The 118840-nt window shown below is 41.0% G+C and overlaps 2 protein-coding genes across 3 annotated transcripts; both read right to left on the reverse strand.

Annotated features, from left to right (window-relative positions):
- Window positions 1–2293: 2293 nt before the first annotated feature.
- On the reverse strand, window positions 2294–104518 carry elmo1 (engulfment and cell motility 1 (ced-12 homolog, C. elegans)). 2 transcript variants are annotated; one of them, XM_030740647.1, is made up of 23 exons: window positions 104315–104518; window positions 68172–68326; window positions 59797–59837; window positions 59500–59572; window positions 59349–59398; window positions 59066–59235; window positions 54659–54694; window positions 52875–52974; window positions 52232–52383; window positions 51997–52075; window positions 50946–50987; window positions 50603–50653; window positions 50069–50191; window positions 49534–49662; window positions 46958–47062; window positions 45348–45456; window positions 29891–30027; window positions 13524–13687; window positions 11028–11140; window positions 7555–7662; window positions 7100–7182; window positions 4796–4873; window positions 2294–2647 (listed from the first exon to the last, which is right to left on the reverse strand). In XM_030740647.1, the coding sequence occupies exons 6-23, from the start codon at window positions 59188–59190 to the stop codon at window positions 2447–2449; spliced, it is 1935 nt and encodes a 644-aa protein (XP_030596507.1). In that variant the 5' UTR covers window positions 59191–59235; window positions 59349–59398; window positions 59500–59572; window positions 59797–59837; window positions 68172–68326; window positions 104315–104518; the 3' UTR covers window positions 2294–2446. The 2 variants fall into 2 exon arrangements, with proteins under 2 accessions (XP_030596507.1, XP_030596508.1); XM_030740648.1 differs by lacking the exons at window positions 29891–30027; window positions 45348–45456; window positions 46958–47062; ... (12 more) ...; window positions 68172–68326; window positions 104315–104518 and adding an exon at window positions 25152–25605.
- A 6407-nt stretch (window positions 104519–110925) lies between these two features.
- On the reverse strand, window positions 110926–117846 carry rp9 (RP9 pre-mRNA splicing factor). Its single transcript, XM_030741306.1, has 6 exons — window positions 117556–117846; window positions 117302–117332; window positions 117066–117195; window positions 114247–114338; window positions 113764–113825; window positions 110926–111646 (listed from the first exon to the last, which is right to left on the reverse strand). Exons 1-6 carry the CDS (start codon window positions 117699–117701, stop codon window positions 111439–111441), a joined length of 669 nt encoding a protein of 222 aa, XP_030597166.1. The 5' UTR covers window positions 117702–117846; the 3' UTR covers window positions 110926–111438.
- Between the last annotated feature and the right edge of the window lie 994 nt (window positions 117847–118840).

Here is a 118840-nt window from a genome sequence, read left to right on the forward strand (position 1 = left end):
GGCTTCTTGACAGCCACTCTTCCACTGAGACCATTTCTGAGGCTTCAGTGAACAGTAGATGGATCAACTGAAGGTCCAGATGCATCCCTCAGGTCCTGTGTCTGGTCTCTGTTGGGATTTCTTTTTGAATATTTCTTAAGAAAATGTTTTTTTTTTTTGTTTTTTTTTTCTTTTAGATAAGAGCTCTTTGGGAATCACAATTTTATGCCTGTCAAACTGTTTTATCTCTTATCATTTTTCATAAATTCAACTGAAGTAATGGGAACAAATTATGCTGCTAGTAACAAAATGTCTAAATATACAATTTAAAATTGGTTCTTTGCTAAGTTGCCTGTTATGTGTAGACACAACACTGGGTCATCCCTTGAGTTAGGTGCCTTTTTTATGCTTGAATGATTAATAGGCCAGAGTTAAATGGCTTAGCAAACAAAGGAACATTCTTTTGAAAATGGTCAGTTACAAGGACTGGACTGAAAATGAGTGAAAAAGCAGCCAATGTCCAAAGAAAAACCGTGAAAGTCCTTCAGGAAGCCTGGAGAACAATTGCTCAAGATCACTCTAAAAATAACAAGAAAGCCTGGCTCTTTGGAAGAAAAATAGAAAGACTCAAAACTTTTGCACAGCACTGTGTTTTGTCTCACAACCTACATGTGGTAACATCTTTTAAAACGGTTTCGTGTCAGTGTAGCTTTGTTTGACATTGATGATAAAGCGTGAATCCAGATGCAGACTGGCACAAAACGTCTTCACATGCCTGTGACGTGAATACTGTGCCAACATGTGATTAGATCAGATAATACTGAAGGACTTTAATTAGTGTTTTAGTTAATTGTGGCTCATCTGTTAAAAAGAGTTTGCTTCCAGGACAATTACAGTCCTAATTATCACTGTATGTCTTTAATTGTTAAAAGTAAGTCTTTGCACAGAAATCTGAGTGACAAATCAGCACAAATGACTCAATGCAGAGTGGAACCCAACAGTGGAACCAAACAAAATGTTTGATTATTACCATTTTTCATCAAGAATAATGTCTTAGACACTTGTGTTTGTGCTTTGTGAATGAATAGAGGCACAGAGTAAACTGGTTACACTTCTTAAATCTTTAATGTAAACAGCAGTTTTGAGGGGCTTTGAAAAAAATTCTAAAGAAAAAAAAAAATCTGAAGGCATTAAATAGGAAGGGGGAAAATATATAACTCATACTAGAAATAACAACCATGATCTGCTTTTAAATAATAAAAAAACAAAAACAAAAAAAAAAAACCAAACTCTCAATTTTGTGGCCATATAATCCTGAACTTAAAAATTGTCAACTTCCCTTTACCAAATACTAACTTACATTTTGCAATACTAACTACCTGGCACTCACTTTTTTTTTTCCTTTTTTTTTTTTTTTAGGGGGGAAAAGAAAAAAAAAAATCACTAAATTATAATCATTTTAGAAATGATAAACAAAATAAAGCTCAAATATTGCTTAGGAATGTTGTGTACAGCAGTCTTTACAACAAGAGACTCAAATGAATGACAGAGACAAGTGTGTGTTTGAGCGTGTGTTGTACAATGGTGGCGCTTTTACAGTTGTTCTATGGTAAAGCCACTGTGTAGGTGTGCACAATAAGCAATAAGCAGTGGTGGGATAATTACATTAATAGTTCAAAAGAGGCTTTTTACTGCAGTACAGTGCCTGGATTTCAAGGATTGACTTATTCTAACAGTCTCTATTACATGTGAAGCAGAGCAGAGTAGACAGAAGACACTATTTTCAAAAAAGTATTCATCTTAAAATGTAATTCAGTCCCTTGGGAAATACTTAGCTGCCACAAATGGCCTACTGTAAATGGGAATGTGACAGGAAATACTACTGGGAAGTTGACAACCCCGTCATCTTTCCCCGCTCCTAAACCACCGGTCTTGATCCCTACAGCCATCACCCCTCCTGACAAAAGCCCTGAGGAAAAATAAAAACATAAAGAGGGACAACAAGGAAGGTGAATTTCTAAGCTTTTGCCTACAACAATCTTGAAGCAAAATGACAGTGAGCGCCTCAGCCAAGAAGAAGGAAAGGTGAATGCTTTCAAACACCAGACACTGGAGGAGAGTGAAGAAGGAGGAGGAGAAGACGTGGCCAAACAAATACTTCCTGTCTCTCTTTTCCATGGCAACATGATGACTCTGCATCGGCCCCCAAGTCCCTCAAGTGCAACAGTTACTAATAATACGCACCATTTTTCTCCCTTACAAACATCTAGCAAGAAGCAAGAGGAAAATAGTTCAAGAAATCCTTTTTTTTTTCTTTCAATCACAGTTCATTTTTTTTATATTATGTGTTTTTTTTTTTATTATTATTATTATTTATTCTTGTTCCAGTTTATAAGAAAAGGGGATTGGTCCAGTGAATACAGTAGGTTCAGGGTTTGTTTGGGTTCGGGCTTGTGGACTTGTACAGCTAGTTACAGTCGTAAACAAAGTCATAGTTGCTAGGTTCTTTGGGAATCGGGGGCGGGACCTCCGGAATCTGGATGTTCTCTAGATCCAAGAGGCGAAGCTTCATCTCCATGGACAGCAGGGTGTCCATGTCAGATTTGGTGTAATCACTGGTCATCTCCTTACCCAGAAGGGCATTCAGGCCATCTGTCCACACACAGTACTGCAGAGAGATGGGCAGAAGCACATTAATAATAATAATAATAATAACAATGGGTAAGGCACAAAGAAGCTACAGTTGCAGACACAAAACCTCTAAAATCTACTCTCCAAGCCAGGAGGAATAGAAAGGGGACACCTTCAAAAAAAACAACAAAAAAAAACAGTCCATACGCCATGAGTAATATTTGACCCAGATCTATAAAAAACAAAAACTCTTGACTTCTATTTGCCACACTCCCCAAACAGTATCAGTTATTTATAAGCAGAGGTGTTTTAATGTCTTTTGGGGCAAACTAAAGTTAAGTCAAGCAAACTGGGGCAAGTTATTGTCAAGTCTAATAAAGTTTTTTCCAAGCTAATGGCAAATAGGCTGGTGCAATGTGAACACTGTCATTGTTTCATCTACACCATTCACACAGTGTTAGTTATGCTTTACATGTCAGAATACATGGTTCGGTGAACAGCGCTCTCTCTCTCTCACTCACTCACACACACACACACACACACACACACACACACACACACACACACACACACACACACACACACACACACACACACACACACAGTATATGGATGAGTTCTATAAACCATAAACAACAACATACAAGCACAGCAGATGAGGATTACTGACAGTACTTCCAACACTCATGGTAAAATTAAGGTAGACCCTCTGTCAATTCTAAGGTTTTACATATCAGGACATGATTTAAAAAAATTAAAAAAAAAACAATCTTGTCTTTATTAGTTTCTAAAATTATCTAAATACAATCTCAGATGAACAAGAACACATAAGTCACACCGTGTCATTATTAATTTAATAAAAACTAAGCCAAAATGAAGAAGCAGTGTATGAAAAACTAAGCACGATCCCACGATTCAACAAACCACCTTTAGCAGTAATAACTTGAAGTAATAGTTCTGTATAACTTTTTTTAGTATCTCACGTTGTTGAGCTTGAGGAATTTTGGTGAATTCTTCTTTACTGCATTGCTTCAGTTCATTTAGGTTTTGGAGGCATTCATTTATGCACAGCTCTCTCAAGCTCCAATCACAGCATTTCAGTCAGGTTGAGGTCTGGACTTTGCGACATCTTGAATCTTTTCACTTTCAGCCATTCTGTTGTAGATTTGCGGCCTCACATTTGACTCTAGAATACTTTGGTATACAGAGGAGTTTATGGTCAACACAATGACTGCAAGGTGCCCACATTCTGTACCTGGAAAACAAGCCCAAATCATCACCCCCTCCGCCAGCTTCACAGCTGGTATGAGATGTTTGTGCTGATATGCTGTGTTTGGTTTTCTCGAAACATGGTCATCTGCATTATGGACAAACATCCCTACTTTAACATGCTAACTGAGGTCTGTAGTGTCTGAGATGTAGCTCTTGGGTATTTTTTTGCAGTTTCTCTGAGCACTGCACAATCTGACCTTGGGGGGGGGACTTTGCTGGGACGTCCACTCCTGGGAAGAATGGCCACTGTCTTGAAAGTTTTCAGCTTGTGAAAAATCCTTCTCACTGTAGAATAATGGACTTCAAATTGTTTAGAAATGGCCTTATAACCCAGATTGCTCCTCTAAGATCATTGCTGATGACTTTCCTCGTTGGCATCGTGTTAACACACACCTGAATGCTCCAGACCAGCAAACTGCCACAACTTCTGCTTTTATAGAAGTGCTCACACTTAGTGATGATCAGTTAATGAAGTGCATTTGATTAGCAGCACATGGCTGCTCTTGACCCTCTTAATTCCTATGGAAGCAGTAAAAGTTTTTCCACACTGCTTCTGCATCTTCTGTACCTCATAAATACACAACACAATACAAAACACTCTTTTGTTGATAAAACTTCAAAGGCAATAAAATCAATCATGTCAAAAGGTCCTTATTTTGGGGATATAAGCCTGAAGTCGTGAAGACAGCTTTGTCTTATTACTTAATTTTCAATGTAGTTACTACCTCACCTTCACTAATTGAATAATATCAGCCCATAAAGCTTAATGAATTGAACTGCTGGGAAGCATTCATTTCCTCCACTATCTATGTGTCAGTTCTACACTTGCATAAACTATGCATAGGGTCTCTCTTTGTGCAATCACACATGTTCATTCTGTCTGACACCGTCAACAACTGCAGGGTCGGCTTACCTCGTGCTTGTCAGGAGCGATAAAATTTAAGTATTCGTCCGACTCATAGAGGACAGAGAAGGCCAGCTCTAACACCTCCTGCAGAGAGGACAGAGTGAAAAGCGGAGGGAGAAAGCAAGGTAGAGAAAATGGTGCAAAGACCGAGCAACCGTGGAGGAGGTGGGAGGGACAAAGGTAGAAGGAAAAAAAAAGAAGAAAAAGAAATAACAGGTGAGATTTACACCACAATGCTGTCATACTAGTCCAATCCTCTTCTCATCACCATCTCATCACCATCTGTTATATCAGCTGCACATTAACTCATCCGGCACCAGTGAGATATATGAGGGAGCTTTCTTCTTCTTATGTATTGTAAAATAGTTAAAATAAGAAACTCTGGTCTGTTGCAGGAAATAAACTGAATGGAGAGTGAGGAAAGCTTAGGGACAGAGCCAGATTTGCATATATATACAAGTAATTCATTAAATGTGTGCTTGCAATGTGTGTGAAATTAGCAGCTGGTTTACTAAGGCAGTAGGGATTAGTCAGTCAGAGACTGAGCCCGGAGCTGGGAGAACTTAAAAGAATCTGTGGTCAGATTTGACTCAGAGGGGGAAAAAAAACATGAAGTAGTGCTGAGAACAATTCTCTCTACTCTGTGCAGCTGCTTCAAGCTATACGCTCACACAGCGACAGTGATCTAAAAGGGCTGCCATTAAGCAGGAATACATATTGTTACAATATTTACCATCTTAAATGTGTTAGCAACTTATAGGTAAAGAACCTATTATAATTACTGCAGACGACAAGCAGCTGATGGGAATGTGACGGGTTTTTTTTGGGTAATGTATATCAAGTTATTCCTGAGGGTGGCAGGAATGTCTGTGCACATTGTCTTGACACTTCATGAAACAGTTGTTGAGTATTTCAGTGGTTAAAAAGGCTGAAATCCCAAAAATGTGGTGTATGCAGGTGATAACGCCTGAATGTTTGTACGTGAAATTAATTGTTTAAACCACAGTAAATGAACAGCACTGCTAGTCTTTCAAGTTTATGACCTCAAAGCTAATGCTTCTCTTTTTTTCTGGTGCAATTAAAAGAGAGATTGTGTTCATTTGTTACTGCTCTCTTTTTCTTTTTATGAACTTATTAAGTGCATGCACCTTTTAGTGGTGCTACAGCTGTCTTTTTGGTAATGGGTTAATTTAATTTCTTCTTTCCCACAACAGCTTTTTTTTTTTTTTATTATTAAATATATACTGCACAAATGTGCACTTGCCTTTTAGATACAGAGGACCCCCCCTTACACACACACACACACAAATTGGACCCATCATAAATTGCTTGAACATTATGGAAATATAGCAAAGCGTGCAATCATCCACACTTTTCATATATCCTCTAATAGTTTGTGTGACGCTGCATGTAAAGCTGAAAGGCGTGCTTCAAAAATGAGATGGATAATGGCAGCACAGATGACAGGTGTCCCTTTGATTGAAATAACACACATCTTGAGGTAAAGGAGGTGTTTGAAACAAGGGAAATATGGCCCTCAATACATCCATGTTAGAGACATATGGAAGTACTTATTATATATCTGGAAGATATGAGAGATAATATGGAAAAACTTCACATGTCTTTATTCTCCCACTGTCCTACAAACGGTGCACATGCCAGCTCTGCTCTCAGGTCTGCAGGGGTGACTTTGGCTGGTCTTCTAACAGTGAGTAATGAAATGTGCTTATGTTCTCATTCAAAAGGCCTGGACAGGCCTGCTAGACAGCCCGCAGACCCCCCTCAGGTCATTCTCCAAGACCTGCGCTTATCGACAAGGTAATAAAGGAGACAAAGCAGGGAGGAGGCGTGCTCCTTTGTCTTCAAGGCTATTTATCCAAGATCCAATATATCAGAGTCCTGTGGGTGGGGGCCGAAGGTTTGCAGAGGAAAAGTACGAACGAGGAAGGGCTGATGTGTACACAGATGCAGACAAGATGGCTCTTTCATCCTGGATAAGGTGCCGCAGAGGGCATGCCCAAATGTTACTATCATACCTTAACAGTGAAGAAAAGATGCCAGCAGGGTTTTATCGTATGCAACTAACGAAGTACTCAATGATGTATTCTTACACAAGGCTGCTAATGGATGCGTCTCTCTGTGCAGAGCACTGAGACGCACGTTATTGTGTTATTTCCCAAAGCAAAATTATGTAACTGACATCCTCGTTATGCAACTCTCATGTACACAGAAACTCTCTCGCCTGGTTACACGCCCACCTGCCCACACATATGCACATGCATGTATATGAACACGCACGCACGCACGCACCTTATTTTGCTTCAGGGCTCCCTTTTCCTTCATGTGAGGACAGTCTTTGCCAGTGATAACAGCTTTGATATCAGCCACAGGCACTGCAGAGAAGACAGAAGTGAGTTTACAACAACAACAACGACAACAACAACATCCTCATCCCCTTGACAACTGTGTCATCCCATATGGGTGCTTGGTTTTTTTTTTGGTTCTAAGTGATTAAAACTTAAAATTCTCCCCAAATCTGTCACTGTGCAAGCCCCACGAGTAAAACTGATGTTAACACCGTCTGTAAAAAGCCAACTGTTCGTGTCGGTGACTGCTGCTCGTCTCTGAATTCAGAAAGACATACATATTTGCAAGAAATACACACCCATAAATATTGGCCTCTAGAAGTCATTTGAAGAGCAGCTAAATAGAAATTGTCCTAAAATACTAGGTATAAACAATCAAAAGTTTCACTTGACACTCACGTTTGTCCTGTAAAGAGTCGTGGGGCACCTCGCCTTGAGGGCTCTCTTCCAGATCTCCGTAGTGCAGGACTTTATGATTCGGGGACAGACGGCAGTACCAAAACTTATCTAGAACAAATGATGAGAAAAAGAGGAAGACAGAAGGGAGTAAGAAGCAGATTTAGAGGTGTTATGAAATAAGCAGTGGTTGGCAAAGGCATCACACGGGTATGGATTTGCATGACTCATCAACAGGAGAGAAAATTAGCATGGCAAAAAATATGTGTCAAAAAATAAAACAGCCTTGAGGAAAATCCACAGATGGGCAATGATGATCTCCACGAGGGGGGGGAGGGATCTGGATGGGTAACAACAAAACCATTGGCCTTCATCACTGAGCAATGACTCAACAGCAGAAAACACGCTCAATTCAAGATCACAAAAGGACATCCAGGTTTTTTTTCTCGCTCAAAAGGCTCAAAAGAGCATGAAACCTTAACTGTGACCTGATTAAACAAATCCAAGTGTGTATCAGGTCCTTAGCAGAGGAAGAGGATCCAAGCTACTTTTCTGAATACTAGTTATGTGAAGATTGAGGAAATTTCATGAAAAGTTTGACAGTGTTTTAATATCAAAGTATCTAAGTCCTTATTTTGAAAGTTTTTCATATCCAACGGGGCTGTCAAAGATAAGAAATCAACTATATGCTACAGCAAAATTATTATCTGATTAATTAAAAAAAAAAATAAAAAAAATAAAAAAAAAAGAATGTGGCCTAAAATTAAATGAAGCGCAAAGAAGCTGATCTTGATTTAGTGTACACATGCTGCAGAAAATGAAGTTAAAGGTGACATAATTTAAACAAGGCCCCATTAAGACGACTCTTCGCGTTTGTTTTTCTCGTGGCTGCCGTCCTGAGTAATCCCCCCAGCAGTGTCAGCCCCAGTTGTGCCTGTTAAGTGCTGGTGGTTGTCTCCATCGCCAGCCTCTGCCTCCAGCCTGGTGTTTGTTGGCTATTTCCTGGCAAGGTGGGCACCAAGCTGAGCTGGCATTGAGCGAGCACAGACTGGGGAGTTCTGCCTGGTGTGTGCACAGTCCAAATCCTAATTGCTGAAAATAGACAGTCAGTGGTGCCAGGCTGGTGGTTTGAGTGGCACCGGTCCACGGGGAGCCGATAGAGATCTGTGCGGTGGCGGTGAGGGGATGGGAGGCTCAAAACTGCTCATCTTAACTGATAGGGTGGGTCTATATAACAGCGTATGTTCTTCTTTTGGCTTGGAGATGCTGTCTTTGATCTGAGACTTATCTCCTGTATCACTTGTAACAATCACAGATTCAGCAACCAGAACATTGGTGAACGATAAGATTTAACAGAATTAGGTCAAATTTTAAAATTTACTTTTGCTTTAAAGCAATATTTACCCAAAGTACATTTTTTCCTTCAACTCAAGTGCTGCTGCATGCAGTATCCTGGACCTAAGACAGCACAAATAGCACTCTTTCAAACTTTAAAGAGCCATCAAGCTGACCTTTTAAAAATAAGCATTTTCTTGTTATGGGCAGCATGGGGAGTAGAGAGAGGAAAATCTGTCTAAGAAATATACCAAAAATAATGGAAAAATCTGATATTAGCCATTACTGCTTACACACGTTAACTTTGCTGTGCATTAGTGGGAAGAGAGATAGGGGCAAGATGGATTAATGAAAGCAGAAGCAAATATAGAATGTATAAATTCACACGTGCACAAGACGGATATAAAGCAAGCCAGAGAAAGACATTGAGGAATGGGGTTGCAGGAGCGTTGAGGATAAACAGCATCTCCTCAGAGTCCTCAGAAGCGATATCAGCTACAGCTAGCTTGTAGCAGGCAGATGACTTGGCTACAGTTAGTGTGCTGTTGCAGCAGATTAAAGCCAGTGTAACCCCACAGGCTTGCATGCTCAAATCAGATCCAGCAGGGCTCATAAATAGCTTTATACACTTAGTGTGGTTCAAGCATTGCAAAAGGGCCAATGTGCTTTCTTTATGTATAGGATTCACATGGCTGCGTGCGTGTGGAAGGGTTCTCAATTCCTTTGAGAAGCTTTCTAGGATCTCTGTGAGGTAACGACCATGATATGGTAATATGATCTCATTCGCAGCACGCCGCTGCGCAAAACCCAGATGAGCGTAAATCAGTCGGCTACAAGCAGCGAAGAAGATCAGATACTTAATCTGGCTGATGGTTTCCACCTGAACATCTGTCCTGAATAATCTTTTTAACTCAACTGTCTTTTTTATCCACTCTGTTTCTGTCGTCCGGCTATGACAACATCTGGATGACAGCTGCCAAGATGAATTCATCAGTGATCAGGCTTTAGAATGCCAGAATAAATTGGTGCATGGAGGGGGTGGGGGGTGGCACCAGGTCTAACCTCAGTTTAATTTGACTTATTGAAAAGTACAGTTCCTACAGGGCAGCTTCTGACAGTAATGCAATAACAGCAAACCAAGCCACATCCTAAGCTTGTCACTGTGTTTTTTGTTTTTTTTTTGATTTAATGTATTTGTAGAAGCAAAAGTGGCAGAGAGGGGTTATAGAAAGCACAAGGGGGAGGACAGAAGAGTGAAGGGATGAGGTCTCAAGCAGATTAAATCCTCTGTCAGTGAAGAGCGGTATTTTACCTGCTACTCCTCTCTTTCCCCTCTCTCTTACTTTCTCTCTCGTGGCAGAGAGTGTGAAATACGATATTAGGTGAAATGATTTGAATACACTCGCACGCAAGCAGGCTGCTGGATTTTCAATTTTTTATTCCTTTTGCTCTTCTCTCCATTGTGCCGCTTTAAATGGGAGCATCCTAATATCTCCTGAACAACACACACAAAATTTCTGGCTCATGTTATTCTCTAAAGGTAATACGCTGCCTTGCCATTTTCACCACATTCTCTGTAGTGTAGAGCTGGGGATTATCAGAGTCATCTCTCATTCTTTCAATTCTCTCCTCAAAGCTTCCCCTAAAATTCGTTTGAATGAGTGCAAACAGAAGTGTGTTCACAGCGCTTTCGGCTTTAAGCGTCTTTGCATTTGTTTGCATGCTCCTTCTCTGTATGTGCAGGGGCAAGCGCATATGGAAGACTGTGTGCGTGCACCTCAAGACAGGCACACGTGTACTTCTTTTCTGTATGCAGCGAGAGAGGCAGAGTTTCACTATATGTCAGCCTCAAAGGCTCAGAGAGCCAGAAAACTTCTGAGTGATCATGACAGCAGATGCACAGCAGTCCAGAGCTTCAAAGATTCCCCTCAGATAAAATATCTCCTGTGGTGTCTTCATACGGAAAAGAGAATAAGGCGATGATGACAAAGAACAGAAGGAGACAAAGGAGAAAACAGAAGTAGATCTTTTGTGGACAGAGCAGACATGGTTATGAATTCTGATGCCTATGACCTGACGTCAGGTTTGTATGCTTGCAAATACATGCTTTTGTGTGTGTGTGTGTGAACACTGTGCCTCACCTTGCCTCCTGCGACTACTGATTTTCCTGAAGCAAGTGCCCTCACACAACCTGTTGAGCCTCTGTTGTTTGATCAGTTCCATGATCTCTGGCTGGATCTTTTCCCTCAGCTCCCTGCAGAACAACAGGCAAGCACCAGAGAACTGTTTAACCTCCGTTAACCACACCCATCCAGTGTGGCAAGCCAGTGACAGCGAGCCACAAGACCTTATAAGATCGGATATAACAGAAGTGAATTCTCGTGCATTTGCTCAGGTTATCTGGCAATATGTGCAGCATTCATCTGACTGAGAAAATCCTGGGCGATAGGAATGTCGGAAAGGGAACAGACGGGGGCAAACACGCTGATATACTTTCACACAGTCAGAAATATGTTGCAGCATTTCGTAAGGTTGATCAGTGGAAATCTGTGTTGCTGCAGCTTGTGCTTGATTTCCTGTCATTTATTCATGCAGCTTCATGTATGTGTGTCTTTGTTGCATATGAATGCGGAGCACACAGCACAAGTCAACATGAAATATGTATGTGATCTGCTTGAGCAGTGCTGCTCACCATTATTATTACAGCTGAACCCTTTCTCATCAGATTTACTATACTTTTGTTTTATATTCTAGAAATATTATCGACTGTAGGAATTTTATGTTTCGGTCGTGGATTTTTCCACCACGCTGGCGTTCTTGATCGCATCATCGTCTCCTTCAGGCTCATCCACTCTTTTCCTCCCTTCATCTGTCTCCCTGCTTGCCCTCCCTGGGTATGTATTTGCCTCATTGGTGATTCCAGTCATTACATTGATCTGTGTTAGGACATTCACTCTGACATCTTTAAAGAAACAGCTAGTGGGAAAGGCGTGGCTCGGAAAGGATGGATGATGACAGCTCGTCTTTACCACTTCATGCACCGCTTTTATGACTGAGCTCGACACGGGTAAGACTGCTTTTGCCTGAGCGTTTTAGATTACTTTGTTGCTTTGTCTTCTTAGGAAGCAGCTCCTCAGTTTTAATTTAAAATTGATTCTTTCTGGCAAATGCAGAAAATTAGAAGTCTTGTACGGGCAGCCCTCTGCAAAGAAGTCTTGTGGTTGTTAACAAGTATTTAAATGATGAAAGAAGTGAGGCACAAGCCTTCTGGTAATGTACACTATCTAAAGAGTGAAGTATTGCCACTTTTGTCACTCTTCATCCTCATCATCATTAGGGACTGCACTGACTTAAGGTGGAGATTTTGTATATCTTAAAATAATCCACAAGCTCAGACTTTCTACAAAGACAGGCAGCTTTGATCTGAGGCCATGAAAGCATCGCTTCACCTTCTTTTGATGTCTTAACTCATTCTCTCCAATAATTTGTAGCGGAGAAGTGCGCGCAATTGTAGTGAGTAATGCGGGGCTTGTTTAAATACATGGTCTGACATGCTCAGCTCATTGTGTTTACAAATCTTAATTGTGCTGCAAAGATTAGAGGGAAAAGACCAACGGCAGTCTTTAAAAGAGAGTCTGCAATACTCAGCACTTCTCAACAGCTGTGATACAGTTTTAAAGCAAGTCGTTTCATTTTCACTTTGCTTTAAATTGCTTATGAGCTTCTTCACATTTTATTTTACTTTTCCTTATTAATACAGGACACGGCAATGAATTGTGCTATGTTAGCCAGTGAACCTATCTGAAAACCAACTAAAATGTTCATATGAAAAGTTTATAAAAACTTTGCCCTTTTGTGCAGCCTCCTTTATTTTATTCTACTTTCTTCACTGGGATTAATTGTTCACTAAAGTTTGGTCTCTACCCATCCAATATTGATTCAATAAGCCCTTGGCTAGGCATCGATTACTCTTCAAAGGGACAAGCTCTCTTGATGTAACGATTTTTCAATAGTGCTACCTACTCCATTAAATACAAGCAGGACAAAACAATGTTCTTCATTACAGGACCTGCATCAATGATCACTGAATGAATGATCTATTACAGACTAGCTCTCCTTGTGTAATGAGCTGGAGGGTCATTAATGGAGTATTCACTTGCAATGACATTTGTGAACAATTTGAATTTAATTCCTTTTTTTTTTAATTACAAGAGCAAAACACAGGTGCAACCTGCTTTTAGGCCAGTTGCTGGCATTTGGTTGACAAATGCACAAGCATATTGAGCACTGCAGCTCTTTGTAGATGCATATTATACTCTCATTTGGGTCCCGGTCAGGTCGCTCAAAAGAACGACAGTTGCAGGCACCAGCAGGAATATCACTTAGCTGTTCCTCCAAATCTACAGAAAACAGAGTAGCTTTCACTGCTTTCAGAGTGTCTTTGCCTGCAAACAAAGCCCTACAATATGCATTAATAAAATATTAGTAGCTGCTATTCATATTAAATTAAGCATTTGGTTGCTGTTCTGACATGCCAGTAAGCTTTGGTGTAACACTTCAAACAAACAATAAATGCATGCTTTTGCATGTTTGGATTTTATGCTAAAACAAAACAAAAATATGACTGCATGACTCACAGGATGGGGCGGGACTGGAAGTCTTCCTGATTCATCCTTTCAGACTGACGTATCTTCAGGATCTCTGTGTAGCTCAGGTTCTGCAGGCGACTCTTGAACTGGTCCAGGGAATTAGGCTTGAGAGTGAGTGCTCGCATGATCTGCTCCCTCACCACCTGCATTACCTGGGTAACAGAGCCGAGAAGCACAGGAGAGCAAGATGAGATTACAGCGGGTGCAGGAGACATAATGGGTGAAGACAGAGAGCGTGTACTACATCTGAAAGGACACAGGAAGTCAAAATTACCCCTCACACCCCTCCAATTTTTAAGCTCAGGGGAGCATTTATTTAACTCTGGTTCCCAACAGGATTTAGGCCTTTTTTTTCCCCCCCAGAACGGGAGCTTCTAATCCAGTCTGGTTCATTGGGCATCAAGTGGGAAAAGAGTAAAGCAGATCAGTTTAACAGTGGGTAGTCGAATGCAACTGTCAATATCTTACATCAGGGAAATGCATGATAGAACTTGCTCATAGTATTAAAAATGAGCTAAAATCGGTCATTGGAGCACAAGCATGACACGAGCGCTCTTCAAAGTCATCAACAGCCTATCTAGATTATTTAGTTAAGTGCATCTGCGTACTGTCTGGAGTGAGCAAAAAAAAAACCCAGAAGAGATAACAAACAGACCAACAAAAGACATCTTTTAATGCCTGTGCAAAGAAAAAAGGAAATGCAGGAATTGGCACGTGTTGGTGTGCAACACTCTGAAAAATATTTACTCGATAGCAAAGACACAGGAATTAATTTGCCAGAAGGTGTAGAAAGTGCACCCCCCCCCCCCCCCCCCCCCCCTTGAAGCATGGGTACCGGTGCCCCAAATACTGGCTGAGACTAGTGACCACACAAAAGCCAGGACCAAAATGGAGTTGTACTTAAATTCATAAGTAGCAACAATAATAAACCCGCACTTTGAACAGGTTTTTATGACAGGAATACGCTGACTACATGTACAAAAGCTCTCCATCCTTCTGCAAACACACTGAAGCATTTCAGAAAATTAGTCCTGTGCTGAAATACTCAATGACAGCTGCTTCCATTTAGCTTGGTGCTCTGACAAGTGATTTAGAGTTTGCATAATTAGAATTTTAACACTACTGTAATCCAAAGATACAATCCAAATCTTGATCTGCAAATTCATTTGGCCAACACAAAAAGGAATCTGACTGAGAACGTCGTGAAAAGTTTCAAACAGAACCTTAAAAAACAGAGCAGCTTACAGAGCAACGGGTTTAAGTGGGGCTGCAAATTCTTCTGAGACACTGTGTGTAATACAGTATGTGGCTATAAAAATACATTTTTTAAAATATATTTCTCTTGCTAAGCAGTGCTGCTCCACTAACTGCAGATGATGCGATGCTAGACATGATTACGGATCAACCTCGTTAGAAGCAGCATCTGGGCCTGCAGATGCTGCTTCACCGGATCAAATCATACTGTTCCCTTTGATATGGATTGATCAAGCGCTTAACACCACACTTGTTTCCCACCTCATCAGACACTTCCTTGCAATATGTAAACTTTATTAAATTAGGAGATGATGAAGGTTTGAGTTCATCTTTTGTGCTAACATGCAGAAAAGTAGATACTTCTGTGGACCTTCTTTATGATTGGTGTCTTCTCGTGTCTATTTAGTCTTGGCTTCTCACCCTTAACAGCTATGCCAATACCCAGCCAAGATCCCAAACACAATCTTATGTAATATTGTTCTTGTTTGTTTTTACTGCAAGGCGATTACTCATCAACTTGCTAACCTGTGGCCTCTCACTAGTCAGACCAAGCAATGGGGTGAGAGCCTTAAAAATAGAAGGCTTGACTTACTGAAAATGTAACAGGCACAGAATAAACTGCAGTCCAGCACCAAAAAACAAAACACACTCCAGATGACGCAGGCGATTGAAGATAATCTTCTTAGATCAGCATCAGCAGTACTCTCTGTGTTAATACGCATTAAGAGGAGGTCTGGACCCAAAGTCCCCTGTGGGGAAGTTGGGGCTGCTCAGCAATAATGCCAGGAAAAGGACTTAACACTTGTCTAATTCTAGATCTGATGGGGTCTTGTGGTAATATGCTGGTATTAAGCCTTCACCATAAAAAAGTATTTTTGTAACTGATTACAAACTTTAATCTGGGGATTAACTTTTTGAATAAAATATGTTTGGAGGTGGTAATGACTGACTTCCAAACTAATGGACAACAAATTAATCCTGGAAACAAAACGTGCAAAAATGTGACAAGCACAGAAACGAGGAGTGTCAGGAGGTCAAAGAGAGAGTTACACAGAGCCGCAAGCACACTGGCAACGTTACAGCTGGGCTCTGAAATTAGTATATTTTCGCAACCAGATATGACAGGCCATTAGATTCCTCCAAAGAATCACTTGCAGAGTTGAAATTTTGACCATATGCGGTCTGATTCATTTACAAAGCCCAGACACGGACCCACATTAGTGGCTTTCTCTAATGTAATCTGAATCCAAGTGGCACTATAACTAATGCAAAACATCAGTGACTGTGCAAAAGTGCATCCTCCAAATCCCCTTTGACAGAACACATAAAAGCCGAGATCAGGATCTCGGTTGCTCACAAAGAAGCTCAATTCCAGATGAAGATAAAACCCATTTATGCTACATATTGACCTCATTATGCCATTTTCAAAACAATCCTGATAGCTGTGGATAATGGGTCTTTAAAAACAACATGCTCACTAAGTAAAAAATGTATAATTTACTCCATGTGCAAAGAACTGTGTTTAGTATCAAATGCTCCTGCATGCTAAAAGGTGCAACAGGTATAAATTCCTTTGCTAATTGAACAGTAGCCATACTGGAAATAGCAGCAAAATTAATAAATAAATAAAGTCGATCCACTAGAGGGCGAGCATTGACGCTTTCCCTCTGCACCAGTCAGGACTTACTCTCAGTGAGCGTGCAGCAATGTAGGCTTCTGGTATCCTTTCACCCATCCATGAATCCATCCATCCATTACTATTGGATGTCTTCTCCATGGAAGGCAGTTTTCTGTGTTTTGTCCTTACCTGTGAATCACTATAAATTGCCATATTTTCATGGGGAGGCACAGGTGTCCAGCTCATGGCAGATTTATGGCCCCCAAGACCAACTTTTTAGCTTCAGCCCCTCACCTCAGTCTACCCGCTCCTCCTCCTCCTTTTTGAGCTGAAAATTGCAAATGGATGAAGTCACAGCTTGCAATCATGCAGCCAGAGATTCATCACTCCTTTCCCCTGCTTTTAATCACAACTTCAGACTTACAGTCATACATTTTTGCATACACGTGCCTAAAGAAAGTGATAATTAAGCCTAAAATTAATTTATTTCCCCATTAAGATTACAAATGGGCTGTCAGATTGCCTTCAAGGAGCATTATGCCCTGAAGAAGCTTTTTAAAAATAAAGGCAATGATAAAACTAAGGCTTAACGTGATGAAACCGGTTTAAGTTGGAATCTGGCGCATGCTGACGCCTCAAATCACATTTTGAAATCTCGCTGTCACCTGTAGCTTACTTTTTCACCTAATCCCAATCTCCAAGGATCAACAGCCATCCTGCTCTGGTGTTTCAGCCCAGCTGTCCCTGGGGATTGTTCATTAATATGCCTTGTTTGCAGTCATGTCTTCCGCAGGAAAACAATTCTGTTGGCCCATGTGGCTGCTCTGATGGTAATTAACACTCCGAATATTCATCATATTTAATACGAACACATGGTCCTTTCACAACAGGGCATTATGAATATTTTATCTTCATCCTTCTCTATTACACACCGATTGCTCAGAGAGCACCTTGGCAGAGGTGAGATGACATCAGTGCCGAAACAAACTTTGCCGCCTGAGCTGAGAGATCCTCGGCATCGAATTTTAGGCTCTGCTTTTGGACTGGCGTCATTTTAACTGCTCTCTAGATGATTTAAGTGTACAACTGTTCATCTTGGTTGTCATCTTCATTTTTATTTCTGCCTCTCTCTATTTTCTCTCATGCTCTAATCTATTCTAGACAACAGGCCGTGATTCTTACTTGTAGCTCTTTGGAAGAGAGAAGCTGGACAGCTGAGCAAGAGTCGGCAAAAGTAATTAAATGCTGTCCCACGAGCCATCAAGTCCATGTAATGAAGACCTAGCCACTGACTCGTCTACCACACTCCCTCGTTCTCCTCCTCCTCCTTTCTTCTGTTCGGTCTCTCCATCATCGACAACGCCTCAGCCATTACAAATTACCTTCCCTTTCTCGGCGACCAATCGACTGTCGCCGCCGTTCCATTTACCTAAGAGTTGCTACTGATATAATTTACCAGCTGCCAGTCAACTGCTCACCTGCCACTCAAGCCTGTATGGTAAAAACGGGAGATTGTCCTGGTAAGACTTTGGTTGGCAAAATAACAAGGCAGTAATTACGGAATAACGAGTTTGCTGATAACTCCATGAAAGCAATCAAAAAGTCAATCTCATATGTGAGAATGGGGCCGTAAATGAAGAAGACTAAACATGCATGCTTGTGCACATACAAAAGCAATGTATGCAATAATTATGTGCACACACACACACACACACACACACACACACACACACACACACACACACACACACACACACACACACACACACACACACACACACACACACATTTGTTCAACTCAGATTTTCCTATTTTTTTGGAGTAGCAGAAAAAAAAAAGAATAAAGGGAATCCATTTCACTATTATTGAAATGGTAATTACATTTCTCCTCCCCACAACAATGTCCCACATTCAGTTACTAATTATCTTCTTCAGAGTTGACCATGATGTCATTAAAAATAAAACAATGCGGCAGAGATAAACATGAAAGGATGCCTGTTTCTTATCACGCTGCATGGAGAAGGTTTGTGTTCAATTTAGAAGCTGATAAAAATGCACCGTTTTAAAATGAAGGGAAAAAAAAAAAAAAACAACCAAAAAACAAAGTTGTAGTTGAAGATTTATAGCTGGAATATAACTTACACAAAAGCTTCTGTTAATATTCAAACATCCTAAGAAAAAACTGTACCAAAGAATATGATGCAAGAGTGTAATCTACAGCTTATTAAATCAATATTAAGATATGCCTCACTCGTGCATGCGGACATTGTTTCATTCTGGTTTCTGTTTCTGAAATCAAAGTGACAGTAATCTTTGCCAACAATGCCAAATGTGCCATTTCTTGCTCTAACTCAGCCCTGCAGTCTGTGTGAGAAGTCGTTTTGGGGAGGCACGACAAAACACAGATCTCCGTCTGACAGGATTTAGACAGCACAAACACAAAGGCATAGTGTTGTGCTTTAAACTGCTTCGCGCTGGCCTGGAGTACTAAAGGCTGAAACAACAACTCTGCATGCCATGTCTTGAGCCCCTCATTTCTTTATATTTTGCTTCCAGGGAGCACTTCATTTTTAAAGTGGTCAAAGTTCTTCTTTGATCATTGGCTGCTTTTTCACTCATTTCCAGTCCAGTCCATGTACCTGACCATTTTCAGAGGGATGCTTTTTTTTTTTGTTTTCTCCTTAAGTCGCCTAACACTAACCTTTTAATCTTTCAAGGTCATCTAACTCAAGGGATGAACCAATGTTGTGTGTGATTTACATCAAATTACACAAGAACCGGACTGAAAATCACCAACAACAGGTCGCATGGAGTGATGAACCCAAATTCTGTACATACTGTTGTCAGTATGTATGGAGAGTGTCTACAGCCATCTGTAAAATGCGGGGGAGGTGGTGGTGTGTTTTGGGCTGCATTTCAACTAGTAGTGTTGGGGATCTTGGCAAAACTTATGGAAATATGACTGCAGAAAAGTACCGCTAGATTTTGATCTACCATGAGGTACCATCTAGAAAGCATCTGAATGGCAACAACTTCATTTTTCACCATAACAATGATCCCAAACACACTGCAGTAACAGCTGGGTAGAGAAACACAGAATGGAACACTAGCAGTCATGGACCGGCCTCCCCAGAGCCCGAACATCAACATTACTGAAGCAGAGTGGGATCATCTTGACAGCAGCCAACGTTCATGAAGAGCTTTGAGTGTCCTTCAAGAAACCTGAAGACTAGTTAAAGAAATTACAAGAGCGCTTTCCTTAAAGAATTCAGGCTGTTGAAGAATAAAGGTGGTCATAGCAAATATTGACCTTCAAGTTCATCAGAATGGTACAAACTCTGTTTTCGCCTAAACAGAGTTTGTACCATTCTGTTTGTACAGAAAATATTGCTAAATCAGTGGAGTTCTACCTTAAACAAGTTGTTTGGCCAGACCATATTCATAGAACGACATGACAAAGGAGAAACATTCTGAGCGCCACTTCAGCCTTTTCTTCTTAGACTCTACTGACAAACTTTGTCATGGCTCCATGTTAACTCTGCTGAGAGCAATTAAGTGGAAAGGAGCAACTCTCATCCATTAAAATTTCAATCATGTATCAACCCACCACAGGTGACATGTAAGGAGTCATGGTACCTGGTATTCCGATAAAATAAAGTGGTAAGAGGTAAATGCAACTTTGAAGTGCAGCGAAAAGCAGCTCCATTCTTTATTCAGTAAAGGCCTCGGGGACCTATTTGACAGCATTACTGCACCACAGAGAAGCACACATACTGTACTGTAGGCAAAACAGTTCCACACACTCCCAATGTGCACATACACCGCTTTATTCCTTCTCTCCCAAGCATTATACAGTAAGAACAAGCACCATCAGCACACACAATACAACAATTAGTTAATTCATATAAATTCCTAATTTTTCTATGTACCCGCACCCACAAACCACATCTGAAGACCTTCCTTGAATCTGCTCTATTCTTCCTTCCACATGAGTGATGCTGGGTCGACACCGGCTGTTGCTGTTGGCTGCTGTTGTTGCCATATTTAGAGGGCTAGCAATGCATGCTGAGACAAACTGTCAGAGGAGCTCTTTTTCAACAACCAGCTCTGTGTGAGGCGCAGCGCAGCCCATATGGATGACCGGAGAAGAGAGTCACTTGGGAAATCGCCACTTACTGCAAGTCTATCAAGAAATGCTGATGAAAGCCGAGTGCTGACCTTGGCTTGTGTACAACATTGCATTAATGAGTGTTTTATTATGACAAAGTTGTTGCAGAAAATATGAACAGTCTGCATTAATTGTCCCAGAGGGGTGAGTAAATTGGCGGTGATTAACAATCTATTCACGAGTATAAAAACAGGTATTATTTAATTATATGAGGTAATGCATAAGATGGGAAAAAAGTGCCTAAGTGCACTGCTTTGTGCATCAGTGCTGGGTAGACTGAAGTTGTCTGGAAAACTAAATCACACAGCTTCCCCATAAATAATGCAAACAGCTCCTGCTTAGGCCAGTTACAGGGCTTTTACGCCAAAAGTGCAAGTTTGGCACTGTACAGAGGACAGCATATGGAAGAAGCTGCAGAAGCAATGAAATGGCAGTGATTTTCTATATGCAGTGGGATCCTGGCATTGTCAGGACGTAAAGTTTAATGCGCTTCGCTTAATTTAGAACAACAGTGGAAACATTGATTTGTGCAAAACAGACTTTATGCAATTATGAATGCAACCACTGTCTCCTAACGCGACTTGAATGGAAATCCTCACCTGCTGCAGAAAATATTAAGTAGAACGAGACGATGAGATTAAAAAAAGAAAAAAAAAAAAAAGAACAATTTGTATCCTTGTGCAAATGATTTGCTCTTACATACTTAGTTCAAAGTGGTAATCGCAATCATTCATCTTGTCTTTATGTTGTCGGCAAAGGAAGGTGAACCATCAAAAAAACACCAGACAGAGAGAGAGATTCTGGATTCTCTCCTTACATACAAGTATCAATCCACAGACAGAGGAAGTGCTTTAAACGAATCACCGATTCAAGCTGTGATAGATCAAAACTGGATTATTATACAATATTAATTACAGGGCCTTCAGCATGTATACACAATAAGTCTCACCCACACGCACACAAAAAAAGCCTTTGTAGAGACTTTTCTTGCAAGAAGACTCTATATACTGCTGACTGCTGTGCACGTACAGGCAAACACACACATAAATAAATGAAGAGATAGATAAATAACCACATCAAAAGACAAGAAAACTTGGAGTTTACTCATCTCTTCCCCTGCTGATTTTCCATGTGTTGTTGTTGTAAAGATGAGACAACACTATCTCTATCTTGACACACAACAACAACAAAAAAAAAAAAATGTTAGCTCCGCATCTCTGCCTGTGCAGCTCAGATGGTTTGATGCTAATGACTGATGATCTTTTTGGTCTGATTAGTGAGCTTAGCTTTGGTGTTCTCAGTGTGAGTGGGCCAATGCTGCCTGACATCAGAGATACCCCCTTAGGAACACACACAGTCATGAAAAACTAATGCACTGCTTTAAAAAAAACAAAACAAAACAAAACAAAACAAAACAAAAAAACCCAAAACAAACAAACAACAATAAAAAAGAAAAATCCCAGCACAGGAACACAGCTAAGCAACGACAAAAGCATACACACACAGGCTAACACACCCTCACGCACTCTCTACGAGGACTCAGAACTCATACACAAATACGCCAATTTGGTGTGGCACGTTTACAAGCACACATTTGCATGCTTGCTGAGTGTGCTTACTTGCACGTGCACAAAAAACAATAAAGAAAAACCTTGTTAAGGGAGTGGGAGGTGAAGCAGCCAGGCAGAAAGATATAAATAGCCTGTCTGAATTCAACAATAGAGGTGGTGGTAGGGGTGGTGGTGGTGTGGGGGGGGGTCAAGAGACACGACTGAGGAGGAGGAGGAGAGAGCGAAAGACAAAAAGAAACCGAGGGAAGGAGAGAGAAACAAACATCTGCACAGTTGGTGAGGTACGTAAAGCCAGTGGGCTATAACAAAGTGAGGGGATCTCACTGTGGAAGAGGAGAGGAGTGGGGGAGGTGCCCGTTCGCCATCAGACGTATCGTTTCAATACACAGCAGGACAGCAGCGGTCGCGGTTGTTGGCATACGGATGGTGGCGTGTGTGCAGCACTTATCACCAACTGTCCCGAGCTGCTTTCTGGAATCCAAAACATGGCACTCACCCAAAACCTTCGTCACCTGCACTCACATTATTACTGTCACATCACTTCTGACTGGACGCACCAGCACCCATTTCATTAATCATGTATGCATGCATCTATGGGAACCTTCTGGCAAAGTGAAGGAAGTGTCCTCTTGCTAAAGAGCACAGTCAGAAATCATTTGCATTGATTTGCATTAAGCACCCTTAACTGATCTGCACCATTAAATAAAGCTGAAATAGTAGCTAAAAACCACAGTTCTATATTCTTAAACAGGGAGAGATTTATCAGAGGTGGGTTGAATGAGAGGCTCTCTGAACTGCTGTTATAGTACCAAGGGCTTTTGGGGGATTGCTATGTGAATAATCCCACTTGGGATAGTCACTCTTCAACATGGCTGAACAAAGCAGGTTATCTACTCTCCTCTATATCACCCCAGGCAGGAACAGAAATGTCAAACACCAATTAAAAAAAAAAAAAAAAAAAAAAAGACTTTTATTTCTGTGCTTGATTCATTTTGCTGAAGTGCTACATTCACCAGGCGCGAGATCTCTTGCTCAAGGCCCCATTTTACTGATAGAACTTGGCTTGTTGCTTAGATAACAGAAGCATTAACAGAGCTGAAACTGAAAAAAAACCATTTTCAGTATTGATTAAAAGCAAGACATACGATGCTTTCTTTCTGCGAGTTAGATGACCAGATTGATGACTTCAGTATGAAGCTTGATCCAGGACACAGCTGGCATAAAGCCTGGCCCTGGCAAGATATACTCCAGCACCCTGGTAAAGCTAGAGTGGGCCAGTATTACATGTTTATTTTAATTACTAAAAACACAAGCTTAGCAAACATGTGCCTCAGAATTCAGGTTGATATCTCAAAGTGTTTTTTATTTAAAAAAAAAAAAACAGCTTGAAGATTTAAAACTGACAGTTATAGTGTCGTGGTTAACACATTTGCTTAACATGCAAAAGATCCCCGGTTCAAGCCTGGGAAAAAATACAATTCCTTCAAAGGGTCATGCCAGGAAGGGCATCCAGTGTAAAAATCTGTGCCAAATCAAACCAAATCCATCTGTCAATAAGTAAGCAGATGAAAGAAGTCACTACTACTACTATTACTACTACTACTACTACTACTACTACTACTACTACTACTACTAGTTCATCTATACCTTTGGCAGAAGGCCAAAGGTATAAATGATGCAAAGAAAATTAGGGTGGAAAAAAAAAAAGAGGAGAAATTAGACTTTAAGCCAAGCTGTTTCTGATAAACGCAAAAAAGGGTAATCTGACTATTACAGTGTTATCTGTAGATGCAAGTCGTTCGAAGTAGTGACCAGAATTTGGGATTTGTTGTCATAAAGTTTCATGGTTCCAGGTCTTATAATTGTTGCTGCACTAACATTTTTACCATGGAAGATGATGAAGAGGGAGACCTCTCATTGGTCCATTCCCCAAAATATGAAATAACCATTTAAATCTATCTTTATTTTTTAATAATATTGATAGAATACAGTGAAAACTGGTCCTAATACTTTTCCTGAGTCCTGCATCCTGATACAATGTTTAACACAGAAAAAAAGCAACAAATCCTCATATTTAAGATACTGTAAAAATGATGGCCTTTTCCTTCACGGATGACTTTAATACATTAAGTAAACTGTTCTCGTCAACGCATTGATCTCACTGATTAATCATTTCAGCTTTAACCTCAGCAGTGTATAGTTCACCTGATGGCTAAGATGCTAACCATTATTTTAAAAACCAGGGTGACGAGTACAATGTGTGATGGCAATCCTCTCTCTGTTTTGTCCCAAACAAATAAAACCAGGTGCTGGCAGTATTGCACAGACTCCTGCTCTACAGTCTGGGGCTGACCTCGCTCTAATCCTGTGTCAACCCCCTCTGGCTAAAACACTGGTTGAAGCTCATCCAAGGCTGAGAGAGAGACAGTGTGGAGTAGAGGAGAGCAGTAGTAGTGGCATTGAATTCCTCTGGTGACAAACAGTGGGTGTTGGTAATGTGGAGTAATCCCATTCACAACAACAAAACCCAACCCCCACCACACACACACACACACACACAGGAATACAGATGATGCCTGGAGTGTAATGGGGGGTAGGTGAACTGGGAAATGTGCGCATGCAATCTAAGTAGCTGTGGGTGTGTATTTCTAAGACAGGGTGAAATTGTAATCTAGCAGATTATATTTGTGTGACTGAGTATTTGTCTTTTGAAAAGGCTGTGATCCGGGTCCCGGTCTAACCTGCTTACGCCTCGCCGAGTCTACATGACCCCATCTGGCCCTCCCCTTTCTCTGCCACTCTGCCCTGTCCCATCTTCTTCATCTATCCCTGCCCTTTCTGCTCCTTTCCTCAATCTCTCCATCCTCCGCCTCCTCCTCCGCATCCAGGCAACAACACAAACAGTCCCTCTGCCTCCCTTACTACCACCTCCCCTCGCTCCGTCCACCATGGTAATTGCAAACCAGCCGCTCTTTCTCATTCTCATCTCCATTCTTAGTACTTACATGTCACCTCCATGGTTCCAAGTGTGGTGTGATACTCTCCACAGTGACTGACGAATCCTCGTGCTTTTGCCAGGAAAAGAGTTTCTAGTGCTCAACGAGAGATGGGGATGGATGGAAGGACGGATGGAGGGAGCAGATGGCTCCTCGGAAGAGCAGTCAAGCTGACTGTGGACAGTTAGCTTTAGCGTTAGCCACAATAAGGGGAGACTTGTCTGTCAACACAGCTCGTGTACCACCTCCGTTTTACCTTTGCTTTCCTTTTCTTTTTTTTTCCCCCCTCTGTTTTGGCTATTCCTTCAGCTTTCCTGCTTCACTCTGTTTCAGCATGATCTCTTTAATTAATAAAATTTGCCTTCTTCTTTTCTATAAAACTTCACCCATCTCCCATTTACTATATTTTTTGCATGCCTCTGTATTTGCCTTCCTCCCTCCCTCTGTGACTCTAAGAGCATCAGCCAGGCTGCTCTGCTTCGCTTATGTTGATCTCGGGGCTTATGCCCTGATTGGACACACGCCACGATCAGAGACACCAATGGTGGTGCAGTGAGTGGATCACATGATAAGAGTGTGTGTGTGTGTGTCTGCGGGAGTGAGAGAGCAGTTTAGACGAAGAGGGAGGGAGGAAGGGATAAGAGATGAGGAGAAGAAGGAGGAGGGGTTCTGTGAGTGGCTGCAAGCCGCTACATCACTGAGGGATTTTTTTTTCTCCAAGAGCCTGAGCAGAGAGATGAAGGTGTTCTTTTTTCCCACTCCTGTGGAGAAGAGGAGGAAGAGGAGAGGCGCACAGCAGACATTTGGATGAAGGCACGACAGGCTGCTGTACAAGACAGAGTCTGTGATAGATGTTGTTGCACACACAAACACAAGCATGTACGCACGCAGCACAGTGGCTCCATCTTACCGACACGGAGCTAGAGTAGTGCAGCACAGCAGAGGTAATTGAACATGGGGTTGCTATGGAAACAGGGGAAACGGTTGCTGACGGTCGGCGCTGTGCCCTGGGAGCATCAGACTTGCCTCCATTAAACATATATACATCATGTACGCACAGCACACATGCCTTTTTGTTCTCATGGTTTTTTGTTTTGGTTTTTTGAACATACAAAAAAACCAACAAGCCAGAACGTACAGCTGCTTTGTGGTGGTGGTGTGTGCACCGGCTTAACCGCCACAGTGTTTTAAGCTTCTTTTAAGCCTTGTGCCTTTGTTTTAAATGAGCTTAAATTCACATTAGACTCTCTCTCTTTCTCTGTGTGTGTGTGTGTGTGTGTGTGTTGGGCATATGCCCTGTCAACCGTGAAGATGCAGCCACTGAAAGAGCCATCAGCATTTACTCACACACTTCACATCCAAACAGACACAACCTGAGCAAGGTTTTTTTTTTTATTTTTTTTTTTGGAGTGTTCTACTCTTCAAAAAGCTGCTTGCCTGGCAAACGTAGGACCTAGAGAAATATCTGGCCATATGGGGACCTTATTTCAAAGTGGATGCCCTCAGAATTACACTCGACACATGCAATTATCCACCCACACAAGCATGCATCCTCTCCAAAGAGGATATACCCTCCTATACCCTGTGTGCACAAGATATTTGGAGCAGTAGCGTGCATCGACACACTCTAGGTACGGACTGGTCCTTTTATAGCACAGTCAATAACTGCTCGTTCAAGAGAGCAGAGATTGGCTCGACTGTCTGTTATTTACTTATTTATTTATGAAAATCATTCTTTCATAGCTCATAAAGAGCGATGAAATCAAAGACTGATGATCTGCAGCCATGAACTCGGCAGAGCTGCATGTGAGAAAGCAAATGTCTGACTCATTCACACAGGGCATGAAATGATCTTTATGCTGCTTGCTGCCTAGTACAGGTAGCCAGTGGCCATTATATGTCCTGCCTCCTGCACCCTTTGCAATAACACAGCTGAATTAATGCAGACCATATCTATAAATTAGTCTCTGACATTCTCCGAACAACACATTTCATTTTTCATTTAAATAAATTCTCCTTCTCTTAGTCGCTAAAAACACAGAGAAATAAAAAAGAATACATTTTCCAAATGCTAATACTATGCCTCTTTGTTATTGGCTGAATTACTGCAGTGCAGGCAGATCTGTGATATTACTGATCAGCTCGGTCGTGTACTGAGATGTTTGTCAGCAAGTTTAAGACATTCAAGTCATTTTTATGACTTTAAAGGCTGATTTCTGTGATTTGTGTTTTTCCTTCATTGCCTTATTGCAATATGTGAAGTAACTTTATTGGCCATGTAAATTGCGTCAACTTCAGAACAACTTAGTTTCTGTTCTCATTCGTATTATTTTATCATTTCAATCTGAGCACACTGGCACTTTGCATTTCGAAGGATTCGAGCTTTCCCAGTGTGAATTTGTCATTTTGTTTCAGTTACAGATAAACAGCCTAGATTATTTACCAGATTAGATAGAAATGACAACTTTTCAATGTCATCAGGTGGGGTTGATGTCTCAAGATGTGTCTTTAAGGTCATAGTGGATATAAACAGAGGATGGCAGCAGCGACCTCCACATGCCCCATTTAGCTGATATAAAGCCCTCAAGACCAAATGGTCTCACTATCGACAGCTACTGCTGAATTTCAAACTCACGTGCAATGAAAGATGAGGGTGGGGAGGAAAGTGTCTTCTATCCCGACTCGGTTGAAACTGATTCCGGCTTTAAGTGCACGGTGTGAAGGGAAGGGACTGGGTAACAAGATTAAGAGCTAGGTGAGATGCTGCAATAATTCTGTGTGAATTAAGAGATGGCTGGTTCACTCCGGGTGTGTCTATCATTAAATAAAGCCCAAGCTTCAGTTCATTGGACAATCAGACAAACAATGACAACAAATCTCCTCTAACACTGAAAATGGCTCATTTTCCAATCAGAACTGAATGGTAAATGAGCCATTTTCAACAGAACAATCACAAACATAATAACAGAACAATCACGCTGTCAAATTAACTAGAAATCTTACTGAGTTATAAACATAGATGGTGGTGAGGACATCAATAGAGTGTAGATGGATTTAACATTTGTTTAAATTTTAAAAGGAAGACAACATTTGTCTAGGTAACAAGGATTTTTTTTTTTTTCTCGACTACAGCATGTGGTATTCTTAAAGCCTCTCACAGCTGATCAAAACAAGTCTCGAAACAAGACCAAGACATTTTTCATAGCACTTCTCCTTTCTTCTGTGAAAGTTGGGAGTGAGATTTTACTCACAATCTTCCATCTGAACACGAAGTTACATTTGCACTGACACTCAGACTGGCTTATGAAACTCATATGGTTGTCTTCCGTCATTTGACTCTATGAAACACCTGAAGATGATGCAATTATTCGCACCACACCAACTCCATTCAAATTCAACCAAAAACAAACTCCTGAAGATTTATTTTTGGGGCCGCCAACAATTACAGTGTCACCATTAAGTGGCACAATACGTGTCTCCTTACGGTAGAGCGAACCACACAGCACGCACCTGCAGAGCAGAAACAAGGGCTGGCTCACAATGCGTGAGATATTTTCAGTGATGGGATGAACTACAAGAATGCAAGCAAGTGCACGCGGGGGTGACGTGTAGCTCGTGCTGGTTTGGAGTTTGCCATCGTAACATAATCATAACTTGTTTGATGAATTGGGGATAAGACACAGATCACCTGCTGACTGCTACAACTGATGCCCAATTGACTTCACAACATACAATATCTGTCATAAACACCTCATTACCAACACCGTCTGGCTGTGCACCGACATAAATTTCCTGCGTGAGCTGATTCAACATTAGCCAGTTAACAGGAAGTATGTCATCTTCATCCAAACTTCACTGAGCACCAGATGAAGATGTAGGGGCTCTATACACACACACAGGAGCACAACCACCTCCAGGGGACTACGCCCACAGGGGTTTAAATACCTGGGTCTCTCCACCATTTGGTTGAGAACTGAAGAAGCCTTTCGGATGAGAGGTGAAACGTCTTCAAGAAACAAAAAGAAGTCCAGTCGCCTTTTTCAAGCTCCAGAGACTAGGGGCTCTATATGGGTCTCTGCCAATGGCTACTGTTTTATGCAAGAGAGGGGGCATAACAATGCAGGAAAAAAATGTGCAAATATTCCAACATGTGTATGAGATCCCGCTCTTGATCTGTGGCTGGAAACGTCTAAAACTTTTTTTTTTTTAAATTCAGCTGATGTTCTAATAAATAAGCTGATATATATTTTGTGCAATCAGCCTTCTGGTCGTTTGCCATCACAGTTAGTAACCCTAACCGTAACCTTACAACTGCAGAATCAAGGCTTTTCATTTGTAAGTGATAAGCTAAATTTTGTAAGATGTTGTTTAAACCAGCTTTTAACGGATTTGTATGAAGAAAACATTTAGAAATCCACCTACTAATCTCTAACAGAGAAAATAAAACTAGAGAAGTCTGAGTGCTTAATGAATAAACAGAGCTGTGCATTATCAGCGCAGCAATGAGAAAATACACAACCTCGCTTATTTGTTCTTTTCAGTTGTGAGGAGTCTATCACAACACCCATGTGCAAATTTCACTACAAACCTGAACCCTACACCCAGTAACATTCATGGAAAAGGAACACAGTGATGTTTTGTATTCATCATAACAAAACCCCCCAACAAAACACACACACACACACACACACACAGGAGCACATGCATGCGCACGCGCGCACACACACGCACACGCACACACAGCGTACCTTGTTGAAATCTTCACTTGTGGCTCTCATCTCTTTCCAGGTCTTGTTGAGCAGCTGGATGCAGATACAGAAGAATTCTTCAAAGGCGCGATCGTGGGTGAAGAACATGGGGTGGAAGTCATGGCAGTTTTCACTGGCTGTGGACACAAAAGTACAGATTTACAGCTACGGCAGCAGGAGATGGCACAGACAGAGTTCTAATCTGGCTAAACCCAAATAATGCTGCATTTAACTGATACAAAAAACAATGAAATGGCATAATGTTAGCTGGTATTCAAACTTTTAATCATTAGGACAAAACCAATACTAGAACCACAAGAAAAACAGCAAAGCTAAAAGCAAATCTGAGAGCAGCAGTTGGTTTCACTTGAGTAGTAACCATGTTTGCGGTGTTGGTGTAATCAGGACAAACACATTCTATGTGAATAATTGCATAAACAGACTGTCCACAAAGCCTGCGTTTCAGATTTTGGTCAGTGAAATTTTAGCACTTTATTTGGTAGATATATCTGTGTGATGCACCTATACAGTCTATGAATGTGCCTTGCAAACTTCTGCCTGCAGAGGAACCCAGATGGCAGTGGCTGATGGCAGCCAAATTGCCAAAGTTTTAAAACAGGTCCATCTTTTATATACAGTCTGTGACTCTCACTCTGTATGTGTGCTAAAATATTTTTTTTGTGCTGCTTTTCTGTGGAGCCAATGTGACATCTTGCTTATACTTCTGTGAATTCAGTTGAATTTTTACTATTGCAAATGGTTGCAACAGGTCTGGTTGCTTGTATTGTAATATCTGATGTGCTTTTGGTTTACAGTCAATGACCCTGTTGTTGAGTGCAGTTCACAGTTTCTCAATTGCATTCAGAAATTAAACACTGCTAATGCCAAGGTAAAAAGAGAGGTAAAAGACAGACCTCCTCAGCTGCAGTGACAGCTCCCAACCACATCACAATATGGTTTGTTAATTAAGTGTGAGAAGGTTTGTGTGAGTGGTTGTGTTTTTACTGGGCACAGCTAGCTGTTGCCCCTGCTTCCAGTCTTTATGCTAAGCTAGCCTAATTGTCAGGTTGCTCAGGCAACAACTTTTAATATCTTGACATGAACGTGGCATCTGTGTTTTCATTGTGCCTTCCAAACAACTCTTTTATGCAAATACCACAAGAGCAAATCACCTGACATCAGTCAGTTATATTGCCAATGAACTTAGTTTAATACATGTCACCAAGCACAACAAAATGCCAAAGGAATAGCCAGTTGGTGAGCAAAGGTCCATTTACTTTAAATAAATTAAAAAAAAAACTGATTTCAAATGCTGCTTTCAGTTAGTAAAGGAACATGGCCCCAAGCTTGGATCCGAATACCTGACAAATGCACACAGGAACAGGCATCCCACACAAACAGCCACTGCAAGAAAGCATCACTTAGCTAGAAACATCACAAATAAAATCATAAATTAAGAGCTGCTGAAATGTTCTGTTTTAAACTGACAAATGTGTTTGATGAACACAGAGCCACTTTAGTTTGAAAGTGAAATCATCAGGCTTGTGTACACTAAAGAGCCACCTTGAAAATAATGTAATTTTCCACTAGCGACAGAATATTATGAAATATGACACACTGTTCATTAGAGAAAATCTAAAAAGCCCGAGAGCGATTGCCTGCTTCAGCATTACAGATGTGGAAAGAAGTTGACGTGTCTATAAGATGATTTCATAAAAACAACTACAGAGAAATAGATGCAGTTCCCCAATGAAGCAAGACTATGTGTTATTGAAAATTAACTTCAAACACAAAATGCCCCTCAGAGACAAACTGTGACCTGCAAACAGTTCCAACTGGACTACGTTGAGACTTTCCATTTTCCAAAGCCGGAGGTGGTTTGTTTTTTTATTAGCGGTGTACTGAAGCATTTCAATCCTCACCATTTGTGTGAGAGCATGTTCGAAATAAGAATGAGAGGGAAGAGAGAAAGCCAAGGCTCTCGAGTGCCCAAACCGTATTAACCAAGAGCTACAATAACAAGGCTTGACATTCATTTGAACTAAATTCGTCTCCCTCTCGTCTTGCTGAGATGAGTGGCGGCCCTGAGCCAAAGGTTGGTTCATTTAAAGAGTTTCAGAATGGAGCAGCGGGGGCACTCGCCCACCACGAGCAGCCATGAAATTGGATGGAAGGGGGTCAGCCTGCAATTGAAACTTCACAGTATAATGAGTGATGCCCTCAGCCCACGGGCACGGCGACCTGAGCCTTGATTTGAAGCGATAGATGCGAGATTAAGGGGGAGGGGGAGAATCAGGAGAGATGTGTTACCCGTGCCAGTAGTCAATCAGGAAGCGAACAGAGGTGAGCCAAAACAGATGCTGGCTACCTGCTTAGTCTACAGTCTTTCCCTCGGGGACAGAAAAAAAAAGAAAAAAATAGGAAAGAGATGAAAAAGGACAAATAACTAAAAAACCTCCCTCAATCAAATACCCTTTTTTTATCTGGCAGGTAGAAAGTGTTGGGAATGCTGAAGTTTGAAGTGACCTCGGAGCTAAATGGGCTGTTTATTGATAGGACCAACTGAGCCCCAAGGTGCCAAGGTGAGGGGAATTACATGTCAAGGTTTATTTGGGAGATACAGACAGTGAGCTCTCTGGTGTGATGCTGCAGAAATTTCTCCATCTTTGGGGTTTTTTTTTTGTAAAGCACGCTGAGTCGAGGACGGCTTTATTAGAGTCAGAAGCATCGAGGCTGAGAGGAAAAAAAAAAAAACCATTACAGTGTGCTGATGCTCCAAATGGTTGACAAACAGTGCTGTGCATTGTTATCCAAACAGTTACAGCATGTGGATCACTGAATACAAACATACTTAGTTTTGAGTAAGTGGGAAAAATCTAAATATCAAAATGTGCACTTTGGGAAAGCGTCTTAAATTGTTCTCACTCAGACTTAGATTTTACTGGTACCCTCGCACAGAAAGGGCTGCAAATTCATCACTTTTAAATATACCTGCTGTTTTCAGCCATTGGACTGTAGTTCATATGGAAGGAAAGGATGAACAATTTAGTACTACCCTTTCTTCAACAAGCTGAAATGCCACTGAATCATTCTCAGCACTGCACAAAGGCACTTAAAATTATCCACCTGAATGGAGATGGAACTGTGTGAGTGCAAAGTCATGTTACCATGATTAGGTAACTAGAGCTTTAAGCCTTAGTAGCCTTAATGTACCTTTTTTTTTGGTGGGAGGGCTAACCAGAGCTGTGCTTTAGCATTTTTCTGAGTGACACTGAGGCATCGCTATAACACAATAATGAAATGAAAATATCTACGTAATAAAACTGTAACACCTGTTATTCTGACGTATGGGGCTACGCTTCTAAAATCGATGTAGGTGAATCAAAGGTCTGTACTGAAGGAAAAAAAGAAGCATGCAGCTCCGTGTTACTGTTCATCTCAAATCATCAGCATGACCTCGATTTTGAGGCTGACAGACATCATCCTGTGTGCATGCCAAGAGGGACCCATTAGAAAACTTCTTTCAGTGCACAGACTGTCATTACTGACCTGACATTAAGGACTACTTGTGAATGGAGCTACCTCTTAATAATGCCCTTCTAAAAGAGAAGCCCTGCAGTGTCATGCAATAAACTTTTAAATGAGATTTAGAATGGCTACTGAAATACTTTAAGGTATTTTACTGTAAGACTTACTGTTTTTAGCTGTGATATGATGAGTTGTGTATATATATATATATATATATATATATATATATAAACCTAGAGCAAAGACTGAAATTAGGCTTGTATATGATAAAAAAATGTATTTTTTTAAATCGCATACAGTATTGTTTTGCCCTGAGCAAATGAATTAGCACAATATAAAATAAAACTACTCTCAACAGAAATCGGAGACTGCAATGTGAAAAATTAATATTTCAGCATCTGACTTTTGACTGGAGACACAGATGGCTGCAAACCTCCAGGTTTGGAAAGTGAAGACAAAGTGGAAACGCCTTAGTCCTGCATTCTTCTGGTTGCAGTCCAATTGTATTGAAGTCTATAAGAAAATGAATTCTACTTCTCACTTGAATTATGACCTCAGTAAACACTTTCCTAATGAGTTTTTACCTCAATTGCTGGTTTCAAGTTAAATCGACCATAAAGGGTACTTTTTTTTAGGCTGGTCATACCTTGTGACTGACAAGTCTCTAACTTAATAAGTTAGCACTGCCCTTTGTTTCTGGCAGTAGTCTGAACCACCTGTTGCTCGTGATGTGTAGCTTCAATAAACCAAGAGGGTGACGGCCAAAATGCTCAAGTTCAGGGTTAAATTAAGATAAAAAAGTAAAACAAATAAAGTTCAGTGCAATTACAGCAACAGCTTCCCTACAGTTAATCTCTAATCTACCAAATCACTCTTCTGGTCTTTTTCCATAACACTATTAGTGCAAAAACAAAAACTACATAAAAAAAAAGTGGTGGATGAGTACAGACTCACACATCATTCAACACTCATACACACATACTGAACTCTGCTTGCAGCTGTCTAAAACAGCCTGAAACAGCAGGGTAGCAGTGAACTCTTACTCAGCTAAAGAAGTCACAATTTACGACTCTTTTTGGACAGCCATATGGGTCCACAGCAGACATTTGGAGTGATATTATTACCCAGCTCTAATGAGTATTCGTTGTCCTGTATGCGCTTCATCCATCTGCATATACAGATGTTCAGTGTCTGTACCACTCAGAGTAAGTAACAGGACACTATAATGGCTCATTTAAATTATATTTGACCATATGCTCACATTGGTCAGCGCAAAATTGGCTCAATACTTTTTTCATTATTTGTCAACACAAAATGATGAAAGAGCAGCTTTGATGGCACTAACGGCTGTCTTTGTAGTGACACATCACTGATGTCATAAAGTCTGTTTTTTTTCCTGCTTGGAGCATTAGCAAACACCAGTACACAACAACCTGAATACAACACATAGTATATTCTGTTTTTTGTTTTTTTTTTTAGTTTAAGTTTTGGCTCCAACTTTCAATCACTGCCCATAAATCTGTTTTTCCAGTCAACTGAAATCCCAAAGATGTGCAATTCTTGTGAAAATGGAAATGTGTCCAAAAAAACACCCATTAGCTAATCAATGTGTGCCAGTCTGATTAAATTCTGACCAATACTGTAGGAGGAGCAGCGATTATTGTGAATTGTGGCGGGACAGGTGGACAGCTTGCCATCACATAAGCTCATTGGGCCTTCAGCTGGATGAGCTTAAAAATAAATAAATAAATCAGCCATCAAAGGCTAAATGTAAGGTCTTGAAATTATTGTGATTTGGAAAAACAAAACAGAAATGTGCGGTGCCGTGCAAAAGCTTTAGGCCCTTATTAATATCTGAAGGATGGGAACATCTGGCAGACAGACAGTGATCCCAAACAAACAGCCATAGTTGTGAGATGAAAAACAAGGAGCTCTGCAGCTTATGAGGAGGCTTCTATACAGCTCTGATCTTATCCAGATAAATGAAGAGACAGCGATAGCTCTCAGCCAATATGTACAATAAAAACTGTAAATTGAACTTTCAAATTACATTAAAAAAAAAACAAAAAAAAAAAAAAAACCACAGAAAAACCAAAACAAACTTATAAGCATTTCTTGCTATAGCACTAAAGAATTGTGTTGATACTTATATAGTTCTTTTCACCAAAAGGAAAACAATATTATAAAATATTGTAAAACTTATGACTCAGAATCACAACTTAAGGGCTGATGAAAACCTTTTTTTTTTTTTTTTAACTGCTTCGGTTAGCTCATGATCATGGCCTGACTGCTAGGATGTGAAAGTTCTGTCAGCAGAGAGGAGTTCAAAGCCATTGGCTGCAGACATAAATTAGACACATCAGTACAGCGATGTTCCACGACATCAACAAATTTAATCATGAAGATGAGGCCACTCAGGGGGCTCAGACAGTTCTCCTCTCCTTTCATCCATCTTCTGGGACGTGGGCCACTTTCAAAGGGTCACTGTCACATTCCTGAAGTGGATAGTGTATGTGTGTGTCTGTGCGTGAATGCAGCTGTCACCCGTCACGTTATCAGAGTCCATTCAACGTGAATGCTCTGAGGACTCGGTGACATCGACTGAAAGCTAATTACTCAACTGGCGACCAAACAGATGAGTCGTGGACATGAGGGAGGTGACTAAGCATGTGTGTTAGAGTGAGTGCACATCTCTGTGCATGTGTGAGAGGAAGACAGAGGTTGAATGCCATCCTGACATCTGTCAAGGTCTGCTGTGTATTTGTTTGTATGCATGTGTGTCTGTGAGCATGCACGAAGTAAGCAAAACAACCCTCAGAGTCACCTTGCAGCTATGCCACATGATGAATACACAGTGAAAAGTGTCATCCCCACTCTAATTACAATACCAGCATGGCCTCATGTCCAACTGTGATGAGAGGATAGTGTGTGTGTGTGTGTGTGTGTGTGTGTGTGCATATGTGTGTGTGTGTGTCCAGCGAGCAGCGTCAGCATCATCTTTCTGGTCCAGTCACCGTTTGCGTGAGTGAACAGGATGCCAAGGCAGCAGGTACACAGAGATGCAAGCCGCAGCTGGCTGCATGACTTAGCAGGCTGACTGTGTATTTCTATAGCAAATAACAACACAGTGTTGCTAAATCGACACAAGCAATGGCTTAACCTCAGTCTATTTACCTCAAAGCAAAATCTATTTACTGGTGTTTCTACTAATACACTTGATCTAAAGAGAGAGATTTTGTAGATCCATCTGCCAAAAGCCTGAAATCTTAAAACTTTGGTATCCAATATTAAGTTCTATTAATGTGAGAGAGAACAAAGAGATGTTTTTGGTCAGCAAAGCAGCCATCAAATTGCCTAGCAGTGCCAGAAACATCTTCAGTGCTAGACTGCTACTAGAATTCAGCGGGGATTTTAATTATCCTACAACCTTGTTAAAACACTACCAAATGTTATAGGGTCAGTGTGTCGTATTCAAATGCACGGTCAATGAGTTTTTGAGGATTGAATCTATGTGAAATAACAATAAACACTTTACAGTATCTGGGCCAGACCAGCAAGGCAGATGGGTTGCACTTGCTCTGCTCTAATTAAAGCATCTCAATCATGAAACTAATGATCATTAAATAAGAATGCCAGCAGAAAGGGGGTCGCTGGTCCAAGGCTCCGCTTTGGAATGTAAGATCAAATAAGAGGCAGCGCAAAAGCTGCAAGACACTAATGGAAACCATTTGTTCAAAATATTACATTTGTTTTATTTTGAATCTCCTTACAACAACTACTGTGTCATTTTAGGGAGGAACACAGATTAGATAAGGATGAAAAGAGGGAAAAGCCAAAGCCTTGAAACTCTGTGGCTTCTATTTACATAACAAAACCACTTTAGAATGTGGAGTCGCTCACAATGGTCAGGACGCATTAGAGGACAGAGGAAGAGCAAAGGACAGAAGGGTAACAGATGGAGAGAAAGGAAAATGAGACGGAGGGAGGCATGTAGTGAATCCATCAGTGCTGTGGACTGAGACAAAAATCCAGCAAATTTAGCAGCATCTGCTTACACAGACTTCCTTTCTCAGCTACAATAAGGGCTGCATCTAGCTGTGAGTTTTGTGAGTCTGCCATGCCCAGGTTACATTTATTAAATGTACTAAACACTACTTATATCTTAATGTATCAAATATGGGGGCTAAACCACGCACTATATTATGCCTCGTGCCAGATTCTTCTGAAGGAATATCTCAGATGGTGTGAGTCATGCTTACGCAAACAAACACACAATCTGTGAGTCGGCCCGAATGAAGCAAAAAAACAGAATTGTTTGTTAATCATTGCAAAACAGAAAATTATCCAGCTTTCACGCACATATGTGCTTGTGCAGAAGTACAGTATGCACACAAACACATACTGCATGTATGGAATGTGCAGAATTACACACTGCAAAGTCACACACAGATATTATGCACACAAGACTGACCAAAAAAATATTTACTTATTTATGTTTCTTGGCGTTTTAACAGCGTCCTATTCAAAACTCTCAGCTTCCAAAGCAACTATCTTTTTTGTGTTTTTATGTGCGTCTATTTAAAGATGTTAGACCTCAGTGATTTTGTATTGTCTGATTTCACCCTCGACAGCCTTGCCAGTAAGAGGTCTTTTGGGGAAACAGATTGTTGAGAGCATGGTTTTGGGGAGAGTTTGATGGTAAATTACATCCAAGGACCTCCGAGCGCAAAAACATACAAGCAAAATTAGACCAGCGCTGGCATAGGCTTGCTTATGTTTCATCCACTGAACCCACTTCAGTCTATCAAGGCATGCTGAGAGCAGACAGGGGACCGGAGTTTCTGGAAAATGCCTGTGATGCTCAAAAATTGAGATTCTCAAGCACCCATCTGTCAAGTTTGTTGTTGTTTGTGCTCTCAAATTTACAAACCTTTTACTGGTGTATGCCTGAGGCTATGAAGTGAACCCCCCCGCCCAGTCCGTCATCACAACCCTGCAACTTACAACTATGGGAAGTGGCTGCTGACTGCCAAATAGATCCTCATATCATGACTCCAGGGATACTTGGATTTCTGCACTTGGCCTTTACCTCCTCCTGCCATCATCTCCTTTGCCTCCATTTCATTGAGGGAGAATTATAAAAAGAGGGCTTGCAGCGATAACCTTGATTTAATGAGGGATCAGCTTTTGCGTCAATGCACAGCTAACACTTAATGTTAGTGCATTTTAATATTTGATATTGGAGAAGACAGGACAACATAGATATCCTGAAAAGCAACATTAACGCACTATAATGCAGCCTGCCTTCCCTTCATTTCTCAAAACTGTGCATGGTCAGCTATGAGCACAGTGAGTTATTTAAAATAAAAAAAGTCATATTTTACCCTTAAGGAACTGCTAATGAATCCTATTAATTACTGGATAACGTATTGACTTGTCAGTGTATGAAGAAAAGCGCCTCACTGGATCAGAAGTGTGATTAATGTTATCAAAGTGAAATGACTCAAAATCGATTGCTTCTGAAATCCTCACTCCCTGCAGCCTGAAAAGGTGGACGTTAACTGCAGCTGCACGTGCCTGGACTCACGCTGGTTAACAAGTTTTATGTTGGAAAATATAATCCAAAGGTCTCAAATCAATCCTGCAGAGCAAACTCTGCTGTTAGGCGCTACAAAATATCTTAAGAATAAGGAATATCGAGAATGTAAGAAACATATGATAAAAATAAATACCTTGTAAGCTGAGTCATAGATTCTTCTAGGGCAATTTACTGGTGGCAAGTTTGTGCTTATTCTAGTCTGATATGATTTCCTGAAGTAAACACATACGTTTGTTGAATATTTGTTGTGACTTTATTGCTCTTATGGTGTGTAGGTTTCTCCACAGATGTGAAACAGGAAGAGGAAGTAGAATTTCATTCCTAAGCTTTTAGTTGAGAAAGTGACACTTCACAATGTGTCCTGTGTGCTTGTTTTACTGTTTTAGGTATTACATGGTGCATAACGCACGTCCATCCCTCAGATGTGCTTACAGATAGAAATGAGTTCAGGTAAAGATAGCAAGATCGCAACTACAGACACTAATGAACCATATAAAACAATCAAATCCACAATTAAACACATTTTAAAGCTGTAAAACTTTTTATTTCTTTTTGAAACAGACTGGTGCCCATACTACAAAGCCTGAGAGTGTGAGATATGACATTTGTGGCTGCTATTTACGCTTCTGCATGAATGTATGACTGCATGCCCCAACATGACAATCCATTTCAATCAAGGCTGTGAGTGTGTGCAAAAAACTACACCCCAGTGCCACACTGTGGACCAGTCCAAACACACAGCAGCCTTTTAATCTGACACGGTGGTAATTCTCAAGGGTTGTGTGTGTGTGAGAGAGAGTGTGACAGAGTGTGTGTGTGAGAGAGAGAGAGAGAGAGAGAGTGTGAGAGACTGTGTGTGTGTGAGACAGAGAGAGCGAGACAGTGTATGTGTGCTGTTTTTATGGGTAACAGCAGGGGAGGTTAATGAGTTTGGATGACTCCGAGTCACCTGCTGGGTTTGGACATACTACATACACACAACCTTCAGACACAAACCTTTGACAACTAACCATACACATCACAACACTGCCGGCAAGATTACTCTCTCTTGACCAGTGTCACCTAAAAAAGTTGCAGGCTCAGATTGAATTATTGAGGTTGTAGAGTTTCTTATAATATTAGGAGGTGGTACAAATAACTGAACGGTATTATAAGTTTTTCCTCAAAAGTAACAGATACAGAGTTATAGTAGTGAAATGTGGAGACAGGTTTTGTCTTTAAGTACTTTTAACTTTGAGAACCAACAGACCATATTGTTCACTTTCATTTTCACCTCTCTTTCCACTTGTATCTGATCCCTGATCTCTCAACTGATAAAAAGGTATAAAACACCCCCAAACATATTTATAAATGTGTAAAACTTTGATTTGTTAAAATGCACCTAAATGCCTAAGAGCAACAGAAAACCTTAATCTTTTTTTGATGTAATGCTCATAACTAACCAGCTAAAAAGGAAGATATGCACATTAGCACCGCACCCTCGAGAGGAGGCAATATAAATAACCAAACTGCATTAACAGAATTTCAATCTAAATATTCCTTATTGTGATGCTGCTCATGTGCTGAAATGTACAGTGGGCTTGACCATGGTGGTGAACATGGCCCTTTGTTCTCACCTTGGCTGATGGCTTTCTAAAGAAAGATGCAGCTACAAACCTAAAGAACATCATGTGACTTCCAGTCTGCCTCTCTGTGTGTGTATGTGTGCGTGTGTTCTTATAAATGGGGTTTGGTCTCTTTTTGATGTCTCATGTTTTTGTCTGCTAGCATGCACGCATCCTACCTGGACCTGCCATGCCTCACCACCCAGCTCTCCATCTCAGCACAGAGACGACACACCGTGAATCAGCAAGCAGGGCCATTACTCACCGTGCTTGTCCTGTTCTAAATAACTTCATAAATATTCCATGGGCCGGCTTTAACGGGGAGAGTCAGAGAAGTCATGGCTTGGCGCCTGAAAGACGCAGATTCCATTAAGCCCCGTGTTCCAGCAGAAACATCATGGGGCAATTAATCTTTTAGGATCCGAAGCAGGGCATCAGAAATTGAGAAATAGACATAGAACAGGTATGTATTAATGGAGGTAACTGAGAGAGAGAGAGGAAACTGGCAGGCAGGACAGAGAGTGACACCTGCTGTTATGAATTATGTAGGATCTTTCAGCACTGACACAAGCTCGCCTGCTTTGTGCAGACCAAATATGCACAGTGATATCTCAACAACAGCAACAAAGGGAAAAATGCAATAACATCGCAAAACAAGGGCAGCATTGAATAAAAGAACAGAAAGGAAGAAAGTCTGTTAACCTGAACAAGCCCTGAGAAAAATATTGTTGCAGATTCTTGAGTGGATATTTGGTATTTCTTTCAGAAAATTGTATAATGCTACTTGTTGGTGTGCTTGTGCCATTTTTGTCAAATTCTTGGGATAGAGAAATAGAGCAACTCGGACCATAAAAGCATGACAAAGGATTACAAGTCTGTGCAGGACAGATGTTCTTCAGACCCACGGAGAGGGACAAAAAAAAAAAAAGAAAAGAAAAGAAAAAAAAAAAAGAACATGCATGAAAGCAAGAACGAAGATAGAGAAAAGTGAGAAAAATGTAGTTAGAAAGAAAGAGCTTCAAGAGGCGAGTGGGGAAGAAAGGCAACTTGATCAGGCCCCGGCAAATCCAGAATCCCTCAGTGCTTCATCCTCGTGAGAAAACAAGAAGAGAGTGTCTGCGTGCTAGAGCCATACTTGCATTTCACACAGATGGAGAGAGCAAATGAGCCACAAAGACGTCACCGCTGTCACCATTAATCCACTGTCTCTTTCTTCTGCCTTTATCCACAAAGGAATATAGAGCAGGAAAAGGACTTTTTTTTTTTTTTTTTTTTTAAAAAAAGGTAACATTTTTTTCCTGTTTTGCTTTAAAGAGATTTTGCAGCTTTGCATCACTGTGTTGCTCGGCGGCATCAAAGTTTTAGAGAACACAACCTCCTCAGTATATCAATTTCTTATTCATTCTCTGCAGCACTGACTGTATGTGCAGAACATTATTCACAAGAACATTTAAATTTAAGTTACTTTTTTTTTACAGTGATAGATGCAGAAGTTCCAGCAGCTCTGGTGAGACTCTGCTTATAGCAGCCAGAGTGGTGCTTTGAGATGAATGACAAAATAGCTAAGAAGCATACTTAGCTACATATAAAAGTGCTACCATGTAGATGGATGGCAAAATACAAAAAGCAACTAATACTATATGGCTTCAGGTTTTCCAGTCTTTCATCAAAGTACTGGGCAAATTTACACTCTGGTGATGGTGCTACATGAAAAGTTATCAGATCAATGAGGTTTTTACAAACATTTATAATTCATCTTGACAATAGCATGCGAGGCAGCACTAAAAATCTGAAGCCCATTCATCTAATTATCCAGACTTTTGACAGAAACATGTCACACTCACCAGTTAATCTTCCAATTTTGCATGAAAGCAACCAATCACGTTAGGGCCTTTAAGGCTCCGCCCTCCATTCAGCTTTGAGAGCAGCGCTGCGTGCGAGAGCGTGAATCTGCTGCAGTGCTCACCAAGAAGGCAATGTCATGCATGTGATGGCTTCTTTTTTTTTTTTCCCCACTCTGGCTGCTGAGTTCTACGTGTGCAGGTTGTGGAATTTACATGCAAGGGAAACCGAGTTGTGTGTGTGACTACACACACACACACACACACAACTGAGTGGCAATGCATGCCTGCGCCTGTGAAATGAAATCATGTTTTATCTTGTGTGCCACTTTTCACACAAATATAACTCTATACGTTTGTGTACTGAACAGGAAACAGACAGAATGCCCCCCCCCCAGCAGTAAAAAACTGCTACATTTCAAGTTATTGTTGAAACAACGCACAATGGTTTCCTGACTTAAATACCACACTATCAAAGCTGATAAAAAGAGAAACAGACACAAGTTCCAACATCCTCATTAGTGTCAGGTATTTCACCGTTTCTCCAAAGAAAGGTCAACCAAATGATGTCAGTGCAGAGCCAAGACTCCCTCCTCCACCATCATCCCCCCCCTGGGGAAAGTGCTGCACTACACACACAATATTAATGACTAGCCGTTACTCCCTAAGCACCTGCCAGGCCCATGTTACATTTGTCCTACTCATACTTTCATTAGTGTGTGTGTTAATATTCGCAGGGCTAATGGGGTGTGTATGAAAATGCACTTAGCTCACTACAGGAGAAAAGCAATGCAGCTTATGAGTACTCTGGGGCACAGTGGCGTCCTCCCATAAGGACAGGACTCATACAATGTTCAAAGATTGCGAGACTGGGTAAATATTTGCTGGAGCTCTGACAGAGATGGATGAGAAGATTAAGATTTAGAGCTCAGTAAATAAAAATATATCAAAATGTTGTCTTTTCCCTCCCATCCCCAGTGTTTGCCTTTGTTTTATTTAATTCCCTTTACATAATTTTTAAAATTGTGTACCCAACTTGTGTATAAAGCAATCGTGTCATGTTTCAAACAGGTGTATGTGCCGTTATGTCAGCAGAGCATAATATCACAGATAGATCGGTCATTCTCTGTAGGTTATGGGTTCACCTTTCCAATTCTTATCTGCCCTCCTATTTCACAAATACATAAACACAGTATACCGCATCATAAATATTAATGTATGTTCAGTGTCCCAGACTAGCACCCTCAATAAAGGGGACATTATGCAGCCACCGGGGGGATTGAAAGGCTCAGAAGTACGAGTCAAGGTCACTGCTATACTTCAACTAGGGCATCCAGTCCTTGGGGGGAATTTTTTTTGTGTGTCATAACATAACAGTATCATCAGCTTAGTCGCATCCTTCGGGCTAAAGAAGAGAGGGACCATCCAGCTTGTTATGAGAACACAGTTCAAAAGCCTGCATCATGACACTAACATTTCAAAGAGAATCCAAAATTTTGGGGGAAATTGGACTGTATCTGAACAAGCAAGTCTCTCAAAAACAGAAAGTTTTGTTCATAATGATGGCCTGGCATTCATCCCAGGGATCCAGCACTGTTGCATAAGCCTTCAACTCCAAGCTTAGAAAAGCCTTAGAGATAAAAATGTTCCCCTATTTAGGGACAAGTCTGGTTGTTTAATCTGTATTTTGATACAAATCGAGTCAAAATGATATTTTTAAGAAAGACTAAAGGGAAGAATTTCAGTCTGCTAAGAGAAGAAGGCCTAAAGGGCACGAGGAGTGAAGCACATTTGGCTTTAGAAAAAAAAAAAAAAAACAACACAACACACACAATAAACATAACCCAGTGAGCTGCTGCAAAGAATCAGCATGCACATACTGATGCACAAACAAACATGAAGTAGAGTTAAAGAGCTCACTGAAATAAGGAAAACTAAAAGCTCAGTATGTTTTCATACACCACTGGTCCCCCGACTCACCCACCCCATCTCTCCTGGTCAGGCTGCGTGTGCAGGTGATTTGTGGACTAAAACAGAGCAGGCAGCATCTTCAGAGTTAAAATAAAATATCTAAACTCATTGTGTGTGCTCAGAATGTGACAAAAAGGAGGGAAGTGAGGCATGGAAATGTTGCATTAGAGCTTAGTCTGGCAGAGATAAGAGTATGTTTAAAATAGACGGGGCAATTACAATATGTTTAAAGATGCTTTTAAAAAAAAGAAAAAAGGAAAAAAAGTGTTTCCACACTTTCTTATCTGGTCTTGAAACCTAGTTTGGCAGTTTTATCTGGACAATTTTCAAACAAGAGTATAAAAAAAACCCTGCACTGCAGTCAACTCCTCTGAAAAGAAAAAAAAAATATAAGCAGAAGAAAAGGGCACATCTGTTTAAAACTGAGCTAAAAATGCCTTCTTCCTCCCCACAGGCAGCAGCAGGGGTCAGTCTGGAACGGAACTGAGACCAGCTCAGCTATTTAAACAAGTAAAGACAAATGAAAAGGGCACATCAATTTTAAGTGGACGTAGGCACAGCGTCTCTTTCTCTGCGCTGTGTGCCTTCCAGAGGCGGCACATTAGGCTGAAAAGGGGCTCCGTGGGGGCGAGGTGCATCACTAAATAATGAACTCCTGGCAGCACAATTACTGAGCATAATGGCTGCTTTCATCTTAACAGTTAGGGGCTGTCTGTACTTGTGTCTGGATGTTTGTATTCTTGCACACAACTATATGCATCTCTACATGTAAAGCATCTTTTTTTTACATGTCTATTCTCACACCAAACACTCTCTGAGCCAAAATGAGATTAAGAACTACAGTGTCCAGTGTTCAGTGTGTGTGTGTGTGTGTGTGTGTGTGTGTGTGTGTCTGTTTGCGGACATCGACTTACGGAGCTCGCCCACTTTCAGAATCTCACACAGCATCTTGGTCAGCTCGATGCTGCTGCGGCCAAACGGACACTCGTGCTTGTCTTCTCGACTGCTGTTCTCCAAGACAATCTAGAAACAGAGATTGTAAAATAAGCCACACAGGAAATAAGGACCATATGTCCTCGGGGCTATAAAAAAGATGTTTTTGGTAAGCACAATGGCAATTGTAGGTTTGCCAACTGCAAGATTATACATTATAACATTTTAATTTCAAAAACTCGGTGTTGGACAGCACGATGGTGCAGTGGTTAGTGCTGCTGCCTCACAGCAAGAAGGTCGTGGGTTCTGTGTGGAGTCTGCATGTTCTCCCCGTGTCTCCATGGGTTCTCTCCAGGTACTCCCACAGTCCAAAGACATGCATGGGTTTAGGTTAAATGGTGATTCTAAATTGACTCTAGGTGTGAATGTGAGCGTGAATCATGGTCTCTCTCTCTCTGTCAGCTCTGCGACAGAATGACCTGTCCAGGGTGTACCCTGCCTCTCACCCTATAATAGCTGGGATAGGCTCCAGCCACCTTCCACAACCTTGAATTGGATAAGTGAAAAAAAATGGATGGATGAAACAACTCAGTGCAAATAAATGATATCACAATTCTATGTGAAGAGTAATTTGTGATGTTGCCTTGCGTTATTCCATTATTTGATAGGAATTAATGGGCTTTACTGGGTGCGGTTAATGCACATTTGCTTGGCAAGCCAAAGGCCGCTGGTTTAATTCCAACTGGAGACACAAATCCCCTTTGGGGGTTGCATCAGGAAGGGCATCTGGCATAAAACTCTGCCAAATCAAACATGCCGTGGTGACCGCTTGTGACGAGGAAGCAGCCGAAAGCAGCTTTGACTGCATGGTCAAAGCACGCATTCCACTTCTGACACCCATTAGGTAATCACATGGGTAGAGGCCTTAAAGACTTTTAAAAGAACAATCTTTTGCAACACCAAAGCTGTGCACTTTCACAGCACGTTACGGTTAGGAAAAAGTATTTTCATGAATTTATGATGTCACACTTAAGGTTACTCATTAAGGTAGAAACAATCAGTCATTTGTCTAACCTTATCTGACCCCTTAGAACTACCTGTTTAATATAAATAAAATCAATACATAAAATTCACCAGCAAAAAACTCACTCTAATTGTATGGATGGTGGCAGCACGCCATAACTGAGGTCATCAAGGTCCCAATCATTTTAGCTGGTGACAGGTTAATTTGGGGAATTGAAGGCCCTGTTTCCTACCACTAACACATCTCTTTTCCCCTATTTGTGTCTAGAAACTGTCACACATATAACGATAAAAGCTGTATAAAATCATGCTGGCTATCGTGCAAGAATGACAAAAGCACTTAATGTCAATGCAGCATTGTTTAGAGACTGGCAGTGAAAGAAATTAAATAAGTTTTATTGTCTGGGCTGAGAAGCCTCGTGAAATGCAGTTTTAGCTGAAAGATAAGTTGGAAACGAGCCAGAAACTTCAATGATTCAATGAGCTGGAGGGATGGAGGTTTAGTAGGACACTACAGGAATCTCTGTGCAGCATTTGTGTATGTGTTAGAGTGTACATGTGTGCTTACCCTGATGTAGGCGTCCTGGTGGTGCTTGGCAAAGTACAGCATGTTATCCAGAGCCAGCATGCCCGGAGGAATCTGGGTGAAATCCACAGCTGGATTCACATGGTTCTGAGGGAAACAGAGGTGCAGTGTGAGACATGTTCTTAAACATATTTCAGCAAATCTCTCTTTTTTTTTTAACCTTTATTCTCTTTGGTATAATCCATTAAACATCACATTTTTTTCCCCAGCACAAAGCAGCCAAACAGTCACGGGCACAGTACCACTTCCTTCTTTTGGGGGAGAAACCTGGAGTTTAAGGGGCGCGTTAGTGGAGCAGGAGGTTACCCATAACCCCCAGTGTTTTTAAAGCCCCTGGAAGCTTTTGATTCCATTAAATAAAATGTTAATTAAAAAAAAACAAAACAAAACACAATAACAAACAGTACAAAAGTGCTGTGGACTGTGTGGGTGTGGTTTGATCTGATTTATTCATAGCAGGCAGACAGTAGCTAATAAGCCACTAACTGTTATTAGATTTAGGTTAAAGTAATGCTAAATTCTAATTGCACTCCTTGTTTGAACACCAGATCTCTGCCCACTTGAAACCTGTTAAGTAAAAACAGAAATACTGCAGTCCCTCTTGTTAATAACCAGATATTTGGCAGACTACACTTTATTCTATAGGAACTCATCACCAAAATTGGCTGTCCAGTGAAATCATGGTTGGTATTGTTTTCACGGTGTAAGATTATAGCAGGAAATACCATAAAGATGGTTTTCCGTGCTTTGTCAGGTGCTTATATGCCTGTCTGTCAGCAGCGTCACAGTTGTACAAGAGGCCATCATAATGAAGGTTAAATCTGAATATGGGTGTGGTCCAATCCTTCAGTACTAAAAGGTGCTCTCTAGCTAATGAAGCATTGCATTCCTTTTGGGCTCACTGTAGTGAAAAAGTTGATATTTTGAATATGGATATTGTACTTCTGACAATAAACTCAAGCAAATGTCTCCAAATTGACATTCCAGATTTAGTTACATTTAAGTGAAAGTGAAGGGCCACCAGGAAGGAAAAATATGAAATTAAATGATTGCAAAATGGTAAACTTCAAATCTATTTGTACAAAGTTTGGGCTAAACCCACCAAATACTAAAATATAAAACAATCCAAATCAAATCTTTGAAATAAACACAGACGCTACTTTTAACAGCTAAATATTGCATCAGATATTCAGGAAGTGCTGACAGCCTGCTAGATGTAATTCTTTCCAGATATTGCAGAAAATTCAGCCGACTAACAATTAAATGCAGAGATACCCGCGCAAACACATCAGTTAAAAGCTCTTCTTGACTTTTAAATATGATGCAGAATACTGAGAAAAAAAAAACAGAGACAGGAAGATGAGCAAAGCAAACATGGAGGATGAAAGAGAGCAGGCTCTTCAGTTTTGTAATTCTGCCTGACAGGAAGCAGACTTGTAAGCTTAAAACAGAAATAGACACTATGGCATATGTAATAAAATAAGTCTAATATGGACTTGTGAATAATCCTCCAGCATATCTAACAATATCTACTGAAGAGAACTTGAATGTATTCAAAGGTAAGCAATTATCAGCAGTGATACTGGCTATCTAGAGAATTATGGCTTTTGTGTGTGTGTGTGTGTGTGTGTGTGTCTGTGTGTGTGTGCGCGCAGTATGTATCTGTGTGTAAGCACACTGAGGAGCACTAAAAGCAGACTAAGGATTTTAGGGTAGGTTTCAGACAGGCCAACTGGCCTTATCTTTACTGAGCACACTGCAGTTGGAGTGTGAATGGGAAGAGCCCCGAAACAGCTCTGGGCTTACACCAAGCCACAGTGGCTTTAGTTAAGTTCTTATGCCATAGTTAGACTGCTGCAACACACACACACACACACACACACACACACACACACACACACACACACACACACACACACACACACACACACACACACACACACACACACTCCATTTATTTTGGTACGTTGCACCCAAGACTGTACAAAAAAGCAGCTTCTGGGTATGAAAAGCAAAGTCAAAGCATAAGCATCAGTAAACATTTTCCTGATGAGTTTACGGTCACAGGTTAATGCAGCATGCCAGTCTTTTTGTTGTTTCCATTTTCATCTAGTGTCAGAGAGATGATGAATCAGGGTATGCTTTAGAGCAGGGGTCTCAAACTCCAGGCCTCGAGGGTCGGTGGCCTGCAGGTTTTACATGTGTCCCTGACCCAACACACCTGAATCAAAGGCCTGGAGTTTGAGACCCCTGCTTTAGAGCGTGGCTACCCTGGGATTGACAAGTTGCTATCCCGTATTCTCTGTTTCTCAGTGAGATCTTTGTTTCATTTGTGATATCTTATTTCACAGCAGCCAAAATCCTTAACTTGAGGAAGTTCACACACCAATGGGTGACATCGTGACAGCTTTGTCCATCTTTGATCTACAGCCTATTATTGCACTAGCGGTGAGTTGTTTATAAGAGTTTTTATTATTATTATTATTTTTTTTAACAGGAGGATATAATTAGCAAGTAAGAAGGTTAATGAGGCCCTCTAAAACACATGCATAACTTACAATAAAGCCAAGCTTTTTGTAGTCACGGGTGTACATGGACTTGCGTTTCTCAATGCTGCCACTGTTGTTGGGCTCACACTCCACGTCAAAGGCGATTCTCCGCAGCTCAAAGATGATGTCCCTCTGAGCCTGCACATGACGAGAAGAATATTAAAGTACTGCTCATAAACCCATCAGTCTTTTATTCCATTTACAGTCTAAGAATTCTTCCTTATCTCGACTGTCTGGGGTCTCGCAGTGCCTGAGGCAATCTGGATAACACCCAATTCAGTTCATTGTTTTTATTACTTGGCCAAAACAATAAATTTTTTTTTTTTGGATGATCCCGGCCCAAACAACCCACGAGCAGCTGAACAAAAGATTAATGATTGTTTACTCTTGGTAGCTCCATCATACTTTTGTGTTAAGGGATCTTTTTGTGACAGTACTGTGAAAAGTTATTGGGCTCCCCTAATTTCTTCATACTTTGCTGGAAAATGTAAAATAGGTGCAGCAATTTATTAAATGCCCCTCCCCCTTCTGTCTCAGTCCACACCTGGTCCTGAGGATCCATCTTGGTCATCATGCGGTCCTCGAGTAGGTTGAAGTTGAGCACCTGCAGCACGTACAGCTGATGTGCCATCTCATCATTAATGGGTGTGGGGCTCCGGATCACGTTCTACACGGCGTGGAAGACACGTAGGAAAAATACAGGAGAGATGAAAGGTTTTAGGGTCAGAAAGGCGAGAAGTGGATTTTGCAGGAAGACGGCAAGATATGACAAAGAGGAATAAGAGGATTTGGAAGTGAATGATGAGGATTAGAAGGCAGATGAAGGAACAGGAGAAGGAGAATGAGATTTCACACAGGAGAGAGATGATGAAAGAAGCAAAAGGGAAAAGGTGCAAAAAAGTATCCACAAGAGATAATGACCGGGGGGGGGGGGGGGTGAAACAGAGGACGATGTGGCAGGTGTCATTTTTGATGCTGATATCAAGAAGAAGAAAGGTTGAAACCTGACAAAGAGAGAGAAGGAGACAGAAGGAAACACTGGAGGAGGTAAAGAGGAGAAGGGTATGGGTAGACTTACACTGAGAATGATGGAGCGCAGCTGTTTCTGGGCAAGAATATGGGCCATCTCCTATTGGGGGAGAAAGAACAGGAGGGAGCAATAGGGATAGAAGAAGAATGAGAGAATTTAGGAAGAGCAGGGAGAGAGTGAGAAGGATAAGGATGAGACACAACGACTTATCAAGAAAAAAAAAAAACAGGATTCTCCATGCTACAATGAGAAATTAAGGCGGGCAAAAAATAAATAAATAAATAAACAATAAAGCCATCCGAAAAAGGAACTTAAGAAGGAGTACTAAATGCACTAACTGATGCCTTCTACAGTGCAAACTACAAAGGGTGCTAATCAAGGGTGCACTTACTGTCAGGGGACAATTTAGGATGTCCACAATGTGCTCATCATACTACCATATCGTGAGCCGTGAAGAAACAAAGTCAGAGACAGAAAGACAGAGAGGGTGAGTGAGTGAATGTGGAGGGGGGAAAAAAAATAAAGAGTCTGACAGGAGGTTAAAAAAAAATAAAATCATTTTATGTCAGCTGTGGAGCCTGTGGCGGGGGGGGGGGGGGGGGGGGGGGGGGGGGGTGCAGAGTCAGCAGAATGGTGACAGACTGGGGGATCATAATAATAGGTTTACTGATGGTCGAGTCCTTTACACACACACACACACACACACACACACACACACACACACACACACACACACACACACACACACACACACAAATGCAATAAGCCACTCACGTCTACTAAACCATGCTAAAACAAACTAACATCAAGAACAGCTGTGGTCCCGTAACATCACATTTTAAAAGTGTCCTCTCTGTAGAAATAAAACCAATCAACTACCATAACCTGAGCTAGAGGAGAAACTGCTTGCCTATCACCTAAAACACCCTCATCAAGAGTCTTAAAAAGCACAACATCTTATCTAAGCAAGCGTGATGATAAAAAGTCTTAAATGGCCAATTTAGCTTCAGTAACAATTCACTGCAACAGCCAAAGGAAATCTGTATTCAGCACTGCAGTGCAGCTTGTTTCGGCCTAGCGTGTCTTCAACACTGTGTGCCGTGCAGGAGAAAGACTGTGGGTTAGCATCATTCATTATTAATGTCAGAGCGCATTGCTGGACCCTATGGTGCTGAGGCAGGGGATCATGTGATGAGCTACAGGGCAATGCATGACATTGGTGAGAGGGTGTGTGTGTGTGTGTGTGTGAGCATGGCATCACTTCTTAACAGGCAGATTTTATTGTTGCACTACACTGCAGATGTGTTATAGTCTCATATAGAAATACATACAAACATACATGGATACTGTTAGACTCGAAAAATGCTGATGTTTGCAACATGAAATGATGCACAGTACAGTATATGCAGTGCATTTGCCGTGTGTGCGCACTGCCGCCTCACCTGTCTCCTCTCCTCAGGAGCTTTGAGGAATAAAGCATTGATGACAGCTATAGTGTAGGTTTGAATATCTTGATCAGTCCTGTAATCAAAACACAGTCCAAGTAGAAAATGAAACACTATAAATAATTTGTTCTTTATCAGCATGCTTGAAAAGCAGTTATCACTATGAAGCTTTCGAAAAACAAGCCAGGTTGATTAATGTTCACAAAGAGAGTTTACTGATTCATCCACATACCCCTGAAGATGTGGGATAAGCTGTCCAATAGTGATCTCTTGTGCCACCTTGTGGTAAAGATCTTGACTGTTGAGCACCATGGACTCGAGGATGGCCAGGGAGCGCTGCAGCACTGCTGTGTCCATGGCCGACTTGTTCACATAGCTGGCGATCTGAAGAAAGGTCAAAGCTTTTAGAAGATCTGACACAGACACGGTAAAATTATGTATAGCAGGTTTTGAAAATAAAATAATGCAGATTCTGGAAAACAAAAACAAACCTCAATTAAAACAAATGGCAACATTTCATTATTTTTTTTAAAAATAATGAAAATATTTTATAAATTTAGGCATAAACTCTGAACACACATTTTAGAAAAACACATTTGATAGAGGCCACAAAGGCAAAAAGCACTTTAAAATGAGGGGAAAATAAACACACACTTATAATGTATACCAACCACCTTTCTTTGAGGATTTTTACTTTAGTTTATGTGTATGTCCTCTCACAAAAGCACTCTTAGAAACAAAGACCATTACCAAACTATTTTTAGATATTTAGAAATGCTTCATGACATCATCAGAAGACAAAACTCAGCTTCCAATCTTATGTTTAATGTAAAGGCTGTAAATGTGATGATGTAACTATTTGATCAAAACCTGACCTTCTTGATGAAGGCCACAGAGAAAGTGTCCCAGGAGACGATGCCATGGTCCATCAACTCCACAAAGGCCGTCAAAGTGAAGGACAGCAGGTCGCCAAAACTACGGGGCAGCAAACACACAGACACACACACACACACACACACACACAAACCATAGGAAACCTTTCTCTACCAGATGGCTTGGAACGCAACAAAGAGCGAGCGGTAGGCAGAAACGGAGAGAATGGTGCAGATGAAAATAAGTTCAACGCCGCAACCAGGCTGGCTGAAGAGAGACAGGAAACAGGCGAGGAGAGAGGTATAAATGGGACAGAGGCTTGAGATGCAGCGCAGACAAACTGGCCTTCAAGAAACAGCAGGGGCCATCAGAAAGTCAGCGGGAGCCGGGCAGCACAGGGCGGCGTTCAATCAGGACCAGAAAGCTAAGTTATAAAGTGAAGTCATGCAGTTACACAAATATCAGGAGAAATCAATCACTTTGCAAGAGTCACAGGGGGCCAAAGCAAGGACCACATTAAAAAGCCTCCACTTCATATTTCTGCTGCATGAACTTAATGAAAAATCTAGGAATTATTATCAAATATGGAAGCTTTACTTGTGCATAAATCAACAGTAGTAGAAATTTTTGGAGTTACATTTCCTATCTACTCAACTGTTACATGAGCCATGGTGTTTCACTGGTTTCACCAGTAGCTTTTACAACACTGCCCTCTACTGCTTACAACTGGCATTGCAGAGGTTTCCTGTCCAGGCAAACCTGACCTGGCCTACACATGATGCTTTTATGTTATATTAATCTAAAGGGTAGTTGATTTATACTCATATACTATAAATGTCTATAAATGTCTGACTAGTAATGTCCGCATCTTTCCTGAAACTGAAACTTATATTGAGAAGAAAAATAAAATCTGTTAAATGATGAATTTTCAAGTTTGTTTACAGAGGTGAAGAACTGTGTTTTAAAGACAACAGTGGTGTCCACCATCAAATCAGCAAGCCAAAGATAAGATGATTTAAAAAAAAAAATGCTTTCAGCACATGGGTCAGTACTGCGGCATGGTAGATGATTAGTAAACAGTCGTACGGACAATTAGTAACCCACAGCTGAAGGATGAAGAGGCTATTGCAGATGGTACTGGGCATTTTGATGTAGTTACTGTAACTAGTCAATGCTACATGAAATCAATGAATACTGAAATTAGAGGACAGATTATTTAAGGCTAATAAAGTAAAGAAAATCTCATTGGCAGATGGATGATGATCCTGTGGTATGCGATGCCATCATGTGTGATGTGCTATTGGCAAATAATGTAGGAGGGAAAAGTAAAAAAGTAGCCAAATAGAAGCCTAATATAGAGCACAGAGACGGTCCTCTCACCCTGAGCACTATTTGGTAAAGAAGACCAAGATTTAATTCAATGTAAGCACTGACTAGAACTAACAAATTAGCTGCACTGGACCTTTAATGGCAATAGCGATATCTGATAGGTTTCACAAATCTCTTATGGCGTTACATTTTTAGAAATAAATCTTGGGCTTCTGTCAGTTTGAGATTAAAAAAAATTAGGAAATTTCTGTTGCCCAAAACCACATGCAAAAAAATTAAAGTGCAAAATTGATTTCTAAATAGAAATCTGTAAATGGCTGTTACACGTATATCTATAGTAATTCCCCATAAGGCACTGGGGCCAGAGTCTTTATCATGCAGACTCAGCCAGCAGGTTAGGAAGAGCACAGAGCCAATGACGTTACCCGGGTTGGGGGGGGAAATGGGAGGGGCTTACCATGGCTTCATTATCTTTTGCAGTTTTTGGTACCGCCTGCAAAGAGAAACTTACGTGTCACAGGTGTGAAAAACACAACAAAACCTTTAAGACTCTCCCAGCACAAAGCAGGGAGCAACACAAGTCACACAGTCTTTTAAGAATAACATCCCTCAAAGAGACGAGAATCTAAGGGGGTCCACTCTCCTACACAGAGTAAAAGTGATTGTGCAAAGTGAAACACAGGCAAATCTGTTCAGCCTAAACTTTAATACACTGACTCAAAACAAACGCCTCGGATCACCGAGGCACTTCACACACTCAAAGCATGCCAAGCAGAAACAGTTGACGAAGCGGCTTGCTGCAGACCTAACGTGCCACGGCAAACTTAAGGAGAGATGATAATGAAACCAAGTTTGCACATTTCAAAAAGCAGAAACCACCTTGTAAATATGTGACAGGTGCAGTGGAAGAAATGCCTTATGCCTAAACAAGCAAAAGGAAGCTAAATCTGCACAGCTTTAACTTGCCTCCAGTAGCTTTGAGATAACAGGTGTTCTCTCCAAGTTCAGCAATACTACCCCAAATCATCAAAAATCATCAAAAATGAATTTAGTCCTTATCACCTTCAAGGGTGTCGTATTGCTTCAGCGATCTGGAAGTCCTGTTCTGACAACATACATCTGTGCTGCGTGATTTCAGCATGGCCCTCAAACTTTAGCTTATGGGTCAAACTGATCCGACCTTCTTGTCAAGGATCATCACTGGTAAGAAGAGCTGGGTCTCAGGCTATGATGCAAAAACCTAACCTTAAGTAGAGTGTGGTGCTCAAGCTCAAAGAAATAAGAAGCAAAAGGGAAATGAGAGCATGGTAGTCACTTTTTCAAGTTATGCACCATTAATTCATCTCCCAGGGTCAGATGGCTAACTTGGACGCATCTGCTGAAAACTACCTGAACTGTTGTGAGTGTAATGGAATACAACTTTTGTCTCCCTGTGTCTTTAGCTATTTTGACACACTCAAGAAGATGCGAATTGCCAGATATGCAAGCGGTCAGAACAGGACTTCCTGGGAGCGATCTACAAATAGCAGCAGCCCAGGAAGTGAAGGATAGGTCCAGAAAGAGACAACTTTCATGGGGTACTGACTATATTTAAATAAGGTATGGTTTTGACTCTAAATTGGTGGAGTTGCAGAACTTCTTGATTGCCCCCTGCTAAGATAACAAAAAAATGAACGGGTCTAACAGCTGGGAGCGGTTTTAGGATCAGCATCTCAGTATATCCATTTTTCAAAGGGGGTACATCTTTAATAAGGTACGATCCCATGAAAAACTGTTTACAATGGGTTTTGTGAATTTGTCAGGGAAAACTATGCTGGGAACTATCAGGACAGAAAAGTTGAAGAGAACATAAATAACACTCCTATGTATCAAGGTGGCAATATCTCTTAAACCTAGTCAAATAAGACCAAAATTTATAGTAAGGCTAGTAATGCTTTTAATAATCTGGGTAAAGTTGCACTGTACATTCTGAAAAGCTGCCAAAGCACAGTAGGAGCTATTCCATGTTTTTGTCAGTAGAGGGCAATATCTGCCTTAAACTAATTTGCACATGAATACTGTGCATCATCTCTGGCAGAGGCATTAGATCACAGTACCGCTCTGCCCTCGAGAGTCTCGAGCACCGAGCCTCTTGAATAATTACAGTTCACCAAGTTGGTTGGCAGGCACACTAATGAGTGTGCGTGTTTGCGTGTGTGTTAAGAGTCTGATACCTATCTGCATGTCTGTGTTTCATAAGCTCCTTCTGTTGAGATGGAAATGCAGCAGAACTACTCACCCTGCTCTCTTTCGCTTACATGCACTGCTCAAACTCTCCAGGCCTGAATATGATTTGATGGGAATTTACATTAAAAAAACATATTTAACCAAAGAGCCAGGAGCAGAGTGGAGTCAACCTCAGTGCTGCTGTGATAGATCAAACAGGGTCAAATATTTGCTAATATGAACATAATATTCAAAAAGGAGAAGAGGCTTCACTGATTTCCTGTCAAACTGTAGAAGTAAGTGTAATGCCAAAGGCACTGCAATGTAGTATCCACAAATACTTGTGTGGTTTCTGCTAAGAAAAAAAAACCATTAAATATCTAACCAGAATTTAAACCTTCTTATAAAAGCAATCATTAGCATGGCAGGACACACCTACACAAAAAAATGAGGCTCTTCTTTTGGGTTTTCAGTGTGCTTTTGTTAGGACACACTGAATACTATACATTTATAAGCAAGCATTAGATGCTAAATTTTTGTGCAAGCAAACAACAATTCAATCGATTTTTTCCATGGGAAGCCAACTTTCCACAGTCATTCACTACAGACCTCCAAGCCTTATGTGGCCTTCTGATTAGCTCAAGAACAGTGCGTGGAGAGCTTCATGGAATGGGTTTCCATGGATGAGCAGCTGCATCCAAGCCTTACATCACCAAGCACAATGCAAAGCATCGGCTGCAGTGGTGTAAAGCATGCTGCCCCTGGACTCTAGAACAGTGGAGATGTGTTCTCTGGAGTGATGAATCACGATTCTCCATCTGGCAATCCGATGGACGAGTCTGGGTTTGGTGGCTGCCAGGGAAACGGTGCTTGTCTGACTGCATTGTGCCAAATATAAAGTTTGGTGGAGGGGGGGGGTTATGGTGTGGGGTTGTTTTTCAGGAGTTGGGCTCTGCCCCTTGGTTCCAGTGAAAGGAACTCTTAATGATTCAGCATAAGACATTTTGGACAATGTCATGCTCCCAACTTTGTGGGAACAGTTTGGGGATGACCCCATCCTGTTCCAACATGACTGCACACCAGCGCACAAAGCAAAGTCCATAAACACATGGATGAGCCAGTTAGGTGTGGATGAACTTGACTGGCCAGCACAGAGTCCTGACCTCAACCCAGTAGAACACCTTTGGGATGAATTAGAGCGGAGACTGTGCACCAGGCCTTCTCATCCAACATCAGTGTCTGACCTCACAAAGGCACTTCTGGAAGAAAGGTCAAAAATTCCCATAAACACACTCCTAAACCTTGCGGAAAGCCTTCCCAGAAAAGTTGAAGCTGTTATAGCTGCAAAGGGTGGGCCAACATCATATTAAACCCTATGGATTAAGAATGGGATGTAACGCAAGTTCATATGCGTGTCAAAGTAGATGAGTGAATACTTTTGGCAATATAGTGTATCTACTTGTGTGTGCGCATGTTTTGCACTTATGCTGAAATTCGGCTCTTGGTTCTGACTCTAGCTAGCCCCTCACACAGCATGCCGTTGGCACAACCCCTCTCTCCCTCACGCACGCACTTCCCCTCCCCTGGCATCACAGCTGAGAAGTTTCACCTCAGCGAAAAAAAAGTCCTCGCTTTAACCTTCAGTTGAGATGTCTCCAGGGCACTGCGCACCCCCACAACACACACTGAGTTTTTGGATCTGCTGAACAATCAAAAGGCAGTGTGGAGCAGTTCCTCTCAGCTGTGTGCAATATCACTATCATGGTCAACACAGATGAACAGGAGCTGCAGGGCACTCACTGTACAAACCTGTTCTCTCTTTCCAGCACAGGGTTACAGTCTTAAACTTAAGGCTAGCATTGTTGGGAGAGAAGCAAAACTTCAAGCAAGCTGAAGAAAGGCTCAGTAATTTTCTCCTGGTCAGAGCCCAAGACAAAACCTATTAACCGCATTAGATTTATCACAAAGTGAACAAAAGGAATGATTAATTCAGGTAATGTATATAATGACTTTTGTAACATGACCTATTAATAACAGCAACGCATCTATGTAGTGTTGCAGTGGTGCCACGAAATCCTACAGCACACTGAAATAAAAGCATTCCACATCAAAGGCATCTTCAGAAAGACTGAGATGACACAAGACACCAGTAAAATAAATCCAGCTTAACAGAGTGAACTGAGGAATGTTACTGAACGAGCAGGTCAGTCATCTGCTGCATATGCTTTGAACTTAACCAGTCAGACTGCACAGTGCAACTCCAACGAAGCCCTTTTATTCTCACTGAAATCAGATCTGTGTAGAGGATCCACCTGAATACTGTTCAAACCCACAGCACTATTTAATCATGTAGGGTTCCTGTTACAAATTTGTGGTTTGTTACATCAGGCCTGTGGAAAATCATGTCAGTGACATGTGAAATTAAAGACAGTAAGATTTGAATTTGGACTCCCATTGAATTGGATTCAATGTTTACAGGTTTAGATGGATCGCATTCCTGAGTCAAAGTCTAATATAAGCACATAAATCCAAAATAAACATTTGAAACATTTGAAATATGGACTCTTCCCTGCTCCCCATCACACACAAGAAAAAGATGAGGCAGGGCAAACAAGGCAAATCCAAAGCAGCAAAAGAGAAAGACAAACTTTTGACTTACTCAGTCCCACTCTCCACCATCTGAGTGAGCAGAGAGATACCATCCAGGTTGATGAACTCCTGTGCAAAGGTGATATCCCGGGACGCATTGGCCAGGTCCTTAAGAGCCTCCAGCTTGGCATCCATGCTCGATGACTGGATCCGTTCATGAAGCTGCAGTGCTGTCTGGTACTGGAAGAAAAAAAAGAAAAGGAAAAGGGAATTGTGACGATTGTGGATGTACAGACAATTTCATATGTACTCAAAGAAATTATTGATTTTTTCCCCAAAGACATAACACTTACAGGAGAGGTGGTCAACGAAGGATTGAGCCATTCTTAATGTCATTGCGATTCTGTGGAGGATTACAAAGATACAAGCAGAAATTAGTGTGTGCTTCAGCCCCCCCCCCCCCTCCCCCTCTCCTTGGATGCAGCAGCTTGCAGATAAGCAAACCTTTTCTGTGATGTAGAAATTTGTCGCATCAGCAATCTGCAGAGCAAAGTTTTCAGGGTTCCCCAAGGACCACCTAAAAGGCATTGGATGGAAACAAAATACACTGTATAATTGGTTTAAAAGTGCATAAAAACAGCTAATAGGATTCAAGTATGGAGGTAGAGAAAAAGGGATTTTCTTTTTCTTTTTTTTTTTTTTTGCAACAAGCTCTTGCACAATTACATTAAAATCAAAAGACGTGCACTGGTGCATAGATTTAAAAAAAAAAAAAAAAAAAAAAAGCAAATGAAGACTTACCCCTCGCACACTTCTTAAATGATAGCTGAGAGAGGCTTTTTCTGGGAATAAAAAGGGAAAACTGCATTTAGTTCACAGTCCAGTATTGAGTTCCTAAAACAACAGGCAATTCAGAGTGGGCTGCAATTATTTTATATTGCTGGACTGGCACAATGAGCGGCTGTTCTTCCAGAGCCTGTATTTATCCAACTGCTGATGTGGGATCATTGACCATGGCTGTTGCACCACTTCATTCATTATTACTGATTCACTGTTTCTACAGTGGTGGAGAGTGCATCTATTCAAGAACTACTTTTACAATTTTACAGCTAAAAAAAATTCAATAAAACATGTTGAAACCTCGCCGTGCCTCAGGAAGGCTTAATAAACAAGATACTATCTAAAGTGAAACAAGTTTCTTGATTTAGATCAGGGAACACCTAATCACAGACTCAGTATACTAGTAGTGAAAGATTTAGTATTAAGAGGCAACTCATAATATTTGACATCTACTGACTGTAAAAATAAAGAGATATATGTATTGAGCAAAAAGTAGAGATGAGATTGGCTGAACTTCAACCTCCTACAGCAGAACAGATACGTAGGAAGCTTACAACTTGTTTACGTTCATTTCCAGCTCTGCAGTTTTTTTTTTATTCTTGGACTACAGTAGGTTTGCATGATTCACAGTTCAAAACAATCCTTATTTATCACATACTAGTCCTTGGTGCAGCACCTGAGTTCACCCACTGTCTGAAACAAGCTGATTCTGCTGCTCTGTTTTTATGGGAACCTTCCAATTAAGCCTACTTTCTTATTGGCAGGCCCTCACAAACAAACAAAAGGTGTGAACAACAGGTGGGTGGGGCTTTTGTGCTCATACTCATCCAGGATAGAGAAAAATAAGTTATTAATTATATTATATATATATATATATATATATATATATATATATATATATATATATATATATATATATATATATATATATATATATATATATATAGGGATTACTTGCACATATCTTGATGGCTGGCATCAAGATATGTCAGCTTCTGCAGACCCAATTCTGACCACTGTTTTCTTTAGATTTCTCCCCTAAATGCACAAAGATGCAATCATTTTTTAAGCATCTGTATACGAAGCATTGCAGATCATACTGTATTATTGCTTTTCTGGGGATTAGCCCATGCAGGCTCTGGTGATGAAGACAGACAGACAAAAGATAACGATGGCAGGATGGTGGGCATATATGACAAGGAAAGAAAGGCAGAGTGGTGACAGAAAAAGAGGGTGGGCTGTTGTGTGAACAAAAGGGGAGAATGGGAAATAAACAAAAAGTGGGAATCTGAAAAGAAAAAGTGTATACATAAAAAGAGTTTGACTCAGTTTTTTTGCTCTCAGTGTACTTATAACAATACACAAGGACAACAAACAGAGATGGACACAGATGGAAGAAAAATAAAGAGCATGCAAAATGTGTATGAGAGAAAAATAAAAGCAGTGTGTGTATGAGAAATGCTAATCAGTATTAACTTAATATCTGCTTGTTTGCCACTGCAATCATCCTCAGGCTCTGTAGGAGATACAGTATGCTGCCAGGCTACATGCATGATCTATACACAAACACATGCAAGCATAAACACTCATAAATATACATGCAAAAGTACTCAATACTACAACCTTGTTTCAAAAACAAGTTTAGTCATTTAAACCCCATATTTTAGCTAAAAAAGTACAAAGACAACATATTAAATGTTATTATTTATTATTGTTGAAAAACAAATGCTCTTAGATTTCAATGCCAGCTGCATGTTTCAAAAAGAGGCATGTTTACCACTATGTTGCATCACCTCTCAGAAAGCATTTGGGAGCTAAGCAGACCAATTGCTGTAGTTCTAAAAGTGAATGTTTTCAGTGGCGACATTGACAGATCTGGATTCCCGGCAGTCACTCTTTCATTACGGAGTCGCGCTGCAATAAGACACGAAGAATGCGGTTTGGCATTATTTTGCCGAAATAAGCAAAGCCTTCCCAGAAAAAGTCTTCTATCATCATGTTGCTCCAAAACCTGCATATGTGCAAGGTTTGCATGCCATCCACACCGCTGTGCACTAATGAGCCCCATACCATTATGGATGCTGGCTTGGGAATTTTGCCCTGACAACAAGCTGGATGCTTGCCCTGCCCTGAAGCTCTGAGGATGCAGCATCCATGATTAACAAAAAAAAAAAAAAAAAAAAAAAAAAAGGGGGGGGGGGGGGGGGGTTCAGATTTTGATATAGCCCTTGTTTACAGAGATTTCTTCAGACTCTCAGAATCTTTTAAAGTCATTATGTGACCTTGTGTGTTATGTGTCGGCAAAGTCGGCAGCAATTTTAGGCTTAGAAACTTTATTCTTTGGCAGCCTTTCACAAAATAGTGAAACCCTTCCCATGTTAACCTCTCAATAACATACCCTCTCTGGGACGCCTTTTTTATACCCAGTCATGTTGCTGCGAAATAAAAAAGAAAAATATAGATGTTTCCAGTGACCTCAGCCTGTACTCTGTATGTGTTTCTATTATGTACCTATAAATACATGCAGTTCTTTCCTATCCTTTAATTCTCCAACTCTGTTTTCCTAACTACCATTTCCCTGTCTAACCTCCCACTACATCTTCCTCTCCTTTACTATTACTTTCAACCCACGCGAGCCATTAACCTCGTCTTACTTCCTGTAAGTCCAGTGAGGAGTACAGTTTAAGTGTCGCACCTGCTTCATTATAGGAATTCACTTTGTACAAAGGTGAAACACAAAGCTGTGATCTACAGTATAATTCAGCTTATTATAGCATATAAAATCTCAACAAATGCTACACTACCCACTAGATTTCAGCTCCTCTTATTTATCTAAGAGTCATTCTTCATTAGTACACATTAGTAGTTAGTTATTCTTTTTTCCCCCCCAAGGTCATTTGACTGCAATCAAACATGACCTGCTAAGAAAAAAACTTTTGTGATATATGGCATAGATAAGACTTTAATACACCAAGTCAAACTATAGCCATTTGTAATGGCAGAAAACAATGAGAAGACTATTAGTAGAAGACCAGAGGACAAAATGTCAATGTCTCTCTTTTGTAGGCATGACACCAACTTTAAAATAGTCATCAATACTACCTGAAACTATGCAAAACCCCTGCTACAATAGACCATTAAAGTTTAAAGTTTCCCTTTTTTTGTTTCTTGCTCCTTTTCTATCTGCAAACATTTCTCTCATCTCTCTGCTCCACGAGAAACCCCACCGCCTCATCCGTCCCTGTTTCTCTATTGCATTTCTGATAAACAAAAAGTAATAAAACACTTAAAACAATTGTCTACACTTGTACCGATTCCCCCGCATTCCTACATAAAGGTTGGACTTTTGTGCCTGAAGATGTTTGGAGAGATACAGAAATCACAGAGACACACACCGAAGCAGATGTACACACTAAACACACTCAAGCACGCACTGCAGAGGAGCATATACAAACAGGCAGAAATAATAATAATAAAAAAATACAGATATTTATCGGCATGTACGTGGATACGGGCATACACACATACGCGGAGCTTTCAGCAGATGAGCGCACACACATGGACAGTAACAAGTATGCATGTTGCCACACAAACACACCCACGCACATTTTCACTTAAGCAGAATTTTACCTGCGTAAACAAACAAAATATACACATACAAGTTTACACACACGCACACACACACACACACTTTCTCTGAGTATCAAAACAGCTCGAGCTGCAGAAGCCCACTCCCCATCGCATGAGTCAGACAGCCATATGCTGCTGCAGGGCCTATTGTACAGAGGAGATGCAGAGGGAGGAGGAAGAGGTGGGGGTTGACGGTGGAGGACAAGAGAGGAAGAGGCACAGCGCGCGCAAGTTTCACAGTCACAACAAAATGCAGGGAGGAGGAGTGAGAGGGAGGACGAACAAGAGCGAAAGCAAAGGAGGACAAAGAGGAGGAAGGCAACAGAGAGGTGGAACAAGAGGAAGATGACAGGGAGAGATAAAGGGAAGTGGAGGAGGGGGGGGGGGGGGGGTGAGGAGGAGGAGAGGTGGCTTAAAGAAGTAAAGACAGACCAAAGCAAAACTAAAGGCAATCCACAACTCAGACTGCAAGCGTGCTGATGATAAGGGGGCATTTACTACAAAATCCACATCCTTAAATCTCTATTTAAGTCCTTAAAGCACCAGAAGCACATGTGCTTCACAGTTCAATACTTCATTCACTAGTTCATCCATTGAGAAGGGCAATTGTGACTATGGTTACCAGGGTGACTCATAACTTTTACAATCATTAGCCCATCTGTGAGTCACACGAACAGCAAACAGGCCAATTTATAAACTGCATGTGCAATCAAACAATGTAACAGCAAACATGTCGTTGTCCCCCTGTTTGGGCTAATTATTTTATTAGTATGTAATCTAATGCTGGACAGACCCCGACAATCTGCTGACATACGGCATGGCCATTATCTGTGGACTCGTAATGGATGGGAGCTGCGTGCAGGCAAATGCAGCTGTGAAGCAAATCTGCATAGAAATGTAGTTTCATTTAAAAAAAAAAAAAAAAAAAAAACAGACACACACCGCTATTGTTGCAAAATGTTGAGCATGAATTACATGAACTGCATTATGTAAATCTGTGAAATTTATAGCAGTGCTCTGATGAGGATTCATAGCATTTTATTATATCAGCTATTGAATTTTATAGTTTAAAAAATACCCCCTTGCAGTTGTGTGGCTCCACCAACCTTTCAAGTTGCAGTTTAGATCCATGTCTGTCCAGACCAAACATGAAATATGGTTTTAATATTGCCACAGACACAGGCAGGAGGCTGAGCTGGAGGTGGCAGAGTTGGAGACGTTCATTGGGAGTGAGCAAGATGGACAGGATTAGAAATTAGTATATCAGCTAGTGTTTGGACAAACAACTTAGCCTCCAAACCCTTCACATTAGAACGTTCCACTCGCCAGGGTTGCCCGTTATCCCCAATGTTATTTGTCTTAGCCATAGAACCCTTGGCAATGATGATAAGAATGCGAACTGATCTATTTGGCATTCAGTTGGGAGACCAAGAGCATAGATTGGCATTATATGCTGACGATCTGATAGTTTTTTTGACAAGTTTGTCCATTAGCATCCCAAATTTAATGCAACAGGTGGAGTTGTTTGGTCAGTTTTCTGGCTACAAAATAAATGATTCAAAGTCCTCTATTCTATTTTTGAACAGGGATGAAAGATTAAACCCGGTTATACAAACCCCATTTATCAATGCAAGAGAAGGATTTGTGTACCTTGGTGTTAAAATAACCCCAGACATTAAAACAATTGTATCAACAAACTATGATCCTCTGGTCAGTGAAGTAAACGAGTCACTAAATAAATGGATGATAATGCCCATATCATTGATTGGCAGAATAAACATGATCAAAATGAATATATTACCAAAATTTTTGTATCTTTTTCAGTCAATACCTTTGCCTCTTCCAAAACAATTTTTTAATGGATTAAACAGTATTTTTAGTAGATTTATTTGGAATAATAAAAAACCTAGATTAAGACTTCGCTTGTTATACCTGCCATATGAGAGAGGGGGGTTACAACTTCCTAATCTTAAATTGTATTATTGGTCCGCCCAGCTGCGTTCAGCCATGTTCTACTTTTCAACCGAAACGCCCCCAGCATGGATAAGAATTGAACAATTAGTAACAAACCTTAGATTAAATTTGTATTTATATTCCACAAGGCCAAAACAATTGATAAAAATGACAAAAAATCCCTTTTTAAAAAACACAATTGATGTTTGGTATAAAACCCATCAATATATTGGAGATATCCCTTCCATTTCTTCTTTCTCACCTATCTGGGGGAACAGATATTTTAAGGCAGGAAGAGCTGATGGAGGTTTCAAAATCTGGTCAAATAAAGGTGTACAGAAACTGGCAGATCTTTATAAGGATGACAGGCTTCTTACATTTGAGCAGTTATGTCAAATATATAACATTTCAAAGAAACACTTTTATAAGTACTTACAAATTAAACATTTTATTATGTCAAAACACAAACAGATTGAATCTAAACCACCACTGTCATACCTAGAGAACATTATACTAGGAAATTTAGAGAGGAGAGGTCACATTTCCTTATTTTATGCAGCTTTACTAGTGCATGATAAGGAATCCACTGCAGATAGATTGGATGCATGGAGATCTGACATCCGAGAAGAGATACAGGTAGCGGACTGGGAATCTGCATGCGTAAAAGCCCAAAAGCAGTCAATTAATACAAGGATGAAACTCCTTCAGTACAAGTGGTTGATGAGAACTTATATAACTCCTGTCAAACTGAACCGCTGGGCACCTAACATCCCAGATATCTGCTGTAAATGTTTGGTTGGAAAGGGTACTCTTTTTCACTGTGTATGGGAGTGTCCAAAATTACAACAATATTGGAACTTGGTTACGCAAACTTTGTCAAAGATCGTTGGAGTCAATGTATCTGCTGAGGCCAAAATGTGTATTTTAGGTATTTATCCAGAGAACTGTGTTTTTAATTCCATACAGTTAAAATTGATTGACTTTGGACTCCTGCAGGCCAGGAGACTAATATCTTTACACTGGAAAAAAATGGATATACCATCAAACCACATGTGGGTGAAGGATATGGCATCATGTATGACTCTGGAGCGACTCACTTATATTGTCAGAGGAAAGGGAGCGGAATTTGAAGAAACATGGTCACCATTGATCAAGTTTCTGAAACATTACAAAGGACATTAAGAGAACTGTGCAGAGATTGCTGAGTTTAATTTTTTTTTTTTTTTTTTTTTATTATTATTTGTGTTTTTTTGGGGGTTTTTTTTTGCGCTTCGGGGACTGAGTTATTTAATGTGAATCTGTATTAAGTGTATCACTATCACTTGTTTTTCTTCTATGTCATAAAAATTCAATAAATATAATGTAAAAAAAAGAAATTAGTATATCAGAGGGACAGCTCAGGTTCAGCGGTTTGGAGACAAAGTTAGAGAAGCAGGGCTAAGATGGTTTATACATGTGCAGAGGTGGGATAGTGGACATAATGGGCAAAAATATTAAAGATTGAGATGTACAGCGGGAGGAAAAAAGGAAGACCACAGAGAAGATTCATGTAGGGAAAAAAGGACATGTAGAGGGTTGGCAGAAGAGGAGGATAGGGATAGGGTTAGATGAAGGAAGATGATTCGCTGTGGTGACGCCTAAAGAAGAAGACAAGGGTCGCAATATTGTCCTCCGTTCCTGAGTTATGATGTAGAATAACGGCCAAAAGTTTCTGTAGAAAATTATGACCTCAAAGCTGACCTCTGAAGTTTCAGATATAAGACTTAACCACTTCATCATTCTTGAGTATTGGCCAAAACTATGCGAACTAACATGGACCTTTGACCACATCTATAGGTTCAAGAGAACATTTGTGTCAGATGAAGTGAAACTTCCTCCAGGAGTTCCTCAAATTTCACAATCACAAGAACAGGATGGATGTGAGGTCAAAGACCCTGACGTTTGATAGGAAAATTAACCAGTTCTTCCTTTAGTTCAACAGAAGATGTGTGCAAACTTAGAAAAATTCCCTGAAGGCATTCAAGAGATGTCACACAATGCCCCCAACCACAGCTGTGCCCAGTGCAGAGGCATGCTGAACTCTAAAAATAGGTTAAAATAGATTTTTCTTTTTTTTTTATGCAGTACTTCAAAATTTTTTTAATTTAAGATGTAATGACATTTTAATTTGACAGACACATAAAAGTTTAACTGAAACAGTGCCAACATTTCCCTTTATCATTTTCCATTAAAGGCCAGGTAAGAGTGAGAAGGTTGCTCACCTAAATGTTTTGTACATTGTGTTGTGCTGTGTATCGACTCTTAACCCCAAGTAGGCTACTATCAGAGCAAAAACCAAACAACTCAGATGTTGACCTACAAATAGATCCAGTATAAACGATATTCCATTAATCACAAAGCCCACCTCTTCGCTTTCAGTGACATTTCTTTAAATCTATGTCAAAGCTGTGACTAGCTGTTAAACATTTTTAATTAAGGCCACTTCCTTTAGACTAATTAGTATAATTGATGGGAACGATGCAAAAGCCAGAGGCTTTCAGACAGGCAAACATCTGCGCTATTTCATTATATACACAGCAACAGATTACTGTGTAATAATGTGTCCATACAAAACATGCACTGTGATTATGGTTTTAAAGTCTGCGAGATGATCCTCACAGAGACAAAACATTTTTTCAGGTTGTGCTGGATTTAAAGGACAGTAATGTCTGCACGTGGTATGACAGTGTCTTTTGTTGCGCTGAGGCACATACCTGGTCTATCTCCATGAGCTTGGGGAATGCCCCCGGCCACTCAATGGCCACCTTGACAATATCTGCCGGCGGCGGCATGGCTGCCGGGGGGGCGGGGGTGAGAGCCTCACTGCCTCACACCTCTGTCAGTACTACTGAAGATGGCTCATCCAAACCTGTAGGAGAGGGGGACAGAAAATGAGGCACTTTAGTCACTGATGTGTGTTTGTGTTAGGTTTGCTGAAATTCAAAGAATATTGTATATGGCTGGGGAGAGAAGGTCAACAAGGACAGTGCTGAAAAATAAGATAGGAGAGCAACACAGCACACAGAGGCTCGGGGGGTGGGGGGTGTGCAGCAAATGAAACTCATCTCCAACAGAAGCTAGTGACCTGCTAAAACCAATAAGTTCACTTTCATTTAGCATTCAAATTTTTTAGAGGAAGTCAGTCAACTGACCTACTTATATCAATTTGCTATAATTTGTACACACAAAATAAAGTGCACACTCTGGCTTCTTTTATCTCGTGCCAGGAAACCATTTCAGGTAAGGCTGCCGAACAACAACGGGAGGGTTTATGGTCAGCACCAGTTTAAAAACTACAAACACACTGAATGCCATTCATTAGCACACAGCTAGGACAGACTGTTCATGCATTTTTCTGTAAATACTGGTACTGAAAATCTTTTGACTACCACTTATGCAAATTAAAGCAGACAGATTTTTTATCGTCCTCTGAGATCAATTTTTCCAGGAGTAGACTAATTTAAAGTTGGAGTGTGGGGCATTTACATATAAATAACCATCCAATGCATTCAAGCCCTCGCCAAACAAGCTCACATGATGTTGATTAAGCCTATCAGAGCCACATAAATCTCTCTGTATTTTGCAAAACTGGAGTTTTGAATGCAGCTACATTCTGTAGAAGAATTTACTCTCACTGCCAAAAGGGAAGACGAAAAGTCCACACATCAGGACACATTCACAGGTGTTCAAATCAAAATTTAACTGCTAATCTGCTAAGAAAGTCACAGGTGGGCACTGTTTCTCGTGGGTCCAGCCTCAATTCAGACATTTTTATCCAGCAGAAATATCATAAACCACTCAACAGCATTTTCCTGTGACTCAAGCAGTGAAACAGCTCAGTTTTAAAGTACCTTTGGACGTTTTCACATAAAAGTTCGTGTAGCTTGAGAGCAAGTGTGACTGCCACATTAGCATGCAGATATGATTCAAAGCAAGAGCATAAACAGGTTAGTAGTACAGAGCTTCTTCCACAGCCATATACCGCTTGCTTCAAGGGGTATTCCTCCAATTAACACAAAGGTCAGTTTACTCATCCTGGGGAGCATGAAAGAACCTTTTAAACATCTGAGCCATGTATTCTGTTATTCTGGGTGAGTTTTGTCAAGTCTGAGTAAACTACTGAAGTGACATGACCCGGATATCTCAGCCTGGGTTAAAAAAAAAAAAAAAAGAAGAAGAAGAAGAAGAAGAAGAAAAAAAGGCCTGATTAACAGCAGCTTAAAAAAAAAGGAACAAAAAAAAAAAAAAGAATCAGCCAGGCTGTAATCTGGAGATTGATGAGAAGTAAACAGTGCTTTAGAAACTGAAGCATATAAGTCTTTCATTTCAATTTATTTCCCCCCATTTTACTTTAATCAAAATTAATGTGCATTTTAAAAGAGGAAAGTCTAAGAAACTGAACAGATTGAAAAGAGGGATGTCAGTGAAGAATTTCAGTGGGTCAAAACATCATTGGATTGCACAAACGCAACCTCGTTCATAAACAAAAGCAAAAGAAAATACACACCAACACTCACCACTTTCACGCAATTACACCAACTCTAGAACTGAACCTGTAATCCTGGGTGGCTCCTCCCCTAGCCTCTGTCCCAGTGCGCAGGACTTCAGGGCACCAAAAAACAGCATATCACACATCGGAGCCGGCAGCCAGATTGATCTGAAAGCCTGTGGATAAGCCAGTTTGTGCTCCCAGGGCTTATAAAAAAAAGGCAAATCACAGTCACTCGGAACCATGCAGGGAGAGCTGAGCAAAACCACTTCTGCGCCCTTGTGGGGGGTCTAATGAAACCCGCTGGTGCGCAGGTATCGAGTGGAAAATGTAGCAGAGATATCCCCCAAACCGACTGAGGACGGCATCAATAATTTACCTTCTCGGCTAGAAAACTTGGATCATCCTAGTTCCTGGTGGAGAAGTCTGTTTACATATTTAATTCTAAAATGCATAATGCATAATGACTGGCTCGGACTAATTCCTGGGAGAACACTGCTGAGCAGAATATTGTGTGTTGATATACATGGCATGAGCACAGGTGGATAAATGACTGGTGATGCGTGTGCAAACACTGACCAAATAATCTATGCCTGTTTGTGTATTTAAAGAGCGCGTGTTAATTTAAAGATAGTGGCATGGTATTGTGTGTGATTCACCCCATAATAATCCCCATAGCCTTTATTCAAGGGCCCGTTGCCATGGCAGCTGCCGCATCAATAGCTTGAGATGTGGATGTATTTTCTTTCCAAACTGCATGCCCATACTCAAGTCACGTTTGTCACAACTTCACAAAAAAATGAGTCACTCAACCCTCTGCTTTGAACGAGAGTGTCTATTGAAGATTAGACTGGTTTCGTAATGTATGTTAAGTACTTTCTGATGCACTTTGCCTTCAGTATTGTTCAGTGCATCAGTGTATTTGCTCTGTTTTCCCGCTCTGTAACCTTATGTAGATAATACCACAAAAAAAAAAAAAAAAAAAAAAATCAAGAAAACAAAATGCAAAGAAAAACACTGAAAGAAATCTGGATAAACAGAATTCTTCAAACCTGATTTGATCTTTGCTTAAATAAATGTGTCACTTAAGGAAAAAAAGAAAAGAAGAAATTACAGCCTTATCCTGTTTATTCATGATAAAACACGTCCCCCAAAATACAGGCCTTACTGTACATAGACCCGTTTGATTCGATGCACGTTACTCATCTATGTCCAGATTGTCATCCTTCTGAAAACTGACCACACGCATTTCAGATGCTTCCCTTTCCCATTCTTTTCATTTGTGTTCATGTGCTTTTAAGGCAGAATGTGTATGCAACATGGAGGCTACAAAGATATGTTCTTTTTTGGTTTTTTTTAAATGCACAGATCATTTAAACAAGAGGTTGACAGCCATTTCCAGCATATAACTTCTTCTCCTGTCTTGGTATGAGGATCACTACTAATAAATAACTTTTCTAATCCTGGTCAATCTATGTGGATACAACTAGACAACTAATGGTTAAATTACTATGCATCACAAATTAAATGTATGTTTATAGACCCCCTTTTGTCTTTTCACCACATAAGAAAGCAAAAAAGTAAAATAGTTTATTTGAATTTAATACCTTCATACTGCTTTAACTAACCCCCCAGCTCAATTTCTGAGATTTCCAGTTGTAACATAACTCCTGTTGATGTTATCATAGACATAGCAGGATCTGAGCATATGCAGGCTGATGAGTAATATGAAGCCAGAGTACTGAAATGCCAAAGATAGCTACTGTGATATGTTTGCACCAATATTTAGGCTCGGTTTACTGAGTACGCTGCTGTGATAACACAGAGAAATAACCAAAAATTACAGGAAGAGCCATTAAACAGAGAAATTTGTTTGTAACCTTGAGCACAAGCTCATTCTCCCGAACTAGTGTTTGGTTTTGTTTTTCAAATAAGGATGACAAAAGAGAGCGAGAGCAAGAGAGAACGAGAGAGAGAGAGAGAGAGAGAGAGAGAGAGAGAGAGAGCGAGAGCGAGAGCAAGAGAGAGCGAGAGAGAGAGAGAGAGAGAGAGAGAGAGAGAGAGCGAGAGCGAGAGAAAGAGAGAGCGAGAGAGAGCGAGAGAGAGAGAGAGAGAGAGAGAGAGCGAGAGAGAGAGAGCGAGAGAGAGAGAGAGAGAGAGAGAGAGAGGAGCAAGAGCGAGAGAGAGAGAGAGAGAGAGAGAGAGCGAGAGCAAGAGAGAGAGAGCGAGAGAGAGAGAGCGAGAGAGAGAGAGAGAGAGCGAGAGCGAGAGCAAGAGAGAGAGAGCGAGAGAGAGAGAGCGAGAGAGAGAGAGAGAGAGAGCAAGAGCGAGAGCGAGAGAGAGAGAGTGTGAGTGAGTGAGTGAGTGAGTGAGTGAGTGAGTGTGTGTGTGTGTGTGTGTGTGTGTGTGTGTGTTATCATCTTCCAAGAACTTCAGATGACTCAAAGATGGACTGCCTTGAGGCTTATTGATTGGAAATACACACGTGCACCCACCAGGACACACACATATATCTCAGGCTTCAGTTTAATTGAGAGAGACAGTGTTTCAACACACCAGCACACCAGGACTACAAGTGGGCCAGGACTCATTTGATCAACATGTTTTTCTAGCAATCGGCATGCCCCACTCTGGCAAACAACTTGTTATAAACACGGTTTTCACACCAGGATTTTGTCTGGTGTCCATATATGTTTGCCTCCATATCTACAGAAGATGCTCGTGATAACATGAGGTATTCAGTCTGTGTATCAATTCCCTATCTGTCACTCTGGCATCTCGTTGCACCCTCTTTACACTGCAAATGGAACCTTGTTATTACGCTAGCTGCTGTCAGAGCTCATCATGTCAGAGCAGGTGATTTGCTGCAACCTGGTTTAGTTAAGTGTGAGTGACTGAGTGTGTTTATTTTACGCTCTGCTAGAGGGTTAAGCAGTCCAGCGGGACACAGAGCTCAGTCCATCTTTTTTTTTATTTGCAAAAGAACACTCAGTCACTTCTTCTGGATCTGACCCCACTTCTTTCCTCTTCTTGGCTTTTCTACTGCATCTGATATTTTATTGCTTTTGTTGCTCCATTTCTCTCTCCAGAAACATTTTGCAGAATTTGACCAAAAAAAAATATGTATGTGTACACTCACTGGTCACTTTATTAGGTACACCTTTTCAACTGCTTGTTAATGTAAACATGTAATCAACCAATCACATGGCAGCAACTCAGTATATTTAGGCATGTAGACATGGTCAAGGTGCTGCTGAAGTTCAGGCTGAGCATCAGAATAAAGAAGAAAGGTGACTCTGAATGTGTGATGCTTGACACACATTGAACACTACTGACAAACTGATGATCTACTGGGATTTTTCCACATTACCATCTCTAGAGTTTACAGAGAATGGTCTGAAAAACAGAAAAACAACATTCAGATGGTAGGGTCAGAATTTGGCATAAACAACATGAAAGCATGGATCCATCCTGCACTGTATCAAGAGTTCAGGCTGCTGGTGGGGGTGTAATGGTGTGGGTGATATTTTGCCGGCACACTCTGGGCCCCTTAGTACCAACTGAGCATCACTTAAACACCACAGCCTACCTGAGTAATGTTGCTGACCATGCCCTTGCCCTTCATCATCACAGTGTACCCTGCAGATCTAAATCCAATAGAGCACCACTAGGATGTGGTGGAACTGGAGATTCATATATGCAGCAGACAAATTTGCAGCAATAATTCCAGCACCTTGTGGGATCTATGCCACAAATGATACTGTAAGTTGAGCACCAGAAAAGCCTTAACAGACACACTTTTTTTCCATTCACTTGACACATAATCACTGGTTTACTGTGTATGCTGTGTATAAATTGCAAATTACCAGCTACAAATGTATATAGTGTTTTTGATATCTGTATATAGTGTTTTCTATTTTATTTTAATTCATCCTTCTCTGTACTTGAGCTGCTGTAATGTGCAAATTTCCCCGTCGTGGGATCATTAAAGTTTATCTTATCTCTTACCTGGACAATTCAGCACCATGCTTCCTATACAATGAAACCACTACTCTAAATGTTCCCCAATCCAGCAAGTTATTGTAAGCTTTGAATGTGTATGTCTGCAATTAATCTGTCGTTATACACTCGCCCACCTGCTGTTACTAGGAGGCATTCAGTGCTGAGTTACAGTATCTATAATTCCCCATGATTAGATTAAAAAAAAGAAACTAGAGGCTTGTTGATAATGGATTTCTGAAGGGGGTACCAATTTATTTATTTATTTTCAGAGGATATTGTTTTGTTTAGGTAAATTTGTAGAGAAAAGATTATGGCTGTTTTGCTTTGTTTTTGCACACACAAAAAGAATCTAATTGGGAAATCATGAAAAGGTATCAAGTACCATTTTTATTTATGCATTTTTGCATTTATAAGTTTCATTTAATCATCAAATACAGTACATCAAAGAATTTATTACTGTGAACAAAGCCATCAGTAAAGAGGAGGGAGAAGGTAAGAGGAGAGGAAACAGAGGGGAGAGAAATCTTATGTCTTGTTAGGTGATACTAGGTTTCACCTCAATAATTCATGATGTATAATAGGAGGGTCACACAATCTGCAGAGGGATGAGGGGAGAGGGAGGGTGAAGGTGAAAAATGCAAGGGACCATAAGTAGGAATAGTGGTAGGAAGGGAATGAAAAGCAAATGTAAATGAAACTGAGGCAGACAGCGTGTCAGAGTAAATAAAATTAAGGGTACAGTTATTATTATGAGAGAATAGGTCAAGTAACCAAAAAAAAAAAAAATACAACTGATATTGAATAGCAAGAGAAGCCAGAGAAAATGTAATAAACAACAGAAATAGAGCAAAAAGAAGAAAAAGAAAGTAAAATGGCAAATTATATGCATGTCAGAGCGAGAGACAAGGAAAAATAGAAGGTGAGAAAGAGAAGGACTGCAAAACAAGAGACTTATCGTATAATATAGACATCAGACTGCATATAATGCACATAATGACAGGGTCAGCAAGCAGCACTTAGCCCCGATGAACATCAGATATCGAAGAAAAGAGAAGTCTTCTTTAACACGTTTAGTGTACTAAAGAGCCGGATACGCTAGAGCAGAGGTGGATATTTAACTTTCCCAAGGGGCCACATGAGAAACTGGGCCTGTTGTGGAGGGCCGCACCAATAAGGTGAACTCAGTTCTGCTCAATGTTAATCTTATCGCTTTATAAGCTTATTGGTGCAGCCCTCCGCAACAGTCCCAGTTTCTCATGTGGCCCCTTGGAAATTACCCACTACTGCATTAGACAGTCTGCTTGACCCTGAATACAAGAAAAGGCTTCAACTTTAAAATTATTTTTGTTTGGTGCTTAAAATCTGGTTAAAGATACAATAAAATCATTTATATATTTACTTTTTTATAATTAAAAAAATAATATCTGACCAACAATATGGCCCTCCCCATAAATCGATCATTCTCTACTGCTCTCACTGACATCATACAGAACCAAGAGTAGAAGGGGAATGATTCAAGCTGTCTGAATCAGGCATTACCTGCAAATCTGCTGAACATTTATTTTATTATGCCTTTATTCTGCTTTTGGAATACTTTAATATGCCATTGTCACATAATTAAACACACTAAACATGGAAAAGCAAACATGCAAGTACTAACAAGTCCTTTTTAACCTCCACAAAGACTACGAAAAAAGCAGCAGCACAATCTCTGCTCTTTGCTAAAAGAATCCTCTTATACCACATCTGGCTACCTAAGCTCTTGTGTGCCTAAAGTGTGTTTGCACCACAAGTTTTCACGGTATCATGTGAATTGTTAGTGTGGGAGAGGCTTCATGTTTAATGCTTTTGTGTGAGAGCTTCAAGAATTGTATATGTAGAGACCAGTAATTTTCCCTTTGCGTGGGTGTGTCTGTATTAGTCTATGTACCGGCTGGATTTCAAAAGAACCCCTTCAAGCGCTTCATCTGATGCCTCTACAAAGGGCCGGCCTAGCTGCAGGGGCCAGTGTCTGTATGTGTGAGTGTGTGTGTGTGTGTCTCTTCAAAGAGCACCATCCTTTATTTGAGGAGTTGAGACAAAAGACCACAGACGTGCTGCAAAGGACCTAGAGTTACTGTCACTCTAAAGGTGACACCTTTACACATCTACACACATACTAGCCACAAGATGATAACATTACACCTATTGTGAATGCATGTACAAAATACACCCTTCAGATCGGAGACAGATAGGTATTGATAAATAGGTAGATCAGAGTTTCCCAACTACAAGCAGCGCCTCACACTTTTGTTCCAAAATGTGTTAACTTAACTGGATATTATTTAATTAATAATGTAGAAGTGGGTATAACTGTAGTTATTACAGGTTAGTTACATTTACACTATCACCACTGGCATAACTTAACATTTCAACCATTTAGGAGGTTGAAAAAACATCACCTGGTTGGTGATTGTTGATGTAAAATATTAACACAAACCACAACACAGTCCCAAGAGTCATGAGGGGCATTACAGAAAGTGTACATTTAATCTTAAAAACGCTTGTTTTTTGTCCAATCCCTCCACAACAGACACATACTCAACAAACAGCTAAAAGGAAAAACCACTGATGCGAAGACAAAGAGCTGAGAAAACAGCTACAAATAAAGAAAAAAAGACTGAAGGGGAAAAAAAAAAAGAAGCTAGGGTTAGGGTTGAGAAATGCGGCATCACGATTCAAACAAACAGGAAGCACCATGTACTGAGGGACTTAACAAGCCAACAAAAAAAAGAAGACAATCTAATCAAATCATTTTCAAAGTATTTGCATTATTTGCTAAATCTGGAGGTTGGACTAGAAAACATCAGCCTGGTGGCTTGCCCCTGTGCGACCCATGTGCCTCTCAGCAGGCCTCTTTGTGTCACAAAACCTCCCTCACTCACTCAACACCACCAGGATATCCTGTCAAAGGTCGCAACCAGCTGCTCCTAACAACTCTCACCAGCAGCCAGCCAATCTCTTGCAAGGTCATTAGCCAGCTAAGGTGACATCATGCTGACTTTTTGCATTAATGCTGTGCATATATACACCGCTCAATATACTCTGTGTATTTTAAATCAGCACAAATGAGAGAAGAAATAAACATGGAGCTACAATGTATCACCAAACAAGATACAAACATAGCATAAATATAGTTGCTCTGAGCAGAACAAGCTGGCAAATTAAGGTAAACAAGTGAATCAGAAACAATTAGAGGTACTTGGATGATATTCTGTAAAACCAAGTAATCAAAACACTGCAATGATTAGTGATGAGGACACACACACACACACACACACACACACACACACACACACACACACACACACACACACACACACACACACACACACACACACACACACACACACACACCCGAAAAAAACATCCAAGGCAAAATTAGGCCCCAAAGCACACAACTAATCCATAATTTTTATTGTGAAGGAACATTCATATTGCCAAGTAATTACTTTCCAACACAGTAGATTTATCAGCTGTGTAAGTATACGCTTTCTTTAGCCAATCCAAAAATCATAAACTACTGACACCACATTTCCATCCCACCAAATTACGAAGCCACAAGGCTCAGCTGTCTTTAAACTCATCCGTTCTTTGACAGCACAATTCTTCTTTGGTCTGCTGGAGGAAAACCCACGCAAGTCCCCCTTCTTGGATCAGACATACAAAGTCATTTACCACTCCAGACTGCAAACATCTTACCACACAATGTCCGTGCCTAGGGGTTGACACAATGGAGAGGAAAGGAGGCAGGGGAGCACACAGAGCCACACCCTGAGGCCTACTGCATCCTGTGTAGCCTTAAAAGAGCGAAAAATACTGAAGACTTGAGAACTCACCCGCAAAACTTTGACATCCACCAGGACTCTTAGCTTTCTTCCCAATCGACCTGCTTCTTGTGCATGCGACTACAATACAAGGATGGTGAAGGCAACTTCAGTGTGGCAATCTGCCTCCAAGTAAAGTGCCTTCAGCATCACAAGCCATAGACAAAAATGTTCACAACGGTCTGTGCAGTGCTTCGCCTACGGCAAAAGAGCAACCAAGAGAGTGCTGCGAGAGACGGAAGGAGGAAGTTGAGGAAGTTGAGGAAGTAGGCGTTTTTCGAGAGAAGAGGAAACAGGTTTGTCTGTGAAAAAAAGCGGCAAAATTCAAAGATAAGACGACAGAAACCTCCAAGAGACCGATTAAAATTCACATGTAAGGAAAGCCTAGAAATTAAAAACACATTTAAGTGAGGTGACTGGATTATTTATGGGTAATTATAGCTTATGAATAAGTCATCAGTGCCCCCCCCCCCCCCCCCCCCCACACACACACACACTTCAGTTCCACTGTGTTAGTCTAAACTGCTGAAACCTTCATAGCTATCTACAAGAACAACAAATTAAATCCAAGACTTGTTCAGTATGTAATTGTGTCAAAGTAGACAGTTAACTATCAGCGACATTTAGCATGCCAAGAATGATGAGCAAACTTGTCCCTTGTTCAAGAGCCATGCTGCTACTTTATCAAAAACTGTAACAAATAATAAATAAAATAATAAAACATGAGAGCAACAGTGAACATGCATTGAGATATTATCAACAAGTGTAACTCGCACTTTCACTTCCACCTCTTATTACCACAGCACCAAAACTGTCTGCAACATGCGCCAACAGAGTAACTCGGATGGTTTATGCTGTCACGAAAGCCCACTGATCATCAGGCTAAGTGCCTAAATTAAACATTTACTGCTTGAGCAAGACAATGACATCTTCATCTCCAGCTGAGAGCTCAACGGGCCATCTGTGCAAGCGACACACAAAAAACAGATGTTTTCTCCACCCAGGCTGAGGTCAACTTTGGTTGCCTCATAAATACAAACATTCAGGACTCTCGGTTCTGATTTGAATTCCCAGAGAGCCTCCGAAAAGCAAGCGTCCAAGTAGGAAAACATTTCAACACAGCAACACCACTGAAAACAATAAATACCAATAGAAATATATCATATCCTCATTTAAGTCCCTATTGTGCCAACACATTAATGTATGACAAGACAGGCCTGCATGTGAATCGCGCTGTCATGTGATCAGCCATGATGTCAAAATCAAAACTTGGAAACTATCCTGACCTGAGGAAGTGAAAACATTTAGAGGACCTATGTCCTTTTTATACAGCTAACAATATCTGAGTTATCTACACCAATGACTGCCAGCAAAACTGAGACTGAGGGAAGAATGCTATAAAAGAGAGAAATACTCTTTTTTGACTGCACGTCAGAGCTTAATTCATCTAAACACACTAGCTAAACTCCTTCTTGATTGTCCTAACTTTAAGCCTTCCTGATTCATCCGGGATGCTAAAACATATCTGTTGACAGCCATTAATATTTCCTCCATGTTACCACCTTCTGCTCACTAAAATTCACAAACTGTATGTTTGGGTGCAACACTGCTGAGGAATTTACATCATCCATTCTTTCAAAGTTAAAGTCTAGCCTTTTGAGCTTAAGTCTACATAGCTCATTTTGGCTTATTTCTACAAATGCAATTAATATGCATACCCACTCAATCAAATAAAACACAGAATATAAACTTACAGAATGCAACTGCAAGTAAATGTTAGCAAAAACAGCACCACAACAAGGTGGAAATATTTATGTTGGCCTGTTCTGAGTGTATGGTCAGACAGCGTTTAAGTGAACTATTTTGTGCCGGCGTTCTGAGATGTTTCAAAATGCTTCACAGCAGATACTTGCTGCTATTGATATACTATGATGAACAACAATTTAGGTTGGCCATAAATGTTCCCTGTTCATAAATAACAAAGAAGCGCCAAACAGTAACACCCAAATTCTAAGCCTATAAGTGATGAGGCGGTTGATACCAATAATACTCTACTTACGATGTACTGTGTATCAACTCTCATCTCAAAGTGCAAAAGTAAGGGTTCACCTGCTGCTGTGTTTACATGCATACCATTTGTTGGTTCATTGGTTTTATAATCTCTGTGATAAAATCTAAAATGTCTTCAGTTGCTCCAAAAGCAGCAGATTGTAATTTGACTCGAGCAGCTACAGGATACACCAGTCTGTCTTGTCTGTTTGTGGCTCCAGTCAGGGGCTATTCAGCCTTAGCTGGGTGGTTGAATGAATGTAATGACATTTAAATTACTGCAAACAGTACTGTGCAAAAGTCTTGAGACAACGCTTCCATTTTGCTTCCAAAAAGCCAGACTTGGAGCAACAGCTCTCCGGGCTTTCTGAAAGTCTTTCAAAGTACTTCTTTGGACATTGACTGCTTTTTCACTCATTCGTCCTTGTACCTGACCATTTTCAGAAGAATGCTTTTTTTTTGTCTGTTAAGCCCCTTAACACTGACCTATGAATCATTCAAGCATAAAAAGGCACGTAACTCAAGAGCTGAACCACTGTTGTGTCTACACATAACAGACAACTTAGCAAAAAAACTATTTCAAATTGTATTGCACTTCAGTTGCAAAACACTTTAGTTGAATCTTTAAAAAAATGCCAAAGATAACAGTTTGACAGACATAAAAATAGTATAGTAGCTGTCAAGAAGCCATTCATAAGGAAGTGAAACAGGAAGAAAAGGCAGAGGTATGCCACATTACACAAGAACTGGACTGAAAATGAGTGGCAACGGGTCTCATGGAGTCATGACTCCAAATTTCTGGTTCAAATCATCATCAGTGCATACAGAGATGGTTAGTAGAGAGGTACAACAGCGTCTACATGCATGGCATTGATCCCAAACACACAGAGAATGCAATAAAGGCATACCTGGATAGAAAAACACACAATGGAACACTATTAGTGATGGACTGCCCTCTCCAGAGCCCAGACCTCAATATTACTGAAGCAGTGTGGGATCATCTTGACAGAGAACAGAACAGAAGGCAGCCAACATCCAAAGAAGAGCTTTGACTGTCCTTCAAGAAGCCTGGAGAACTGTTCCTGAAGACTACTTAAAGAAAATGACAAGAAAGCTCCCTCAGAGAGTTCAGGCTATATTGAAGAATAAAAGGTGCTCATACCAAATATTTTGCCTTAAATACTGCATTTCCATTTATGTATGCACACGTCTATTTCTCATTTTCACCAGCGAAATATAAAGAAACAAGTACTGGGTCAAGACTTTTGCACGGAAGTATAAAAAGGTTCAAAATCAGATATTCACAGGAAAAACAGAATCTGGCACATTAAAGCAGTAACAATTTGGAGTTGACTCTTATTTACCAGCTATGCTGAGAGTTAAACAAAAAGCAACATAAAGTAAAAATAGTTATAAAATATCATTTTCAACTACGTCATCAGCAAGATGTTGATTAATCATTGCAACAACAAATGGGCAAATAATCAAAACAAGTGTTACTGTTTGTACAATCCAAGACGTGGATATCAGTCAGCTGTGGCTCTCGGACCACGGCCCAGATTACCACCATTCGCAGGGGAATGTGAGCTCGTGGACACACTCCTCTCTAAATGGTTGCAGTGTTAGTTGGAAACCTTAAATGTAAAAGTAAATGGAGGTTTTGAATAACGCCAGGCATGCGCTGACGTCATTCAATTGATTAGTATTTCATAAGCTCTTTTTCTTATTCACAGACTTTCTCTCTCTTTTTTTCCAACATAAAACGAATTGGCACATTCGCACAGTGTGCTTGCAAAGGAGGTTGTCAGGCCAAGATAATTCCATAACACTTCGGGGGGTTCATCTATTATTCAAAACCACATCCATACTTATTCCACTTAAGAGGAGTAACACATTTTACTGGCATGATCAAACTACAGCGGCAAATGAACACAAGTTATTAGCCTGCAAAAAATGAAAAGTGCTGAGATTCCTGGACCAAAAGGGGGCACTGAGAAAGACAGACTTCCCGCTTTAGAGTCTGAGAAGGAAGTCTGAACTAGATAAAATGCACAGAGAGATAACCAATAATGAAATTAAGGTGCGCCGACGTGAACAGCGCACAAAGAAATTCCACTGAATTATGTCTTGGCCAGTCCAGATCATCATCATTAACAATGCTCCGTGCATGCATGTGCTGTGTCTGTAAACCATCAAGACAAACAATAATGTAGGATTACATAATGACAGTGTTAATCTAAGCAGTGTCATCAGAACACAAAAATGTAGTCAGTATTATTTTCAACAAATGCCACCTTTATTACAGAATAATCAGCCCGGAAGACCACAGAAAAGATTCATGTAGTGAAGAAGGATATGCAGAGGGCTGGTGTGACAGAAGATGGAGGTAAATTATCTGCTGTGGTGACCCCTAAAGGCACTTGCCAGAAAAAGAAGCAGAAGGAGAAGAAGGAGGAAGAGGAGGAGGAGGAGGAGAAGCCGAAACAAACAGCAATAGTCTATGCAAAACCCACAGAAGGAATATTACACAAAACTTTCTACAGCAGCTACTTAATTGGTCCAAACACTACTGGCTGTATCTTAATGCAGAAAATGTCAAATGTAAATACAGTGTAGCTGGGTTTCACTGCCCAACTTTATGCATGTATCCATTTATTATCCTATGAATAACAATGACTGCAACATCGTTGCACACGCTAATCTGCTGCTGACTCCTTGCTTGTCTGACAGTATTAATAGCACACAGGTAAAAGGAGAAACTGACTAAACTTGTGAATACAGCACACTGGATAGGTGTACTTTAAACCCAAGTATACTAATTACATTAGATTAAGTACTGTAAACTTAATTTTAAAGAATACTCTAAATATTTAGAGTTATGGTTAGCGTTAGGGTCTGTGTTAGATTCTTACTTTTCTGGGTTACTAAAATTATTTTTTATGGTAAAAATTAAGAATTTTATTACTTAAGCACCACTTAAAAGTGTAATTTTACTGTTTGTTTTTTGTTGCTGTTGTTTTGATCTAAGTGTGTGTGTTTTGGTCCAATGATAGACTGCAGCATGCCTGCAACCCTGAACTGGATAAGCAGAATGGATGGATGGCTTCTGTCAGTAACATGCAGTCAGGAAAGCATCCAACTGCTTTATCTAAACACTGCCAGGCTGAGAAAAATATGCATGCAAGCACAGACCACACTTAATATGATCAAGAAAGACAGGAAGAAGATGTTCGTCTCCTATAGTTTGTACTTATTAATATTGCAGCGTGCATATCGGGGGAAGCTCAAGAGTTTGCACTAAAATGGTGTGCCTGTTCTGTTTTCATGATTGTTTTATGTTTCTTCCATTATGGTTGCAGTTTATTTTCTCAGGCTAAACTTTAGTTACCTTCATGTGAGAAAAACAAGCAGTGGCATCATGGGTGCAGTGGGTTTATTATGGTTTTGTGGGATTGTGATCATCACCATGTAACAATGATGAGAGTCGAGTAACAAAAAACAAAAAAACAAACAAAAAAGAAACACAAATCTCATTCATGGGGTTTCTTCAATTCTAAAAACTAATTGAGAGCCCAGGTATTTAACCCCTAGTAGAGTTCTCCTCTTGGAGTCCATACCTCTGAGTCATCCAGGTACTGCCATGACTAAAAGTTTAAGTAACTAAAAGTTACTTAAACTCAAGTGTAATTGTTTTTTCCCTGGTGGTTGACAGGCCACTGCCAACTGTTCTGTAGGCCTGTGTGACTGGGGCCTTAACTGGATACTGGAAAAATTTACTCTGCTAACTCTAAAGTAGAGCATTAGCAGGGTAAACCCTAAAAGCAAGTAAATGAACTGCTCAAAAAATTAAAGGAACATCTGAAAACACATCAGATCTCAATTGGGAAAAGAAAAAAAAAAATCATGCTTGATATCTGTACTGATATGGACATGGTTTGATGGAAATGAAAATTATCAACCTACAGAGGGGATGAATTAAAAGCTCCTGGACAGTCTGAGGTGCAACCTGGTGATGTTGGATGGACCAAAACATAATGTCCGAGAGATGTTCTATTGGACTAAGTTCAGGTGAGCATCAGGACCAATCAGTGGTATCAGTTCCTTCACCCTCCAGGAACGTTCACCACCCTCATGAAGTCTATTCCTGATCGTTTGGTCAGAGATAGTCACACCAGTGATCTGCTGGAGGTCATTTTGCAGCTCTGGCAGTGCTCATCCTGTTCCTCCTTGCACAAAGTAGCAGATACCAGTCCTGCTAATGGGTTAAAGACCTTCTACAGTCCTGTCCAGCTCTCCTAGAGTAATTGCCTGTCTCCTGGAATCTCCTCCATGCTCTTGAGACTGTGCTAGAAGATAAAGCAAACCTTCTGGGAATGGCACATATTGATGTGCCATCCTGGAGGAGTTGGACTACCTGTGCAACCTCTGTAGGGTTCAGCTAGTGACACCGACCCTAGCCAAATGCAAAACTAGTGAAAAACCAGAAAAGGGGAAAAAAAGTCAATGGCCTCCACCTCTAAAACCATTCCTGTTGTGATTGCTCTCTCATTGTTGTTGCACCTGTTCTCAATTTCATTTAATTTCAAACACCAAAGCAGCTGAAAGTAAAAATCCCCTCTGCTACCTAACTGACCAGGTTAATATCCCAGAAGTTTAATTGATTTGATGCCAAAAACTGATTAAAAAGAGTTCTTGTAATTTTTTGAGCACTAAAAATCAAAACAGACTGTCAAGTTACTGACATTGGTACCCATGCACCTTTATCTCTTTACCCATTTAATGACTGAATTTATTTAGATTTTTATCTATTTTTATTTGGTGTTTACAGTATCCACAGTGCATTATAAAACGCTGAGATGTGAGCAGAAACAAGGTGACCCACTGCTCATGAATGAGGTTCATCTCTGCTCTGTGATTAATCTAAATGGAAAGTGTGATATTTTAGGAAACGTAAATGCTTATGAAACATTATCTGTACATTCGAAAAATACCCCTGTGTATATATTTAAATCAGCAGCACTTACAGTGTGCGCTGTCAAGGGTGTTGCATAAGGTGACTATTACACTTGTTGTTTTTTCCTCCATTGCCTCACTTACTGAAACACAATACGCAATGTGCTCTGTTCAAACTCAATCCCTTTTCTCTGTAGATGTAAAAATAACATGCCATCCTCCCCCATTACATAACTCAATATCAGTCAGCATCAAGGTCAATGGTGAGAGCTTTAAAACAGAAAAGAGGCACACAATTAGGTGTTTACCCCGGAAGCCTTTCCAGTCAGTTACAGAAAAAAATGTGTGCGACTGTGTGAGAGTGACCTTCTGCTCTTGGGCTTCTTAGTAGCCTATCCAGGTCAAACACCCACTCTCCACAGCTTATTTCTTCTAAACAGAAAAACAGCAGGACGGAGTTATGGAAATACTCTGTGATCCAACATTGTCTTCAAATGTAGATCCAAACATGGAAACTGTTGCAGCAGTAGGAAACATTAAGTTTACTGGGATTGCTGGAATCCAGCTGTGTTGAGAGCCATCAGCGTACCACATTGTTACCATTGCTGACGTGTGCAATCAGCAAAGAGACCTTAATATCTACTTTAGTGGTAGGCAGGCTTAGATCCTTAGTAATAAATAATTTACTGTTTGCCTAGAAGTATCATCAAAAAACAGTTTCATCACAAATTCCTCCAAAGAAATTCTGCACACTTGACCAATGGTCGGTTCAGACTTCACCATCAGGCTTTTATGGCCCTCAGAAATCCTGAGGCTGATAACAGTGGTTTCTAAACCTTAAATTACCTCAGCTAGAGATTCTGGTTAAAGAGATAAAAATGTCAGTTATGCTATACACGTCTTCAGTCTCCAGTGGCTGGTCTGGCTGCAGGCCCGTGGGGTCTTGGGTGTAATCAACTTACATAGTTGGACTGTTGGAAAGAGGGGGGGCTGAATGCTTAAAGGGAAAGACTGGAATCTAATGTGACTGCAATTATAGTTACAATGTAGCAATGCAAAGTTTAAGAAAGTTTAGTGTGGTATTCAAATGCACAAGCACTATTCAAATGACACAGTCTAAATATATTTATTATAAATAAATATTGTCAGAAACTCTCAGGGTTGAAGCAAATAAAGGAAAAACATTAAGCTGCTAGAAGCCTATAATCTTGGTGAGTATATACATGCAGTTTTTATAAATCAAAATTCATTTAAATAATGCTTCAAAATAACTGCCCGAGTAAGTGCTCGGACGTGATACGACGATGACTGCCAAGTGGGGAGTAGGGATGTCACAATAACATGATTTTAATAGTTGGTACCAATACCAGTAGAATAAAACTTCAACCTTCTAATCTTGCCATCTGGGAGAAAATTATTGGCAACTGATATGACAGCCCCAAAAACTGTGGGAACTTAAATATCCTTTCATTGCCATCAAAAGCAAGTGTGAAGTTTCTTCTTCAGTACCGTAAAAGTGATGAAATAGAGTGTAAAAAAAAAAAGGAAGAGTTTACAAAGCCACAACAGTTTGTGATGAAGAAAAGCATTAAAATGCTATTCTTCAAAAGCAGCAGAGAGTGGGGGGAGAAATGGAGAATAGTTTGACCAGAGCGCCCCTCTGACTGATCACTGCAGACAACAAAGGACCGGAGCCTCAGGGGCCACGCTTCAAGGAACAAGCCATCCTGAAAAAGTTCCCTGGACCCCCATCTGTGTGTGTGTGTGTGGTGATGATGGTTGGGGGAAAGGGAGGGGGGGGAAGGGGGGGTGCATAGTGGGGATGGTAGGGACCACACAAAAACCCTGTCAAGTCACATGACTGAGGTGGGGAAATATGGTGCTTTTTTATTGGTTAGAAAAGGAAGTTATAGAACCAGGTCTATAGTCCCATTGTTGAACTGTGAAGCTTGTATGTATGCGTGTGCGTGTGCGTGTGCGGCTGTGTTGGAGGAGGCAGAGCGCGTTGTAACTCGAGGAGGGAACCAGCACAGCGTTTTTCATTCACAAGCAGAAAAACGCCTCCATCACAGAGTGACCTTGGCTACTCTAGCAGAACGGCAAGCGCATCCGAACACCTCTCTCACACCCCCTCTCACTCTAAGTGGGTGCATTTCAGGGAAGGCAAACAACCACATGCACATTTTGTCTATTTAAAAACACTGACATTGCTGAGGTTATGAAACTGGCCTTTATTGAACAAATAAAAAAACAACAAAAAAACCCAACAAATTCAGGACAGGGAATATGTTATAACAAGCTCTGGCTTCACACTTTGTAACCATTAATGTAACCATTTCTGCAGGGCAAATCAATAACTCTGGTTTTCCAAATGCCTGTTAATCTGGCTTATTGAAACTCTGTCACTGAGATAAAAAAAAATAAATAAAAATAACCTTAACAAAAGCAGCAGTTGGATAATCAAATTTCTTCCTGTCGGGTAAATAAAAAAAAAAAAAAATCTGTCTTAAAAAGGTAAAACATTCTTCAAAATCAGTTCAGTGAGGTCAGGCTAAAGCAATCTCTCAAATGTGCAGTTTAGCAATAAAAGGCCTGAAATTTTACTTCCTAAAATGCTAAAATTATACCCCAGACGGCAGGGAAAAAAATGCACCAGACAAAAGGTTATTACGGAAAATGTGCATACATAACCACAAGCAGTGCACGAAAGCTGGAGACAACAGACACAAAACTTGTCTTTTATATCCTGCGCTGTGAGGTTTCTCATTCATAAAACGCAGACAGCAGTTATCTCTTTCCAGCTAAGTGAAAACTGCTCTTGAAGGATATTCATCTCTCAACAGGATTATCGTTGCTCATAAGGAAGAAAATGTTGGTACAGCTTTGGTGTGCTAAACAGCAAACAAACAAGACAGATGCTTTGGGAAGTTACATGCACACTCAGGATCCCACGAAGCTGCAACCCCCCCCCCCCCCAAAAAAAAACAAAACAAAAAAAAACAAAACAAAACAAAAAAAAAAAACACATGCACTGTGCCGACCAGGCGTGAGCTAAGTGTACATCTCAGAATAGAGCAGTGGGGATTATGCAAGAACAATACTGTAGCTAAAGGCTTAGTTTCACTCATTTTAGAAAGAAAAGAGAGTGGTACTGCCCTAGAGCATGGGCAGTATGGCAATGTTATGCTAATTACTGAGAGTGTTAGTCTTCATAGTCATGCGGCTCACCTTGCCAACACAAGCAATGGGGACAGATGTTACTATATATATATATATATATATATTTTTTTTTTTTAATTGGTAAAACTGAGACTGCCTTGAAATATCCAAAGTAGAAATTTCTGGTTGTTCCGAGATTAATGACAAGAAAGCATCAACTACTTAATACTATGTCTTAATAATATTGTTTGATTTTTGGGGTGTTCTTTGTTTTATTGTAGGGTCTTTTCCTTACAGTATAAAGCGCCTTGAGGCAACTGTTTTTTTGTGATTTGGAGTTATATAAATATAATTGAATTGAACTGAATTATGCATTGTAGTTCAGTCAAAGTCCTTCGAGAAGCAATTCTCTTGGGCATTTTTTTTAAAGGCATTGTCTACATTTACTTTGATTTCAGTGGTCACCAGACCGTTAAAAACCCAATGAAAAGAATCACTGTTAAAATCTGATTAAAAATAAATAAATAAGCTTAAGGATAATTTGCAAACTTTCCCATAAACCTCAATTCTAAACTCTTTCAATGTGAACTTTCTCTTCTATAACACCTGTAGATCAGGTAAGGTCAGGATTATGCTTTCTGTGTCTGTGAGTCTGCTCTGGTCCGTGTGGCGTAAATTTCGTCACAGGGTGAATGCGAGGGTACGAGGCAGATGTCTGCGTGCGTGCCTGTTTTTTGAAACTTGCGGACTCACCGGTGGAGAATTTACTTTACAATGGACCAAATACGCATGTGCCTCAGGTGGTGGATTTCAAAGAAGACTACTTGTCCACTGGGTCTCCAGATGTGAGGCCTCAGGCTGAAAAAGTATTGAGGTGTAAAGCATAGCCAACACCTTCTGTGTCAGAAAAAGGAAGTCAATTACAGAAGTACTCCAGTGATGTCAGCGCTAGATTTAGCAACTTTTCAGACCGGCCCCCTTAGTGACTTTTTTCCAAAAAGCGACTAGCAACAAACCTAGCCACTTTTTCCATTGACTTCCGTGACTTTCGGAGGATTTTGGAGACAGCCTGGAAAGCTGAAATCCTCCGCTGCAGCCCCGTTTTGTGCACATACAAGTCCCCTAATGCATCTCTTTGCACGCTTCGGTACCAAGAACCCCGTGCCCTCTAGCGACTTTTGAGACGGCCGACAGCGAGTTTTCTTACACAGAATTTGCCAACAGTGGCAGTTTCACAGCCAGACCCCCCCCCCCACCCCCAATCATCTTTTATACTGTCTATGGCAACACTGTATGAGTGCTTTAAAATGTCTTTTGTTATGTGCCTACATTTATTCCAAAGTATGATAAGAGAAACAGATTTAACACTGGTCACTTTCACAGCTTTACAACTTACATACTGGTTCACAAAGCAGCTGTGATGGTGTAAAATCCTGTTCATATTAGCGTTGTTACAATACTAAAACTTTTTAACTTTGACACAATACTTTGAAAAGGTACTGGTGTTCTACATCTTTTCAGCACTAGAGGCAAAAGCTGCCACAACAGTGAGTGTTACATAACCAAAAGTGGTCATGGAAGCTGTGAATGTGCCATCTTTTTAACACCATAACAAAATGCTCATCAGGTGGAGTGAGGCAAGGGCAGAAACATGTAAGAAGGAGCGATCGCTGTCTTCCTATCGGCTAAGGCGAGGTGTGTGTGTGTGGATGCTGGTATTGGTGTAGAATATGTCAATTGAGGCCATTTCAGATATTTAGATTAACAGTTTTTGAAAAATAGCTAAACTATAAAATAGCTCATCCAGCCCATTATGTAAAAAATAAAAGATATTTGGGCTTAGATACCAACAGTCCAATGTCAAAAGCATTACAGAAAATGACTACAGTCTTTAGGTTTTAAAATAAAAGGTTACTGTTAAGCTGATGACTAGAAATCTCTTTCAAACCTGCTTTGTTACATATTATGAGCTTAACTCCCTCTGCTCACAGCGCTGGCAGGGTTGGCATGTGCTCCATTGAATCAAATGGGATGTGAAGGACTGGGCATCCCGGGTCAGGGAATTTCCATTGCAAATGATTGCTGCTGAGCTGCTAAGGCAAGGCTTTCTTTTTGTTCGGCATTTAGACAAACATACAAACCGGGACTGCTTTCAGGCGGTATTGTATCAGTGTCAGAGGGACCCACACAGATGTGCACACAGGAAGATGTCAAATATTCTCTCTCAGTCTTGGAACGCATTGTAAAGTTTCCCATGAAGCTTTGATTGAACATGTCTGGGGGATATCTGTGCTGCTAAAACACTGGGTTCAGTGTTTGTGTGGATATCAACAAAAACACTGAACACTGCTAAAGCAGGATTTTTAGATGCAATAGAAAAGTTTAGACCTGTGGCGTTACCCTGCTACATATACGTTTCTTTCGGCTCCTTCATTATTCCCACGGGGTCACCACAGCAGACGGAACTGGATTTTTTTGATTTGGCACCAGATTTGGCATCTGGATGTCCTTTCTAACACAACCCTCCCAGGGATTTGTGTCTCCTACTGCTCTCGAACCAGGGATCTTTTGTTTGTTAGACGAACGTACCCTATGAAGCTGCCACTAATGATGAAAAATATTGTTTGAAAATGTTAGGTTTTTCCTGTTCCTAACAAATAAGTTTTCTTTGATTAAGACTCATTTTGTTTTAGATTTTTACTTTTTAGCTTTCAACACTGTTTTTTCCCCCTCCCTCTTGCCGACACACATTACTTCTGTTTTTGTTTCCTGACTGTGAAAAGCCTGTCATGCCGTGCACCACAGTTTTGTCATTTACTGATGTAATGTGGGGACAAATTAGAAGCACTTGGTTTAATGCGTAAGAGCTATTTGCTGCTCCCTAACTGTTGCCATGTAAAACGAGTTGACATAAAGTATGAATAAATGAATCGTGCAGCACTGGTGTTGCATTTCAGTCGTTAGTATTTGCACTGGCCTAACAATAATATCAGCAATATACATGCAAAATATTAATAGAATGGGCCAACTCTAAGTACTTGGCTAAGCAAAGAGTTAATGCAAGTCCTTTTACCCCAGTTCATACAGGCTACTGCTGTTTGTGTGCAGCTTTAAATAGCAGCTGCTGCCGCCCATGCCACTTTTAGAAAGAGGTCTTTGAATGACAGAGAGGAGCAGCCAATGGGAGCAGCGCAGCATATGCAGCTGAACATATGGAAGCTGACATAGATGTGAACGAGACATTCAATTATAATTCCTCTCTGAGCAATCGTTTTACATATAGCATCAGCAGCAGCATCTGTAACTGAGGCTTATGGGAATTTTTTTTTGCAATGCAGAGCAGCGGTTTGGAAAATGACAGGCAAGAAGTTTGAGGTCAAAATGCAGTTAACAGTTAGAGTCATTATTTAAAAGTCTTTTCATTGTCTTGATAACAGAAAATACATAGTAGAAAGCAACAATGTATATATTTTCCTGGATATCAGTATCAAGTTCTAGTGTCATGGCTGGCTGGCTGGCTGGCTGGCTGGCTGGCTGGCTGGCAGGCAGGCAGGCAGGCAGGCAGGCAGGCAGGCAGGCAGGAAGGCAGGAAGGCAGGAAGGAAGGAAGGAAGGAAGGAAGGAAGGAAGGAAGGAAGGAAGGAAAGAAAGAAAGAAAGAAAGAAAGAAAGAAAGAAAGAAAGAAAGAAAGAAAGAGAAAATCAAAGAGCAATCCACTGGGCCTTCAGTGCCTCAAATAGTGGAAGTGCATAAAGATCACTGAGTTCACTCTTGCAACCAACAACTGAAGAGTTGCCATTTTTTATGGTTAACTGAGGAATTTTAGAGTTATTAAAATGAGCTCTTTTTCTTGAAAATAGCGAGGAGGGACAGAAGACAGTTGGACAGTGAGCCGAGGGCATTGACTGCATAGTTGTGAAATCAAAATCTTCAGGAAGTTCTGGGGATACATTTAGCAGCAGACAGACTGAATGCACACATACAGAATACTTTTTTTTTCTCCATGAATTGAGCATTTTTATACTTTCACAGTATTTATATAGTGCCTAAACACAAGACACCTAAACAACACAATTTTCTACAATGTGGGACATTCAGTGCATCCTACATAAAACAATTGCTCTTTCCCCGCCTGCACATTGCTTCTTATCCCAGCGCGGAGCAAATATCACACTTTATCGTGCTGTGACATTTCAGTGGAATCGATAATTTGGTCTGCCACGAACTGCTGCTGCAGTGTTTTACACTTTGCATAGGGCACATCTTCTAATGGAAACATGGTCTCCACTTAAACTAAATTCAATTGCTTCAGAGGATTACCATCTCTACTGAAGCATGTAATAACCAAAGGGTCATATCGTCATCATAACTCAACAAACCATAATCCGCCACTGCATCTTAAATGGCTTTTAAAGTGTGTCAAAGTCCAAATTGTTGCCACCAGTCATGTATTTAATGACTATGCCCCTCCACTAAAGTGCCAGTTTGCCAGTTATTCGGCCCAGCTTTGAATGCTCTATCCCCTGTTGGGTTGTAGCCTAGATTGAGATGTGCGAAAAGCCCGAGAACATTTGGGATTGATTCGTGGCTATTTTTACTTGTCCTACTTGAAATAAATGGTTCAGATACTCACAGGAAGAAGTCAGGCACTGAAAGGGCTTATTGAACTCATAAAAAAATATCACTGGAAAGCTAAATGGTGTTGGAAAAGGGGATGCTTCAGTGTAGAGGTTTCAGAGAAAAAAAAAAGCACCTTTTAATAGCAGAAAATAATAAACTGTGGAGTATATCCTCTACCCATTAGCCTGTTATTGAAAGACTGCTGGTATTCTGAAGAGCGAAAATGAACATGCTGGAAAATGCCCATGTGAGCACACACACCAGACAGGCTTAATAAAAGGTATGGTGAAGAAGAGGTCTCATGTGACCTCGCACCTTGACAAACTCAGTTCACGCAATAACAGCATTTCCAACAAAAGCCACACACATACAGAACTCCTCTTCACCAGAGCAAAAATTACTCCTCTTATTAAGACACAACTCTGGAGAGAACACAGGCCCTCAACAACACTCATTACCTTAGCATATAGCAAGCAAGCCACTGTTCGGCGTTGCTGGCGCTACAATTATGTTAGCACTGATGACTATCATCACAAGCATAATAAACGCTCTATGGGAGCACTGACATTATGGAAGATGGTTATGGGCTCTCCTGTGGAAATCTCTTGCTGCCATTGCCACTTCTCTGTTGTACTGAGTCACACAAGCACGCAAGGACACACACACACACACACACACACACACACACACACACACACACACACACACACACACACACACACACACACACACACACACACACACACACACACACACACACACACACACGGGCTGACTGTAAAGCTAAACTGTGTATCTGGTCTAGGTGCTATGAAAGGATTCAGTCACTTCACAGACCGGCCATCCACTTGCTGTGACTGGCACAAGTGAGTGGGAACAAAGGAGTCACTGTGGCTGTCACACACACTCCTCGTTACACTCACCCTTTGCCCTGCCAGCTGTCTCTCCGTCCCCTCCCACTGTCCCCCAGCTGTGGCTATACATCAAGCAATCCGCAATTCAATGCACACACACACACACACACGCACAAACACACCCACAAGCACACATCTCCTGGGTGGCTTCAGGACCTGGTCTGACCAAAACACTCTCTTCCTCCCTGCTGCATGCTCACTGCCTATCTGCCACACTGAATGACTGACTGACTGACCGCACTGTTGGAGGCACAATGTTATTCACCAACCACCAACGGCTCATCAGTGTCACACCACTGCACACACCCACAACACATGAACTCATGTGTGTCACGGATAACACGGTGAGGCTTATGTTTGAGAATATTTTCCATGTGACGCTGTTTTTGTTGCTTTTAAAGTACTGTCTCCAAGATGCTTGTTATTGTTCTCTCTCTTGCCTGTTTGGCTTATGTCCCCAGCCACTTTCCGCATACTACGCCCTTTCACCACAATGCCCTCCCCTCCTCTGACAGATGCCCCATGCCCCACCGCTGGGCTCACCCTTTAATTTGTTAACCCCCAAGCTCTGCCCTAAGCTTCCCACTATCCACTGCCTTCCTATTATTTATTTATCCCTCCCATCATTTTTTTTTTAAACCATATGCTACACCCATGCCCTCCCCTCAGTATGTTTACCCAGTGACAGGCCTCGGCCCGGCCCGGTCAGTCCCAAACCAGTGACAATGCCAGCTCAGCCTCCACCCTAGCAGTGTGGTGACTGGCCACAGCTAAAACACTTTCATCCTGTGTGCATCCCGAGCCCAAGTCATACAAAAGCTATTCATTTGGGCTTCACCCATGCTTTATAATTGTCAAGTTATGTAGTAAAATTGAGGGCGGGGGCTTTGCTTGTGGTACAGTGGCAGCAAAAGCAGAAACGAGCCTGAAGTCTGGCTATTTATAAACTGGGGCAAAGGATTCAGAGGTTCACTTTTGCCTTTTATGGGTTAATTGCTTGTAACCCACATTTATGTGAAACAGAGGGACAGAAAAAGAGAGACGAAGAAAGAGGGAAAGAAAAACACCAGTGGTGGGCATTCCACAGGCCAGGCTTTCATTGCTGTGGGTACGATGTCATTGGAATGATGTAATCGGTGCATATCAAGCCCTCATACTGTACATCTTTTCACAGAGTGTATGGAAACAGACACAGTTTGTTTCAGCTTGTCAGGCTGCCTTGTAATTCACACTGAAAGCACATTAATATCTAATAACATTACAGTGAGCTGTGGGGTTCTGTCTGTGCTTCTTGACCTTTCTCTTCGTGCTTTCTGTCAACAGGAAATGGATCAGTTTACATGCAGATATTGGCAGGAAGTGGCTTACCTTCTACCTTCTGTTCAGATGAGGCCTATCTTTTATAGTACCATCCACTTTAAGTGCACACCACAGTTGCTCTTCACACAGGAAACCCTACTTTGTATGTAACAAACCTTCGCTACTTTTACAGTGTCCTGCATCTGACACTATTATTGCAAAACTGCCCTCGGTATTTCCTGTACCTTTCTTCTACTTTGCTGCCTGGGCTGGAAAATGCAGCTAGACAAGTCAAACACTCACGCACACACATCGAAAATACAAACACTGGGTGTTAAGCTTCCCCTCCAGACAACAAAAGAACAGACGCAGCAACAAGCCCCGAAGGCAACATTAAACCCAGCTTGTCTGCCACTACAATACCCCTCTTCTTTCAATAGAGAGCCATGCTGTGACCAAGCGAGCTGAGCTGTATGTGTTATTCCTCACTTCAACATAGCAGGGTAAAAGATAAGGGCAAAGCCCACAGTCAACGTGTGACATCCACAGGAAATGGAAAACTCTGATGTGTGGCCAGCACAGACTAGCCAGGGTGACACGGGGTAAGACAGGTGGTTTACAGATGGAGAATTTGAGCAAGCCACAAATGGCAGCAGAATCCCAGGCTCATCACAATGATTCAGCTGAGTCTGAGAGACACAAAACACTCCTTAGTGTTTATTCTCAGATGGCACAAAAAACCCGTATCTATAGACACAACAGCATGGCTGGCAGGATTAGCAAGAAGCAGAAACACTGATAAGAACTAAACATGGAGACAAAATATTTGTCTCTGCCGAAGAAAGCCATCTCCCACATGGGTGCCTTGACATAGGCAAACTCGGCTTTTGACAATTATGCATTAATTTTGCTGTGAAGCCAGCCTGCACGCTTATGCTGTAGTAATTTCTCAGCTCATAAGGCAGAAAAGGGGCAAACAGAGAGGTTTTTAACATGCATCTGTATTTCTAATAAACAAGCCTGGGCAGTTTGGTGAAACTATTTTTTTTTTTCTATCTTTCATAGTTCATCAAGGTGGGTGAGGCAAGTTGATGTTTGCGCCAAACATCCATTAGCTTTCTGCTTTGGCTTCACCTGCTGACCTGATGTTCTTTGACAGCTCGACATCCCCCAAGCAAAGGCTTTGGTAGGCCTTATTTTTGCAGTGCCTGTCTCCAGATAAAATACCCTGCTCCAGATTTTCTCCTTGCTAACAAGTGATAACACTGCCATCAGGGTGTGACAGTAATTATGCTTTGGGTTTTTTTTTGTTTTTTTTCCGGCTGCTTAAAGCCAACAGAAACTCACCTCAGGCTGCTACAGAGCTTTACAGTGGCAGCAAGAGAGATGACCAATGAGGCTTGGAGCAATGACGCCCTGACGAATGCTGCTACTGCTGCTGCTGGTGGTCAGTGTGTGGGCAGTGAGGGTCAGAGACTGGGCAATATGGATTTGTATAAATGGAACGCTCTGGTGAAAACATGAAGGTAGAAGATGAAGAGGAGGCAGAAACACTGATGAGAATGCAAAAAAAGAGGAGGAATTAAAGTCTTTAGGCCAATTTATCATCTCCATTTGCGCAGCTCTCCACCTACATACAGTAGAAGGATTATACAAATGTAACCAACACAGAGGGTATGGAGATACACTTGCATGCAGCCTTCCAACAAGCCAAAAGCCTGTGGCTTCTGGCTGATGATGCAGTGAGTAGGTCAAGCAGTGACTGGGTAAAGGGTTGGCCTGAACCGGAAAGGCAACAGCCTCACCAGAGTTCGCTAAAAAGAAGAACTATGACTTCTCCTCCCCGCCTCAGCTGGAGCAAAGAAAACGGGATTAACACAAACAAAACACGAACAATAATAGAGTACATTTGTGGTTGTTCCACATATTTCTGTAGCACCACCAAACGGCTGGAACAGGCAGATGTGCAACGTAGAGTCTTTAAAAGAGAGGCATAAAGAATGGGTATCCGAAAGATGCAACCACAAGAGTGGGAAATATCAAAGTGTTTCGTTTCCCGTATGCCATTCCGTGTATTGGTTTATTCAGAGAATCAGACACAGCTCCAATATCAAGCAACACATCTTCAATCCAAGGCTTACAGTACCCGGGCCCAACAGAATGAACCAGCTGGTGACCTTGGCATATTATGAGAGCTCCTCCACTCCTCAGTCTCCTCTCTGTAGATGTAGCCTTGACTTGTCTAATAGGAAACACTGCTGCAGTGACATCACAGGGGGGCCCGCATCACACCAGAATGGGTTAAAATTCGCAATCTCAGCCCATACATTAATTATACAGCACATTTAGCCAAGCACTATTGCACCTGTCCCCTCACCTCTATGCTTATATTAACAGAAATAACCAGAAATGAACAAGCTGGCAGCAGCAATAAGCAATAAAGCAAGCACCTCAAAAGAACTACTACCTCGAAATGTGTTTATATTTTTTTGCATTAAGGCTTGTGAGGCATAAAACACCATTTAAGAAAACTGCAGGTACTAATTTTGCCACTATCTTGTATTTTTTTTTTTTTTTTTTTTTTTGGTTTCCTTTCAGTCACAGGAAGCATTAAATTAAGTTTTAACAGAGCCGTTTTTAACCTATCCATAAATCAAAGAAAATTGAGACTTCATAATTGCTCAAATTGACTCTTAGAATAAGAAGAATGATAAAGAGAGGAACCCACAAAAAAAAAAAAAAAAATCATTGGAAATGAAGGGTAAAATAAGTTTGTTGGTTTCTTACTTTAACATTAATTCACTGTTATTCACATTTGCAAGTTTTAAAAGGACATGTTTGGGAAATTCCTCCAAGAAAGCTCTGCTGCATTTAGATGGAGGTCCCATAAAAAGTTCTAAAAGACAGCAAAGAGAGTCCTCAAGTGCCTGTTAAATTTATAGAGGGAAAACCCAGGACCCCTGAGGACTTATCGAGACTTTGCTACCTCCTGTCTCACCCCGTAACTGCTGAGCTTAAAACGTACAGCACTGAGGAGCCGTTTTCCCACATGCACCCAAACTTTTTAAGACACAACTTGACGGCGGCACATGTGATAATATTAAACAGTCTTTAACTTGCCAGCCTCTTAGGACAAAGTCTTTGTGATGTGTAACTGCACCCTTGCGAGAATAGCACAGGTAATCGTATAGTAAAAATCATAGCAAGCGAGTGAGTGGGCATCCTCTATAATGCCTCATGCACACTCTGTCCAGGTAGTCCCCTCACTTTAAACCAGAGTGTTTCCACTAGTGAAAATCCATCTGAAGTGGTCATTTTATGGAGTTCAAGTATGAAAATTGTTGAAGTAAAAAGCAGAATGATAGTAACCTTTGGTGGCTGCTGTTTAAAAAAAAAAGAAAAAAAGTACTCCACTTATTGCACCATATAACATTGTCAGACCCATAAAAGACAATTTAAAGAATTGTTAAACTCCATGCAGCAGAACCATATATATATATTTTTTCTCCCTTACATTAGTTTTCCATACCAAAACCTGGCACTTACACTCCCAACAATGGGCACAGTCTGGTCAGAGATTTGGGTTTGTTACGCCACATGTGGATAAAGTAGCATAGAGCCACTATCCTCAAGCAGAGAGACAGAGGTCTAGGAGGCTCAATACCCACCCAGTATTTAAATAATCCCCAGATTCCATGCAGCTCCCTCTGGATCCAAAAGGCCTTTATTTATGCAGTTTTCTTCACTTATGCAATAGTTCTCCAAAACTGACTTTGATATTTGCAACTGGTAGGGCTCCTCTTTAAAGAGTATACATCAGATGAAAGTCCAATAAATCCGTCAATAATTTTTAGTTATTTTACTATGAGTGTTTGCCTTTCATGTGTAAAGCAAACAAGTTCATAAAACTCTCTCTCGACTTCCACAAATCTAACATCAAAGGGATCATAACCCCCCCCAAAAAAAAAAAAAAACAGGAGCACAGTTCAAGAAGAGCAGCGTCGAAAACTAGGACACCTCCATTGACTCAAGCTCACTTAAGATACAAGTGGACAAGATATTTAAGAACCTAAAGCAGAGGTTTATACAGTTTTGCTAACTAAGTGCCAGTTTAGGAAGCCTCACAAGAGAAATGCACACCTCAGCTTGGTGACTGTCCTTTTTTTTTTAAAGTGGTTTATAGTTTTTTAACCATTAGTGAGTAGCATAGTAAATGTACAGCAGTGCATTCCTTCTCTTTTTGCAGGCTTCCCAAAAACGTATCATGGGTAGCTACTGGCCAAAGACACCTAAAGGAATTTACATTCCCATGTCTGATCCCTTTCTAAACTACTGAGATCAGGGTTCAGCAGTGACCTGTGTGTGTTCCTCACTGAGTGTTTGCAGATCATATTTTTATGGACCGAGAGGAAGAGGCAACAGATGTACGGATGCAGCCATCCGTATATGGACGGCAAAACACAGATTAGGTGATGACCCACAATATTAAACACCACCCAAAGGGCTCAGAGACACACGGGGAAAAGCTATAATTAGTTTACAATGTAATAAAACCTGGTTTAAGCACCTGGGTCATACTGACACACCAGCAGCTGTGAAAATGACTCAGGCAAGCGTTGGAGAAAAATAAAAACTGACACAGCAGTGAAATTCGGCAAATCTTTGCAGCACCTGTGCACACGTGCCATAAATCATGCACTGAGCGATGCTAGAAACACACAACACATAAGCACGATCCCACTACACCAGACCCTAATGCCCACTCAGAGCTTGGGCATCCTACAAAGTGGCTAACTATAAATGTAAAGTCTTCTCAAGCCTCTCACACAGCTAAGTGGGGATATAGTCGACCGAGAGGCTATCTATTCATTTATCCTACTGGGTCAGTAGGCTTTAAGCCTGAGAGCCTCTTAGCTGAAAGATGCTAAATACTACAAACACAGAGAAAGAGAGCTGGCTAACCTCTCTGTCAGTATTTACAGATCTCTGCGGCAGTACCACAGCTGGAATGCAGCGGGCTGAGTGAGCATGCAGAGGGATCCGTATCAGTTTCTGGGTCATCTAGGGCCGCTTCGTGCCACATGCATGTAAGTCTAGACTTGGACTGAAAAATTCACCAGTGGATGCTCTCCGCTTAAACTGATTCATATTCTAAGAATGGATGAGCGTAGTGCCCGAGGAACAGGATATGTATAGTTACACAAGCAAGGTTAAGGGTCAAAATGTATTCATGAGTGTGTTGCCTTATGCAACCACCAAGACAACACGGTTTGTCATAAAACAATAGGTTTTTCCATCCGCTTTTCTTATTTACTCTCATAGAGCTGCTTGGCTATGAACTTAGCCCGAAGTGACAATCAGTAAAGTAAATAGCAGAACATGGCAGCAGTACCGATGAGATCTCTCCTCACCCATCTATGTCTGATTGGCTGTCTGGCACCTCCCCGTTGCACCTTCAGTACTGACACACTGTTTTAATTAAGTTCATACCACAGGGAGCAATTATGCAAGGCAACATTCAACTAATTTGGAACTGCAAATTAATCTACCCCGAAGCTGCACAATGACAGGCCTATCTATGAGTAGTGGAAGCAAATTTTTTTTTTTAAAAAAGGAGACATTTTTGTTTTAATAATAATTTTGTCTGTCTAAAAAAGAAGACAAAAAGTGACAGAGTTCATCTAAAGTTGTGTGTGTTTTTTTTTTTAACTGAGTTCATATTTAATGGGCACACAAATGTGTTTTTAGCCTAAAACACATGACTTTTAGAATCCCCAAAACAGAGACTTTTGGGAATGCTGCTGCTTTTGTTTCAGTTTCAAAACTCCCAGATTGAATTTTGCTCTTGACAGAGAGAAACAGAGAACTTTGGCAACAATAACAGAGACCAAGTGGGTCTTATTAGTCAGTTTGTGCCCTGCAGTTAAATGCTGCATTTTATTCTGCTACTAGTCCCTATGAGCGCAGTGTACCTGAATGGCAGCTCACTATAGGAGACAGAGATTATTTCTGAACAGGTGCTAAAAACGCTCCTGGGATGAAGATCGCTTCAGTTTTAAAACGCTGTTTTAGAGAGAAGTTGCATTTGTGTGGCTGCAACTTAAGATGAACAAACAGCGAGCCCGGGATACATCAGGGAGAAAACAATTTACATACCTCCACTTCCCTTGGGGAGCAACAACAGAGAGTGAAATAGTAAATGGGGCAGTTTGGTGTGGAGGGGGGGGGGGGGGGGGGGGGGGGGGGGGTGGTGTAATGCAATGTGAGTGAGCAGCTGAGAGGAAACAGCAAGAGGCGGATAGCATGTGTGAGAAAGGAAGCATAATCAAGGGAGCAAACTAATAAGAAAAAAGGCAAGAAAGAACGGTGTGTGTGTGTGTGTGTGTGTGTGTGAGATTGGGGGGGGGGGGGGGGGGGTTGTCAGATGTGATGAGTAGGAAATTAGCTGAGTTGCACTTCAGGAAGCAGTGAGAAGATGCCAAACAGCATCAAATGGGTACAGAGAAGGATCTCACTTGTTCACTTGTGATGCAACTCAAAGAGGCAAGGGCATGCACCCATCCTCACCCAAAACACCTCTCCATTTCAGCCTCTGTGTACTAATCGGATTTCTTGGGTTATATTTCAGTGTTTAAAACAACAACAACAAAAAGAACCAAGTACTCAATTTTAATTCCATCAATTTATTTGGTGAGTCACTGCTGCTACATTTCATCATCTAACTTTGTTTTGCTCTTGCGTTGCAACTCCATCTCTGCTGCTGATTTTTTTTAAAACCCTCTAGAGTTAAAGAAATATTTATTCAGGCAAGGGGAGCTAACAAGATATGGAGGTTTACTGTGGCTAATAAAACTTGCTTTGGCGCGCGTGTGAGTGCATTCTTTTTAGACATACAGGTCCCTCGTGTGAATGTTAACCTGAAATATGACACTCTTCAGTTTTGAAGCTGGACTAACACAGGGAACTTCACACACACACACACACACACGCATAGGGTGAGTGGGAGAGAGCACTACAGGTAGTGGTTTGTTCCCCAGTACGGTTTGTAAATGGCCTTCTTTGACTGGTAAAGCTGTGCCAGACCTCTGCTGAAAATTTGTAACTCACAATCACACACAGTCACAGGGTGCACATATAGGCACATATAGGCCAAAAACGCACAATCCTGCACAGAAGCCGCCCCCCTGAAAAGTGCATTTTCACATCTATTAATAACCTTATGGACATCTATCACTAAAGTTTAAAAAACCCTCTACTGAATCCCTTCTAGTCAAGTTCTGCATGAGCTGCCCATGTAACTGCGTCTGAGGCACGACTGCATCTGTCCCTGTGCTTTTTCTTCTAGGCTATATCTGCCTGTGTTTATTGTCAAGTTGACACGATGACGCCAACATGCTTGCGGTTCCATCACAACAGGGATGTCTTTGCTGGCTAACAGGGCGTATAAACGAGCTCTCACTCTACCAGAAGTTGCCCAGAGGGGCAGAGGGTCCGAAAGAAGGCAACAACGCAGACCTGGGGGCGCACAATGACTGATGTGACGAGGAGAGAGCTGAGGCACGCCGTGTGCTGTTGTGGTCTTTTATATGGCTACAGATTGAAATGAAAAAGGAATAATGAACCAGTGGTTACCAAAGTGAGATTCATGGAGAGTCGGGGGCTCTTTACAGACCACGATGGCATCAAATTGGTAGTTTCTCATCTTCAGCACTGATTCACCCCCCTCTCATCTTATCTTCAGCTTTAAAAGCATTTTCAGGGAAGCATTACGGAATTGTTCCTCATTTCACTGCAGGGAAGACACAGTGTGATGGATTTGTAGCCGCACACCGGAATCAAGTCACAGCAATCCTGTCACAGGAGGTTTTTTTCAAATGTACATGTGTGTTTACACCCAGTTTCCCTTTTACCTATGGGTTTTTTTTAACCTATTCATCATATACTCTCAATCACAGCATGAGGTGCTGAGATAATAATAATTCCTATCCAGAGATATCTGCATATGAATTTATAGAATCTGTAGACCAGCGACAAGATTTCAGTGCCAGAAGCTTTTTTTTTTTTTGGCTTTGGCTGCAAACAGTAAACGGTCTGTAGGGCGAATAGAAAAGGAATGCACTGGAAGAATCAGCTACCATTTGATTGGCATTTAGGCTTTTAATTACTTTTAGCAATGTATCTGGATTCGCTATTAGATTATGACCAGTGCATAGAACAGGAAGTTTTGGCTCTGATATATCCAGACATCCGCTGGTTACATTGTAAGGACATTTCATATGATAGTTTAATGAAATCAAAATTGATACACATCTCACTTTAGCTCCACAATCTTTCCTTATAAGCGCAATTGGAGATGTACAGCTTGGGGATGATGCAGCCCCAGCATTGCTTATCTACAATATTAATATACTTTCTGCTCTAATAAAGAAGAAGAGGAGCTACTTAGGGCCAAATCTTTGCAAAGAGAGGTCTAATGTGCTCTAATTTGCTGTTTATTTCCCCAAGAGTAAGGCGTTCGCGGGCATGAAAAACAAAGCAGAGACACCGAGAATGATTAAATCAGCAATGAGAAAAACAGATTAACTATTCTCTACTCAAAGACATGGGATATGCAGCTAGTGGACGGGTGGGGCGTGGGGGTCACAAATCATCAAAGTTTGGGAAATAAACATTAACATTAATTAAAGGGTCAGATGAAAACTCATAGGAAGTGCTGCAGCGGTTTAAACAGAGAGAAGTGAATTAAACCACTTTTGATATCACAGGTTTTGATCCGTCTTGAAGAGAGCAGATAGCTTTGACATGCATCAGAGGCTGCCCAGCTTTCTCTCTCTCCCTTCTTGCCTAATCACAGGCCCATGGTGCGGCCAGCATGCCGGGCTGGAGTTACACACCGCACACCATTAAAGCAGCTCTTTAATTAGCAGAGGGGAGAGAGAGAGAGAGACCGAGGCTTCTATAAACGTACCGCTTTTTGCATGAGGCGAGCAGCGTGCACTTCAACAGCCAAGCCGGGAAGAAGCAGCCGAGGTCGCTGCGTTTCTGCTGCAAACACGCAACTTGCAGCGTTACTGTGCACTTGTTTCAAGAACGGGGGGTTTAAAAAAAACCCACTAAATAAGCACGAAGATTGAATTTACTGGCAGTTTCATTTATTCCCCGCAGTTCAACAGACGTGTGTGAGAGAGCGGAGTGAGCAGCGATGCTTTAAAAAAAAAAAAATCAGAAACATCATGTCAATAAAAGAACAGCGCCTAAAACCGCTGTGAGGCCACTAAAAACAAAGTAGCGACAGGCAGGAGGAGAAAGCCGTGAGAGCAATCACACTTATTATCTTGCTCCAGCGTAACAGACAGAAAACACGGGCTCACCGAGGCGAAGCGCAGCGAACACACAACACACACCGCGAACCCCGAACATTTTTAGCGCAACAACGCGAAGGAAGTGAGGCGGAATTTCACCACCAACAACATCTCTGCAGGAAGAAGAAAACGGGCTTTGACCAACCTGACGACGCGAGGACACTTCTTCCAGTAAAGCGCCGATGTCGGGAGTTTGCGTGTGTTGTGAATGTGTGTGAGCGTGTCACTCGCTGGTGTTTCCTCTCCTCGCTCTCCCTCGCTCTCTCTCCTCTGCCGTAGAGATAGTGCTGATGTTTCCACTTCCTCTTTTCTTCTGCCGTCTGCTGGCTGGCTTGTGATGCCAAACAGAGGATGCGTGAATGCATCAAAGCAGCCGAAAACTCAAGGAGTCACTGGTTAACGGGGGGGGGGGGGGGGGGGGGGGGGGGGGGGGGGGGGGGGGGGGGGGGTCATTATTTCATCATTTTACCCCAAAGTTGAGTTAAATGTGGTTAATAACTGTATCAATTTCAATGCCCAAATGCAGAAAGGGGATATGAGCTTGGCTCAGGCTGGTAACAAACAAAGGAGAGTGCACGCGCGCGCGCGCACACGCACACACACACACACACACACACACACACACACACACACACACACACACAACAGAGTTCACTTTTTCCAGTTTATTTAATTGAACATGTAGTGAGAATGTGTGTGAAAGTGTGGGGTGTCATTGGTGCGTGGTCTGTACGGATGAGTGGAGGTGTGTGTAGGGTGTTGGATAAGGATGCAAGGCCAAAAACCCGCGGGATCGTGAAGAAGTGGAAGCTGAAAAAGCAGAAATCATCTTTTCTAATGAAAAAATAATAATTTATCTTCTCAAAGGCATTTGATATCACTGTTAGATTAGATTAATTTCCAGATGAGCAGTAAGTTGAAAGAACGTTCCTAAAAAATGACAATTTTCTGGGATATACACAAAACACAATTTATGCTGCTCTTTGCTGATTTATGGCCACTGACTAAACCACAATATGAGAGCATATTAAAAAAAAGGATGGTGGCTAGCTGGAAATTGTTAAATAATAATAATAATAATAATAAAGGGTTTATCCGAATTAAATAAAAACAGGCTGGAAGAAAACACTGAGAGTGATCATGAAGTGTTACACAAAACACTTAAATGTTACTTCATATTCTCACTGATTTGACTCTTTATGTCTTAAAAACCACACCATCCTTCCTAAAGAAGGGTCTTCCCAAGAAGACTAAATGTATTTTGCAGTTCATCTTTAACGACATTTGCACAGAGAATTTGCAAGGCTGAAAATATATGCATGCTTGGAACAATCTGGTAAAAATATAACTGGCTTCAACCTCCCTGAGTGAACAGTGGCTCTTCCACATCAACATGACAAACGGGGCCTGCTATGCGAACAATTTAACACATTATACCTGACAAACAACTCAAATCCGAAGGAGACGTCTTTTTTTTTTTGCTTTCCACAGTAACTGATGAAACAAAAGCAGATCGGCCTTCAGTCTCTCGGGAGAGGAAAGGCAAACAGGAACATTGCTTTCAATAATTCATGGTTATTGAATGCTCTCTGTCCTCCTGTTTGGAGGGTGGGATTATGACCTTCTTGTGTTACTTTCTGTCGGGAGCAACTGCTTCACAGCATAATGTTGCAGTTTCTTATGATTTCCTTGGTACAGGACACTCTGTGAAGACCTACAGCACATCAGACTACAGCGTCTCTGAGCCACCACATCCCTTTAATTTTGATCATTAATTACCTGCTGTTTGTGATACCAGTATGTGTGCCATTTGTGTGTGGAAGAGAAAGAGAGTAGTGTACAGCAGGCAGTTCTGCAGCTCATTCTCGTCTCCGCTCAGCGGGAGCAGCAGCAGGAGGATTAATACAGGAGCCCCGTACGTCCTGGCAAACAATCTGGAGCGACACACCCAGCAGAAATCTCTTAGTCCCTCATTCTGTTTATTTTTCTCTCTGCGAAAAACACAGGATGCAAAGCTCTGCCTGTTTAAATGACAGCCCGCGTCCTCGACTAAACTGTGAATTTGACTCCATAAATAGGCTGCGAGGACAAGCACACCTGACCCAAAAATCTGAGGCAGAAAATGGATTACTTTGTGTTTTGAAGAGCATCAACACACTTTTTTTTTTTTTTTGAAAGCACACAGATCTGAGTCAAATAACAAATCTTTATTTGACCTGCGAATGCTGCATGAGCATACTGAGCATGCTTTACATTGGAATATAATATATTCTAAATCAGACTTTCCTTTTGGAGAAGCAAACAAAAGCGCTCTTTTATCCCTCGGTGCTCTTGCATCATTCGGTCACTGTGACCTTTGCATCCTCGATTCAGAGTTGAGAGGGCTCAAGACTAAATCAAAGTGCTCACAGATGAAACAACACTTTTACCTTTCAAACAGCAAACAGGCAGCGGAATAGTTTCAAGACAGCCCACGCCACTAAAAAGCACCGCATGATGCATTCAATCAAGTGGAGACTCACAGTGCAGTGTAATGCAAGCCAGTAAAATGCAGAGTCACTCTCATTTCTAGCATTGCAGTTAGAAGGTAAGCACTGGACTGATTACTTTTTATAAATGTCACTTGACACTTGTGTAACCCGCTCTGATTTGGACACATCCTGTTTCACAAACAATGATCGAACCTCCATTCACATGTCTGGTGTGAAACTTCAATGTCATAACAACTAACACTATTGTCTACTAATTGTCTACTTTCTTTTGTTTTATTATTTTGGAAAACAAATCCAGATGACAGGTACCTGAACAGCTGTATATTTCTGTTATCTTCGGGGGCTCGATTAGAGCGTTAACAGAACAACGGTGTTCAGTTTAAAGTAAAAATAATGGGCACTACCAAAGAGCAGGGCCTTAAAAGTAGTGGACACAGTAGAGAAAGTCAAACGAAATAAAACATGTTACAGTCAGTGACTGTCTAAACTCTTCAGTCCATAAATGATGCTCCTACCTTTAGACTTGTCTTCATTCAGACTGACATCAAGTGATTAAACGGGCCAGTTGAGAAAATCCCACGTTTTGATCCTGAAGCACTCCTTTGGTTGCTTTGCCCATTTATTTAGGATCACTGCAGAACGATGAAGTGTTGTCCATTGAGTTTCAGTGCATTTTGCTTAATTAGAGCACACAGAACGCTCATATAGACCACCCTGTTACATTCAACAACAGACCAACAATAACAATAGATGGCACTGTGCCAGTTGCTTTGGCAGCCATACATGCTCAGACTATTACAGGAGCACCACCACGTCTGATGATGAATGGGTGCTTCGGGTAATGAGATGTTCCTTGTTCTCTCCAGTTTGTTCTTTCCGTCATTTTTGGGAGAGCTTCGTGTTTTCTTTCAGCATCACACAGAAATTTGTTCCAAACGGATGGTTTTTTTGGCAATTTTGAGTCCTCCGAGGCCTCGGTTATGAAGTTTTCGCTTGATCGTTGACAAGGACTCATGAGATACTGCAGACATAAAAAGTGTGTGTGTGTGTGTGTGTGTGTGGGGGGGGGGGGGTTCTTGGACACACAAATGAATTTCATTTCCTCCGGATAACCTGTATTCCTTTGTATACCAGCTGGTTTTCTATTTTCTTGTTTTTGTGTGTTCACTGGCTGTTTAAAAAAATTTTTATTTTTAATTAACCCAACTGCTGATTTTGGGAAATTAACTACCTTTAATATTTTTGAGAGTCTTTTGAGTTTGATAAATGACTTAAAAAAAATCTTCAAATTGCAACTTGAAGCCACCTATGAGTTCCTTGCCAGTACCAGGTTGGACTCCGTTTACCCCTCAAAACTGCTTTCATTCTTCACGGCATAGATTCAAAGAGGTGCTGGTGCATGATAGCATCACACAGTTTTTGCAGATTTGTTGGCAGCACATCCATGATGAGAACTTCATCCCCAAGGTAGGGTGATTTCATTGTGATTTGAGCTTTGTGGCGCTGTGTGTTATCCTGCTGGAAGCTGCCTCAGAAGATGGGTACACTGTGGTCACAAAGGAATGGACATGGTCAGCAACAATATTCAGGTAAGCCGTGGCACAAAGAGGTCCAAAGTGTGCCAAGAAAATATCCCCAACACCGTTACACCACCACCACCAGCCTGAACTGTTGATACAAGGCAGGATGCATCCATGCTTTCATGCTGTTTATGCCCAATTTCGACCCTACCATCCAAATGTTGCAGCAGAAATTGAGACTCGTCAGACTTCTTTTGTCCAATGTTAGTGAGCCTGTGTGAGTTGTAGCCTCAGTTTCCTGTTCTTAGCTGACAGGCATGGTCTTCTGCTGGTGTAGCCCATCTGCTTCAAGGTTTAATGTGTTGTGTGTTCAGAAATGCTCTTCTGCATACCTTGATTGTAGTGAGTGGTTATTTGAGTTACTGTTGCCGTCCTATAAGCTCGAAGCATTCTCCTCTGATACCAACAAGGCATTTTCACCCAGAAAACTGCAGCTCATCACATATTTTCTCTTTTTGGACCATTCTCTGTAAACCCCAGAGATGTTTGAGTGGGAAAATCCCAGCTGATCAGCAGTTTGTGAAATACTCAGACCAACCCATCTGGCACCAACGCACATTCAATCACTTAAATCGCCTTTCGTCCCCGTTCTAATGCTTGATTTTAACTTCAACAGGTCATCTTGACCATATCTATGTGCCTAAATGCACTGAATTGCTGCCACACGATTGGCTGATTAGATAGTTGCTTTATTGAGCAAATGAACAGGTGTGCCTAATACAGTGACCAGTGAATGTATGTATGAAATTTATGCATGAATGAAAAAGGTTATATTTTTAATACTGTTCTAACAAACTGATGTGAACCAACTTAAAGTTGAATCTTGATTCTTTAACGTTATAGTTTTTTTTAACTGAAATTGAATGTCCCAGGCAGACACTGAGTCTGAAGAATAAAACATGTGTAACTGTTCAAATGCTCCCAGTCTGGACTGCATGTTGAGGCTAAAACACAATCAGCACAGTGAGTCTGGTCTGGCAGCCTGTCTGACCTGTCCCCTGTCCAAAAAGACAGAGTGCTTTAATAAAGACTCTCCACTGACCAAATTCTCTCTACGTGGCACAACCTCCCTCAGAGCTGCTTTCTTTCTGTGACTGCACCTCATCTGGGAGATTCATTGTGCTACTCGAAGAGAGAGAGAGCGAGAGAAAGTCAACACGGAACAAAATATTTCGGGGAAGCTGATTTATCCTAGCTTATTGGCCAGAGCATCAGGAAAAGGACAGACATTAGCCGGAGAAAGTGAGAAAGGAGTCAAGTACGATGCTATGCTCTCAGTAAACAACTACAATCCACTCATGGCTGTATTATCTGTTACTCTTTGATGGATCTGTAATTCCTTACATAAACACATATACTCCCCTGTGTATAAACTACTCAGAAAGCCTAAGTCTCAAATCTAAATGGAAATCTAGCTTGCTTGTTCCCTGTAGGTCTACTGTAATTGTCTCTGTCAGGGTCATTAGGAAGAGGGAATGTGTGGAGTTTAGAAGAGGAGAAGCAACAGACTTCCTCAACTGCAGCTTGAAGAGTAACGCTGGTTTTAAGTAGCCACTGTTGTCTGCTTGCAGTTCCGCTCTTGGAGAAGTCAATTTGATGACTTCTTGATAGTAGGTAAGCACAGAGTAGGGATTACTGTGCTGTGTGCATTAAATGTTTTTTTTTTTTTAATGTATGCTCAGACTGCTAACAGGACAAGATCAAAAGAAAATTGTTGCTTGGCTATAAAGGTCACCCCATTACTCTGCCGTGTAATTTTTAATGGCCAGAATTCTGTGCAGTTTCACTGCACTATCTACAAAACATCAAGCCTAAAGTAACATGAACTGTAGTGTTAATGACCATTTTCCCATATGAACCCCAGACAGTGTCAGAAGAATCAAATCCTTGAATTACCCTCCTGGAAAGACTCATTTGGTTTCGGGAAGGAGTGACGCGTGGATACGGCACGCAGGACACATGAAAACCACTAACTTGCTGTGAACTCCCTGGAATAATTACTTGTCCTGTTCTCACACAGGCTAAAACAGATATTACTCATGGATTTTGTCACTACATAGCTGGAATGTTTGTAGAGGACCTATTAGCTTATTTCCTGTTCCATATTTTTACTCATGGACTCTTACCAGATTTGCTTTGCATGAACTTAAGTTTATTTACATCATACTGGGCCTTGGTGCAGCCTCTCAGTTCATCCAGTTTCTCAAATGAACCATTCACCCCCCCCAAACTTCCCCTTTTTAAGCCAACTTTCTTCCAATCTGCCCTCCTTCGCAGTCGGTTTGAACGGTGGGCGGGTGGGACTTCTACGCAGTCAGAGCTGTCCCTGAGGTGGCCGTATTAAAGACACCCCTCTCACTGACATAATGCCAACACAGAAGTATATTTAAAAAAAACAAAAAAAAACTGACCAGAGCATCGTGAAGCCTGATCTTTCAGCTTAGATATTACTTGCATGTGTTCGTCTCTGAGAAGTTCAGGGCTGCTGTGCATGTCTCTGTATATGGCTATGCAGAGTTCTCAGGATAAGCAAATGTACTTGTGTACATTCTTTCCGCATTTCTGTGGCTGTTTCAGAGCAAATAAGCATATTCCAACCTCAAATCTTTCCAAACATTTATGTACAGTCACAAGCATTCAAACATTTTGGCTTGTGTGGAAAACATTCTAACAGCACCCAAATGTTTAATTTTTTCCACCCATTTTCATTTAATGCAGTCAACAATCAAACATGAATGCAATGACAGGGATAACGAATCCAGTGGAAAATACAATCTCTGAATGTAATTACGTGCTGGATTTTATCTCATTAGAATCTATGTATGAACATTCTTTTAAACCGGAAGGCTCACTCCACACTCTCTGTAGATTCACTGCCCATGCAGCAAATCCTTTCTGACAAACATATGTACCAAGGCACACATACATACTTAAGCTGCTATTCCATCTGACGCTGTGCTGTATGATCCAACAGAGAGGATGCAAAGGCAAGTTGTCAACCTGGGGCACGATAAAATGTCAGGGCAAAGTCATCGTGCTTGGTGCATATACAGTTTTAACCTGCAGAGAAAACGCTCAAGGGGGTCTCCAGGGTGCAGGTCTTGCATTCTGCAGCACAAACTAGCTACATCTGCCTCCATTTCAGTCTCTTTGTATGCATAAAACTGTAATATTAAAGTTCACATATCAGCAAACCCTCAGTCTGAATCAGAACAGTCATTAGTTTTGGACTTGTGCTTTCGCTTCCTCTTTCGCTTCTTTTTGTCCTTCTTCTTTTTGTCCTTCTTTTTCCTCTTCTTTCTGCGATGGTGATCAGAGGAAGAGGAGGAAGAAGAGGAGGAGCTGTCTGACTCAGAGGAGGAAGAGGAAGTGGTGTCCTGGAGCAGTTGCTGCAGCTGCTGGATCCTACAGACAAGAAGTGAACGCGGGAGAGAAGGAGAAGAGGATGTGGCATTAAAGTCAAGTGCAGGGAGGAAAATACAGCTGAGGCATACTGATGCCCAAGTTGGCAAGCATCTCAAATGTCACTGAGCAACACACGTCTTTGTCCCAATACCAGCTTTTCCAGAAGGTGGAATGAGCCATGTGCCCGCTTGTGTTGCATATTTATAGTGATGCTAGTAACACTGTCCAAGTAATCACCAAGACTGCAGGCATGAGAAGGTCATCCTTTCACTTAAATGCATGGCTTGAGCACATATGTAGTTTTGAATTATTCTTTTTAAAAGGTTGCTATTACTGCTAAAAAAAACAAACAGGAGGAGGCAATAATGACTTTATCAACATCTTGGCACACTCTTTTTGGTCATACAATACACATTACACATACTGGCATCTTAAATTGTTTGTTTGAGGCTTTTGGGAAGCCTGACTCATTCAGAGATATTTTCATCTTTTTCAAACAAGTAAAACCTTTTTTTTAAATGTTCATTATTATTGGAGTGCTGATTGCAAAAAAAGTCAATTTTGTAAGAAAAAAGCATCACACAGTTGCTGCAGATTTGTTGGCTACATATCGATGATGTGAATTTCTTATATTCACAGCTCAAATCATTAACTCTGAGATGGCAACAGTTGTCCATACATTTCCACTGAGAAATTAGACCAAATTGCTTCAACTGGGCATCAGTACTTTGCTTGCAAAACCCCATTTCTTAGAGGACAATTGCATCAGCTCGAGACGCGCTGCAAGAATAACGCTGAAGGACACTGCTGTGCCGTGATCAGTTGCGCGTACAGCAGCTGACAACTCAAGTGCAAAAAAGATAAATAGTCTGTGAATTATCAGCCGCCCAAACTAAATTTATACTAAATTGTAAGTTATGCGACAAAAGCTACAGTAAGATTGTGTGTTTTATGGAAACAAGTGTCAGTGTATGCTATTTGGCCTAGCAAAATTATTAGTGTTCATACTGCATTTCTGAGTCACGCTGTAACACGTGAGTAGTGAGGTGACAAGAAAAGTTACACGGCTCTAGTAGAATCCCTCTGCTACAGCGTGGCAAGGCACTTCTTTCCAGGGACATTTGTCCTAAATGGACTGTAACTCTGAAAATACCACCTCTCTTTAGCTTAGGAGAATGTTATTGCTTCATGTGAGGCGCAGTCAAACCCTGGAGAGAATTTTTGAATGGGATGAGGGGCTGCGGATTTTGTCCACATTTCTTACACTGAAGTGGTACTCAGAGAAAAGCTTCTGGGTCACTAATGGTCCAAACTGCTAACAGCAGAAAGGTGCAAACCCCCCAAAACTAAATGGAAAAAAGGGCAATTTGGGGGACACAGATGAAAAAATTAAAAGTCATACACCCCAAAATGGGAATATGCTAATAATCTTAAATAATAATATAAAAAGTGAACCCTTAAAAAAAAAAAAAAAAGCAGGTAATTCTAACAACAAAAACCTCATTTCTGAACCTTTTCATCAATTAGCCAGTTGTGACAAGAGGCTACCATGTCAAGCACATTTTGAGAGACAGCGCTTTATATGCAATTAGAAAGCAGGCTGGCAGAGATTGGACTGTTTCACTTCCCTTTCAAAGAAGATGCCAAAATTAATGTGGCACAGACACGCAAGTAAGACTTCAAAGCACCACTGGCCTTTAAATAACCTTTTTGAAATGCATGCAAAAAACGCACAAGTACGTGTGCTATGCTGCTCTACACACACACACACACACACACACACACACACACACACACACACACACACACACACACACACACACTCACTCTGACAGTGAGGCTTCTTAGTGAACTAACCTCAAATTTAAGCATCCCGGTGTCAAACACTATTTGCTAGAAACCGGCACAAGCAGCCAGCCACCATAAGAGACTTTCCAGGTCATCAGAGATTGTCCCACTCCGCCGAGAGGAAATGGTGGAAAACTGTGAGTTCTCAAGTGTATGATCTAAGTATCCGAGTTTCAAGTCTGTCCTTTAATAGCTGTGGAAAACTGTGAGTCTTTATCTGGGAAATAACATGAACATCAAGCACATAGCAGGAAGATTATTTTACGTACCTGGTTTCCTTTTCATTCCTTTTGTTTTCCCGAATTAAGTCATACATTGGGTCTTCATGTGCCTAATAAAACATAACACAATGTGTCATGAAAAAAAGCTAAGGTGATGTTAAGAGCTGCTACAATTCACATTAGATCCAGGAACTACATATTCCAAACAGTGTTATGTCAGCACTTTTAGGAATTCTGAGACAATACAAGGAAGGAAAATATGACACAGTTGCATTTATGGTAATCATTGCAGGGGCTGAGTGTTCCTGCAGTGAGTATTGTTCCATTAAAAGTATACTGGAACAAGCTGTGTAAAGAGATCTGCTGCCCACATGTGTAAACTAAATGTGACCCTACTTTAACTTGAGTCTCAGACACAAACTTTGTCTCTGTCATGGCTCCACGACAAACACAACTAAGTTTAACTGCACTGACAGCTTCTATAAGGAACTGTGGGTGGGCCAACTTTTCTAAAGCAGTAAACAAACTCACCACCCTGAAGTGCTCCAGTTTCTGGTTGCCTGTGATGAAGAAAGGACACTCCCGATCACCCGTCCTGTGGCCGTAGCGCTTGCACCTCCAGCCTTTACAAAAGGAAAGAAATATCAAGTTTCCATACAAACAAATCAGGCATCATGTACATGGTAACAGACTGGCTATTAAACAGGTATGACAGGAACTTACACTGATTTCCTTCACCCCAAGAACTGTAGTTTGATAAAATAACCCTAACTTGTGGACATATTATCAATTATTCTTTTACTGCTTTCAGCAGCAGTTCAACAGAATATGCTCAGTTGTCATGGTGATGGTAAGTTGCCATAAATGACTATAGATATACACTCACTGGCCACTTTGTTAGGTACACCAATTAAAGTGCCTCTTAACACAAATATGGCAGCAACTTCACTGCATTCAGACATGCAGACATGGTCAGAATGACAAAATGCCAAAGTTCTTGGATTTAAGTGACTGTGAAAGTGGCATGGTTGTTGGTGTCAGATGGGATGGTCTGAGCATTTCAGAAACTACTGATCTACTGGGGTTTTCTGCACACAACCACCTCTTGGGTTTACAGAGAATGGTCTGGGGCAAAAAAAAAAAAAATCCAGTGGGTGGCAGTTCTCGGGGTGAGGGGGAAACCTTGTTGAAGTCAGAGAACCAAGGTATGGGGAAGAGCATCTCTGAGCACAGAGCATGCCAAACCTTGAAGTTGATGTGCTACACAGACATATCTTCTGATGCCTGCTTCCAGCAGGATAACAGGTGATGTCACAGAGCTCACCTATAACTGGCTTCTTGAACATGAATAATGAATTCACTTTACCTTTGGGATGTGGTGGAAAAGAAGGTTTAAATCACGGATGTGCCGCAATAAAACCCTAACTGTACAGAACTGTTAGCCAATCAGAAGAAGACAAACAATTTTGACGCCAAAAAAGGCGAGTGCACACCTTTGATGTTGCAAGACAAAATCTCCATTTTCCTTGCCCACGTTTGAATGAAAAAAATTGTTTCTGAAAATCGTCACCCTGGAAGAATCCTGGAAGTGATCTATAATGCCGTTTACATATGAATGACAGGCCAAAATGCATTGAAAAAGCTACATATACCAAATTACCCATGTACAAGTGGACGGGGCCTATGCTATGAAGAATTAAGGCAGTTCTGAAGATAAAAGGCGCCAACCTGGTATTATTAAAGTGTACCTAATAAAGTGGCTGGTGGATTTATGTAAGCCCATTCTAGACCACCTGCTGATGGCAAATAAAGAAGGTCAAGGACAATTCAAAATCCATTAAAAATACAGGCTGTAGAAAAAGCCTGAAAGAAAGATTGTGTCAAACTGGATTTTGTTGAACAGCCCTCAGTGAGGCAAACAACAACCTCACAAAACACATCAAGCGGGAGAAAAAGAGTTTCTCTTAGTGTCTGTTTGGTCTAAAAAGGCAAAAGCAGCAACTCAAAGACTCACACACTCAAAACAGGCGGCTCACGATGAGGTGCCTCATTATCAAAGTCAGATCATCTCAAATTCATTATCACTCTTTCTGCACTGAAAACAAGTGAGCAATTTATATCAAAGTTTCACACTGATTAACTGCTCAAGTGGCAGAGTAGCATCTGTGAGTGAGTCTTTTTAACATGAGTCCACACGAATTCTGTTCATCCCATAAGAGAAGTTGCCCACAAAACTGTTGAAAAGCAATTCCTCACCATTCCTCTAAACAGGGTGACAAACGTAAAGATGCTCAGGTTCAGCAGAACAAATGCCAACTGGTGAACAGATATGGTGTGAGTGTGTGTGCGTGCGCGCGCGCGGGCATGTTTGTGCGTGAGCCCTGGCTGTTAGCAGCACGAAAATGTGTGGGACGAGGGAGTGAATGGACACTGAATATAATGACAGTCATTGTTTCGTTAAAAACAAACAGAAGATAATCTCTGCAACACCGCTATTAATCTTTAGTCCGTCGCATTTGTCATAAAAACAATGGAAACAGTGCTAAATGTCAAATTCTTGGAGTAACATTTATCACCCATCATAACTGCTGGCCTACTTATAGTGGAGATTTACTCCCACCTACAGTTCCAGACTGATAAGTGCTGCTGTTACTTCACTAATAAACCATATTCAACATATTTCTTGTACATCTAAGGCTATTTAACAGGTTTAAATGCTACAGATGATTAGACAGCTATTTTAACAAAAAGAACATGCGAAATAAATACCATGACTCTATGGGATGACAATATTTTTACAGATAAAATGTTTTAATAAAGGTTGAATGCTTATATATCGCCATGTTTAAAATCATGCAGGCTCTCAGTTAACTACATTTCATACAATTTAATACATTTATAGGACTTGCTGACACCCTGTGTAGTTTTCAGTATATGCGCTTTTTAATTAAAGAATATAAAGTAAAGAATTGAGGCCGGTCAGAGCAAAAAAAAAACCAAACTGCACAGCTAGGAGGAGATTAATAATGAAAAGGTTAAAGTCAGCACTGCAGACGTGCATAAAAATTTAAAATAAGCATGCTGAAGTGAGCGGCTGACTAATCACTACCGTCATGTGTGTTATGCACCCTGTTCTGAAGGCAATCTATCCTCCTGGGATAGATTTCCTTCTGATGTACTAAAAATGCCCAATTAACACGGAGTGACACCTCTGATAACACCTAACTCCTGTAGCTGTGCAAGGATTCGCTTGGGATGTGGAAAAACTCAGTTAAAGACTGTTTTCGCTGGCACAAATGCAAACAGCGTGTTTATTCCCGTCAGTGCATACTCAGCCAGACTATACTCACACTGCATCACCTTCACCTCCTTCCCCAGAGGCATCCACAGCCCTCTGGTGGGAGCGTGGGCCAGGAAGCTCCTGGCTTCTTCATTTCCCGGTTCTGCAGGAATACAGTCCTCCGGTTTTTCTTCATGCTCCTGCAACACAAACCATCACTGACACCAATTCTCAAGATTTTCCTTTACCTGAAAAATGCATTCTCTTGTTGTTTTTATTTATTCATTTTTACTGCGGAAACGTTACCTTAATAAATCCCGGTGGAGGTTTCTCATAGCTGCATGAGTGAGAGATTAAATAATAGTTATGATGCTGCCAAAAAGAAGACAAAAAGATAACTACATTTAGTTGTTGTCACCCTTAACATGGATAACCCTGATAAACTTTACCTTAAACACTGAAGAAGCGAGTTGGTGAGCGATTATTTAGTCGCATTTATAATTCATGCACAAGTTTATGGGATTAAACAGAAACACTAGATTGGAACTGGAAGTACTCACAATGTCTCGATGTGTTTCAGTTTCTGGACTTCTTGGCTGACTTTCTTCGTGTGCGTCTTCAGTTTCTCCAAATCATCTTTTGATATCTTGTCCCTCTTGTGGTCTCGCCTGTCCTCCTTCTCTCTTGCTCGCTTTCTGTCCGACATTGTCTTGATTTGAACAAAATGTTACGCCGGAAAAAATTAAGCTGTCATTAATTGTGCATGTTGAACGTTTGCGTTATTAATTTCGTAAGAATGAATTCTGCTAACCTGCAGCTAACTAGCAAGCACCGCAGTGGTGCTTCTGCACTTCCTGTGCAGTCGGGTTGGTTTGTTAAAGTTCGGCGCCACCTGCAGGACACGGGCGGTAACACAGTAAGTGTGTGTGTGTGTGTGTGTGTGTGTGTGTGTGTGTGTGTGTGTGTGTGTGTGTGTGTTTAATTATTAAAGCAACCTACAGTTTCTGTCAGCAGCAAACTTTGATGAAAATGTTTTAGTCTTCTCTTATTGAATCAGTTCTTTAATTTTCTGTGATCATCTGGTTTGGCAGTTTTAATCCTAAAAACGGGAAACTGGGAAAACATTGCCACTGGTGCTCTAAGATCACCGGTGCCACCCCGAAATGACCTTCGGCTTTGAGGGCACAAATTGTCCCTATGGACTTTCAGTATTTATGCATGTTGAGTTTAAATACTTCTATCAGGGTGAAAGTTTATTAGAAGTAATGATTTAGATGGTCATTTGTTTAATCTGCTATTGCTTTATTAAAAAAGTTTGAATAATCTGCAACATGATTCACAGGACATGATTCATGTAGTACATGTGGATCTAGGTTTTATATGTTATACTGTATAAATGCATGCATTTATGTATATTATGTTGGACTACTGTACAGCAAATTGTCTCATGAGGACATGAAAGATAGTGAACTTAACAGTTTTATTTTGCCCATGATTGAGAGCAATAGCTTTTACTTAGGTCTTGCATGTGCCAATTCTAGTTTCCACATGCACTCATTGGCCACTTTATAAGGTACACCTGTTCAACAATCAAGCAATTGTGTGGCAGCATCTCAGTGCACTGAGGCATGTACACATGGTCAAGATGACCCGCTGAAGTTCAAACCAAGCATCAGAACAGGGAAGAAAGATTTAAGTAAAAATGTAAGAGACTGAGGCACTCTGTTTAGGATAAAATCATGTAACAAATTTATTCTTCAGTCTTCATTTATTCAGCAAGCAAAACACAAGTAACTTTGAACGTGGTATTGTTGTTGGTGCCAGACGGATGGTCTGAGAATCTGA

Source organism: Archocentrus centrarchus, chromosome 11, assembly GCF_007364275.1.
Source record: "Archocentrus centrarchus isolate MPI-CPG fArcCen1 chromosome 11, fArcCen1, whole genome shotgun sequence".
Classification (NCBI taxonomy): Eukaryota; Metazoa; Chordata; class Actinopteri; order Cichliformes; family Cichlidae; genus Archocentrus; species Archocentrus centrarchus.

What these genes read in the sequence shown, in the direction of transcription:
- elmo1 (XM_030740647.1), bottom strand. Translation starts at nt 59,190, where the DNA reads ATGGATGCCAAGCTGGAGGCTCTTAAGGACCTGGCCAATGCGTCCCGG. An exon ending in TCCTAAATTGTCCCCTGACA is followed by an intron (nt 50,654 to 50,945) that starts GTAAGTGCACCC and finishes CTCCCCCAATAG; the next exon opens with GAGATGGCCCATATTCTTGC. An exon ending in TCTGAAAGTGGGCGAGCTCC is followed by an intron (nt 30,028 to 45,347) that starts GTAAGTCGATGT and finishes TTGTGTCCACAG; the next exon opens with CCAGTGAAAACTGCCATGAC.
- rp9 (XM_030741306.1), bottom strand. Translation starts at nt 117,701, where the DNA reads ATGTCGGACAGAAAGCGAGCAAGAGAGAAGGAGGACAGGCGAGACCAC. An exon ending in CTCCACCGGGATTTATTAAG is followed by an intron (nt 117,196 to 117,301) that starts GTAACGTTTCCG and finishes TTTGTGTTGCAG; the next exon opens with GAGCATGAAGAAAAACCGGA. An exon ending in AGGAATGAAAAGGAAACCAG is followed by an intron (nt 111,647 to 113,763) that starts GTACGTAAAATA and finishes TCTTGTCTGTAG; the next exon opens with GATCCAGCAGCTGCAGCAAC.